At 36.2% G+C, this 121896-nt stretch overlaps 7 protein-coding genes and 1 long non-coding RNA gene across 16 annotated transcripts in view; 2 read left to right on the top strand and 6 right to left on the bottom strand.

Annotated features, from left to right (window-relative positions):
• Positions 1–2055, bottom strand: part of slc4a5b (solute carrier family 4 member 5b) — a 23511-nt gene extending 21456 nt beyond the window's left edge. For both annotated transcript variants that reach the window (XM_058788654.1, XM_058788653.1), the window contains exon 1: positions 1803–2055. In XM_058788654.1, the coding sequence (XP_058644637.1) occupies positions 1803–1911 (109 nt within the window). In that variant the 5' untranslated portion in view covers positions 1912–2055. The remainder of the gene's footprint in view (positions 1–1802) is intronic.
• An 11413-nt stretch (positions 2056–13468) lies between these two features.
• Positions 13469–16142, bottom strand: LOC131548784 (uncharacterized). Of its 2 annotated transcripts, none has more exons than XR_009273240.1 (3): positions 16015–16142; positions 13976–14088; positions 13469–13604 (listed from the first exon to the last, which is right to left on the bottom strand). It is a non-coding gene; the product is annotated as an uncharacterized LOC131548784 (long non-coding RNA). The 2 variants fall into 2 exon arrangements; XR_009273239.1 differs by lacking the exon at positions 16015–16142 and adding an exon at positions 14790–14877.
• tacr1b (tachykinin receptor 1b) lies at positions 15767–23279 on the top strand. Its single transcript, XM_058790357.1, has 5 exons — positions 15767–16440; positions 17512–17706; positions 19588–19738; positions 21084–21280; positions 21349–23279. Exons 1-5 carry the CDS (start codon positions 16034–16036, stop codon positions 21635–21637), a joined length of 1239 nt encoding a protein of 412 aa, XP_058646340.1. The 5' UTR covers positions 15767–16033; the 3' UTR covers positions 21638–23279.
• Positions 23280–33794: 10515 nt separating this feature from the next.
• scarb1 (scavenger receptor class B, member 1) lies at positions 33795–48208 on the bottom strand. Of its 2 annotated transcripts, XM_058790168.1 has the most exons (13): positions 47832–48208; positions 46746–46906; positions 44694–44838; positions 44404–44607; positions 44223–44318; positions 43245–43360; positions 42984–43150; positions 42317–42435; positions 39065–39138; positions 38857–38908; positions 38423–38569; positions 35739–35811; positions 33795–34749 (listed from the first exon to the last, which is right to left on the bottom strand). In XM_058790168.1, the coding sequence occupies exons 1-13, from the start codon at positions 47949–47951 to the stop codon at positions 34739–34741; spliced, it is 1485 nt and encodes a 494-aa protein (XP_058646151.1). In that variant the 5' UTR covers positions 47952–48208; the 3' UTR covers positions 33795–34738. The 2 variants fall into 2 exon arrangements, with proteins under 2 accessions (XP_058646151.1, XP_058646150.1); XM_058790167.1 differs by lacking the exon at positions 35739–35811 and having other exon boundaries at positions 33799–34749; positions 47832–48206.
• A 3250-nt stretch (positions 48209–51458) lies between these two features.
• ubc (ubiquitin C) lies at positions 51459–54478 on the bottom strand. Its single transcript, XM_058790166.1, is given in 6 exon segments — positions 51459–51753; positions 51756–52315; positions 52317–52545; positions 52548–52712; positions 52715–53622; positions 54333–54478. Coding segments are annotated over 5 exon segments (2046 nt in total). The 5' UTR covers positions 53616–53622; positions 54333–54478; the 3' UTR covers positions 51459–51562.
• A 238-nt stretch (positions 54479–54716) lies between these two features.
• tpst2 (tyrosylprotein sulfotransferase 2) lies at positions 54717–62192 on the bottom strand. 3 transcript variants are annotated; one of them, XM_058790170.1, is made up of 6 exons: positions 62065–62192; positions 61224–61977; positions 56890–57207; positions 56318–56516; positions 56157–56207; positions 54717–55348 (listed from the first exon to the last, which is right to left on the bottom strand). In XM_058790170.1, exons 2-6 carry the CDS (start codon positions 61715–61717, stop codon positions 55310–55312), a joined length of 1101 nt encoding a protein of 366 aa, XP_058646153.1. In that variant the 5' UTR covers positions 61718–61977; positions 62065–62192; the 3' UTR covers positions 54717–55309. The 3 variants fall into 3 exon arrangements, with proteins under 3 accessions (XP_058646153.1, XP_058646152.1, XP_058646155.1); XM_058790169.1 differs by having other exon boundaries at positions 61224–62161; XM_058790172.1 differs by lacking the exon at positions 56157–56207 and having other exon boundaries at positions 61224–62161.
• Positions 62193–63518: 1326 nt separating this feature from the next.
• LOC131547948 (seizure 6-like protein) lies at positions 63519–120795 on the bottom strand. 3 transcript variants are annotated; one of them, XM_058788745.1, is made up of 19 exons: positions 120702–120795; positions 117782–117969; positions 112185–112545; positions 85201–85647; positions 82945–83084; positions 80794–80989; positions 80089–80274; positions 79074–79245; positions 78826–78995; positions 77682–77876; positions 72660–72798; positions 72236–72432; positions 68064–68258; positions 67755–67946; positions 67473–67667; positions 66281–66316; positions 65950–66064; positions 65555–65660; positions 63519–64209 (listed from the first exon to the last, which is right to left on the bottom strand). In XM_058788745.1, the coding sequence occupies exons 3-19, from the start codon at positions 112264–112266 to the stop codon at positions 64180–64182; spliced, it is 2793 nt and encodes a 930-aa protein (XP_058644728.1). In that variant the 5' UTR covers positions 112267–112545; positions 117782–117969; positions 120702–120795; the 3' UTR covers positions 63519–64179. The 3 variants fall into 3 exon arrangements, with proteins under 3 accessions (XP_058644728.1, XP_058644730.1, XP_058644729.1); XM_058788747.1 differs by lacking the exons at positions 112185–112545; positions 117782–117969; positions 120702–120795 and adding an exon at positions 110652–110742; XM_058788746.1 differs by lacking the exons at positions 112185–112545; positions 117782–117969; positions 120702–120795 and adding an exon at positions 110452–110588.
• Positions 119070–121573, top strand: npm2b (nucleophosmin/nucleoplasmin, 2b). 2 transcript variants are annotated; one of them, XM_058788750.1, is made up of 10 exons: positions 119070–119158; positions 119248–119304; positions 119392–119474; positions 119555–119674; positions 120727–120820; positions 120906–121021; positions 121101–121129; positions 121211–121244; positions 121317–121353; positions 121444–121521. In XM_058788750.1, exons 2-9 carry the CDS (start codon positions 119268–119270, stop codon positions 121347–121349), a joined length of 546 nt encoding a protein of 181 aa, XP_058644733.1. In that variant the 5' UTR covers positions 119070–119158; positions 119248–119267; the 3' UTR covers positions 121350–121353; positions 121444–121521. The 2 variants fall into 2 exon arrangements, with proteins under 2 accessions (XP_058644733.1, XP_058644731.1); XM_058788748.1 differs by having other exon boundaries at positions 119071–119158; positions 121427–121573.
• Positions 121574–121896: the final 323 nt, after the last annotated feature.

Raw genomic sequence — 121896 nt, forward strand, 5'->3', positions numbered from 1 at the left:
AAGATAAGTATCTTAACAATCTTCCTTTGAAGGTAAATATGCATAAATCTCTTCATAAATCACGCCGATATCTGAAAGCATATCAAAAGAATTTGTTCGGTAGATTAATTTAGAACAACCATGTGACAATGGCTTACTCTAATCTGATGCATGATGCCAGAATCAATATCTAATGTCAACAGACCTGTAGTGATTTAATCAAATATATCGACTCTATATCTTAGGTAAAGTCAAATTACATAAACTCCAGCGTGGGCTATTAAAACCTGTTCTCAATCTTATGTCATGTGCATCAAATCTGATGTGGTGCAAGTCGGTGCTTGTGAGCCCATGCAGACAATCTTGTTGTGACCTTCCTCTCGATCTCTGGCTTTTCCTCGGGATTATTAGCACGTGGGTGTTTTTCTCCATGTAATCCTTCTAATCCTGAAGTAACAATCACAAATACGTGTGGTTGTAGAATGCCAATGCAGAGTAGAGTACAATGCACCGGATTATTTATAGCTCACGCACTTGAATCACTTTGGTTAGTCAATTAAACTTTGATGGAGTCACTATTAGAAGTTGGTTGTTGATATCATATTATTAATTATCAACATAATCATTTCTTTAGTTACAGACCTTCAAAAATGCACTGAATAGAGGAAACGTGAGTTATCACTTAAAAATGAACACTGCTGATCTTATTTTTAAATCCGGAGATTTTTACTTCTTCAGAAAAAAAAAAAACCTGATTTTGATTTTGATGTTTCACAATTTAAATTATTGCATTTAATGCAAAATCATGATAATATGAACATTTAAACAAGGGTTGATGAAAATTATTATTGGAAGTTGTAGAATCAGGCCTGACTGATCTCAGAAATTTGCCTTCACATCCAGCAGCAATGGGTGAACTCATTAAACCTGATGTGTGACACATTTTGAATATCACAATAATAGGAAAAAAGTAAATATTAAGAAGAATAAATTCTATCATGCTTTGAAAATAGGCCTATTTTAGGACCATTAAATTTTTTTTTTGCATTGTGTCATTATTATAACATTTAAGGATATCTTTCCTCAAATTATTATAATGCAAATGTTATACTTCAGACTTTGTCTGTAATTGGCATTATTCTCAAATATATATATATATTTTTTTTTGTTGTTGTTGTTGTATAGATTTTCTTAATATAGTGAATTTTGGGGGTAAATGTGATTAAATGTCATGGACAATTAAGTTTATTTAGGAATTGTGTCATTATTTTTATGACAATTGATAACATTTTCCCTCAAGTTCTCATTAATGTAATGCAGATATTTTACTTCAAAATTTTCTAATTATTCAAATTTTTTGTGTTGTTATAAAGATTTTTTAAATATATAACAATTAACAAATTATTGTTACACGATTATTTATTTTTAAAAAACAGAAATAAAAAAAATCCACAAAAAGGAAGTACAATTAATGCTATCCTGATATAGTTTACCTTTATTTATTTATTTATTTTGCATGACAGAAAAGTGAACTTTGTCGGTAAATATGTCCAAATGTCATGAAAATAATGTCACAATGCAAAATATCTCATGTCATTAAACTAATAATCATCAACCAAACTTGTGACTTCAGTGATGGTTGATCAGCAGAAAACTGGCCGATAGATTAATAGACTCAGCAAAATCATGACTAGCAGTGTCAAACTCCAAGCCAAATGTGCTCTGACCACAATTCCAGAAAGAAACTCTCCAGGACAAAGCTAATAAGAAGAACTGGCAGCAATAGTAAGGCAATAAGGCGATAATGATGTCTGTGACTGTACCTGTGCATCTGCTCAGTTGAGTGCTCTGAGAGCCCAGACTGGACGTCAACGACTGTATCGAGTCCTGAATACTAAAGGACCCCGTCGACCTACGCTGTTCCTGCTCCATCCTTCAGAAAAGTCCAGCGTTTAATGTTTCATTGACGGAAAAAGATCTAATACACTTCTGAAATGTTCACTTGCACTTCCTTGATGAACCCGTTAACTGAGCTCGTCCCTCATTGTAGATGACCTTTCCTATGAGCGAATCCTCTTGTTCTTGAACCTTTCTTCTCAGCAATGTTGCTTTTTTTCCTGAAAACTAAAGCAGGGCAAAGTGCCACACGCATGAAAGGCCCAACAAGTGTTTTTCTCCTCCTCCAGCTTTGCTGATCCCTCCCTTTCTCGCTCTCTCTCTTCAGAATTTAAGTCTGAAACCTCAATTCAATAATTTGCAAAGATGCACATTATTTTAAAATAAACCTAACGCAGTAACTGTATCAGGGCTATTTAAAACTAAAACCATAAAAAGCATGTTTGTTACTTCAAATAAAATAGAGGCTAAATGTGAATTGAAATAAATAAAATATACAAAACATTCATTTCTCTTTTTTTTTGAGTTGCCATGAAAAGCAACATTTCCCATTTACTAAAATAAAAACTAAAACGGAAATAAAAATGAATCCAAATGATATAAACTTATTTTTGTTTAAACATTTTTTAATACTTTTTGGGGATTTTATCCAAGCCTTTTTACACTTGTGGTGTTCCAGGTTAAAAATGACTGGCCTACAAAAAATTGCTTATAAATCTCTCATATTATTACCAAATTTTGGATTTAACCATCAGCTTGTTTTCTTTCAGTTAGCACATCTTTTGTATTTCATTTTGGAACTAACTGATCATAGGCCTCATTGATCCAAGCTTATGCACCTCAGTTTTTGCATGAACATTACCAAATTATGCATCTCCAAAACTGAGATGCATAAGCTTAGATCAATGAGAGAAATATCAAAACCTGTGCTAAGTGAAAGAAAGCAAGTTGACAAAAAGACTGAATTCAAAATTTCATGTTTATATAGCATAATGAGATTTACAAGCAATTTTTCAAAAAGTCGGTCATTTAAACATTAAGGGCCAGTTTTACTAACAGCTTGCGCCAGTGCAAACCGTCTTTTGGCGTTAAAATAATACTGTCGCGCAATGAAGAATTAGCGCTGAAAAGGCGTTGACACAGTTATTTTTGCACCTGACCTTATTGAAAATGCATTTGTAGGAGTTTCTCAATGATACTAAATAACACTGAACTGTATTTTGTAACTAGAGTTTTTTTGTTACGTGAGGGTAATAATAAGAGGTTAAGAGAAGCTCACTGGTGGAGTTGATGTCAGAGAGCTCGTTTGAATCCTGCTCTCCTTCATCTGGGTCACATGGTTCCTCTCGATTCTGGTGTTCATGGCGGTTGTGGTGTCTCTCTCGGCTGTCGCGGTCGTGAGAGTGCCGTGAGGTGTGCCTGTGATGTCTGCGCTTCCTTCTGTAGCTCCGTGGCACTGGAACACCAATGTACACGGACTCTGAAACCAGAGAATGAAAGAGCAGTGAGTTTCTGTTTGATAGTATTTGTGGCATAAGTCACACTCCAGTGTGATTCCTTTTCAGTGAATCAGTTCATTGCATAACATTTTACCTCTTCATTTTTAGATGCTTTCTTATATTCTGCATTTATTGAATTATAATACATATATACTTAAATGACTATATATATATATATATATATATATATATGACCTTGGACCACAAAACCAGTCTTAAGTGTCAGTTTTTCAAAATTGAGATTTATACAATAAATAAGCTTTCCATTGATGTACGGTTTGTTTGTTAATATTTGGCCGAGATACAACTATTTGAAAATCTGGAATCTGAGGGTGCAAAAAAATCGAAATACTGAGAAAATCGCCTTTAAAGTTGTCCAAATTAAGTTCTTAGCAATGCATATTACTAATCAAAAATTAAGTTTGGATGGATAATTTTGACCCATACAATGTATTTTTGGCTATTGCTACAAATATACCCCAGCGACTTAAGACTGGTTTTGTGCTGCAGGGTCACATATATATTAGTTTAAGTAATTGCATTTAAATCAGAGTAAATTTTTGTATAATTGAAATACTATTATAGTTCTTTGCTGTGTGTTTTTGCCATTTTTATTAGTTGTTTTTCATGTCTAATATAGTTTTTATTAATTTATTTCAGCTTTAGTTAGAACTATTTTAGAAATGGTGAATAATTAAATTATTATTAGCAAGTTTTTGTATATGCTACAGTTTCTTTATCAGAAAGTGGTTTGTCGGTCAGGTACATCTGCCAAGAAATAATGAAAATAAAATAAAAATCTCCTCTCACCATCCTCATCCTCATTGTGTCTGCTGCGGTGACCACTTCTCCTGCTGCCATGCAAGTCATGGTCCATCCTGATAGGAAAAAGCAGAATAAAAGAGTATTATTAAGGCAAAACCACTGCTTCTTCATGCACTGGTCAATCTTGAGATTTTGGCCTATTTTGCATCCATACCTCGTCTTCTTTCAGACTACTGGAAACAAACATTTAAAAGACACATTTAAGTGTTTATTTTATTACAGATGTATTTGGGTCTGTATATTTCAATGACAATACATATCTGAAATCTCTAAAATCTTCACTTCAGAGGCACAACAAACTTTACAGTTTTATTTCTATAATCTAAAGGGTTTTATAGAAGGGTTTGTTCATATATAATTCATCTAATTGATATAACTTTGTTTTTTCAAAAAAGCATGGTGACATTTTTTTCTGGCTGTTGACAGTATTTTCAGATTTATGAAGTAATAAAAAGAGTATCCAAAATTCCTTATGTAATATAAAAATAAAATAAAAAATGAATGAGAATATTGAACCTGGCTTTATCCAATGTTCAGATTCCTGCTTTTGAAATGTATGCAAATTCATGCATTTTTCATTTGATAATGCCTCACTTGCATATTTCAAAACTAACATTTCAGAAGACTTGTAATACAAAACAAATGTATTAATGTACTGTGATTATTCAGCTGGAGAAGCGTGGTGATATCTATTAATTAACGTTTTGGAAGCTTTGCATATACTCCCTTCTGCTTAATTAAAGCACTCTGCAGATTATATCACCTTAGTGTATTTACACATAACTAACGAGTGCTCATCAATTAGTTTTTTTGTATAGTTCTAGCTGTCAGTGGTTTTAAAGCCTCCAGCTCGGTCACAGGACCTGAAAGAACCCTGCACGATATGGCACGTGGACCTGCAGCTTCATTAGATCAATGTCCCTGTTGCTGGAGGGAAAGGAAAACCCAATGCATCGGCATAATTATGAGAGGATGTTCACTGTCAGCACACACACACATGGTTTTCTTATGTCACACACTGTCACATAATTGATTGATTCATAAATTCAGAAGCAGTAGCTGTGGCACAGTGGGGAGTGCATGTGCTAGCAAGCTCTTAAACTATTAAAAACACGTTCCTTAACTGAAATAAAGCCTATAAGTAAAATAAAATATGAATATCAGATGCAATAATTAAACATGTTTAAATTGAAGCACTAAAATTAATTTAACCCCCACCCCCCACTAAAGTTTTTTAAAAAAACAATGAAAAAGACCAAAATTGCTAAATACTAAACTAAAATTTGAAAACTGATTAAATGAAACTGCTGAATGAAAACTCAAATTCAAATCAATCAAAAATATTAATAAATTCTATATTAATATATAAATAATATCAAAATAACTGCTCACAACATACATCTTGTAGGTTCAAATCCAGCCCTCATGCCTCAATCTCCTTTCTATAAATAACTAGAATTAAACTGAAGGAATAAGGAATTACTTCCTAACCAGGTAAACAGATAGTCTCGCCCCAAATTTACAGTTGCTACTCTAAAGTCTGATAAAAACTGATAATTGTATGAGGAACAAGCTGAAACTGAAGTCATATTCATGGGGAATATTCACATCTGGCCGAGTTCTCCTTGAAGCATTCACGAGAGCAGCAGCGATATTTGATTAATGAACGAATCATTATTTTTCAATGAATCATTTGATTCAGTTGAATGATTTGTTCTAAAATGACATGCTTTAGTTTTAACCCAAAAAATGTTATTTCAATGATACCTATTAAGGAAATGTTATTTGATCTAACTGGATTCATAGAGAATTTACACAGAATTTTTTTTTTCTGCTAAAATTTCAAAATTTTAGTCATTTTATCATGTCCTTTTGCCATTTTTTATGAGTTTTTTTTTCTTTTAAATGATATGTTTCATTTATTTTTCACTTATTTCATTATGTTTCATTTATTTTTATTTCGGTTTTAGTTCAGTTTCAGTTGTTATTTATTTACCGATAAATAAATCGGACCCCCCACATGATTGTAAAGCGCTTTGGGTGTATAGCAATACACAATAAAAGTGCTATATAAATGCATCATTCATTCATTCATTAGATAATAACCCCAACACAAACCACTTAAACATCACTGTTGCATAAAATGAATTCAATGCTGTCAGTAATACAACGCCATGCTGACTACACAATCATCCTGTTGGCCGCCCGAGCTGAAGAGCTGTAATGTAAGACGACATGTAATACAGTAATTAACTGTGTGTGATGAGTGTCCTTCACATCGGACAGAGAACAACTCCAGGACAAACAGATAATCAGGACTGACAGCGTCATTGATCTGTAGAGGAACGCCTCTGTGATTCATGGGGAAACATGGGAAACACGTCCACAGATTTACCCACGTACAGTTCTCAAAAAGACTCATTTAATCTGAAGTGTGCCTTTTTTTTTTTACAATGTTAAAATACGTTCTCCTCTCCTAGTTTGATATACAGAGACAATAATGCATATGAGACATATATATGGTTTATCAAAGGCAGAAATGTTCTGGAAACCTGTTTGAAAACAATTATAATAGTTTGCAATTCCACAAGGTGGGACTATTTTTATACATCAAAACTTTCAGTCAGTCGCTATTTATTTACTTACTAACTTACTTGCTAGATATTGGATCTAATAACAGTAACTGTTTAATATTAACCAGTTTTCTAAAGAAATCTCAAGATACTTTTGCAAGAACTTTACATTGAATAACAACCAGCTCTTACCTTGTTACAGAAGTGGCGTTGAGATGACCGGTGTGATGAGCATCTGTCTGTATCAGATGAGATCAGGCTCGTTTCTCTGTACAGTATCAGACACATAGAGACAGCCGATCACAATGATTACCCATCACCGTCTGTCTGTCTTGTGATTGGCTGAAGAGTCAAACGCTCCGGGTCATAAGCACAGCACTGAGCACAGTACGGTGGCAGGAAACGTGACATGAAGTTCATTAAATGACACACACACACACACACACACACAGCACTATTGACCGCGCTATTGTCTGACAGTTCGACATGAGTCTACTTCACAGTGATGCAGTACTTTGTCCATAGGCCTACTTGTTAAATGCATATTACAAAAAAACTATCTTGGACAATACTGCGCATGCACAGAACAGTGACTCCACAATGTATTTGGACCCCTAAAAATATCTGAATACCAATGCATCAGCCTCCTTCAACGAACACCGTTTGAGTTTCATCAGAATCAGTCAATTCATGCTGAAGTTCAAACCAAGTGGAATCAACAAAGAATTACAGCAAAATTTCACAACCACAGATTTTCTCTTAATTTTGAACATCTATAGACAAGGCTTAAGCCTATAGTCCCAGAGTAACATGTAAATCTGAGCTGTCTGAACTGAAAGAAACTTGCACTGATTGATCTTAAAATATATCAATGCCTTTGTTTTGTCTCAAGATGCACACCAGTAATGTTTTTTTTTTCTAAGGCACGTTTATAAAAATGACTTAAATGTCCTAATTGAACTACGGCCTAATCCTGGTTTAGTCTGAGCCCTGTCTGTGAAACCAGGCCCTAAAGTTTTAGCTCTTAAAATTGATTTAAAACATCTTTTTGTAATTTGTTTTGGTAAAAAAGCATGCATTCTGCAAGTGTGATCTTTGATCTAAATGAACAAGCAAAAAATAAACAACAAATAAATGAATACATAAAATGAGTAATTAAATAAATAAAATAAATGAAAAACAGAAACTAGATAATTAATCATATTTGTGTTGATATTTTGTAGCTTGCACATTTAAAAGTGCATATTATTTTACAATCTTTTTTAAAATAAATAAACAATTAATGGATTTTGGAGATCATAGTCATGTGTGAGATCTGTATTAATTATTGCAAATAAAACACTAGCAAGAACATTGATCATTGATTAGTTAACAGAAAATTAAGTATGATAAAACTTTTTCTGGTCTCCAATTTTATGATGATCAGATAATATAATTTATGTTTAATAAACCTTGAGGGAAAATAGCTGTGTAAAAAAGAAACAAAAACATTAAAAAAAAACAATTATTATAATATAGGTCAAAATCTGTCAAAATCTGTCATATACAAATACTTTTGATGTAGCAAATTGCTGTTTTGCACAATGTTAATTTTTTTTACCTCAGCTAAGAGTGCAAGTTATCCACAAGATGGCACCACAAACTCATCTTATCGCAATTCAAGCTTGTCTTAAACTAGGTTGTGCCTGCCTGGGCATTTCAGATCATAATATCACAGACACATGATCATGTATCATGATGATATTGTTTTACTGGCCGTGTTACCTAATGTTTCTGTAGTAGATAGATGTGAGGCTATGAAGAAAACATCTAAACATCAGCTCTGACTCTGAGACATGAGGACTGATGTCTTTTAATTTCACACAACAGAAAGGAAAAAGTAAAGAATCGACATCCTTCATTTGAAAATATGTGGCATTTGTCATGTGTAAATTCAATTTCAATAAAAACATCTGCTAAATGGGTGTGCAATGTAAATATAATGATCAATATAATGATTCATCTCATTATAACCAAAAAATCCACATACTAATGAATATTTCGTATGATGAGGGGAGTTTAATGACTGAATATTACTCAAGTAGATATCAGAGCATATGTTCCCTATAATATAAACTTGACATATGATTGACATCCTAATGCTGGAGATATTTACATATAAACAACTAGATTTAAATGATCTAAAGAGTGAGGTTTCCCCAGCTAACAAAATATGCTCCAAGAATGCTTTGTTATATGTTTCCTGAATGTTCAAAACATTCAAGTTTTTAAAAAACTAGTAACATTTTCCCATACCAAAAAAAAATAAAGCAAAAAATAAAGCAAAGTAAGTCATTTTTTCTCAAGTATGAAGAACAGTAATAGTGATGCATGAGTAATAATCTTCAATGATTCGTCACATAATTAAAATGGAGCAGACATGCGTTCTTGCTGTGCTGTAGACGAACTTTTGCTGTGACGGATCATAATAAATTAAAAACTTGTAAGCCTGAGATGTCCTTGTGGATAAGCAGAGGATAAGACTTCTCATCCAAATGGATGTGAGCTAGTTCTACGGTTCTTCAGAGAAGGAAGTCTCCATAAAATCCTCTCACTTGAGACATAATAATCAGGGATTTAGAGGTGAACTTAAGCCAGAGTCAGATTCACTGCATGATAAGTGCAGGATAATGAGTATTGGGCCTTTCGTGAACACACTAGAGATACTTCAGAGGGATTTTTATTCCATCAGCACACATGCATGCTCACATCTCTGCTGTCCACAGGTCAAACTGGATCGGTTAAGACAACTTTCCCGATCCGTGAGCCTTGAATAAACTTTGCATTTTTGTGTGTTATCTATTTAGGCTAATTCAATCATGCTTTCAGCTACCAGTACTCTAAAATATTGTAATGTATTTAAATCCATTTCCCCCAGAATCAGTTTTGCGGCAAACCTGAAACTTTCGTCCCATCATTCTTGCCAACAAGCCAAGGGATGATAGAAAAGTTGTTGTGAAATCTTCTTGGCACGTTAAATCTACCATTTTTTTTATCGGTCTCGCCAGCAGCAGATCTGAAGACCTCTAATTTCATCTGCGATCAGTGAACTGAAAGAAAGCAGGACCTGTTTAGGAAGGATCTGCCAGACCCCTGAGAGCTCCATAATGAAAGCTCAATGGAAGAACAACATATGGGTTCCAAAAGTCTGAGAACACTAATGAAAATGCATCCATTTTGCATTTTTAATTGAAATTTAATACAATTATGTTTTCATTAGAAATTATATTTGAGATTGTTCCAAAGAGCATCTCATGATCTCATGACATGATTAATGTCACTAATTTACTTTTGACCTTCAAATACTACAATGCATGCTACCATTCGAAAGTTTGGGGTTGGCAAGAGTTTTTGAAAGTCACTTACATAGTATTCCGAAATAATATTATTTAAAATAGTTGTTTTCTATTTAAATAAATTTTAAAATATAATTTATTCCTGTGATGCAAAGCTGAATTTTCAGCATCATTACTCCAGTTTTCAGCGTCATGTGATCCTTCAGAAATCACTCTGATACGCTGATTTGCTGCTCAAGAAACATTTACTGTATGATTATTATTAATGTTAAAAATGGTAGTGATGCTTAATATTTTTGTGGAAACTGTAATTCATTTTTTTCAAGATTCTATGATTAATAAATGTTCAAAAGAACAGCATTTATTTGAAATAGAAATATTTTGTGACATTATAAACTGTCACTTTTGATCAGTTTAATGATTCCTTGCTGAATAAAATTATTCATAGACTCCCCAAACGGTTGAGTGTATATCGTCTTTATTTCAAACTTTTGAAAATCCTAAACTTGTTCAGACTTTGAATCCCAGCTTTTCAATGTGGTTTCAGACTTTAAACTCATCTATATTATCTGAAGGAACCTTCTTTAAATGATTCAGATTCACTAAAACTGACAATAAATAGAGCAATAACTTTGCTTTTGTGGATTTCTAGAAATCACTGATTACTGAAACGAATCCGTCAACAAAACCATGACTGACTGAAGAGCATAATTACCCAAGTCTAATTTACATCTCGTTTACCATAAAAGTTCCCTGCTTCTCCGAGCAAGTGTTGAGAGCTGCTTGTACACTGCACTTATTCAGTAATTAGGAAATTAAATGACAACTTCATGCTAATATTATGAATATTACAGAGTTAATGATTTCCTAGCAAATATCTGATTGGCTGCTGTTTAGAAGGTGCTATTAAAATACTTTTGCTTTTTAACAGCACACATGGTAAGCCACTATACGTTTCTGCAACTAAGCTGAAGAACACTTTAACAAACCCCAGAGAACAGCCTGCCACCGATCATTTATTTATTTATTGCGTATGTATGTGAGAAGAATGCCAGTAACTGTATCTGTTTGTTCACTCATTGAAACAGACATGATTGCATGGATCCATTCTTCAAGAGTTCACTCTTCAAATCCAATTTAATTCACGTGAACCCTGATATGGAGCATATACATCCAATTTCTGAATGAAATTGCAATTGCCTTTTTAACGCTCACCTGGTCCTGCTGCGTCGCACGTCGCCCTCGCTTGTCATGGGCTCATCAGAGATCATCCTAAAAATGAATGAATAAATAATTTCGCTAAATAAATACAGCAGCTGAGCTCTTGACACAGTCCTTGATGCGATTGAAATTTATGATGTTTGGGTCCTTTCTTTCTCGACCCAAACAAGATTCAGATGCATGTATATTAGGTATTGTTTTTATGAAAAGTCCACCGTTTGCAGGTTTTTTCCCTCCTTTTCTGTCACTCGATGGTTCCTTGCCACTGTTGCCTTTGGCTTGCTTAGATGGGGTTTAAAGATATTTAATCATTTGTAATATTATCAATCTGAGAGCACTGACACCATCAAATAAGAACAATTTATGAACTGAATTGAGCTGAATAATGATAACATTGTCTTCTGCTTTATAGCTGAATTGAATTTGTTCAATTTATTGAATTGAATTTAGCAACTTCAGCTGAACTGACTCTAGTTAAATAAAGAAAGTATGGTCCTTTTAGAGCAGCTTTACAGCAGAATTTGGATTTGTGTCATTTTTGAATATCATTGATTCTGTTACTTTCATGTTTAATACTATGAAGCTTCTTTGAAACAATCCTTATTGTATGAAGCACTGTAAAAATAAAGGTGACTTGACTTGATGGTTTCCTGCAGGGTATATCTGTAGACAAAATATAAAGCAGATTTGTATTTTAAAACATGATTAATTGCATTTAATTAAATTTCATGGAACAAATCCAAAATATAGATTTTGTAGCTATGACTGAATTTCAAGAGACAAATTAATGTATTCTACAGTTTAATGATACAGGACGGTATGGGCTATATTGATTATCAGTCACTCACGTTGAAAACAATTCCTCTAACATGCATTGCTTTTCTATTCGTTGCATGCCTTCAAGGCAATTCTACCATGTGAATGAGTTTTCTGCAAAGCAGCCTATCTGAAACGCAATTACCCTTCATGACTCCAGGGTCAAGCAGTTTCCAGGCCAAAATATTTACATATTCATAGCTTCGGGTATTAATTCTATGACTACAGAATTATCAAAAAACACTGTATATTATGATGAAATTAATCATCAGGTGTCTCACGTTTGGTGATGAAGATATTAATTTCTCTTCCTCTTCCCTTCATTCTAGTGGATTACATTCTAGCGAGCAGCAGGTGACGTGTGAAATTGAATTTCCATTTCCCTGCTGTCAATTCTGATCATTCACATTCGGTTGGACACTTGCAGCCACCAGGGAGGGACTGGACAGGTGCACAGAGTGGGACCAAAACAAAACAAATCAATGGATAAAACCACGCTGTTGATCTGGTCAAGATCATTCACCCAATCAAAACACCATTTGACCATTTCAAAATAACCCTGAACGCTTCTGACAGCACGGCATGTGTCCCCGTTTTGATCCGATAACCTAACCGCAGAGCATCATCATAGGTGCCACCAACAACGGCCCCAGTGTAATATAATGATTTGTGTCATAGACAACATTGGTTTTATTTCTACTGCTAGTTCTGCTGTTTTTGGACCACTTTCTTAAAATTAAAACCATTTAGAGTCTCAGAAATGGGAATATTATTTTAGTGAAATGCAGTAGAATGAAGGAACATTATGTTTCAAAAAAAGAGAATTCGGCAATAGAGCATGGAATTAGGGTGAACTGCTTTTATTCTGCTCTCAGTAATATAAAAGCCCAATGTCCCCTCTGCTGTCAAGTTATTCTTAACCTCAGGATAACCCTGCATGCTTGACTGCATATTTCATTTGCAATGAACTGAAGCCCACATTTAAGTGATGGAATACAATGAAAAAGTCAAAACACTGTGAGAGAATGCATCATCCTCTTGAAGAATTAAAGGACCTCCAAATTTGCATAGGTCTGTCAAAAGCTTATTTATTGGCATGTGGAGAGGTCACTTACTAATAGGCCACTTTACTAATTGAACTTCTGTCTTTGTGTCCATTCATGGTGATGAAGTGAAGCTATTTCATTTGGTCTTTTTAGTAAAAACTTGAAATGTCCTTGGCCATAATTTTTTGTCAATATTTTTCTGATGATGATTCATGACCTTTCCACACAAAACAATTTCAGATGTTGAGATGTTTTGTGGTGAGAAATTGCTTGTCGATGAAAAAAAGAAAGAAAAAAAAACAGCTCAAGTAATGGTAGATTCAGCAGCCGGTCAAGGATTGTGCATTGATCCAGTCCTCACATTTCCCACCTGTGGACATCTTGATATATGCATGCACTGATCTTTCTGTTGGGCTAAAGGTTAGTTGTTAATGAAATCTGAAAATGTCACATTCAGGGTGAAAACTAACATTTTTCTCAAGTTGATGAAGATAAAAGTAATCAATTTAGCCATCAGCTGATATCATCCTGATGCTATTTTTTATGTCTTAGAAATTATATTTCTTGAAGTTATAAATTGTTGTTAATTTTCCTTTAAAGAAATACCAGATTGCAGGTTTTAATCCCAAAACTGTAACATTATCAACAATATAAGAAGCTGTGAAGTTCCTCAGTTCACAGTTTTCGTGCAGAAATAATTGTAATTTGATCAAACTGGTTGCAATGTTTTAGAGAGAGACAAACTAACACCACAAAACATCACAGAATTCATTGCTAATACTTACCGATGTACTTCTGTTGTTTTCCCTCCAAAATAATCTCACTTCCTGGAGGATGATATTCAGAGGAACAGGGGTTTTACAAAAGACTGTCTGGATGGAAAATGACATTGAGCACACTGGAAAAACAGAAAAACAAAGAATGACTGCTTCACCATGTTTTTGAGTTGTTTTAGATATAGATATTTGTTGTTTTTAAGTTTTCAAGTAACTTGAACTGAAAGAGCACACTCTGAGATTTAATTTGAGGGTGTTCTTATCAAAACAGGAGGAAAGGTTAAGGAATTAAAGCTCTTTAATATGTATCTCCCCCCTTTTTAAGGGATCTTAAGTAATTGGAAAATTGACTCAAAAGCTGTTTCATGGACAGATGTGGGCTATTCCTTCATTATTTCTACATCAGTTAATCAGGTAAAAGGTCTGGAGTTGATTCTAAATGTGTCATTTGCATTTGGAAACTGTTACAGTGAGCCCACATCATGCAGTCAAATGATCTCTCTATTCAAGTGAAACAGATTATTGTTAGGCTTCAAAAACAAAACAAATCCATCAGAGAGATAGCGGGAACATTCGGAGTGGCCAAAATCAACAGTTTAGTACATTCTGAGAAAAAAAGAACACACTGTTGAGCTCAGCAACATAAAAAGACCTGGATGTCCACAGAGGACAACAGTGGTGGATGATCAGAGGATCCTCTCCATGATAAAGAAAAACCCTTTTACAACATCCAGCCAAGAGAAGAACTCTCTCCAGGAGGCAGACCTGTCACTGTCAAAGTCTACAATCAAGAGAAGACTTCAAATACAGAGGGTTCACTAACATGGTGGAGCAGTGTGATGCATGAGCTGCATGGCTTCCAGTGGCTCTGGGTTACCGGTGTTTACTGAAGCTGTGACAGAAGACAGAAGCAGCTTGAAGAATTCTGAAGTACACTGCAAAAAAAAAAAAAAAAAGTTCAGCCAACTTAAAATTTTAAGGCAACCAGCTTCAGCAGATTTGTGAGTTTTCTCAACTTGTCGTTTTAAAATTATACAACAAAAATTTGAGAAATTTTTCTCTTAAAATTTTAAGTTGGCTCAGCTTTTTTTTTTTTTTTTTTACAGTGTATGTAGAGATATACTCTCTGCCCAGATTCAGTCAAATGCAGCAAAAGTTTATTGGGTGGCGCTTCATAATACAAATGGAAGATGACCTAAAACATACAGCAAAAGCAACCCAGGAGTTTTTAAGGTAAAAAAGTGGAATATTCTGCAATGGCTGAGTCAATCTCCTGATCTCAACCCGACTGAACAGCATTTCACTCGCTGAAGACAAAACTAAAGGCAGAAAGACCCATAAACAAACAATAAGTGAAGTCAGCTGCAGTAAAGACCTGGCAAAGCATCACAAAGGTGAGGTCCATGAGTTCCAGATTAAAGGCAGTCATTGCCGGCAAAGAATTCTCAACAAAATATTAAAAATCTGAGCCCCTGAAAATGGGGGGACTGTGTATAAAAATGGTTGTAATTCCTAAGCTTTTTATGATAGATTTTTGTTCAACCCCTTGAATTAAAGCTTAAAGTCATCACTTCAATTTCATCTTGATTGTTTTATTTTTTCATTCTGTTCTGTTTGCATACAGAGCCGAAATTATGAAAATTGTGTCAGTGTCCAAATATACACGGACCTAACTGTGTGTTGTTTTTAAGTTTTCAAATTACGCGAACTGAAGTCTGCTAGTTTTATTCGTCTTTTTGTTCTCAAAACACGTTTGAAAGTCAAACAGTGATAAGTGACAGAAAGGAGGATGCGCGTGTTCGCTGGTGCGTGACTGGAAAGGTGCAGCGCGCGGTGTCAAGCCTAGTTCGACGCTGCGCGGACACGCGAGCCACAGGAGCGCGTTTGGCGAGGCGCGCCGAGTACGCGCTCGCGATTCAGCCTGCAGCATGTTCTGAAGACTCTGGGACAAGAGCACTGACATTTCATTTGCTCGTTTGGACCTATTTTTTCCAACCCAATCTTAAAACAACAAAAACTTTTTCGCTTCTTTGCTGAAATGCTTTTACCTCTGATTATTTACTGATCATGGATCCTCTATACATCACTTCGCAAAACTCAAGCAGCAACGGGACCAGCGGTTCACTGGTCAATGACACGGACACGTTCTCGAACCAGTTCGTTCAGCCGGTGTGGCAGATAGTTCTGTGGGCCATCGCGTACTGCTGTATAGTTCTGGTGTCAGTTGTTGGAAACATCACTGTCATCTGGATCATTTTAGCGCATAAGCGCATGAGAACTGTGACCAACTATTTTCTAGTCAATCTTGCGTTCGCAGAGGCTTCCATGTCGGCTTTCAATACCGTTATTAACTTTGTGTATGCAGTGCACAACGAGTGGTACTTCGGACTTGTTTACTGCAGATTTCACAACTTCTTTCCAATAGCAGCTGTCTTCGCTAGTATTTACTCTATGACAGCAATAGCCCTGGACAGGTGAGCTATTTGTCTTTTTCGGTCCTTGGACCTGGGAAGTCATTTTAAATATCACAGTACATGAATATCCATGGTATATATCGAACAGCACTGTATTACCATCACTTTACAAGCATGGTCCTACCACAGCAGTGTTGGGTGTAATGCAGTACCAAAGAATGTAAGTTACTTCTAATAGTATAGATAGTCCTAATAACAATTCTATATAAAACAGTAGTGAATTTAACATTAAAATTTTACAAGTAATGTAAAATGAATGTTTTTAATGTAACCTTTAAATACTTTGGTCAGTTCAGGAATGACTTCTGGAATTTTATATTATTTATTTGAAATAATTAAAGAGCAGCTTCATGTCTATGCGTGCATTGTTCAACTGGTCTAGGCAGATGTAGAATTTATAAAGTAATTAATAAGTAATGCAGTCATTTTTAGAGAGAGTAATTAGTACAGTAATTAATTACACTGCTGAAGATCTGATTAGTAGCTAATTAATTGCTTTTTAGAGTAATTTACCCAACACTGTACCACAGTAAAATTTAGTAATCCTAACTGGGTATAAAACACATGTTCCTTTATCTCTGCCAGATGGATAGATGCTAAAAAATACATCTCTATCGGGGCATTTCTGATTTATAGTACGCTGTTTTTTTTTTTGTACTTTGGTATTATTATTTTTAGTAAGAGGTTGTCTGACCTTAAGTTCTTTGGAGTACCATGTAAATGCCATAATACATGAATAATGCCACTATTCAGTATTGGCATCTGATATCTTCACTGTACCATAATACCACCACTTTTTGGGAGGATGGAATTGGTGCAATTTATACCTGTGTAGGAAAACTGTTAAAACTCAAAACAAAGAACAAAGCCGCATCCTTTCTATTCCTTCTGAGAGAACCCTTGGTTACATGAAAAACCCAGCCCACTAAAAAGACAAACTAATGAGCTCACTCACTCCCCAAATCAAATCAGCAGCACTAGGCAAATAATTTAGGGGCAATTCAAGCGGATGATACTCCTTTGAGTTTGCATAAATAGCAGGTCATTGCCTTTGTTAAACTCCCCCTGCAGGTACATGGCTATCATCCACCCACTCCAGCAGCGCCTGTCGTCCGCTGAGACCAAGCTGGTGATGGGGGTGATCTGGGCCCTTGCGCTGCTCCTGGCTTTCCCCCAGTACTATTTTTCCAGCACCGCTCAGCTGCCAGGACGTGTTGTGTGCTACATCAACTGGCCAGAGTACAGCGTGTGGGATTTTCAAAAGACGTAAGTCTGCTCTGTCAAAGTCAGTGATGATGTATCTGTAAAATGAAAAATCAAGTGTCACATGTGGCAAATACTCTAAGATAAACTTTGTTTTGAACTACCTAAAATGCATATTTGTTGGACAGCCTACCTGAAGTATGACATTTGAAAATGTCGAAAAACACTGGAAACTGGACATAAACTACAGTCAAACTCAAAGCTTGAGTGGCACTTCAAAACACCTGAAAGGAATACTTCTGCCATTTCAGAAATAATATGAAAAAGACAATGATAATTCAAATCCCTCTTGGAGCTCTAAATTGCCCAAAAATGCATTCTCGCCTCCTCCTTTTTTCCTTCTATTCTGGCACCTTGAGCAAAGGCAACAAACTTTGAAGTTTGTACAGTGTGGTCTATCTCCTCCTGCAAGGAAGCGCTGCCTATTTTAGCAAAACACCAACAACATAACAATGAAAAATCTGAAAATGCAATTGAAAACAACATTAGGGACACCATAGGGAGCACTCTCAATTGTATTTCGTAGGACTAGTACCAAGTGTGTGGCATGGTCTAATTTATGATATGAATATTTAAACTGTGGCTAAATAGCACTACAACCCATCCTGCATCTTACTCACATATTTATCAGCTACCGAATGAGTTTTGATAGGTCTTCACACATGGTCAGCGCTCTAATTGCTACCAACTCCAATCCGATTCTCCAATATCTCCTGCAATGGCCGCATAGGTGACAGGTGCCGATGGCATATGGTTATTTCCATAACAGCTTAGTCGTTCACCCACGTGTACAGTCAATCTTCCTGCAGGCTTCCCCCTGTCACTCCAATGCAGTGAGCATGTCTACCTCCTTCAAGTGACCTGTCAGACCTCACCAATCTGACTTTGCAAGATTTATTTCTTGAGGTTGTTCTTGAGCTTTAATCTGTCCAAACATTCTTTAAAGATACAGATGGTCACTAAAGGACCAAACCTTGGTAACACTGGCAGTCAAGATAAGGAGCACTTATCAGTGGACCCTGTTTAACTGGCTGGTAGATATTTGAATGTGATGATGGATAGCCAGGGAGGGACAGAAAAGGGGAAATAGAGAGAACGGGAGAATTAGATTCAAATCAACTAATGTTTTCTTTCACACACATATTTTTGCATCTAGCGACTGAAATCTGCAGGATTTTGGCAAGTGCACTACAGGCTTTTGTTTTTGGGCAATCACCCGTGACATTAGCGTGATTGTCTTCTTATTTCATACCACAAAAGCAAGAAGCATTTTTGAAATTAATCAACTGGACAATATTAAATTCTCTCTCTCTCACTGAGATAGCTATGGATGCTTGAAAAGCAGTAAATACCCACATCGCCTTTGGCTCATCCTAAATGGTGTGTCTGTAGGATGTTCAATCAAAACAACAAAACAGGAAAAGGCATTTACATTGCTTTTTTTTTGGACAGTCTTGTGGGACAGGGATTCAGAACGTTCGTGGTAATGCGTGAAAAGCCTGTGTATGTTTTCCCTTCATACCTCTCTGGTGAGGCGAGTGTTTTTCTAGATAAGCCTCGAGCTAATTAGCATGTTGAATTGTGCGGCGCTCCAAAAAAAAAAAAGAGGCACTGTCACAGCGCCCGAATCCTGCTAGCATTCACAGTTCACGATTCAAAAGTTTTCCAGCGGTTATTTTTAAGTGGCAGCTAATGTGAGAAAACACTTGGGACTCTGAGGTGTTGGTGTGTGGCATCCTTTTGTGTAAAAATGTGCGCTGAAAAATATGTCTCAACAACTTTGGGTCTATTTTCATCTTGGGCTTCTTGTCTTGTTCTTGTTCGTTGGCTGCCTCCAATTCCAATTCTCCATCTGGCTGTTTTCTGTCTCTTCCTCTCTCACAGGTATTACGTCTGTGTGGTTGCGCTTATCTACTTTCTGCCTTTGCTCATCATGGGTTGTGCTTACCTGGTAGTGGGATGTACTCTCTGGGCTAGTGAGATTCCTGGAGACTCTTCAGACCGCTATCGAGAGCAGCTAACCGCCAAACGGAAGGTTATCAACTGTAGAGCGGCTCACATAAAAGCTTAAATGTCAGTTGCCTTGCTGAAAAGACCAGCTTGGATGGATAGTAACCTAGCAACATTTACCTGTTGACCATCTTTGCTGGTCTTTTCAACAAGACCATGTAGGAACATGAATATTGTTTGCTTTAGGTAAGCAACTAATTCAAAGTTTTTAACTTACTTAAGCTCCTTCTACTTTAAAGTGTTAGTTCACCCCAAAATGAAAATTCTGTCATTCATTACTCACCCTGTCGTTCCAAACCCGTAAGACCTTCATTCATGTTCGGAACACAACTTAAAGTGCCCCTATTTTGGGAGTCCCCAACAACAGGTCGACAGGTCAAAAAACACTTTCATTTTCTTATAATATGCATTTATTTATACCTTTTTTGCTCAACGACTCCCAAACGATTCGATCAAAGATTCATTTTTCTAAATCCCTCCATTGCATGACACTAATCTGCCGTGATTGATTGGTCGATTTCATTTAAAGCAGTGTTGCTTTGTGTGCAGCCGTTACCGGGGAAACAGCAATTTTTTAACACTCCTAAAGCGGCACCTAGTGGCAAAGAATGAATTTGCATTTTCATTCAGACCAACGCGAAAATCAAGTTTTCCCAGGTCTGTGCGTGGCAACAAGTGGGCGGGCAATATGCTAATGTTTCATGTTGATGTCAACATGAAACGGCTTGGGATTTGTTTTAAAAACAACTCGTTTCAATGATTCAGAGTTGACTCTTTCTTTTGAGAGACAATAACTTTATACACGGTGCACTTTCAGATTTAAAACTTTGCAGGATGTTTTCATTCATTAAGAGTTGTGTTACTCACTGCATGAAAGGTAATTTTAAAAAATCCATAATAGGGGCACTTTAAGATATTTTTTACGCATTCCGAGAGCTTTCTGACCCTCCATAGACAACAACGCAACTGAAATGTTCCCAGACCCAGAAACGTAGTAAGGATATTGGTAAAACAGTCAATGTAACATCAGAGATTCAACCACAATTTTGCGAAGCCACGACGCATGCACTGCACCTTTTTTACGTGCAGAGGAACATCCACGCATCTGTCGTGGCTTCGCAAAATTGTGTTTGAATCTCTGATGTTACATTGACTGTTTTACCAATATCCTTACTACGTTTCTGGACCTTGGAACATTTCAGTTGTGTTGCTGTCTATGGAGGGTCAAAGAACTCTCGGATTTAATCAAAAATATCTTAATTTGTGTTCCGAAGATAAACAAAGGTCTTATGGGTTTGGAATGACATTAGGGTGAGTAATTAATGACAGAATTTTCATTTTGGGGTGAACTAACCCTTTAACTTCTGTAGGTGGTGAAGATGATGATTGTCGTTGTGTGCACCTTCGCCATCTGCTGGCTGCCCTACCATGTCTACTTCCTGCTGCACCAGTTCCTTCCCCACTTGTTTGAGGAACGGTACATCCAGCAGGTGTACTTAGGAATCATGTGGCTTGCCATGAGCTCCACCATGTACAATCCCATCATCTACTGTCTTCTCAATGACAGGTAAGAGTTGCTTTAGAGGCAAACATTTCAGGTTTAGGGGCAAACTTGTCATGCAATACTCTGTGCAGGTTTCGAGCTGGATTCCAGCAGGCATTCTCCTGGTGTCCTTGTGTCCCTCAAGGCTCATATGAAGGTCTGGAGCTCAAGTCAACTCGCTATCTTCAGACGCAGGCCAGCATTTACCGCGCCAGCCGAATGGAGACCACAGTATCCACAGTGATGCCGGTAATCGAGGGGGACCTTCAGGAGAATACAAATCGATGTTCCGTAGATCTCACATCTAATGGTTCTTCACAAAGCGCGTCCAAGACTGTATCAGAGTCATCCAGCTTCTATTCTAGCAACAATTTAGCTTAAAAAAGGAATGTAGGGAATACTTTCAGTGTTAAAATAGCAATCTTCTAAGGAGAAGGGCAAATGATACATGTTCCAGAGAAGGTCGTAACGTGAGATGCAACAAACCAAAACAGGTTTTTAGGTTTTCTTGGGGATGAAAGGCTAATATGTTAAAACTTCATAGTATATTGGTCAACGTAACATCTAAAGTCTTTGTGTTTACTCGAGGAAAAATCATCCCTTTAAGTGTTCAACCCAATCAGCATTTGCTCCAGGACCCATGGGTTTGTTTAGGAAAACTTGACCAGCTGATCCCCTTGGCAACGATCTGTCTGTCGTCACTGCTGGTTGTTAATGGTACGATAGCCAATGTGACGACGTGGAAGGATCTGCACCTGTTGTTGCATATTACTGGACTACGAAGACGACAATGTAAAGGATTTGTCTGGAAGGCAGAGGGTCATGATAAATATAGCGCAGCGAGAGACTTTGAACTAACATAGCTACTTCCATTTATATCGCCATAATTCTCTGTTAAATCCGGAGTTTATTATTAGCATGCTGTTGAGTATCAGTTGCAGCTATACTGCCTTTACAAAGAAGACCATGTTAAATACATTTTAATGTGGTTATATTTATTTTTATATTTTAAGTCTATCATTTTTTTGTATCTTTCAATAACAGTGTTATTTATGTAAATGAAAACCTAGCTTTTGTTTTGTGGCCACCGATTGTTTTATCTTATATATGTATAAAAAGACATTCAGACATAGATATTCATAGAGGTTGTGTATTGTACATACAAGGGCATAATGTCAATTTTGATATGTCTAGCGATACAGCTTGTACAGAAATTCCTGCGACAACTACAGATCGTTTTCAGCATTATCAAAATCTAGATTCCAGTAAGTTCTAGTTCTATGTGAGGTCCATTTGCTTGCATAGTGGTTGTTGTACATCGGTGTATAATATCATGATGTTGTTTGGCGTGGCTTGTGCTTGCTTTACATGCCTTTTCAGCCCAAATTGTAGAGGCTCTTGCTTTGTTGGGCAGGTGTGGGAGCTGCTTTGATGCTTGCAGAGGAACAAAAGAGCAGCGATGTTGCACCTTTTGAACTGCTGTGCAGCTGCATGCACTAGCATCTCCACTATCGTGATATCTCAGCCCTCTTAATGGACACATGTTAAAACTGACAGAAACACAGTACTCGTTAGACTTGCTTTTACATAATGCGACAAATCACCAGCTGCATGTTCTCTTTTTTTTTATCCTATTTGATTTGTGTTGCATTCATTGTCCCAACCAGATTTTTGAAGGCCAGATATTTTATCATAAACACATTTTTGGGACCATAATATTAAGGTTATGCATTATATGAGGACATACAGTATATGAGATTGAATGGGTCCATTTCTGTTCAATTTGAGATCTAGAAGGTATTAAGAAGCTTAGTATGCTCTAAAAGTTAAGTTGATTTCATTTTTAGCAGACACACATTTAAAATCTACGGTCTTTCTTTCTCTAGAATATGGACCAAACATGTTAATTCATGTTGTCCCTGTTGAAAAAACCAGCATATGCTGGTTAGGTATGTTTTGAAGCATGGCTGCTGGTTTGAGCTGGTTTAAGCTGGTCATGTGCTGGTCCTAATCTGGTCCTAAGCAACTAGCTCCTGTTCATGACCAGCTAAGGACCAGCTTAAACCAGCTCAAACCAGCAGCCATGCTTCAAAACATACCTAACCAGCATATGCTGGATTTTTCAACACAATTTCTTTGTCCAACCAAATGCTCTCTAAAATGAGAATGTCCTCACTATCTAATATCACCAGTCACCGACTTTTGCAATTGTAAGCAAAAATCAAGGTTTTAAAAGACATAACCTAAAGGCCAAAAAGATGCTGTATGTCTTATTCAAACTTCCTGTTACGATATTAAGTACATCATCAATGGACAGAAAATTGTATGTTAAAATCATACCAGAGTACTAATACAGTTCAGAAAAGCTGCCGACACCAGAAACATTAGTGACCACAACATCAACTTTTGGCTGAGCCAGAAAATGTTGTCCAAGCAGTCAAACAATAAAGTACCATAGAGCTGCATATATTACACTCAGCATTCAAATTATTCTGATTTATGTACATATGATGTATGTAATTTGTTCATGTAAAAGACTTGTGCATAAATTGAAGCTATTGCTTGTCTGTATAAAATACTTGGGGGTGTGAGAGCTTTAAATGTATAGCCTTACACTGTTAATATTAGACTGAAATGGAGGAAACATTACTGTGTACTTTGAGCCTTGGTATTGCTTAATTATGTTCTGCAAATGTAAATTTGAAATGGCTCTTGTTTGCCTCTGCTTCGCTCAATAAAAATGATCAGATACAATTACCATATTCTGATGTAAAATATTTTTTCCAAACTTAACAAAATAACTTTGCAGCCTCTGACGTCTTTTCTTTTTTGGTGATGTAGCCAAGCAAATAATAAAAAAAAAAAAAAAAGGTAAAACTTCCCACTTAAATTAAAAACCAGTCATTACTCATGTTAGAGAAAGAAGCACAAAGCTGAGACAAATGGACAGATATTATGGTCATTCGTCTCAGCCCCAAATGAACCAGTGTGAAAGGGTCAGAGGAAATGTAGAGAAGACAAATGAAATGTTCAAGGCTGGGAATATCTGAGGCAGTAGCTGTTTTAGCAGCAGTGCTGTAATCTCTACGTCCAGACACTCTGTGTCTCGAGAGTTCACGTTTTTGTCAGTCTGAAGCAGTAATATCCATTTGTTACCTTCCATATCTTAAAAGATGAAATCCCATCACGCTCCTCAGAATGGGCAACATTATCTGAGCACTGCAATGAGATAAATGCTTTGACTGTGTTAAATCAAAGTTCCTTCCATTTTTCATCCTTAAATGCTCCCTGTCCAGAGACAAACTACAGCTGTACTTCAGACAGGCACTATTTCTGAAACCATTACTACTAATACTACATCAGGCTGTTCAGACAACAATAAGAACACCCTGCCAAGTTTCAGCAGCGCTCTCAAAGGTTCAGTTCACTGGGGAGAAAATTAAATCTGTTGGGTTCAATATTATCGAGGTATGCTGCGTGCTCTGACAAGATGTCTGGCATCGCCCTCCATCAACTGTCTCTTATTCTTTCTATAAGGCAATGTTCAGGTAGTGGATTGCATCAACCTCTAATTTAATTGAATGAACTTTTTCATTAGCCCTAAAAGTCATGGGTTTATACTTCTATGAGAAGCACTCAGAAACATTCGTTTTTGCCAAAGATAGGCTATAGGGGGTAACAATAAACATTCAAAGTTCAGGCCAGAGCTGCATTGTCGATACATCTTATGTATTGAACATTGGCTAGATTTGCTGAAAAATTGAAAGACTTTTGAAAGGCCAAAAAAATTAAAAAAAATAAAACTCATAAAAACATAGCTATATTTAAGTTACTGTATAGTAATTATTATTATTATATTTTATAAAAAAAAAAAAAAAGAAATAATTTAATATAATAAATATGTGATTTTGGGTGCAAATAAAATATGTTCTTTGGAATATAATAGAAATAGCGAGACAGGAGCATAACACTTTGATTTAAATCAGAGAGAAAACCAGGCTAACCAAGCAAAAAACATTTTATGTACAAAATCATATTTTAAAAATGTGAATACATGCAAATATATATTTTAAAATTATTTAAAATATATACTTATTAAATTCTATCTTTTAAAAATATATATTACTATTATTATTATTATTTGTTTTTAATATTTAAGTTTTCTTCACAAAAATAATTTATTAATTTAATGTGTTATCTGCTTTTTAATAAGATGGATATTACTATAATAATAATAATAATATTAATAAAAACATATTGCTGAGCTTTGCAGTGTAAATAATATACTGTCAGAAAAAAAACAACAGCTTGTAGCCTTAAAATAACTACTTTTTTCCTAATTTAAGCCTAAAATGTGACCATGGACCACAAAACCAGTCTTAAGTGTCAAATTTTTTAAATTGAGATTTATACATCATCTGAAAGCTGAATAAATAAGCTTTCCAGCGATGTATGGTTTGTTAGGATCGAACAATATTTGGCCGAGATACAATTATTTGAAAATCTGGAATCTGAGGGTGCAAAAAAATCTAAATATTGAGAAAATCACCTTTAAACTTGTCTAAATGAAGTCCTTAGCAATGCATATTACTAATCAAAAATTAAGTTTTGATATATTTACGGTAAGAAATTTACAAAATATCTTAATGGAACATGATCTTTATTTAATATCCTAATGATTTTTGGCATAAAAGAAAAATCGATAATTTTGACCCATACAATGTATTTTTGGCTATTGCTACAAATATACCCCAGCGACTTAAGACTGCTTTTGTGCTCCAGGGTCACATATATGTATATTAGTACCTAAGAGTAATAATATGTACCCTGCCATAAACGTTTTAGGGGGAAATAAGGTTAAAAAAATGTCCCTTTGAAGGTGTATTGTATATATTTTGGCCCATTGTTCACCCAACAATGGCTCTGAATTCCAAACATATGATAGAGACCACTAAAGACCTGATCTCCAACCCCGTATCAAAGGCCAGAATATGATTTACCTTGAAAGGATCTTTGAGCATCACTCACTCGATGAGAGCGGCTCCCCGGGACCTGGTGCGCACGAGAGTTGTGTTAATTTAAGTCTTGATATAATCAGATGCTACAGTGACATCTTCAGCTGAAGTGTGAGGCGGTGCTGTGCTTGTCTTTGATAACCTGTCATTCAATCTTTTGAATGGCTAAATGGGTTTTAATGATATGCTTTATGGAGTCCAAACAGACATATCAAAGAATGCCTCTTTAACAAATGATTAATCACAGCACCCCAAGCCATCTGCATAGAATAATTATAATTATACATACTATATTCCCTGATTGACGAGGCCTAGTAGCTGCCTGCATTAACAATACTCAGTTATTAATAGTGAATCACAAAGCTTAGGAAGATAGATAGAGGAAAACCAAGAAAGAGAAGTGCATTAAAATGCTTTGTCTTCCTCTTCATCATCCTCTCTCCACGCTTCGAGCAAGACAAATAGCCTAAGCACAGTAATGGACAAAAGAGCTGTTACACTCAATGCACTAAATAATCTCATCGACGTGTAATGCTGAATTTTGGTGAGCTGTAATCCTCTTAGTGAATGATATCTATGGCCTTGTGTATCTAAATTGCCTCGGTGACAATAGAGCAGTTACAAAAGTAAAAATCCCATTCATTTTCTCCATAGAGAAATTGATTTTTAGCAATAAACTATGAACCTTTCAGGGCAGACTGAGGTTGTTAAAAGATGAAATATGCCTCTGTAGAAGCCCCAGTCAATGTGATTTTAACTTTTAAAAATGAAATATATAAATAAAAACACAACCCATTATTCTGAAAAAAAAAAAACACTGATCAGAGAAGCCACTGTTTGAAATTGTGGCAAAAGAGCTCAACTACTGCGACTGGCTCATGTGAAGCATTACAAATGAAGCAATCGAGTTTTGCTACCCAAAAATCTTACACATGTGAATGTTTTGCAATATGCTTAAAATATATCATTTTTACATGTTATTGATGCCTCAAAGTTGCTTGATGTAAGGAGTAGTTAGTCTAGTACTATTTCACTTGAAACAAAGTTCGTAGCGATCTATCTCAGAGTGTTTTGGATCAGTTTATGGCTTTAAACACATTTTATGTAAAAAAATAAAATACAATTTTATGACTGTTCATGAGAATCTGCAGTGGCGAGATCATCTGCTTGTTTAATGGCACTACTTGAAACACTGCTGCTGGAAATAATCAATACTGGGTGAATTAAATATATGAGAAATATTACATGGAGAGTGGCATCGCAAAAAATTACAATAAAATTAACCAAAAAGACATGGAAAGCAAGCATACTACTACATGAAGTTAGTACAAAAACATTCATGGAAATGTTCGGGTCACATGTCAATGAAATAATGTGTAAATGGGCTTATTGTTATTGTCACAATTAAAAAAAATAAAATAAATAAATAAATCTTCCTTTATAATATATAGTTTATTTATACAATACCTTAATGTTTTTGAAAGAAATCTCTTATGCTCACCTACTGAATCAAAAATACAATTAAAAGTAATATTTTGATATATTATTACAATTTAAAAGAAATCATTCTAATATGCTGATTTGCTGCTCAAGAAACGTTTATTATTATTATTATCAATGTTGAATAATATTGCTTAACATTTTTTCTCTAAAAAAATAATACCTTTTTATAGGATTCCTTGATAAACAGAAAGTTAATGCATCCATGCTGAATAAAAGTATTCATTTCTTTCTTTCTTTTTTTTACTGATTCCAAACCTTTGAATGGCAGGATATATTTTTCTTAATTTTAGGATTTTTTAAAATTTATTTGGGATGGACATGGACATGTTTTCCTGAGCTTCACCCATCCTCATATTGTGCATCAGCATTAATATTCTGTGTCTACCCCTTGCTATAATTTCACACCAGACTTTGGTCACGCCTGGGTTCCAGACATCAAAGATGTCAGAGGGGTCTCCACAATTACATCTAGGTTTGATGTTTCTTGAAGGGATGACCTGCACCCACCCTTTGGACGTCAAATCCACTCACTCCAGCGCGGGTGGTAAACAGCAGCCAAACTATCATCAGACACAACAGGAATACAAACACCAAATTACTCAGGTGAACACTGACTCCAAGAGACATGAAAGGCATGGAAAACAAATTAAACTGAGACAAACCAAATGTCCCAACAGGTAGTGCATGCATGTTAACTTCCCATTGCGTTTGACGGACACAAACAACTGGCGTCCACAAATAGAACAATCTATGGACTGGCCAGAACCCAACGGAGCTCATTAGATATTTGAAGCGTGTTTTCTCTTTGCATTCTTCCCTTGAAGAACTGCTGCCTGGGTCGCCAAATCTGGTTCAGTGTTGTTCTGGCTGTTTCTTGATTGCCTCGTCAACACTGAGGACACTGAAGTTAAATCCAACAAATATAAATCGCTACACCACCCACAAAGTGGCAGACCACCGCAATAGAGTAGTGAGGTTTAAAGGAACAGTTCACCCAAAAATGAAAATTTGCTGAAAATGTACTCACTCTCAGGCCATCCAAGATGAATTTGTTCATTTATCAAAAAAGATTCAGAGAAATTTAACATTAAGTCACTTGCTCACCAATGAATTATCTGCAGTGAATGGGTGCCGTCAGAATGAGAGTCCAAACAGCTGATAAAACATCACAATAATCCACACCACTCCAGTCCATCAATTAATGCATTAAGTGTTGAAATGCTTGTGAGAAACAAATCCATCATTAAGGTATTTTTACTTTAAAATATGAGTCCATATCCATATTAATTCTTCTTCTGGTTTAAAAGTACATCCATTGTTGTCCAGTCACATCAAAATCCACTTTTTAAAATAATTTTTTGGACTGTTTTCACTTATAAACGGTGCTTGATCTGTGCAGAGTTCTCTCCTGATTCAGACAAGATGACCTTTTCACTGGAGGAAGCCATATTATGGACTATAAACTTTTATTTTAACTAGAAGCAACAGTTTAATGATGGTTTTATTTATTACAAACACAGCTGTTCACTTTACAAGACATTAATTAATGGACTGGACTGGTGTGGATTACTTGTGGATAATTGTGATGTTTTTATCAGTGGTTTGGATCCTTATTATGATGGCACCCATTCACTGCAGAGGATCATTGGTGAGCATCTTGGATGGCCTGCTTTTCAGCAAATTTTCATTTTTGGGTGAACTATTCCTTTAATTATATATTTGAGATATGGTTCATTTAAGTGTCTGTATAAAGCACTATATTTCACATGCAAGACAGCTTTGTGGCCATGACACCTACAGGCTACCTTAATCAGCAGCGAGGGTCAAGGAAACACAGAGACGTATGTCCCCTCAGGACATGTGACCGAAGCACAGAAAAGGTCACGTCTACACGTTTGCCAACTTCATCGATTGACTCGCCATCAAACAGATAGCCTTTTCTCTTTCGGCACACTTTGTTTGAAATGTTGAAGGTGTCCTGATGACCTGCATTGATAAAGTGTTAACCCTCATGTTCTGTTTGGGATCTGGGAGACCCCAAGGACCTTTACATACATCAAAACACATACTTAACATCGATGCTTTAGGTTGACACTTATCGACTTTTGCTAATCTTATGAGAACTGATTCTAAACCAAATTTCAAGTTGCTTTAAATGTCATCCATATATTATTAGACAAGAAAATTAGTCAAGAACTTCATAATTAGTCCAGAAAATCCAGAAAGTGGCTAATATACTGAAACCATAACCGAGCAATTTTGTGCAGTTGCTGGTATATGGCCAAAAAGCTTGTAATGTATATCAATACCATACCATTGGTGTTATAAGAAGTTAAGGTAAATATGCTAGGAAACTGTGTGCTTTCAAGGATGTACATTTAATAAATGGGCGGAGTAAGAACATGAAGAACATTTAAATTCATTTAAATGATAAAGCTTATTCTCTTTAACTTTATGTTGTTATGTGTTCATCATGCTTCTCACATTTTCTCTTTTTACATTGACTATCACTCTATATAGACTAATACAATCAGATACAAAAACAATTTCTTAAATATTTTTTTTTACAATATATACTGATAAATTTAACATTCATTTCAATGGTATGAGACGACTGGATGCTTTCAATTGATTTCCTATTGAACTGTCACCAACTCAATTGCATTGGTCAAACTACAGTGAATTAAGCTACAAACTCGATCATAATGCACAATGTTTCCATCTAACTTGCATTTTGAGGTGCAGCTCGTCATAGAGTGTTTTCACTAATTAGCAGTAAACTCATTACCTCACCTGAATATGTTCGTAGATTTGTCTTGTATGTTATCTCTGGAATGGAAAAACTGATATTTTATTTGTAAACATGACACTTTTTTCTCTTTTTTCAGTTAACTAAGACAGAGCTAAGACAGTAGCGCTGACAGTGTCCTATAAACATGGCTGAAGATAGATAAACGGAGGAACAGATAAACCAAATTAATTGAGTGAGTAATTTATGCTGGAAGCACTCCAACTGATTCAAACTTGTGACTTTAATTATTCAGCTCAAGCTATTCTCTAGCAAAACCAGATCAAGAAAGTCATTCATTTTTCATTTTGTTTGTTTTTTTAAAGCATGTATAGTTATGGGTGAAACTGAGCTTTTCAAAACTCAGAATCAGTTAAACCATTATTGGAACGCTCCAATCAAATTGCAAATCATTTGATTCAGATCGGAGCTAAAATGCGCTGCACACACTCTAATATTTGGGCTGAACTGTTCTGGAACAGTGTTGGAAATACAACTTAACCACTGATTTCTAGTTGTGTCCTCTTTGGAAGTACTTTCATGTATCGTGGATCATTTGATTCAGATCGGGACCTCAAATTGCGTATCACAAATCATTTGACATAGATCGGAACTTTGCGTATCTAAAATCATTTGTATTGGTTTGGAACTTTGAAGCAGGTTCCTGAATCATTACGAGGAATTATTCACAATCTGTGCCCTGAAGTCACAATCTGATGGTTTTGCGTATTTGGTGTAATGCAATGTTTTTACGCAGTTTAAGGTTCAAAAAACACATTATTTTCCACATACTGTACATTATTGTTGCTCCTCTATGCCCCGCCTTTCTGAAACGCGTCTATTTTTACAAAGTTCATCGTTCTGAGAAGCGAGGCGTGCTCTGATTGGCCAGCTATCCAGTGCGTTGTGATTGGCCGAATACCTCAAGCGTGAGACTGAAATGTTATGCCCCTTACCGTATTGTGATGCCGTGTCCCGGTGCGACGAGACAAAAACAATAAAACCCATTATAAACGAGGCATTTGTTGCATCCAGTGGGGACATAATTACTGATTATAATGACTTATACTGTCTTTTTATGCATCGTGTTAAAATCATCATGTCTGCATTTGTGATCGGAGAAACGACAAACAACAAGTGCTACTCTACACTGCTGAAAACTCACGCTTGAATAGTCAGTGGCAAATTCTTTAAATGAGAAAACATACTTACAGGCTGTGAGTCAGAAGCGTCAGACTGTCCTTGCAAAGTTGGAATTGCCCCACTTTATAGAAACAGCCTTTGTGCAAGCCAGCATTGTAGGCTACTCTCCCAGGTTCAGGAAACAGTCCTCCGTAAAATGCGCTGCACACACTCTAATATTTGCGTTGTACTGTTCTGGAACAGTGTTGTAAATATAACTTAACCACTGATTTCTAGTTGTGTCCTCTTTTGGAAGCCCAAACAAAGTACTTTCACTTTCACAATGAAACACAGCATCTCCAGGACATGGCGATGGCAGCAGCAACAATACAACAGCAAGAATAAAAATCTGCCTTCTTTCTTTGCGTATACATTTGGGCGGTGTTATGCAAATCTCCCCACATCGTGATGTAGACATGTGGGGGCGTGTTTGAATGAGCCGGTTTAGGAGGCCGTGGTCGAGTCTTACCTTTTATAAAGAATATCTCTTTGGTTTTGAGACTTTATCTTTGCAACTTTAGGGATCTTATCTATGCACGAACAGCTTGTAACACTCCAAAGAGAAAGGAAAACTTGAAATCCATCATATGACCCCTTTAAGAAAATTAATCATGGTTATAATGTAGCCAAAATAACCTTTTTTTTTTTTTTTGTACCACAGTTTTACTGCAAATACCATGGTTAATTTATGGTTTCCATGGTTAAACAATGTTGTTATTTTTTTGTTTTTTTTCATAAGGGATGTGTTGCCAGGTTAACAAAAAAGTAATAAATTTGCACCTTAAAAGGACCTTATGATGAATATAGAGATACACTTTTCATTATCTTAAGATTACCATAACTTTGGATAGACTAGTTTCCATATATGTGTCTAGATCAACTTAAAGTAAAAAAGTAGAAAAAAACAAAACTATAGATTTTCTGGCAGATTTTTATTTATGTGAAATTTAGCTAACACAGTTTAATTTAGTTAGAGTTTCCTATATTGTCTTTTCAGTAATCAAACAATCCAAAGAAAACATATTTCATAACACAAAGAAGTCACTTACAATATGGATGAACAATAGGATGAACAATAAAAAAAGTCTGACCAAAATTTCTCTGTGAGTAGGCTACATTACCAAACAAGTGCATGACATCTTCATCAGAAGAGTGACAAAAACCGCAATTAGCCTACCTTTTGACCTCTTCAAGGAGAGAAGTATATTTGCAAAGTCAGAAATCACTTATGATTTTCAAGGACGCATAATTTAGGAACGGTATGACATGTCCCTATCAATATCCAAAGGCTACTAAATTGTCCCTAGCAATACATTTGATCAAACAATTAAATGACTGACGTCTGTCGTCATGTCCCACCAAAGCCAAAATCAAGCAGCCTATTTATTCATCACCTGTTCTGCAACCATTACACAAACGGCGTTCAAAAAGGACCAACAAAGTAAACAAATAATAAGCAACAAGTCCAAAGAAAGATCGAGCTCAACACAAACCCTTGCATCTCCTCGCGTTGTACTACCCTGTAAAAAACAACAACAATAGAAGCACAATAGAAACCATCACAGAAATTCCAATGGTTTCCATTAAAATACCATTAGCTTTTTCCAGTAAAACCATTACAAAATTCCTTTTTGTAGTGTGTTTTGGGCATTTTTCCAAAAGGATTTAACATCCCACCAATAGAATCCATCACATACCAGTAGACACCATTATAGTTTCCATTAAAACCAATACAATTCCCATTATAACCATTAAAACTATTACATTTTCTATTGTGTTTTGGGCAGGGTTCTATTGTTTTTCCCCAAGCAGGGCTGTTTGTTACTCGCTGCCATCTTGCGGCGGTAAAAAGAACTGCGATCTTAAAAATGGCGATAAATATATATAATAGTATTTGCTGTGCCTTTATGTTGGTTTAATAAAACAAATGTGCCTGGATTCGATATTTTTTTTTTTTTTAAATAAATCTTATGAGAATCATTCTTGCCAATAAGAGGTAGGCCTAAATCAGTCAGTTACCATAATAAAAATGATTAGGATAGTGTTCTTCATTTAATTATTAGCCAGTATTCTATTTTTTTATTTGACTTTGATGCGAGATAACATTCTTGTTTTCATTCAATCAGCAACACAATGCTGTTTGTTAACAGTTATCTCATCTGCACAGCTTTCATAGACCTTAACAATAGTATTTAATGAGTAATAAAATGTATGACCACGTATTGTTTGAATCAAACTTCAATGAAATTGAAAGCCATTGTTAATAAAGTCTCAAAATGTTTGACATAAACCCACTTCATTTTATAATGAACACTAATCAAGAGAATGCAAACACAATGACACATTTAGGAACAATTTACAGCAGTTACATACAAGTGCAATATTCAGAGTATTGAGAATGTGTGTTGACTCCGCATTTTTTTTTCTGCTTTCAGAGGATGTTTCATTCAATGGCACGTTATTGTCAAAGTTTTCATCTTTATTTACAGGATGAAGGTTCAAGGTTACAAGATAAAAGGTTAAATATCTTCAGCGGTTTTTTCCTCTGAGGAAGTAGGGTTTGGAGTGATCTGGAGACATGTTTATTTTTTTTATAATTTTTATTTTTTTTATAAATGCACCATTGTCTAGTGTATTTTGTCAAGTATTTCAAGTGTCCAAAAAAATAACTTTTAAAAATGTTGTATTGACCCCGCACAGCACCTTAGACCCAACCAATGGGCAAAAAACACAAATACGTGAACACCCTCACTCAAGAGTTCATAATCCACATCAAATCCCTTCACACAGAATAGACTGTACGTAAACCAGTTCATTCATTCATTCAATCCCAGCATTCCATATAATGACTTTTATTTGTTGTCCAGTGGATTGTGAGTTTGTGAAATCAGGCTGTGATGTGGATAGTGCTAGCTTGCTGGAGTCTGTAGTAATGGGGCCTTTTCACTGGCTGAGCTGTACGGGTCCACATCTGCGCAGGGGTGATCATCCATCCTACTTTTTACCTGCCGGTGAAAAAGAACAACAATTCAGTACAACAGCAAAATGACAAAACAAGTCCACTGATCTCCTTAAAACAAATATAAAAACTTCACCTTTATCTGACATTTTATTTTTAGTTTAGAAAAATCATTAAAATAAAAACAAAAGTAAAAAGTTAATAAATACTCTTAATTGATGCTTTTTGTTTGATGAAATTGCATTTGCATACAGGATAAATGGGAAAAAAAAGAAAAGAAAAAGAAACTGCCAATTGATTTGATTAAAAACGTGTATATAAAAAAAGAAAAGAAAATTTTTTCCAGAAAGTGCTCTACACATGCTTACAAATCAGCACCCAGTTTGTTCTCCATGCTACAGACCAATACAAACCCTCGAATGCAATTTTTCCTCAAACCTTACGTCACACCCTCACAGAAAATAAAAAATAAAATGTTGTGCAGATACAAAATGTGTGGGGAAAGCCATTTCATTGTATTTCTAGTCAATGAGAAATAAATTGCAGTGCTATTATATTATATTTTGTAAGTCTAATTAAAAAAATAAAAATTAATTTTTTTTTAAAAAGTAGTATGAAAAACAACAATTCTGCATGACAGTTATTTTAAAATAAGCTTGGTAAAGAATGGCACTGTTAATGCACCGTTTAAAAAAAATAAATAAAAAAATTCATTATCACTAAGTTACATCAAGGGCCAAATTGGTGCAACTGCATGATGGAACCACTTTTTCATCTGTACGCTCTGGTATAAAAGATGTGTTTGCTCAGGTGGCCGAAATTTCCACCTAATAGAGAAGGTTTTTCTCTGCAAGAAAACAAATTAGAGGAAACACTGCCTGAAAAGTTATGATGGGTTATGAAATTAATTTGCGGTGACCATAAAAGGTGAAATGAAGACATGCTTTCACTTCAATGTGCTCATGTGACTCCAAAAATGCCTCACGTGCAGTAGAAGAGTTTGAGAGAGAGGTGTGTCTGAGCCATAAAACCCACCTGTGTCGTTCATGCTATATTTTTCAGCCTGCGTCTCATTGGTCGGGTCGTGTTTTGTATCTTTTACGCTTTCCTAAAAGAATAACCAGACCTCATTGAACATCAGGTGGGCAGTGACACTGATTTGGAGCCAGCGGTCTTCAGGTTGATTATTGGACACAGTGACAGTACTGAGATCAGAGTGGACAAAAACTAAAGGGAATTTGAGCAGCCGTAGTGCTTGTGTGCAGCAGTGCATGCATGATGTGTGCAAGTGATTGAAATGGGGCGGGAGCATGCAAGATGAACATGATCGTGCAGTGGTTTAAATCACATGCTTTGAAATTTGATTTGACACATTTTCATAATAAAAGTCATCGGTCTAGGATCATCTCGCTCTGGCTGTTCATTATTATTTTTTCAAAGCAGCAACATTACATTTAAGTATGATCAGGCTTTGCTTATTTTAAAAGGAACAGTTCACCCAAAAATAAAAATATGGCCATTCAAAATGTAGATGAGTTTGTTTTTCCTAGCGGAAAAACTTTGAGAAATTTAGCATTACTTCACTTGCTCACTAGTGGATCCTCTGCACTGGATGGGTGCCGTCAGAATGAGAGTCCAAATAGCTAATGAAAAAATAAATAATAAAATCCACACCATTCCAGTTGATCAGTTACTGTCTTGTAAAGTGAAAAGATACATTTTTGTAAGAGACAAATCCATCATTAAGATGTTTTCAATTTCAAGCAGTTGCTTCCAGCTAAAATATGAGACCTGTATCCCGTCTCCAGTCAAAAGTGGTCTAGTCTGAATCAGGAGAGAAATATGCACAGATCAAGCATTATTATGGATTATGGACTTGAAATTTGGCCAGAAGTGATGTTAAAATGCCTCGATGGATTGGTTTCTTACAAACAAGCAGCTTTGCAAGACATTACTTGATGGACTGGAGTGGTGTGGATTGTGAGGTTTTTAATCAGCTGTTTGGACTCTCATTCTGACGGCACCCATTCACTGCAGAGGATCCATTGATGAGCAAGATATGTAGTGCTAAATTGCTCCAAATCTGTTCTGATGAAGAAACAAACACATCTACAGTGCCGTGAAAAGGTTTTTGCCACAAACTGACGGCTGGACATTCTCCTTCAGGATTTTCTGATCGAGTGCAGAATTCATGGTTCCATCAATTATGGCAAGTCATCCAGGTCCTGAAGCTGCAAAGCAGCTCCAGACCATCACACTACCACCACCATGTTTGACTGTTGGTATGTTCTTTTTATGAAATGCTGTGTTGGTTTTACGCCAGATGTAACGGGACACACACCTTCCAAAAAGTTCAACTTTCGTCTCGTCAGTCCACAGAATTTTGCCCAAAAGTCTTGGGGATAATCAAGATATTTTTTGGCAAATGTGAGACGAGCCTTTGTGTTCTTTTTGGTCAGCAATGGCTTTTGCCTTGGAACTCTCCCATGGATGCTGTTTTTGCCCAGTCTCTTTCTTATTGTTGAATCATGAACACTGACCTTAATTGAGGCAAGTGAGGCCTGCGGTTCTTTAGATGTTGTTCTGGGTTCTTTTATGACCTCCTGGATGAGTCGTCTTTGTGCTCTTGGAGTAATTTTGGTAGGCCGGCCACTCCTGGGAAGGTTCACCACTGTTCCAAGTTCTCTCCATTTGTGGATAATGGCTCTGACCATGGTTTGCTGGAGTCCCAAAGCCTTATAAATGGCTTTATAACCCTTTCCAGACTGATACGTCAACTATTTTGTTTCTCATCGGTTTATGAATTTCTTAAGATCGCGGAATGTGTTGCTCTTTAAACATGCTTCACTTTGTCAGACAGGTTCTATTTAAGTGATTTCTTGATTCAACGGGTCTGGCAGTAATCAGGCCTGGGTTTGGCTAGTGAAATTTAACTCAGCTTTCTAAAATAACGTGGTTAATAACAGTTATTTCATGATTTAACAGGAGGGGCAATTAATTCTTCACGTAGGGCCAGGTAGGTTTGGACAGCTTTTTTCCCTTAATAAATTAAATCATCATTTAAAAACTGCATTTTGTATTTACTTGCATTATCTGTGTGCAATATTAAAATTAGTTTGATGAACTGAATCTTTGAAGTGAGACATATGCAAAAAAAAAAAAATAGGGGCAAAAACCTTTTCATGGCACTGTACATCTATGGCGTGAGGGTGAGTATGTTCAAACTATTTGTAATTTTTAGATGAATTTTGGCTTGAAATGACACTGTAAACAAATCAAAAGTTGTTTTAAAGTCTAGAGATTTGAAAATTACATGCACATACACATTTTTGATTGTAATTCTCACTGTAATCTCGGTTTTTGAATATGCATATAAAAATAGCTGGTGCTGACCCCTTGTGAGAGAGATACTGATGTCTTTTTCATGGCTTTCTGTAAAACAAATCATGCAAATGTTGCACTTTAAACCATCTAAACCCATGCAGAATGTTAATGTGGGGTGATAAAGGAATATTAAAGGTGCATTTGGGTTTATAAACTAAACCTTACCTTTGCAGACACAATTAAACACCAAACCACATTTGCTCAACATCACGTAAACCCACTTCCTCTCACATATTGCACATGCACTCACACAAACAAACACACACGCTCTGAAGCAAAAATATATTAAGAGTAAAATACTCAAACATGCAAAATAAGTGCAGTAGGCCACATACCTTGTCAGTGACGTATAACATCACGGCTCCCAAAATGCCTGCGAGTCCGAGAGCGATGAAGATGTACTGCATGTACTCCATGACCATGGGCAGCACCACCAGATTGGTGCGGAACGTGTTGAGGACGGGACCATCAATGTAGCCACTCTGGGAAAGATAAAGAAAATGTATTTTATACAATACAGAGTCACAGTATTGTACTCATCCAATAGTGTCAGTGTAGTAAAACTGATAACATTAAAGGTCTTTTAAACCCCATGTTAAAGTGAATTTGAGATGTTCAACTAAAGTGTACCAAACTTGTAATTGACTCAAAATGGAAAAATGCTGTATTTTGGCACATTTCAGGCATTTTATCATTTGTTGGGGACTAGTTTGGTTTAGACATCATGAGATATTTTTGCCATTGTTTTCTTTTTGTAATTCACTCCTACCTCCTCAAACCAGATCATGGGCATCACCACTTCAGCTATCTTTCCGGTTTCTCTGAAACGAGCAAACCACAGCACACAGAAATGAGTCAAGACAGAGAACAGTCAAAAACAAACACGTTTCACAAGAGCTGGAGCTCTGTGTGACTGGACCTCAGAGCGGACACAGATATTTGTGACCATTGACCTACTGTATTTGTGCTGTACTTACGAGATGCCAATCACACGCTTCATGAGCAGGTTGAGCTGCAATCGAATGGAAACGTTCATTGGCACTCCAGTCTCCTGGAATACAAAGTTTTGAATTAAAACATTACAGATGCAGATCAGGAAGAGAACGTAAGCCATTTGCTTCTACACTATATCTTTAAACTTTACGCATTAGTTTAGCTAACATCATACATATATATATATATATATATATATAAAAACTCTGTTCCTTTAATAAGCTTGATTCTATGGATCAAGGTGCATCTTTGGTACCTTTTAAAAAACACATAACAGAAGCTAAACCGAATATACGCTCCTGATGAATGAGTAAAAAAACTCATTAAAAAATATCCATAAATGGCTCTTAGGATCCCAAGCCCTGAAACCCGAGCCTGGATGAAGATCAAATGTCAAAATATAATTTAAATATTCTCCTTGGTATCTAAAACATACTACCGTGCAAATGTTTTCTATTTGAATATAAAATGTAATTTATTTCTGTGATGCAAAGCTGAATTTTCAGCATCATTACTCCAGTCTTCAAGCGTCACACGATCTTTCAGAAACCATTCTAATATGCTAAATGAAATAGATGACTTTTGATAAGTTTAATGCGTCCTTGCTATAGGTTTAGAAACAAACAAAATAAATAAAACCTGACTAAAAATTTCTAAAGGGAGTACACATGATCTGAAAACAAGAACAATTCATATGGAGCTAAAAAGACACAACTATAAATGAACATAATGGCCCATAAATATTATAGTTGTTGATAAACCAAAAGCATAATCTTTTTGAGTGAAAGGCTTTCTGTTTTATGAGTCCAGAAGGTTCAATGACCAACAAGGCTTCTTTCTGTACTCTGAAAATTAAACAGTGAACTACTGTACAGTTAAAATTGGGTTGTTTACACTTAATGGGTTAGATTCCCAGGGACACACACACACACACACACACACACAAGTTATAGCTTGAATATTGGATTAAAGCTAAAAATGGTCGCTGTCATGAAATAAAGTTGGTATGCCCTGCAGTGGCAGTTATGCATGCTGTTTTTATGAACATTAATTCAGAGAGCTTGCACTTTAAAAAAATTTATTTGCCACACCACACTCTTTAAATTGGAGCTAGGGAGGGGACTTAAAACTGAACTTAAAAAAAAAACTTGAAGCACAGAACATAAGACTACATTTTTCAATATACTAGCACTTCAATTTCAACAAGGACAAGCTGCATCACATATTTACCCCCATAAAGTCTAATAACACCTCAAACAATGAAAGCGCACTCAGCCCAGACAGAATCTTGAAAAATAACAGAAAAAAAAAATGTGCTGAATGGATTTACACAGTAAATACGCATGTTAAACATGAAGGATCTAAGGATACAAATCGTGTGTGTTTTGCTTCAAGAGAGCAACCATTGTTGTGTTTTACTTAATTTATTCTTCATTCATTTAATAATTATATTATTCCATTTAATCATAATCATTTATAACAGACATTTGATTTATTCGTCGATTAGTCATTCATATGGGTTTTTTTTATAGTTTAGTCTTATGACTGTGTTTCAAGGGCTGTTTGGGAATGTTTATGGAAACTCAAGGTTTATGAAATGTTGTTTAACACTACTTGTTGAATTTGCGCTGGTCAGACGAAGTCTCAACACTGAAACTTCATCACTTCGTCTCCTGCTTCTGCTCTTCACTGGCTTTTCTCAGTCAACTTCTTGACTGATAGAAGACTGTTAAACACTTGTTTTGGGTACACCAGACAAGAATTGCTGTGAACAGGTTTTTTTAGACTACTTTGCTGATATTTTCTGACAGGATCTGGCATCTGGATCTTAATTATCTGGCGTGGAGGCATGAAAAAAAAAAAAAAAAAAAAACAGAACAGAACTAAACTGCATTGTTCTCTACTGAAGCCATTATTTTGTAGGCATAGATTCAATGAGAGCGCAGAAATGCATGTGAACCGCAGAAAACACTGAATCCAAAGAGCTTTCGTGACAACTTCGTAATGAATCCAAGCATTCACAGACTCTGGAGCTAATCAGGTGTCATGCTGTCAATTCATCCCAGACATTCAACCCAAGCAGAGGCTGTTCACATGTCCTGCAGCACTTTCAGAAAAACGTCTTTTTCATTAACAAGCATGAAAACAGATGAAGGGAGAACAACAAGATAACCATCGTATTTTGCAACCGGACGACTAGCCGGCCAAGAAGCGTGTCAGGATTGTGCAATTCTGTTCAGTTTAGTGATGTAAAGCCGTGTCCGTATCTCCAGCTAATCAGAAGTCATAAAGTGGAGTTTGTCTTATCAAAGTACATGTGTGGCAAAAGGCCCACGGATGCAGACATCAGGAGTTTCACTTCTGACATCAGCAGCAAAGTGATCAATGCTCACTACTACAGCGCAAAACCAAATAAAATCAAAAGAGCAAATGCCAGATTTCCAGCTGTGTGTAACCCCTGCACTACTGAATTAAAAACAAAGGTTTAATCCTAAAATATGTCATGAGAAAACCTTTAGTCAGTCATTGACCATTAAAAAGATCATAGCTTTCGAATCTTAATCTCGTTTATAACGGGTCATTAAGTTGCTGAAAGCTATACAAATATCATAAAGGTCACGATAGCCATAATTTCCAATTAGCTTATCAGAATTTGTAATGGTTTAATGGCAGTAATGAGCAACGTAACCTCATTATCAAACCAGTGACAAAGCTGAAATACTGATTTTTGTAACAACCACAAGCATGCTGTATTAGTTATGTCACAGTTAGAAGTAGTGTTGACCTCAAATGCAGAACACTAAAAAAAAAATTATAATTATTAATTATTTAAAGCTAAATAAAGTCAGATGTTTATACAACAAATTTAGATAAGAGACATAAGCACCAATTTCACATTTATGGCCAATTTCAAAGATAAAGACATTAGTTTTTTTTTTTTTTTGAGTCATAACAACCGATAATCAATAACCTTGAGAGATAAGTTTCAAACTAGCTCAGTCACCCCATGAGAAAGAAACATTCCTTCAAGTGTTAATGTCGTTTGCCTTGAAGTAAATATTTTTTAGATTTTGTTATGAATTATTATAGGAGTTGTAAAAAATTGATAGCTACACGTTTTATAATATAATACATTTATAATATATATTTCATATAAAAATGAAATTTCATTTTTAAAATAGCATTTTATTTCCAGAAATACTTGAAATGTGCTTTTGTGTGCCTGGTTTTCTCACCGGGTGAATATCGATGAAAAGCCCATGTTTATCCTCATTTGGCCTCAATCCATTGACTGTGCGCAAAAGAACAGGATCGGCCTCAAAAAAGTGTGGCTGGGAGATGAACACAGGGGAATCTGAGACAGGAAAAAAAAAAAAAATGAATAAAGGTGAATGACAAAAAAAAAAAAAAAAAAAAAAAATAAAAAAAAAGAATAGAAAAGCAAAAAAAGGAAAAGACAAAAGGAAAAAAAGATAAATGAATTGAAAATAATGTAGATAGTAACAAATAAAAACCGATAAGGTTAAAGACGAGAGAAAAAGGGGGATAGAAGAAAAACAGAAAAGGAAAAAGAAATTAAATAAAAGAAAAAAAAGAAAATGGAGAAGAAAAAGTGAAAAAGAATGGTGAAAGAAGATAAAATGAATAAATACAGAAAAGTTAAAAATTATGAACAATAAAAGATAAGGTTAAAGAAAAGAAAAGGGTAGAAAGTTTAAAAAAAATAAAAGAAAGAAAAAGAAAAGTAGAGTAATCAAAGCATGTAGGCCATAACACACTAGCTATAAAACCATGAACAAAATATTCACTGACACAAGAACACAGATCCTGACATAAAGCCCCAGAGCGTAACTGACTGTATAGGCAGCAGGTAAAATAAAAGTCTTGACAGCAGAGACTCACTGTGTCTGCAGGTGCTGACGTTGAGAAGACCGGACTGTCGACATGGACAGAAGCCCTCATTGGGAGGATAATCTGCACCGTTGGCAAAAAGAGTCTTTGGAGCCACGAAGCGGTACACAGGAATCCCACGCGATACTCCTGGCCTTTGGTACACCAGCTCCATGGACCTGAGTTTGGACAATTGCCAGTAAACGTGCCCTTAGAAACCGTACAGTCATTAAAATCGTATTATCTTACAGAGGGCATAAGTGAGGGTGTTACCTGCACGCATCAGGGCTGTAGAAGGGCATCGTCGACTCTTTGGTCATGAACGGAGGCCACATTTGACCCGCTGTACCATTAATCATGTTACACTGTTCAGACCTCCAGTAATCCACCTTCAACAGTAAAACAAAGATCCTTGGCATACAGCATGACATCACTTCCTTTATGCAACACCACAAGGTCTGTTCTACTCTGGCAGCATCAAAGCCAAGGCAACGTTTAGTAACTCAATCTTAATAAACAGCAACTCACAAATATCACTTGCCACTATGCTAACAGCATGATACTCCGAAGAAGGAAAAAATAAAATAAAATTACATAAACATATTGATTAGAAGAGAAGAGACAAAAAGGTAACAGGAAAAGAAAATGCTGAAAATTCAGCTTTGCCATTAGAGAAATAAATTACAATTTACTATTAAATTAGTAAATTTACTATTACTAATAAAATACACATTTATTGCAAACTGTATTAATATTTCACAATATTACAGTTTTTAGTAAATAATGAAATGAAAAGAGAGAAAAGACAGACAAACAGAAAAAAATAGAATAAAAATTAAAAACAAAATTATGAAATATATAACGAGATGGGGTAAAAGAAAAACGTGAAGAGAAAAGAATAGAAAGGAAAACAAAAGAAAAAAGCAGCCTTGGTGAGCATTTAAAAAAAATGAAAATTGACTTTTTACTTGTGTAAAATTTCATATACATATTTCCATATATTACATATGCAAATACTAGCTAAAATTACATATTTATTGCATATAGTGTTTTATTCAATATATTTCTTTGCAAAACTATTTGGGATTGCCAACACTGTTTTTGACTAGAACCCTTTTGGCAATGCAATATATGCACATTTTAAGGATGCAAGTTCATGCAGTTTCAGGTCCTAGTTTAAGGCAGCTAATTAGTGTTTTGGAACAGAATTAGTGTTTTTTTGTTTATGATCTCAAATGACATTTGGCTTACGCGTTTCTTGCCATTCCAAGACTCCACCATATGAACCTTCCGGATGTCATCTTGACCAGTGAAGACAGTGAACTCTCCGGTGTTGGAGTTGTTAAACTATACATGGAGCAGAAGAAAGCAACGAAATCAAAACTTATCACGGTTGACAAAGTTCCTGTGACAAGACACAGAAAACACCCACCTCAGCAAATAAGCCAAACTTCCCGCTGGTTGGGAGCATTCCAGGGAGGTATTTGTTCAGGAAGTCCACCAACTTGCTGTCATAACCCCACATGAGTTCTCCAACTGGTTTTGTCAAGAAAGGTCCCTCTTTGAAGGTCTTGAACGTGGTGCTGAGCAGCACACGTAAAGGAAAGGGCATATTCTCCATCATTACTGACGCACCCTGCAACCGTGAATGGAAAACCAATGTTTTACAGTTCTTTCCATTGCTTTTCATGGGGAGCTAAATACAAGGTCGTGAATTCTCACCAGCACTAGCATGTTAGGGATGGTGACCACGTCAGATTCATCTCCCACAGACATGCTCTCCTCAAAGAAATACTGCCGATATTCTTTATACGAGACGGTGTGGTTGTCATCATAGAATGTGATGTTGTCCTTCCAGCGTTTTTCACTGAAACAGATACGAGTCACGATAACAGAGAAATGTGATTTAGCCAGATTTGCAGCAATATTATCCTAACACAGCAAAATTCAGCTTTTTGAGGAACCACTTTCTCGGTCAGCATGTTAGAAAGACACACAAAAAGACTCGTGGCCCCCTGCTCAGATTGCAAAATGCAAACACATGATTTGTTTAAAAGGTTGGTCATGTGTCTGGTCTAAAAAAAAATAATTTAAAAAAAGCCACACAATCATATGATGGAGGAAATTAACGCACATTTAACCACCAATGAGAACACCACAAAATGATCTGGCCTAAAACAACTACTCTCCGGACAACATGCCAACAGACGTATGCACATATTTCATGTATACATACTACATACATGAAATACAACTTAGAAACATATACATTAAAAGACATGACTGATATTGAAATGAAATATGTTGTTCAAAAATAAAATTAAATAAAAATAAATGTCATTTGGGATCTTATAAGAAATCTTATTTTAATTCTCAATTCTTAGAAGTTAAAAAGGCATTACTTCTAATATAAAATATTTTATAAATACATTTTAAATATGCTGTGCAACATATAAAATAAAAAAATATAAATTTGGCTAATAAATTTGCATTTACAAAATGATCTTATGAGGAATCTTCCCGTTTTAATTTCTTACAAGTTAAAACACTAATGATATATATAAAATAAAATATTATATAAAATAAAATGTTGTGCAACAAAAAAAATAAAAATGTTGTGCTAATGAATTTGGATTTTTTTTTTTTTCTTGAGGAATTTTCTTATTTTAATTCTGAATTGTAAGTGATATTTATCAAATTAAATAAAATTAAATAAAATTAAGCATCAATAAAAATATTGTGCTAATAAATTTGGGTTTTGAAAATGATCTTATGAGGAATCTTCGTATTTTAATTTGAATTCTTATAAGTTAAAAAGCACTACTTAGATTTATAAAATAAAATATTAGAAAAATACAACATGTTGTGCAAAACATAAAATAAAACTAAAAAAACTAAACTAAAATAATACAATAAAAACTACGGTGTGCTAAAAACTTGTTTTCAAAATGATCTTTTGATAAATCTTATTATTTTAATTCTGGATAGCATGGAGCTTCCTCATTGTCATTCAGTTCCAGCGCCGTGTCTGTTTTTACTCAAATGCTGTAGTATGCATGGCTCGAGGGTAGGATCACAGTTCCTCTCTAATAAAAACTGGACAGTTTCAGATTAGAGATAAGGAAAATAAAAGAATGGAAAAAGGATAACAATAAGTGAATCCACAAACAAAAAAATCCTGCTTCTTGGCTCATAGCTGTAGGAAAATACTACAACAGTGTCTTGTAAATGTAAAAATCCCAACACAAATGCATAATCCATATTCAAATGAATATTTTTATATGCATTTTTTTTTTACATATTTTTTCAGCCCTTTAGGTAAGGTTAAGGCCACATCTACAGCAGACAAACCTCTTTGTACAAAAGGTCACTTGAGTCCGAGAAAGAGACCCTTGTGTTACGTTACATCATATTAAGGTAGTTTATATGGACAAGAGCAATGCTTTTAGATTCATACTGACCAGTGCAAACTAACCCTCAAGTCTTATTGCGTAAAATTATAGCTCTACAAATCACTCCAGGATGGACAATTTATATCCTAAAAGGAAGAAAGAAAACGACTGTATGATGGTCCTGCTTGGACAACTGACCGAATGCACATGCAGACCTGCCCGGGGCAAACAGGCTAACCTACCATGAACTTCAGTGTCATAGGGCTTTAACTTGCAGGTCTGAACATCCACAAACATTATACTGTAAATCCAGTCATGTCTGATCAAGTGAACATTTTAAAATTTAAAGTAACTTTACAGAAAAAGGGAACACAATTCTTACCGGTACACATATGGCCCCCTCTGCACCACCGTGGGCTTTTCTCCTTTTAGGATTTCATCAGGATTGACAATATGAAAGAAATATACAGACATAAAGAAGGGAACCGGGATGTCCTTCCACATAGTGTAGGAGAGTCCATTGTTTGGGTTAATCTCTACATTCTGTGAAGATATGATGTCAATATGGTTAGCGTCCAAAGTGCATTTAAAAACCTCATCTTTATTATTAAATGCAGATGTATGGCTTTTGGAGGGACAACATGGAATATTTGTACTTTTAAAAAATATGTCACACCACACAAAAAATAAAAATGATTTACAGAAACGTTTCATCTTGAATTTTGATGTCTGTTCAAGTTTTCTAAAATGTTTTTGAAATGTTCACAAAGGCTGCATTTATTTGATCAAGTTACAAAAGCATGAATTTAAAAATAACCATTTTCTAGGTTAATATTTTAAAAATTTAATTTATTCCTGTGAATTTTCAGCAACATTAGGTTACTCCAGTCTTCAGAGTCACATGAACCTTCAGAAATCATTCTAATATGCTGATTTGCTGCTCAAGAAACATTTATTATTATAATTATTATTATCTATGGTGAAAACATTTTTCTTAATATTTTTGAAGAAACTGTGATACATAAATTGTGAAAACAATAAGAGTTGCAAGTGACACCCAGGTAAAATACAAGACTACATCCCTAAAACAGCATTTGGCCTATAAACAATACATTATTAAAAAAATAATAATAATCAAATCAAAACACCACATAAATTAAAAATAAAACAAAATTCACAGTAAAGGAATAAAACCAAGGTGGCAATGTGGTTGATTACGCACAGACTTGACAACACCACAACTAGTCTATTATTAATATAATAAAGTTATGCTATATGATTAAATAACTTAATGGTCGTTTATGCCTATTTATGTCTTTTAAACGCAATAGGCAAATACAAAAAGTCATATCAAGCTCAGTTCGAGGCTTTTCGACGCTGAATCATGCGTTTTTGTAACTTTATGCACTTAAATATGCAAATATGTTTAATTAGAGCGTCTCCCGCACCTGTAAGATGCATGACTTACCTTCACTATTTGGTCGTCTATAATAATAGGTCCGACAAACACCAGCACAGTCCCGAATAAAACCGCCAAACCTCCCAGAACTATAAAAACGATTGATACTGTAGATTTAGACACCGCCATCCTTATTTTCCACACAGTTCACTTCACAAACACACGCAGAGCTTTAAGAACAATAAAGTGATTTCTTCTGGAAAGCGCTGTGAACTCAACGCGCGACGGCTGAACAAACTATCAGTTATACAAGACAAAGCCATAAAGCGCTGGCCATTGAGTTATTAATGCTCTGCTGACTTTATGATGGTGTGCATTACAGCTGCGAGTGATGTTAAAGTCCGGCTCTCTAATCAAGCAGATTTTATAGCGCTCTTGCTGTTTGATTACCATGTTTACGGTGCTCAAAGCACCACCTATAAACCAGAGACTTCTGGGTAATGTAGTTACACACGCCTCCCACCATGAAGGATAAGAGGCCATTTGGAAAATCTAATCCACTAATTCATTTTATTAATTTGGCACCATTTAAAAGCAATGTTTACAAGATGCATACAATACATACAGTGGCCCCCAAAAATATTTGGACGTCTGATTGATAGATAGGCCTAAAAAAAAAAAAAAAATGCATGGCAGGCTGACAGTAGGAAAAAATATAAATGCAAATAATTAAATGCAACTAGCCATATAGGCCTAGAACAGCACGATAATAAATAGATTTATCAACTAAAAAGGAAATACAACAATGCCTCACATGCATTGTTAATGTCAAATGCTGTGCATCAAATCTGTATTCAAATTAATCCGTATTTAATTTTCTGATGTTTATGCATTTAGAACATCATCCTATTCATGTTAATAAATTTGCATAGCGTTGTGTAGTTAATACATTTGAATAAGCAATTATATTTTCTTTTATATGAATAAAAAGTTCTACAGCAAAAGCACACTATTTTTTACTGTTTATTTTTGTACAGTTAAACTGTCATTAAAAACATGGCATATTATGTTAAAGCGGCATGATCAAACAGAGCCGCTGGAAGAACATGATAAGTGTTATTGTATCTTTATTGGATAAGAATATGCAATTGATAACTCATATATGTAACACAACGCTTATCTAGAGCCTGCCGTGACGCACAGCTGTTTCTCTTTGACAAATAAAGAGTGAAATAAAAGCTTTTGATGTAGTATCTGCTACGGTTTGGCACTTTTCACAGATTCCGGAGTGAAAAACAAAGAAATATACATTTAAACATCTTATTTCGACATGAATTTAAACACAAAAACATACTGTTTTAATCTCTTTGGTGGTTTTCTGTTTAAAGAGGGAAAATAAAACATGTCCCGATTATATGGACCACCCTTTACTCTTTTAAGATCTTAATTACGCTTTTAAAAACATTAAAGTATCAGATTATGAGTATGCTTCCACCTAAAGCAATAGAAACAGTTAGACAGTGAATGCCTGTCAGTAGTTTTGTTAAAGCAACAATGTGACGTCCAAATCTGGCTGACCAATAAAACCAAAGGAGTTTCATGCATCAGTATGGCATTATATTCTTTTGAAGCGCCAGAGCAAATCCTACATCAATGAATCTTTCCTCCAATATGTACAAGAAACCAAAACCTTCACCGTTTGACATTTTATATAAAATGCCCATCAGGGTGAAGGCCAAGCAACATCAAAAGAGCTTTTAAAAGAGGCTATTCATGTGATTTTTGATTATAAATCCATGACAAATCCAGACTGGAAACCCAGTGAAGGAAACAAGCAACCTTTTTGGGCCTTTAAGGACATGACAAATATGAAAAGCCACAAATTATGAATGATATTTGCTGGAGCATAGAAATGTATTTGCATGAAATGCATGAAAGACGTTCTTACATCCTGAAAACACATGACACCGTGACGCAGCGGAAATTATAACATAGAAATTATTTAGGAACAATTTAATTCCAGTCACACTTTGATATATACTCATTAGGCAGGTCCATTTAAATCTTTTAATTAAAAGGTCTATTAATCTCAGCACAGCAGGTTAAAACCAGATGAATCTCACATTTTAAACATCACAAAAATTAGGCTATTCACAGCACCTCTAGCAATTCTCCATTAGCTGTGTTTAACGCTCATATTTCTCATTTAATAAGCCAACATCAACAGCTTTATATAGATATGTTTTTTTTGTTTTGTCATTTTGTGCAGCGATGTTTTAAGAAGACCAGATAAGTATTTTCGTTAGACCCAGCTGGACTGATTCCTGCACTGATATCAGTATGGATTCGTTGCTATGCTTTTGTGAACAGAAATGACAATGCAGTAGTCGAGAGACGTTGTATGTGATTATCTGGAATTGAGCAGCAGAATTCAGTGCTGACGGTCGATTTGTATCTTTAAGCAACACAACTTACGGTTGCTCAAGAGTCAGTACTGCTGGTCAATTTCAATGAAAAGTATCTGATGCCAGAAGAAACTGACTGAAAAGTAGCAAAACAAAGCAGATGTTTGCCATCTAACCCCATAACAATATACAGCAAGCTAAAAAAACACTGTGATCTCTTGTGCAAAATAGACAATTGTCAGCTTCTCTAAAGGGTGTTGTTTTACAGTGTGGTTAACTAATTAACAGTTGCCCTCAAGCAGCCCAGATTACCAAAGTACTTAAAGACCATCAAAGGATTTTAAGTCTTAGGGCATCTGCATGTACTGTGACTCAAGGGTCAGACAGAAGACGTTTACAAGAGAGCCACCCCAAAAATTTGAGCATTGGTCTCAAGGGCCACAGCTCTGCACAGATTAGCTCCAAATCACACCTGCTTGGAAGTTTCTAGTGAATAGTGAAGACCTTGATCAGCTGTGTTTGATAAGAGTCGGAGCTAAACTGTGCAGAGCTGTGGCCCTCCAGGAATTGAGTTTGAGACCAATGAGTTAGAGCAGGGGTGGGGAACATTGATCCTGGAGGGCCGGTGTCCCTGCAGAGTTTAGCTACAACCCTAATCAAACACACCTGAACCAGCTAATCAAGGTCTTCAGGATGCAGTTAGGTTTTTCTTTTCTCCAGGGTTGGAGCTAAACTCTGCAGGAGTTGCCCTCCAGGATCAACGTTCCCTACCCCTGAATTAGAGCATTTAAAGGGTTCACAATGGCTGCAACCTTTTCACAGGCTTGTGGCGACATCTAGTGGTTTATTTAAAAACTGCAATCTGACACAGAGGTTGTGTGACACGGCAATATGCTACAAACTATTTTTGTTCTAAATGAGTACTAAAGTATTTTAATTCTACATTTTCACTACTTTTGCAATTGTTTACTAGCAATTTTTGACTAAATGGGCTATACACTAAGAATGCGTTACATCCAGACCATTCACTTTTAATTTGAACATTAACATTTTCACCCAACCAGACTAATCGAGTCGCAACTACCAAATTAAATAAGACTTGAGAAAAATATTCAACTTCAAAGTTGACAATTTAAGCTTGACTTAAACCATTAAATGACTTCTATACCTATAAACCAGTAGGTAAGAAAAAAGGCCCCTCAAAATGTAAACATTTGAGCTAAGTTTTAAAAATACATGTTTAAGGGAGCATTTCGTGGATATTTCAGAGAGGAGGCAGGAAACGAGAGAATCAGGAATGCCAGAACTTTATTCAATGATTAAGAGGAACAAAGGAAATTGGAATTTGTCTGATAACTTTCAAGACTTATATATATATTAAACATAATGAGCAGATTAATTGCCCCCACGAAGACGCAGGACCAGATGGAGGGTGGACTCCTTCTGGATGTTGTAGTCAGACAGCGTGCGTCCATCCTCCAGCTGCTTGCCGGCGAAGATCAGACGCTGCTGGTCAGGAGGAATGCCTTCCTTGTCCTGGATCTTGGCCTTGACGTTCTCAATGGTGTCGCTGGGCTCAACCTCGAGGTGATGGTCTTGCCAGTCAGGGTCTTGACGAAGATCTGCATACCTCCCCTGAGGCGGAGCACCAGATGGAGGGTGGACTCCTTCTGGATGTTGTAGTCGGACAGCGTGCGTCCATCCTCCAGCTGCTTGCCAGCAAAGATCAGACGCTGCTGGTCAGGAGGAATGCCTTCCTTGTCCTGGATCTTGGCCTTGACGTTTTCAATGGTGTCGCTGGGCTCAACCTCGAGGGTGATGGTCTTGCCAGTCAGGGTCTTCACAAAGATCTGCATACCACCTCTCAGACGGAGCACCAGATGGAGGGTGGACTCTTTCTGGATGTTGTAGTCGGACAGCGTGCGTCCATCTTCCAGCTGCTTGCCAGCAAAGATCAGACGCTGCTGGTCAGGAGGAATGCCTTCCTTGTCCTGGATCTTGGCCTTGACGTTCTCAATGGTGTCGCTGGGCTCAACCTCGAGGGTGATGGTCTTGCCAGTCAGGGTCTTCACAAAGATCTGCATACCACCTCTCAGACGGAGCACCAGATGGAGGGTGGACTCTTTCTGGATGTTGTAGTCAGACAGCGCGTCCATCTTCCAGCTGCTTGCCAGCAAAGATCAGACGCTGCTGGTCAGGAGGAATGCCTTCCTTGTCCTGGATCTTGGCCTTGACGTTCTCAATGGTGTCGCTAGGCTCAACCTCGAGGGTGATGGTCTTGCCAGTCAGCGTCTTGACGAAGATCTGCATGCCTCCCCTGAGGCGGAGCACCAGATGGAGGGTGGACTCCTTCTGGATGTTGTAGTCGGACAGCGTCGTCCATCCTCCAGCTGCTTGCCGGCGAAGATCAGACGCTGCTGGTCAGGAGGAATGCCTTCCTTGTCCTGGATCTTGGCCTTGACGTTCTCAATGGTGTCGCTAGGCTCAACCTCGAGGGTGATGGTCTTGCCAGTCAGCGTCTTGACGAAGATCTGCATGCCTCCCTCAGACGGAGCACCAGATGGAGGGTGGACTCTTTCTGGATGTTGTAGTCGGACAGCGTGCGTCCATCTTCCAGCTGCTTGCCAGCAAAGATCAGACGCTGCTGGTCAGGAGGAATGCCTTCCTTGTCCTGGATCTTGGCCTTGACGTTCTCAATGGTGTCGCTGGGCTCAACCTCGAGGGTGATGGTCTTGCCAGTCAGGGTCTTCACAAAGATCTGCATACCACCTCTCAGACGGAGCACCAGATGGAGGGTGGACTCTTTCTGGATGTTGTAGTCAGACAGCGTGCGTCCATCTTCCAGCTGCTTGCCAGCAAAGATCAGACGCTGCTGGTCAGGAGGAATGCCTTCCTTGTCCTGGATCTTGGCCTTGACGTTCTCAATGGTGTCGCTAGGCTCAACCTCGAGGGTGATGGTCTTGCCAGTCAGCGTCTTGACGAAGATCTGCATGCCTCCCCTGAGGCGGAGCACCAGATGGAGGGTGGACTCCTTCTGGATGTTGTAGTCGGACAGCGTGCGTCCATCTTCCAGCTGCTTGCCAGCGAAGATCAGACGCTGCTGGTCAGGAGGAATGCCTTCCTTGTCCTGGATCTTGGCCTTGACGTTCTCAATGGTGTCGCTAGGCTCAACCTCGAGGGTGATGGTCTTGCCAGTCAGCGTCTTGACGAAGATCTGCATGCCTCCCCTGAGGCGGAGCACCAGATGGAGGGTGGACTCCTTCTGGATGTTGTAGTCAGACAGCGTGCGTCCATCTTCCAGCTGCTTGCCAGCGAAGATCAGACGCTGCTGGTCAGGAGGAATGCCTTCCTTGTCTTGGATTTTAGCTTTCACATTCTCAATGGTGTCGCTGGGCTCAACCTCGAGGGTGATGGTCTTGCCAGTCAGCGTCTTTACAAAGATCTGCATCTTTACGCTAAAAAAAACAAGATGTTAAAATTGATTAGCTTCATTGTATGCGTTGCATTGGTGAAAACCTAAAACAACGAGTACGGTTTATTTTGGTATTGTTAAACAAGCCTGAGAATTTTCTAGAAACTTCCTCATCATAAAAGAAAGCGAAACAATACAAGGTATAACAGCAAACGCCATCACTAATGCGGACACAGCTGTGAGGCAGGGCGTAACAAATAGGCGATTGAAAACAAAATGGCGACGTTTTACCTCAGAAAATGGCCAGAAACAACAACAACGGAACAAAACGTTGATAACCACAGACACATAACAATTAATGAGTTATATGTCGAGCAGGTAAGCGTTTAATGACGTGTCGACTGCTGACAGACGTCCTTGAAAGAAAATACGCAGATGAATTGAGATGATTCACCGACCTCACCGCACTGTTTCGCGGTATAATTCGCCGCCAAAATTACCGAACGAGCACAAAACATACAGAAAACACACCGATGTATAGTATTTTAATATTCATCCACATTAAGTAACAAAAACGGACGAATTTAGTACACAGAAACGACCAGGCCGGCTAGCATTAAAAGCTAACGAGTTAGCCCATTAAAATATATACGTTTATATAATTCCAAAAACGCTTCAATTCAAATGAATCAGTATTGTTTTTAAGTAGCGCTATAACTGGTGTCGTTTGTGTATATTTTACTCCATACTTACAAACAAATGTTCTTTTCTGGAAGAGTGCGGAATACGTAAGTCTCTTTCCTCTCGTGTCAGGAGCGAATCTAACGGCTCACAACAAAAGCCCCGGCTATTTATACAGAACGCGCTGTATCCTTCCGCCGCTACGCCCAACGCACTATTTAAACAGCTGCAGACATTCAAGTTGAACACCCGGTTTTGTGGGAAGCGCCAGCATATGTGTTATGCTGAAGGTATACAAAGGCGCATTTTATAAATTAGTTTTGTGGACGTAAAATAGATATTTATGTTTATTTTATGTGTTCGTGGGGGTTTGGGGACAGGCGGAGTGATATGATGCACTGCACAGGGTTGGCTCTGATCAAATGTTTCGAGACAAAAACAAATACACCACAAGGATTGAAAATAACACATTGGTCGAATTTGTATTAATATTTTTATTGAATGAATTCACTTTTGAAAAAATAAAACCCCGAGGGAAAACGGCGTTTTGGCACTAGGAAAAGAAGAATGACTCAATTTAATATCTAGGTCAAGAAAATGCACGCAGGCACATAGCAACAGCGTTCAGTGCGACACCAAGCGCTACGTCACACTCTTCTCATTTACCAAAACAAGACATAAAAAACGGCAATGTTCAGGAAATCCAGTGTAATTGATTTATGGTAAATTTTGTTCGAAAAACAAAGTAAACAATACTCTTCTGAGAGCACCAGGAAGTAAAAATGTCGATCTCTGTCCAGTGTTTATGTCCATCATGAGGCTTGTTTCTTTGACATCAATATATTGCATCACAACATTTTGGTACATAATAAGATTTAGTTGCTTAATTATTAAAATAGATTCTGGCGATGTCAAAATCAGACCCCATGTAACCACAGCTTATTTCCTTCATAGGTTGCTCTGTATCTTGTGAAAGGCCTTCATGGTGTATGGCACAAGATGGTGGTGAATTATCCAAGGCACATACTGCACTCAATGTAGGACTCTCTTCAGTTTCTGCCTCCTTTAGGAACTGACTTTGGAGATACCTGTCAAACAATTAATGTTTCCAAATTTAATATAGTTTATTGAAAACAATGTGTAAGGACATGCAGCCTAATCATAGTCGTCTTACACAGTACCCACAGAAAGTATTGGGACATATAATGTCATTTAATTTGATAGCAAAACACCAAATCAAGTGGCATCTGGAAATAAATACATTTCTTAAACCTCTGCCATTTTTGCAATGACATTTCATATTAACATGTTTTACAACCAGAAATCACTCAAAGTTATATTAAATATTTTGCTGTATCATTTCAAACATCTATTTGTCAACTGATTGGCTTGAAATAATTATGTGCTTTTGCTGTCTTTCTTTCAAATAAATGAAGTATGTTTAACCATGTAAAGCCTGACATATACTTTATGCTTTAAACATACTTCATTTATTTGAAAGAAAGACAGCAGAAACACATTTTATATATATATATATATATATATATACACACACATTTTTTTAATGGCACAGTTTATTGAACCTTTAGAGAAATATTTAAAGAAAATGTGCATATTCACTTTTTGTAGAGTATCATATTCGATACATCAGGCTTTTATGGCTCATATAGCATGATATAGAAGAACATGGAGCTCATACTTGAGAAATAAGAAACACCTCTGTTTTATTCAGTGGCCCAAACTGAGCAAAAATATGCAGTTTGGTGCAGTTAGGGGAGGTTTTTAGAAAAGGCCTTTTACTTGCTAAACAAATATAAACTTTTGATGACAGAAGGCATGCAGTAGATCGTGTACAACCGGTTTTGTATATGATACAACTTAAAAGCATGCACTCACTTGTGCCCATCTTTTCAAGTTTGTGGGAGTTTTAAAATCTCCTCTCAGTATCTATGAAAGACAGACAAATGGAAATTATGACTGAATAACTAGCAACTCTGATCCTTGAACCTGCACTGAATGAAATTAAATTGTATGTCATATTCTGTGTTCAAATATACCCTTTTAGTATTGTTGATCACTTCTGGATCTGGTTGACCATAATCTGGTGGATTGGCGTTGGGGTTGTAGCCCAGCCTGCGCAGCATTGGCGCGATGCTCTCCATGTCCTGCTGGACATCTGCTGGGATGTGGCCTACCCAGCGTGCGAGGGCTTCCAGGTTAACTGGTTTGATCACTTGATCCGTGGAGCGTTCAGTTCTTAAAAACAAAGTGAAAAGTGAGGATCGTCAGGAATCGATAGAAGGCCTGCAACCCAAAATATTAAAGGGACAGTTCACCCAAAAATGAAATCTCTCTCAAGTTGTCCCAAAACTGTACGAATTCCTTTCAGTTGTTGAACACAAAAGAAGATATTCTGAAGAATGTTGGTTACCAAACCATTCATGGTACCCATTGACTTCCATAGTATGGAAGAAAATACTATGGAAGTCAATGGGTACCGTCAACTGTTTGGCTACCAAGATTCTTCAAAATATAATCGTTTATGTTCGACAGAAGAAAGAAACCCATACAGAGGGTGTGTAAACAATGACAGAATTGAACTATCCCTTTAAATATAATTTCGCTCTACCGAGACAGTGATACCCCTCCTGGCTGCCCGATGGCCTCCTCATGATGAAGCACTCCTTCATGCCACGGAGTGTTCAGAAAGTGCAGCACACGCTGCATGGTGCCTCGCGGCTGCAGCACCAGATCCTCATAACGGACGGTGATACAGCGACTCCGGCCGACCACCTTACACTGGTAGAGCATGACTTCGATTGCATTGCTCCACTTAGTCAGACAGTCTCTGTAGCTGGACAGGTTGAAGCCAGCGATAGTCACTCGTCTGGAGATCATAGAGTGCACAGACGCCCGGCCGTCTCTGAGCATTAGCAGGAATTTAGAGCTGGAGAGACAGATGATGGCATGAGGAGTGAGACAGAATGACTCAAATGTCATGGAAGAAACTAGTAATCAAAAGGATTTGGATTTGGCTTTGCTTTATGGAGCACAAAACAATGCATTTGTTTTAGCCATTTTCCCAGTTGAAAAAAAAAAGCACTAGTAAATCTATGTGAAAATCTTTATTGAAATGATTGAAAAATACATTAAAATCTGTGTTGTGAATATATTTTGTATTGTAATATATTTTAACATCTAGTTTATTCCTGTGATGCAAAGCTGAATTTTCAGCATCAGTCTTAGTGTCACATGATCCTTCATTAATCCTAAACTTTTGAACAGTGTGTGTGTGTGTGTGTGTGTGTGTGTGTGTGTGAATATATATTCAGCTTTCAGATGATGTATAAATCTCAATTTTAAAAAATTGACCGTTATTACTGGTTTTGTGGTCCAGGATCACACGCACATACAGTCATGGCCAAAAATATCAGCACCCTTGGTAAATATGATCAAAGAAGGCTGTGAAAATTAATCTGCATTGTTAATCCTTTTGATCTTTTATTTTAAAAAAATCACAAAAATCTAACCTTTCATTGGATAATAAGAATTTAAAATGGGGGGAAATATCATTATGAAATAAATGTTTTTCTCTAATACACATTGGCCAGAATTAACGGCACCCTTTTATTCAATATTTTTTGAAACCTCCATTTGCCAGTTTAACAGCTCTAAATGTTCTCCTATAATGCCTGATGAGGTCAGAGACACCTGACAAGAGATCAGAGACCATTCCTTCATCCAGAATCACTCCAGACCCTTTAGATTCCCAGCTCCATGTTGGTGCTTCTTCTCTTCAGTTCACTCTTTTTCTACAGGGTTCAGGTCAGAGGACTGGAATGGCCAGCAGAAGCTTGGTTTTGTGCTCAGTGACCCATTTTTGTGTTGTGTTTGGATTATTGTATGGTTGCAAAATCCAAGCATGGCCCATTATAAGATTTCTAACAGAGTCAGTCACTTATTGATTTTTTTATCTGTTGGCATTTGATATAATCCATGATGTTATGTGTCTAAACAAGATGTCCAGGACCTCCAGCAGAAATATAGGCCCACAACATCAAAAATACAGCAGTATATTTCATTGTACACATGGGGTACTTTTTATCCCTGTGTTCACCAAACCCATCTTGAGTGTTTGCTGCTAAAAAGCTCATTTTTTAGTTTCATATGACCACAGAAGCCAGTCCCATTTGAAGTTCCAGTCGTGTCTGATAACTGAATATGCTGGAGTTTGTTTTTGGATGAGCGAGGAGAATTTTTCTTGAAACCCTCCCAAACAACATGTGGTGATGTATGTGCTGTTTGACAATTTTAAAAAAAAGGTTTTCTGACCCCGAGACTCAACTATTTTCTGCAGTTCTCCAGCTGTGGTCCTTGGAGAGTCTTTAGCCGCTCAAACTCTCCTCCTCACCGTGCATTAGGACGATATAGACACACGTCCTCTTCCAGGCAGTTTCATAACATTCTATGTTGATTGGAAATTCTTAATTATTGCCCTGATGCTGGAAATGGGAATTTTCACTGCTCTAGCTCTTTTCTTAAAGCCACTTCACTAATTTGTGAAGCTCAGTTATCTTTTGCTGCACATCAGAAATATATTCTTTGGTTTTTCTCATTGTGATGATGATTAAGGGAATTTGGGCTTTGTTTTCCCTCTTATTTATATTTCTGTGAAACAGGAAGCCATGGCTGGATAATTTCATGTTCATAATCACCCTGGAGTGCTCAAGATTGTGAATATGAATGGGAATATGCTTCAGAGATATTTTACTCATTCCGAGGGGAGCCAATAATTGTGTCCAACGTGTATTTGAGAAAAACATTTATTTCATAATGATATTTCCCCCCATTTTAAATTCTTATTATCCAATGAAAGGTTAGACTTTTGTGATTTTTTAAAATAAAAGATCAAAAGGATTAACAATGCAGATTCATTTTCACAGCCTTCTTTGATCATATTTACCAAGGGTGCCATTATTTTTGGCCATACAGGTGCATCTCAATAAATTAGAATGTCGTGGAAAAGTTCAAGTGCACACAGACTGAAGTAGTTTAAGTCTTTGGTTCTTTTAATTGTGATGATTTTGGCTCACATTTAACAAAAACCCACCAAATCCCAACAAATTAGAATACTTCATAAGACCAATAAAAAAAACATTTTTAGTGAATTGTTGGCCTTCTGGAAAGTATGTTCATTTACTGTATATGTACTCAATACTTGGTAGGGGCTCCTTTTGCTTTAATTACTGCCTCACTTCGGCGTGGCATCGAGGTGATCAGTTTGTGGCACTGCTGAGGTGGTATGGAAGCCCAGGTTTCTTTGACAGTGGCCTTCAGCTCATCTGCATTTTTTGGTCTCTTGTTTCTCATTTTCCTCTTGACAATACCTCATAGATTCTCTATAGGGTTCAGGTCTGGTGAGTTTGCTGGCCAGTCAAGCACATCAACACCATGGTCATTTAACCAACTTTTGGTGCTTTTGGCAGTGTGGGCAACAGTCCAGTTCTTATTCTGCTTAGCCCAGGTAAGACGCCTCTGACGTTGTCTGTGGTTCAGGAGTAGCTTAACAAGAGGAACACGACAACTGTAGCCAAATTCCTCGACACGTCTGTGTGTGGTGGCTCTTGATGCCTCGACCCCAGCCTCAGTCCATTCCTTGTGAAGTTCACCCAAATTCTTGAATCGATTTTGCTTGACAATCCTAATAAGGCTGCGGTTCTCTCGGTTGGTTGTGCATCTTTTTCTTCCACACTTTTTCCTTCCACTCAACTTTCTGTTAACATGCTTGGATACAGCACTCTGTGAACAGCCAGCTTCTTTGGCAATGAATGTTTGTGGCTTACCCTCCTTGTGAAGGGTGTCAATGGTTGTCTTCTGGACAACTTTCAGATCAGCAGTCTTCCCCATGATTGTGTAGCCTAGTGAACCAAACTGAGAGACCATTTTGAAGGCTCAGGAAACCTTTGCAGGTGTTTTGAGTTGATTAGCTGATTGGCATGTCACCATATTCTAATTTGTTGAGAGAGTGAATTGATGGGTTTTTGTTAAATGTGAGCCGAAATCATCACAATTAAAAGAACCAAAGACTTAAACTACTTCAGTCTGTGTGCACTGAATTTATTTAATACACGAGTTTCACAATTTGAGTTGAATTACTGAAATAAATGAACTTTTCCACGACATTCTAATTTATTGAGATGCACCTGTATGTGTGTGATCCTGGACCACAAAACCAGTAAAAAGGGTAAATTTTTTGAAATTGAGATTTATACATCATCTGAAATCAGAATAAATAAAAGGGTTATATATGGACAATAATATGGACAATATTTGGCCGAGATACAACTATCTGAAAATCTGGATTCTGAGGGTGCAAAAAAATCGAAATATTGAGAAAATTGCCTTTAAAGTTGTCCAAATTAAGTCCTTAGCCATGCATATTACTAATAAAAAATTACGTTTTTACATATTTATGGTAGGAAATTTACAAAATATCTTCATGGAACATGATCTTTACTTAATATCCTAATGCTTTTTTTGCATAAAAGAAAAATCTCTAATTTTTAACCAATGTATTGTTGGCTATTGCTACAAATATACCTGTGCTACTTATGACTGCTTTTGTGGTCCAGGGTCACTTATATTTATTATTATTTACTCTGTGCTAACGTACATTTTAAAAATATAATTAAATATAATTAAAATAATAACAATTCATAAAATTATAATTACAAAAATAAAATTAAAGTAAAATAAAATAAAATAAGATAATAAATAAAAATGATACATTTTAGATTGTATAAACAACTAAATTTTTTAATTTGTTTAAGAAAGCATGTTGGCTCCAGTGATGGAACACACTCCATGTAAAATAAGTGTAAATCAAATTTTCAGAAGTAGCCTACTACAAATGTCTTTGCGCAAAGCTTTTAAAATAATAAAATAAAATAAAATGAATCTTACTTGGGGAAAATGTTTGACAGATAAACAGCACTCTTCAGTGTAAAGGGGTCTTTATTGCACAGCAGTGGTGCAGGTTCCCCGTGCCGTGCGATGATCTCCAGCAGGAACGCTGTGGTCGCGGCGTCCAGCATCTCTTGACTGACTCCCTCGTCCTCCAGCGCCCGGCGCTCCTCCGTCTGCCTCCCCCAGCCCTGCCGCAGAGACAGTATCCTGGGGATCACCCGAGTCTCTTCCCCGCAGCGGATGTCAGGGTGGGCGTCTAGCATGGCACGCATCAAGGTGGTCCCTGATCGTGGAACGCCACCCACAAACACCATTGGCGTGTTCTGGTTATACCGGTACTGTGTCTGGTTCCAGTTTCGAACCAGTATAGACCGCATATGAGATCTGGGAACCTTCCCAGGGCATGCTAGCACTTGATATAGAGTAGTAAGCGTACAAGCTCCGAAGAGCGTTAGCAGCAGTACAACTGCACGTTTAACTGACAGCCGCATCACACTAAGACGGAAAAAAGATTCAGTTTAAACAGAAGTGACTGCACTTCCTCTGTTGGCTACTTCTGCAAATATTTTGTTGATAACTGCAAGACAACTGGATACAGGAACCATGAGTGTCTTACAAAGCTCTTGTGAATCAGATATTATCTTTGCATGATTACACATTCTTTAAAAATCACTTTTTTGCACATTAAAAAAGTGAAAGCGTTTGATGCCACATGCATGACATGCACAGGAAATACAGGCTGCAGGTAGAGCTGAAGAAATAAAAAGACATTGCGCAGATAAAGTGATATGAAACGAGTTGCATTAAACACAACTAATTAAGGAAACGATTAACTGACCCTCACGACACAAACAATGAACGTTGCATGATCTCCAGGCTCAGTGCTCTGCGGTGGAGTCAAATGGGCAGAATACACGAAGAGGAAGTGAATGTAGTTTAAAAACATTCAGACTATCAGTTCCTGACAGCTACAACCAGTGGCTTTTTCTTTTCCTGTGTCTCTCAGCCGCAAATGTGCTCAGTTTGTGCTGAATGATTCTTTGGCAACACGTGTATAAAAATGTGCAGATTTGATAGTAATGCAGCCATTTGACACAGTATAATTTTCAAAAGAAGATAAATCAATAAAGGAAATGGGTGGACTGAGAAATGAGATAACATGCGAAACTTTCACTGTAGTAATGTGACTCTTGCATGCAAGTATGAGGCCAGGTGTTTCCACTCCGTATGACATACGCATAGGGAAATGTTTTTACATACATTTGCTTTTGCTTTTGAAATGCATTAGACTATGGAGAGTCATCACAGAATAAAAATAAATGATTTTAACTTTTATCTCACAATCCAGACTTTTTTTTTTTTTTTTTTTGCAATTCTGATAAAAAATGTCAAAAAAAAAAATTAAAAAGGTTTATATCTCACAATTCAGACTTTTCAGAAGTGCGAGTTTATATCTCACAGTTCAAACATTTACGTCTCAGAGTTTATGTCTCATGTTAATTTAAACTCCCAATTATGAGCTACTACTATTAATTTGCAGTTGGGAGCTGAATTTAACTCAGAATTCAGAAAAGGTCAGAATTGTGAGATATAAACTCAGGATTGCAGGGGAAAAAGTCTGAATCATCAGACATACAGTTAATTGTGGCCAATGTGTATTAGAGAAAAACATTTATTTCATAATGATATTTCCCCCCATTTTAAATTCTTATTCTCCAATGAAAGGTTAGATTTTTGTGAATTTTTTAAATAAAAGATCAAAAGGATTAACAATCCAGATTAATTTTCACAGCCTTCTTTGATCATATTTACCAAGGGTGCCGATATTTTTGGCCATGACTGTAAATTTAGAATTGTGAGGAAAAAAGTCAGAATTGCAAGAAAAAAAAAAAAATTGTAACAAACTCAGAATTGTGATATAAAAATGTTTTGTTTTTATCCCGTGTGGAAACAAGATTCCATTGGAGACTCTAGCAAAAGTCCCCATAATAAAGAATTGTTTTTGTAAATTTTCTTTCCAATGGGCAGATTTTGCTACAGATTTAACAGTGAAGCATAAATGTTCTATTAATAAATAAAATGTTAATAAATACAGAAAATATTAAATGTAGGGGAAAAATAATTCAGGAGTGAATTTAATTTAAAAAGTATTGTATTTGTTTCATCAGTTCATTTATTTTCTTTTATTTTAAAATTTAAATAGGTTTGGGGCTCTACGTCTGTCAGATCTCTTTTTAAAATAAACCAGGACACGTCAGTGTTAGAAAAGATTTAAATGAATTTATTTATTTTTTCACATTTCTTTAGAGAAATCAGTTACATTTTTTTTCTTGATCTCCAAAATGAAGTATTCATCAATCAGCAGAGAACATTTCACATATACTTCAAAATAAATACATCATCTGCTCTCTGCTGCAGTAGGACGTCACTTGCAGGGGAAAAAAATACTACTTTAAAACCTGCACTACAAACTGCTCTAAGTACAAAGACTTAAAAATGACAGCAGGCAGGACGGGCCACAGACAGACACAGGACGGCGCCACCACCACCCCTTTATATCGGAGCAAAGGGCTTACTCCAGGGTTAAACTGTCCCGTAAGTCACGGTATTGAGGCGAAAGAACACTGTGCAGACTCTTCACTTGTTATTTTCCACTTGCTCGTAATGTCACACACACACACGCACGCACACTCACACTCACACACACACACACACGGGTGTTTGTGAATGGCAGAATGAGAACCTCTGGCTGTGAGTGCATACGTAAAACCACAGTAACGTCTACTGGCTGAACGATCTCTGCTCTGGTACTTCCTGTTTCACAGCCCCGTTTTCCTTCATGCCCCTCTCTGTCCCTGGAGGTTGGGGAGGTGGGGAGAGTGGAGGTGACAGGATCTATTTACATCACTTCCTGTAAGCGCTGGAGCAGTACGGGACGTGTCTGTAGGCCTCTTCATATGGACACCTCATATTCTCTCGTATCCTGTACAATAACACAAGAAAATTACATGCATGTTAGCATGATGGAGGATCTTCCAATGAGTGATCATGAAAATAAAATGTTGTTACTGTTGCAGCATCACTAGAGCATCCTGGGTGATTTCCAGGCCCTTGTTATGCAGTTTAGGAAGGTTACTAGGTTGTTGCTAGGGCATTTGAGTGTTTTCAGTTGCTATGGTGAGCTGGGTGGTTTCCAGGGTGTCACCATGTAGTTTACAAGAGGTTTAAGGTGGTTTCTAGAGAGTTACTAGGTGGTTGCTAAGTTGTTTTGAGTGTTTTCAGTCGCTATGGTAATCTGGGTGGTTTCCAGGGTGACACTGTAGTTTTCAAGGGATTCTGGCTTGTTGTTAGGGAGTTAGAAGAAGGTTGCTAGGGTGTTTTGAGTGTTTTCTGTTGCTAGGGTGATCTTGGTGGTTTCCATTGTGGCATTATGTAGTTTCCAAAAGGTTCTGGCTTGTTGCTAGGGAGTTACTAGGTGGTTGCTGGGGTGTTCAGTTGCTATGGTAATCTGGGTGTTTTCCCGGATGGCACTATGTAGTTTCCATGGAGTTCTGGCTGGTTGCTGGGGAGTTACTTGGTGGTTGCTAGGGTGTTTTCAGTTGCTACGGTGAGCTGGGTGGTTTCCAGTGTGACGCTATATGGTTTCCAAGGGGTTCTGACTGGTTGCTAAGGAGTTACTGAGTGGTTACATACTAGGGTGTTTTAAGTATTTTGAGTTGCTAAGGTGAGTCGGGTGGTTTCCAGGGTGGCGCTATGTAGTTTACAAAAGGTTCTGGCTGGTTCCTAGGGAGTTACTATAGATGGTTGCTAGAGTGTTTTCAGTTGCTACAGTGATCTGACTGGTTTCTAGGGTGGCGCTATGCAGTTTGCAAAAGGTTCTGGCTGGTTCCTAGGGAGTTACTATAGATGGTTGCTAGAGTGTTTTCAGTTGCTACAGTGATCTGACTGGTTTCCAGGGTGGCGCTATGTAGTTTACAAAAGCTATGTGGTTTTCAAAGAATTCTGACTTGTTGCTAGAAGTTACTAGGAGGTTGCTAAGGTGTTTTCAGTGTTTTCAGTTGCTAGGGTGATCTGGCTGGTTTCCAGGGTGGCGCTATGTAGTTTCCAAGGGATTCTGGCTGGTTGCTAGGAGTTACTAAGTGGTTACTAGGGTGTTCTGGATCAGTGGTGCTAAGTTGTTGCTAGGTGGTTGCTCAGATGTTTTGGATGATTCTTATGCAGTTGCTATGGTGCTCTGGGAAGTTTGCCAGAGCACAGCAATGTAGTGGTTCTGGGTGGTTGCTAAGTAGTTGGTAGGCGGTTGCTAGAGTGTTCTGTGAGATTCTCACCCCTCCAGTCTCATAGAGAGGGTTGTCAAACTCGGTTTCCACGGTGATCTGGCTGTAGGGATGCGGATACATCAGAGGAAGTCTCAGGTTTGAATGATAACGGCACCTGAGGAACAGAGAAGAGAGTTTGACGGGCTCAAGCACAGCACATGTTCTGGTGTTCACGGGTGTTTTATGATTTAGCTTCAAGCCATTACATGCTTTATGAAGAAACCAATCTCATTTCACAAGCGGTGGCTCTAAGCAATGTTTCATTAGTACAAGTAGCTTTGAGCGATCTATTAAATCAGAAACAGAACATGTGTAAGTGCCCATGAACATGGCAGCTCTTTACTGTTGTGCAGTTAGTAAATACTAAAGAGCTGTGCTCACATTAGACTGTCTGTATTGCTCACCTGGTGACGTAGATGTAGGCTCCTCCCAGTAAAACAGACACCAGCAGCACCAGGATAAATATTGCTAGAGCCATGCTTCCCCCATCAAAAGAAGATTCTGCCGTCGCCTCAGCCACTAGACAAGATACAAGGATGATATACGTTAATAACTCATTTCCACCTGCATTACCCTCTACAACTGTCAAATATTATAAATATATAATCTCTCTCATTCAATAACAATGCACTTTTTCTGCTTGTGATATTAAAAGGTAGACACTTTACAATATAAAAGATACGATATAAAAAAGCTAACCCTTGCTTAAATTTGTACATTAAAAATAAAACTTACCCTCAAGTGCATGATTGCTAGAGCATTCATGATTGGCTGAAATATATGAGGTAAAAATGAATATATTTAATACATACTTCAGCATTTAATGTATAATATATATATATATATATATACACACACACAAACACACACACACATACATATAATAATTTTTTTTGTTTCATTTTGTTTTTTAAGTTATGGTGCTCCCAAAATGGCAATCCAAATATTTGTACTTTGTTTTCTGTTTATTTTTTATTTATTTTACTATTTATTACTACCTAATGAAGCTGCATTACAGACATTTAATGAATATTCTAAATATTCTTAGAATATATTTAATGTTTAACCCCTCACTGTCACTCACAGTTTTGAACACAGACATGATAGTGCACTATCCAAACTTATTTTTTTATAATTCATGAATGAAAACATTTTCCAACGTGATTTTGATGTACCATTTCCATGGTAATGCAATGTCTGATTTTAAAATGGGTTTCAAAGGATGAATTTTGAGATTTTAAGTTTTCAACTGATATATAATTTCTTATGATTTCTAAAGCGTGATAGAGAAAAAGGCAACTAAGAAGACTTTCTGTGACAAAGGTCAGAACTCCTGTTATGATGTAGATTTTTCAGGTGCACTCTTGTCATAAATTAATCTATTACTTTTCCTACATAATTTTTACAAAAACGTGGTAAAATACCTATTTAGGAGTCTTAGACCTTTCCAACGATATATAGTTTGTCATGATTAGATTAGGATTTAATTGTAAAATAGTGAAGTAAACGAGGCGTCCCACAGGGTGGACGGTGACAGTTAAGAGGTTAAATATAAATTCTATGAATACTAATTTGAATGTAACAACCTCTGAAAACTAAATATTGGTTAAAGAAGCTGCATAACAAAAATGTAGTGAATATTCTAAGACAATATCACATTTTTAAATATATAAATACACTCTTTGTGTATTCATTAAATACATCTGAAAATGCTTTTGAAAAGAAAATATCTGTTATGGAGGTCAGTTAGCACAGTAATTGTTGGGAAGTAAAATAATAGTAAAAAACAACAACAACAACAACAATAATAATAATAAATTATTATTACTATTATATAGAATAAATAAATACATAAATAAATCTTGTTATAAAGGGTTAACACCCTTATACATACTTATTTTCAGTAAATGCCATAAATGATTCTTACCTCTGCAAAGAGGTAATGGACCACTCCAAAAAGAGGGATTTCCCAGAATGCACTTGATGGCCATCTCACCAATGAGCTCATAGCCTTGGTAGCACATGAAGGTTAGAGACTCTCCCGGTAGGTAAAGCCTTTTAGACAAAATCTGGTAGCCATTGTCAGGAAGGCCGGGATTCTCACAGGACACGGACTCTTCCGCTAATATACAGGGAATTAAATCAGGATTAAACAGGAGCTAAAACATAAAATACAGAAATACTGGACGAAACATTTGTGGGAACTTACACACGCAATGAGGCAAGCGAGACGTCCAAACAGGAGTGCCGGGTTCTCGACCATAGCAAGTGAGTGTTGCGCCGCCCTGCAGGACGTATCCGGGAACGCAGCTGTACTGGATAGTGGTGCCAACCAAAAGTTTGGGATCAGACAGCGTGCGTGTGGAGTGCTCGACGTGTCCAGGGTCTGTGCAGTACATAACTAATGAGGGGAAGCGAGAAAAGGAGACGCAGCTGAGAAGGATGACATTTGAATCTGCTGAAAGTAAAAATTCCTCAGACTCTAATTAGCAAAGACACCCAACTGTGCTTGACTCACTCTTCTCACAGAACGGAGGCTGCGTGTTCCAGCTCAGGTCCACCTGACAGGTCAGGGTTTCACTGCCCACCAGGTCGTACCCCGGGTCGCACTGATACGTGATACGAGCTCCACGCACCAGCGCCGCGTGAGAAGTGGTCTTCCAGCCGTTCTGGATCTCGGGGAGGTCTGGACACGAGTCGTTGCGTGACACCTCTGAAAAAAGGAGCAAAATTATTTAACCTCTTCTATTCATCACACAGAAAGTCTCTCCGTTTATTGAATTTTTTTTATTGCCACCACTTCACCTCCATTTATATATATATATATATATATACAGTTGGTACGGAAAGTATTCAGACCCCCTTAAATGTTTCACTCTTTGTTATATTGCAGCCATTTGCTAAAATCATTTAAGTTCATTTTTTTCCTCATTAATGTACACACAGCACCCCATATTGACAGAAAAACACAGAATTGTTGACATTTTTGCAGATTTATTAAAAAAGAAAAACTGAAATATCACATGGTCCTAAGTATTGGTGCTAAGTAAGTAAGGGTGCTTCTACTAAATACTGAGCAAAGGGTCTGAATACTTAGGACCATGTGATATTTCAGTTTTTCTTTTTTAATAAATCTGCAAAAATGTCAACAATTCTGTGTTTTTCTGTCAATATGGGGTGCTGTGTGTACATTAATGAGGGAAAAAAAATGAACAAATGATTTTAGCAAATGGCTGCAATATAACAAAGAGTGAAACATTTAAGGGGGTCTGAATACTTTCCGTACCCACTGTATATAGCCTAGTTGACTGTTTACTTTACCTGTTAGTGATGTCTTAATTATTTAATGTATATGTTTAAATAAATATTTTATGAAACAAGTTATGACTCTAAATTATTATATTTCAACAACAAATAGAAACTGTATAATTTAGAAGTTAATTTAAAAACAATTTACATGTTTGCATACAATTTTTTAATTTGAGTGTTGATTGTTATGGTTAAAAATAAATAATAATTGAATTTAAGTTTGGGCTCTGCTGTTAGTTTAGAGCAGAAGCTGAGGTAGATTTTTATCCCTAAGAAAATTTTAATCGAATTTATTTTAAGAAAGAGCAATTTGTTCAGTAAATGATGATTTGTTATGTTTAGTTTTTTCCTCCTGCTGTACCGAAACCAATCCGAACCATGACATCAAAATATCTATCTATCTATCTGTCTATCTATACATACATACATACATACATACATACAGGATAGCAAAAAATATTGTCCGCTACCATCCACTCACCCGCCCAAAATAAAATAATAAATATTTATAATAAAACGGTAACACTTTATAATGTGTCATTTGTTAACATTAGTTAATGTATTAGCTACCATGAAAACAATGATCAATGCATTTATTACACTATTTATTCATCTTTGTTAATGTTAGTTAATAAAAATACAGTTGTTCATTGTTAGTTCACAGTGCATTAACTAATGTTAACAAACACAACTTGAGATTTTAATAATGCATTAGTAAATGCTGAAATTAACATTAACTAAGATTAATAAATGCTGAAGAAGTACTGTTCATTCTTAGTTCATGTTAACTAATGAACCTTATTGTAAAGTGTTACCAATAAAACTAATAAAATAAATATTAACTCGTATCTAGGACATGATTTAAAAGGTGTGTCATTATATCTTCTAAGTGACTGGGCAATTTTTGCCTAGCAGATAATAAAGATCCCATTTACTCACATTAAACGAGAGATATGACTCATAGAGACCAGAATATCACATGAGGGTGGATTTTATTGACTTAGGACATTAAGTAACCACCTAACCACCCACAACACCCTAGCATTTCGGAGGCGACTTAAGCACGAGCAAGCACCACACTTTTTTAGGAAATGTAAAATCTAGTTTTATTTTATTTTTGGCCTTTCGGGAATCAAAAAGTCAAGTTGAACTTGCTTCGCCCACACGAACGTGTGTAGGAGCGTGTGTGCTAACCGCTAGGTCACGGATCTGACACTTTCAGTTCTTTATTCATAAGATTTCAGATCTTGTAGTTGGCAAAAAATCATAAATAAATGTAAAAGGCTTGAGTAAATGATTTTTTTTTTTAATTTAAAAGGCATCCAGAAGAGTTTTCCAACAGATCAGTTATTCCTAGGACGTTCGTGTATGCTGTTAGCGCAGTGCTAATGGTGGTTTCTTTAGATTCCACATGCACTCAGTTCATGAGCGGTTTTGATCAAGAGCAAATCGACCGTCATTGTGAATTCACAGTGCGTCTGTGACCTTTATTCAGCTGGGAACTTTATCCTCTACCATTATACGAACATAAAAAGAGTATCTCTGTCTTTTTAGTTCAAGCCATTACTGGAGATTGCATGGTAACGTGCTCTCTCTCTCTCTCTCTCTGTGTGTGTGTGTGTGTATCCTATGGGAGAGGATAGAGACAAAACTAAATGTGAATGAATGAGGGCAGCCAGGAGAGAAGGAGGAGAAGAGGATGATGGGAGATTTCAGGAGCTGAAAATAGTTGCATCTGTGCAAAAAAAAAAAAGCACTGATTGAAATGCATGTCGACCACTTGAGAACATAATGGATCGGTTGAAGTAATTTGAAAAGAAAGAGTTGCATTGAGATTCTCTCTGTGTGTTCGTGACACTCAAACGAGACTGAAAGTTTGTGCATAATGCTTGTCTTTATTTGGGAAATTAAATGTGTCTTTATACTGAGATGGACTAATTTCGTTTAGCCAGACTTTTGACTAACAGCATAAAGTCTGCTCCAGTGTTGTTATTGTTAACTAAAACTTTTCTAGTGTTTGTTAATTGAAATAAAGCTGAAATAAAATAAAATATAAATATTAGGTGGAAAATGTAAACTTAAACTTAAAAAAAAAAAAAACTTAAATAAAACATGTTTAAATTGAAGTACTAAAATTACTAAAACTGAAATATACTATATATAAAAATTTATTTTAGATTAAAAACTTAAACTTATTTAAAGAATTTTCATTAATTTTTCATTTATATATTTTTTTTATTTCAGATTTAGGTTTAGTAATTTTAGTACTTCAGCTTAAACTACTGTTTTTTTATTTGAAGTTTTTCATCTAACATTTATATTTTATTTTTAGAAATTTTAGTACTTAAAATTAATTTTATTTTATTTCAGTTCTTTGCCATGGCAACATTTCTAATTTAACAGAATGAAAAATAAATAAATAGCAGAAATAAAAATAAAATCAATTTTAGATGAAAAACTTCAAATAAAAAAAACTTAAACTTAAAACAGTAGTTTAAGCTGAAGTACTAAAATTACTAAACCTAAATCTGAAATAAAAAAAATATATAAATGAAAAATTAATGAAGAAAAAAAGACAAACTTAAAGTAAAAATGTTGCTATAAAAAGTTTTTCAAGTTTAAGTTTTATTTCAGTTATTTGCCATGGCAACAGTTACTAAACAAGTACTAAAAAAAAAAACAAAAAAAAAATTAAAATAAATTAAAGCTTACAAAAATTACAAAAGCACATATCAAAATTACTAAACCAAACTAAAACTAAAATTAAAAGCTAATTCAAAATAATAAATACTATAATATTGTATAAATAATAATATGCTTTTCTAAGCGCTCAAAGCGCTCTACATTGTCAGGGGATATCTCCTCATCCACCACCAGTGTGCAGCATCCACCTGGACGATGCAACAGCAGCCATAGAGCTTTACTGGTGGAGAGGAGACAGAATGATGAAGCCAATCAGTGTATGGGGATTATTAGGAGGCCATGATGATCAGAGGCCAATTGGCAAATTTGGCCAGGATGCTGAGGTCACACCTCGACTCTTTTCGAAAGACATACTGGGATTTTTAATGACCACAGAGAGTCAGGACCTCGGTTTAACGTCTCATCCAAACGACGGTATACAACACTAAAATAACATTGCTCTGGTCCACAATGCAGTTTCTTCTGGCCAAGAACTGCCCAAAGGACAGAAAATCTGTCAAGTAACCAAGTTAATATGAAGTATTTAAGTGTTCTCCAAGACATCCTGCTTATTATGCAAGCAAAACTCTTCAGTTCCAGACAATCAGGTTTTGAGAACGCTCTTGCCATTTTGTGTGCATGAGACTGAGTCTAATTTATGCCTTTTAACTGTGTTGCAATTAGCTCAAGTGTCCTTACCCATGTAGTTGATGATGAAACCCTCTCCTTTCCCAAAGACCAGGCCGGCTGGGTCTGAGTGGAAGGTGATGGTGAGGTCAGGGGTCGAGGAGGACATCTTAAACGGGCTGGTTCCTCCAACAAACTGCCCCAATATACGTGTTGTGACCTCATCTCCATCCAAAATGGTTAGCATATCACTGTCGCTGAGATTCAAGCTAATGAGAGAGAGAGAGAAAGAGACAGTGGGCGAGAGGTGAGGGGTTTGTGTGGGAGGAAATGAGAAAATGAACGAGTCATTCAGGCGGTTTGGTGAGTCATCGCATCCAGCAGGTCTGTGGGCTTCGTTCGATTCCAGCAGCAGCTTGACGCGTCAGCCAGCAAAGCAGCCAAAGCAGCAGACTTTGCTGTTGTTTTCAGAACAGAATGTTCCAGAAGGACTTACAGCTGCACGTCCAGCAGGACGCGCTTGTCCTCGCCGACGTGAATCCTCCAGCTGCAGTCCTCGCCCTCCCCGTACCATTCGGGCCAGTTTGGGGACAGGATAACGCCGCTGGGGCCGGACAGGTCACCGCCACAGAGAGCTGCAGAGAGGCCACACAGACAGACACGTGTCACATTGATTTCTCTGTCACATTGTTTTCTGTTGCATGATTCAGTGAAACAAATCTCAAAAGACTGTCATGTCACAATTAGCAGTATATATATATATATATATATATATATATATGTGTGTGTGTGTGTGTGTGTGTATGTATATGACATTTATCTGTCATTTTTTATCAACATACTTTAACAACATACTAATTACTTATCCAATGTTATGTTAAATATCATTATTTAGTACATATATGTGACCCTGGACCACAAAACCAGTCTTAAGTCGCTGGGGTATATTTGTAGCAATAGCCAACAATACACTGTATGGGTCAAAATTATCGTTTTTTCTTTTATGCCAAAAATCATTAGGATATTAAGTAAAGATCATGTTCCATGAAGATATTTAGTAAATTTCTTACTGTAAATATACTAAAACTTAATTTTTGATTAGTAATATGCATTGCTAAGGACTTAATTTGGACAACTTTAAAGGTGATTTTCTCAATATTTTGATTTTTTTGCAGCCTCAGATTCCAGATTTTCAGATAGTTGTATCTCAGCCAAATATTGCCCTATCATAACAAACCATACATCAATGGAAAGCTTATTTATTCAACTTTCAGATCACTTATGACTGGTTTTGTGGTCCAGGGTCACATATATTCAATATTAAATGAAATACTGGGTATATTTATTACAATAAATAACGATAATATTATTTTATTTTAATATTTTTATATTTTATTATATTGTAGTATAATAAAAGACAGTATATACACTCACACAGGTGTATGTGTACTTCTGTACTTTTTTAATTTATTATTTTAAACATTATGCATCCAAAATTTAGTTTAAATATAAATATCAATTTATATAATTTCATTCTACATTCTTCATAATTTACTTCATAATAATTATTAAAAATAGTGTACATTATATATATATATATATATATATATATATATATATATATATATATATATATATATTAGTGCTGGGCAATGATTAAAATTTTTAATCGTGATTATTCACATGATTTTCCTGCAATTAATTGCATTGTTATGAATAATGAATAATGAATTCAAAAGTAGTATATTGCGCAATTTTTGTTCATTTAAAAGTACTGCTATATGAACAAAAGTGCAATAACATTTGGTTTGCAAACACTTTAAACAAATAAGGTGCTTTTTTACAGCAGTATTCCTTTTACATAGCAGTTAAAATATTTCTTGTAAATCTCAACTTAAACATTAATGTAATCAAATTAAATATAAAACCAAAGATATTTGCCACTACCAGGGTATTAACGGTTTTATAGAAAATGTTTTATAGTTTGTTATAGAAAAACAAGTTATGCTCAGAGGCCAGAACCTCGATCATAACATTATAAAAGGCAACTTCCGAGTAGAGATCTGCACCCAACGCAGCAGAGTGCGGCGCGGGACAACGCTTGATGGGCGAGTGCTGGTGTGGTTTGTTTAGCCGGCCCTGGCTCGGTTGGAAGAGATGGGCCAGAGCACGGTTCAGTTGGGCTCGGGCACGGTATGCATGTAGTGTGAGCGCTAACCGCACCAGAGAGCTGAACTTCTGATACGTGCAGCATGATTGCATGAACATTTCTGAGCGGCGAGAGTGATAGATCTGTAAATCAATATATTGTGAGAGGGCCGTGTTTTACCGCGTCCCAAATGACTCAAAATAAACCACAAAGTTAACAAAACGATGCACTCCACTGTGCTGAGCGAGAGCGCTTCTCTGCTGTCGTCACATGCTATTGGAAACTTCCTATTTCCCACTTATGAAGTCGTGATTCTCCTCCTGTGACACATGGTTTGTCTGTATGTGAATACAGAGCCAGTGAGCAACGGGCTTTCAAAATAATAATAATAATAATAAAAACTGCATTAATGCACAATAAAATAATTGTCAGCGTTAATTAATTAATTAATGCATTAACACGATAATAACACGTTAACTTGCCCAGCCCTAATATATATATATATATATATATATATATACACATATACATTGATTATTCTGTCACATTTTTTATTTTATTGTTTATTGTAATTTTATTTGTTAATTACAATATTAAATGAAATATTGGGTATATAATTACAATAAATATTATATTTCCAAAAACCATATATTTTTGTAAGTATGTGTATATACACACAAACACACACACACGTAAAGTATAAATTATATACACATCAGGAATATATTTATTATGATTGTTCAATACAATATACATACTAAATCCCGTACCTGCCCGGTCTCTTGATCCATCTCGGTAGACCTGTGAGAACTTTTAAAAATTTTTGACAATAAAGTACAGGATATCAGAGCTTCTATTAAGCCAGCAATATTTGATCCTCCATTGAGCTGTTCACCTACAGAGTTGTTAACCTGTTTTCACCCCATTTCCTCTGTACAGCTAGCTGGTATTGTTTCTAAGGTTAAATTGTCCACCTGTGAGTCTGATGTCATTCCAGCTCGTCTACTTAAGGGAGTGTTTGCAACCTTGAGTCCGGCTGTAACAGCTATCATTAATAACACTTTGGAAAGTGGAGTTGTACCGGCTAGTTTTAAACATGCTATAGTTCATCCTCTGCTAAAGAAACCTCATCTTGACCATTCTATTTTCAGTAATTTCAGGCCTATTTCCAAATTACCTTTTATCTCAAAACTGTTAGAGAGAGTTGTCTACATTCCTACATTAGCATGTCCAATGTTCTAGACACTTTCCAGTCAGGTTTTAGATCACTACACAGCACTGAAACTGCATTGTTGAAAGTCAGCAATGACCTTCTGCAAGTTCTTGACACTGGTTCTTATGCGGTACTTGTTTTGTTGGATCTTAGTGCGGCATTCGACACAATTGATCATAGTATTCTGTTACAGCGGCTGGAAAAGCTGGTGGGTATTCAGGGTGTCGCTCTGCAGTGGTTGGCCTCTTATCTTAAAGATAGAACCTTCTCAGTGAGTATTGGGAAGTTTTCTTCTTCATTGGCTCCTTTGTCATGTGGCGTGCCCCAAGGTTCCATCTTAGGCCCTCTTCTTTTTTCACTATACATGCTTCCTTTGGGTGCCATTTTTAAGAAATATAAGATCTCCTACCACTGTTATGCTGACGATACACAGTTTTATCTTCCAGCAAAAACTGACGGCGGTGGCTCTTTGGATGTGCTGTACGATTGTCTTGAGGAGATAAAAGGTTGGATGGCTGATAATTTTCTACAGTTAAACGAAAGCAAAAGTGAAATTTTGATTTTAGGTCACTCTAGAACTTCATCCGATTTTAATTTAGGGTCCCTTTCCGCTAGCGTTCAACCCTATGTAAGAAATCTTGGGGTTACATTTAATTCGTTTCTCAACTTCGATAAACAAATTAGTACAGTGGTAAAGGGCAGCTTTTTCCATCTTAGATCCATTGCTAAGTTGAAACAGTTGTTGCCTCATAAAGACTTGGAGACTGTAATACATGCTTTCATAACATCTCGCCTGGACTACTGTAATTCCCTTTATTGTGGACTGCCTCAAACGGTGATTTCTTGTTTACAAATCGTCCAGAATGCTGCAGCGAGGCTTCTTACTGGAACAAGAAAGAAGGATCACATTTCTCCAATCTTAGCATCTTTACATTGGCTTCCTGTAAAGTTCAGAATCGATTTTAAAATAGTTGTTTTGTGTACAAGGCGTTAGCTGGCCTTGCACCAAAATATATCAGTGACCTTCTGATTGCTTACTCTCCTCAAAGAGCTCTTAGGTCCAATAATCAGTTTCTCTTAACGGTCCCTCGTTGTCGCTGTAAAACCAAGGGTGGCCGGGCTTTTTCAGCTACCGCCCCGAAACTTTGGAATAGTCTGCCTGTAAATGTGAGACTCGCTTCACTAGCTAGTTTTAAGTCTGCTCTCAAATCTTATTTATTCTCCTGGCTTTTGAATAATGCCTGCTTAAGGCTCTGTTGCCAATTTGGCTTAGATTCTGTTTTATGTTTTTAATTTTCATATGATGTTTTTTTTTTATATATATATATATATACACATACAGTATATATACTGTATTTGCTGTATTGTGTTTATATCTGTTGTACAGCACTTTGGCGCAACTCTGTTGCTTTTAAACGTGCTATAGAAATAAACTTTGACTTGACTTGACTTGATATAATATATGTATTATTGTATGAATCTAATTATCTATATTTACCCACACACACACACACGTGCATGAGCTCTTTTTAATTTATTATAAAGATTTTTATTATAATTATGTCTTAATATTTCATATTCGATTCTATTATAGTCAAAATTATCCTTCAGAATGTTCAGCACAGTAAGATTTGTCCTCTAACAACTTCTGATTTGTGGCCTGTGCATTTGGTTGTGAGACTCCAGACTCCAGTATGCTGCATGAATTGTGATATTAATTGCATATGACACCCAAGTGTTAACAAGCATGTGTAACACACCATGTTGGGGATGCCCAGCGTTACATTCAGCTGTTATCTGTTACGACCTAATGCCAGTCACAGGAAACCTCATTTATCCCCGTTAAAAATGAATTACAACAAGGTTAAACACAGGGCAACAACTAAAAGTCATCGACTGCTGATGATCAGGCCAACATGTGAGAATTTGCATCAGCCTAACAGCAAAAAAGATGAAATTTTAAAAAGCACTACTTAGATCAAAGGCTGTTTTTGAATATTAACATACCATTAACATTCAATGCAATTACCATAGCATAATTAGAGAAACATTTTAATTAGCTTCAAATCTGCCAGTCCCATGACATTTAGCAAAGGATAAATGCTGTCTGGCAGTGATGAGTGTTGTGTAGCATGTAGGATAATGTAATCCTCTACCTTTGCAGAGGGGCTCCGTGTCGTTCCAGTAGGGGTCTCGTGTGTTGATGCACTCGATGACGGGCGGCCCCTGCTCCAGCGAGTGCCCGGGGTCACAGGTGAACTGCACCACAGTCCCCACGCCGTAAGTTGGGTCAGTCGTGCTGAAGTTTCCATTTTGGATGTACGGCTCGTAGCAGTGACCCTTCTCAAATGCTAAATTTGAACAATTAGAACAAGCTCTGTCAGACATGTAGATTTATTTATTTGGCAGATGCTTTTATCCAAAACGACTTACAGTTGAGGAATACAAGTGATTCATCATAAGATGGCAATGAACACAGAAGTGCCAGTTATACAAGTTTTCAGTGATCGCTCAAAATAGTAAAAGCTAGGACAGGAAGGGATTAAGGGATAATGAGAGCATAGAGATTTTTTTTTTTTTTTAGGAGGATGCAGTTAGCTAAAGTAACGAACAAAATCCAGAGAAACATGTTAGCTGGATTAGCTATACTTAATAATGTACAAATGCTATTGCATGAGATTTAAGATATAAAAATAAAAGAAATAAGATACAATATCAAACAAATTTAATTTATATGTTTAAAGAAAGATAGCATACTTTTAACAAGCAACAATGTAACAAAAAGAACATTTATTTTAGGTTTTAAATGATTTCCAGATGTCAAATGTTAGTCGAACATGTTCCTGAGAGCAGTTGGTTCATAGTAATTGGAAAAACTGTATATATTTGATCTAATGCACTGAAATGTACACATTTTTAAGTGTTACTTAACCCTCTGATGCGTGATGTCTACTACAGTTTGGCAGGTCTTTCTCCAGCTTTTTTAAACATTCAGGTTGCTATGTTACATGTTTATATATCACTGTCTTCTTGATTGTATTTATTTATGACAACAAAAAACTCAAAATAGCTGATGAAAGTGGTGATGCATAAAGTACTTTTTCAGTAAAGAGATGTGTCTCTCAAAATACTGCAGACAAATTGCTTAATTTTATATATATAAAATTATGCATGTTTAAAAAAATTAAGTAAACTTTAATTATTGTATAAAGATTAAGTTTATACAACAATTAATTTGTTTTGTACAATAATCAAGTTATTTTTCCTAAATTTGGTGTTACAGAGATAAAAGTGGTCTACCTTCATAACGTATATTGAATCCAGTGTTGTGACTGTTAGGTTGGTCTGTTATAAACTGGACCCGAACAGCCGGACCTTCGCTGATCACTCCCTCAAACGGGATGGGACCCCCACGCCCGGAATCAAACAGGACCACCGAACCTGCATCAAGGCCGCTCCATAAGACCAGCCTGTATCATGGGAGAAGGCCTGAGTCTCTTATATACATATAAAAAGCATGCATTGATTTAGATGACACATGCATTTACCTGTCTGTCGGGCCCAACACCATTCTCTCCAAATGCAGGTGCAGCCTTTGGCCGTGAGGAGCCTCCAGGGACCAAGAGCAGCTGCGGTCCAGGGTGCTGTTAGGGCCCGAGTGGGGAGAGGGGGACAGCACCCGGCCCACCGTCGCGTTTTTTACAACCCCTCCACACAAAGCTTGAAGAGAACATAATGGAAAATGTGTCACTAACAGTAAGGTTCATGATTTATTTTTTAAAATAAATAATAATGAAAGAAAATATATATATAAACAATATTTTAAAATTAAGTGGAAATTATTGATGTAATTATTATTTTAAATTTAATATATACATGATAATAATAGAAATGCATTATTTAATTTTTTTTAAAATAATTTTTATTTTTATAAATATTTTTATATATTATTTATTCTTATATTTTAAGTATATGTATGTATATATAGCAAGTCTCTACCTATTATTACCCCTCCACACTAAGTTTAAAAAAACATAATGGAAAATGTTATTATGTTATTATTATATAATGTATTATTATTATTTAAATTATTATGTTTTATATTTATTTATTATTTATATTTTTATATATAAATAAATAATTTATTATAATAAATTGTATGTACACTACCAGTCAAAAGTTTGGGATTGGTCAGATGTAATGTTTTTGATGTCTCTTCTGCTCACCAAAGCTGCATTTATTTGATCTCATATACAGTAAAAATGGTAAAGTATTATTTCAATTTAAAATAGCTGTTTTCTATGTGAACATATTGTAAAATGTAATTTATTTCTGTGATGCAAAGCTGAATTTTTAGCATCATTACTTCAGTCTTCAGTGTCACATGATCTTCAGAAATCATTCTAATATGCTGATTTGCTGCTCAAGAAACATTTCTAATTATTATCAATGTTGAAAACAGTTGTGCTGCTTAATATTATTGTGAAAACCAAGATACATTTGATTTTTAAGGATTCTTTGATGAATAGAAAGTCTAAAAGAAAAACATTCTTAGTGTCTCACCTCTGCAGCTTGGCTCATGTTGGCTCCACACAGGCAGCGAGGCATTGAGGCACGTGAGTGTGGCGTCCCCCTGCAGGTGGTATCCCATGTGACACTGGAAATGGGCCGTGCCTCCAGGATGCAGATTTTTTACTGACACCTCCCCAAAATGAGGCCGTCGAGGTAGGGCACAACTCAGGCGGAAAACTGGACAAGAAAGAGTATGTGATTATCCTTCAAAAACTCTCCTTTTACGACATCTGAGTAAATAATGACAGATTTCATGGGTTGAACTACTCCTTTAATCATTTATGAATAAAATGAATGCTAATGCAACCCGAGGACGCTGATTGAAACAAATTGCACACAAGAAAGCCTTGTGAAATGAGCCCTGGAGTACATTAGCCAGTTAATGGACACGGCAGAAGCTATCAAGCTAGATAAGCGAGCAAATTAACCAAATGGAGAATTTTTCAATTAAAAGTTTGGAGGCAAAGTCTGACCAGTGTCTAACAAGTTCAACAAGAGCCCCACAAGTGCTGAGACTTCCGGATGAGGAGCGTTTTTAACATTTACACAAGCACCTGCGGGACTCATTACTATAATATTACATAAACATCAGAGTTTTATGTAAAAGAGTAATTATCTCTATGAAACCACAGCAAGTGGCAAGTCCCAAAGATGCTGTGTTTAATGCATAAGTGGCTTGTTTTGGAAAAGACTCACTTTGATAATGCAGCTGAAACATGCCGACTCCTCCCTCTGGAGATGAGCGGTAGAACACAGACAGCGTGTTGGTTGGACTGCGGATCACCTGACCTTCCACCAGAAGCGTCTGATTGGCCAGCACGAGCAGGGCCCCGCCTTCATCCACCCCTCTGATTGACAGCTGCTCACCTTCTGACAGGTTTACACTTTTGACCTACAATGAGGGAATGCCAATCATGTTAGCAGGAAACACTGGTGAGAAACACACAGTACACCATGACGTATTTATGGCAAGAACAGTACAGCATTCACACTAACATTTTTATCATCTCCAAAAAAGTAAACATGATATAATAATTATAGCATGGTACCTTCATGGATGAGGACGTCTCAAAATATAGAGACCATGACTTGTGCCTTGACCTCACTCATTAAAACAATATGTATAACAAAGCTATCAATTTCTTAAATAATATGAAATGGCTTGTCCCCTTCATCTGATGAGACACTTCTAAGAATTTGTTATTTTATGTTATTTATATGCCTCTTTATTCTTCAATAATTTTATTGCAAGGTATGTATGTATGTATGCATGTGTATATGTATAAGTATATATATATATATACAGTATATGTGTGTGTGTGTGTGTGTGTGTGTGTGCCTGCTATATTTTTTATTAATTACTATAAATGAACTTATAACATTTATTATAATTATATACCAAATATTTCATATAATACTGAGCTGTATATATACTGATATTAATTGAAATATTGGATACATCATAATAATTACTATAATAAAACTAATTACTGTAAACATTTAATATGTATATGTGCATATGTACATTTTAATATGTATATATATACACACACACACTGATATTATCTGAAATATTGAAAACATAATAAATACAAATAAAATACTGTACATTTTTAATATTTTAATATAAATATTAAAGAATCTATGTAAATATTTATACACATTTATTTTAAAACATAATTAAAATGATGCTCATAGATATATCAAAATTGTCATTAGTATCAATGTTAGACACTTTTATTCTGAAAATATAAAGGGTTTCAAAGGTTTTACATTTTTTCTTTTTTCACACCATGTTGAAAAAGTAATTCATTTACATATATATTTTTCATATGGTTCATTTAAATGTGTCATTGGTGTTACATTTTCATAGTTTTTCATTGAAAAAAAAAAAATTGATAAAACAATTTCAGAGAGATTTAATACATTTTGATGCATTAAACTTTTTTTTTTTTTTCTTGAAATAACATGCACAAATAAATTGTGAACAACAGCAGGAAAATGTATTAAGTAAGTAAAAAGCGTGCATTTTGATTTCATGTTGACTTGAAAGCATATCACAGCCAGCATGGATTATCCGAATCTCATCCGATCCCATGAGGACAGTGTGTGTGTGTGTGTGTGTGTGTGTATACATACCAAATTAATTGGAAGAGTTTTAATCCCTTGAGACAGAATATTCAACACACACACACACACACACACACAGAGAGAGACACAGACATTCAGCAGGCCTTTGGCTGTGGATTAAAGCGGTAATTAGAGATTATGTCACGGGCGTGAATCATCCGCAGAGGGATAGCGGACGTGGACATGGGATTACAGCCGGCTGCATGCGGGCACTGCGGCAGTACGGCTCTGACGAACCCCCGCTTCTCTCATTAACATCTGCTTGTGTGGCTCCGGCTCTCTGGGAACTCACCGCTGCCGGGCCCCAAAAGCTCGACTCCAGTAATTAGATCCATGCAATTACACCACGTGCCACTAGAGGGCACGTTCGACCGGACGCAGGGTTGTTAAACGCAGTCACCTGTATCTGAGGGTGCACGTCGAGAAAATGTGCTAGGCACAGGAAAAATAGGATTGCATTGCAGAGGGGGAAAAAAAGCTTGTTAGGCAGCAGATTGCATTTCCAGATAACTCCCTCGGGGCCACATGCTGTGGTCGGTGTTCTGCAGCTGCTTATTTGTTGGATTACACAGTCTATTAGCATGCCATTTAAAGAGATCCATGCATTAACAGGTGCCCGTTCAGTCAAGAATATCCAGCGCAGTTTGTCATATCATTTGGAGGTGGAGGAAAATATGATTAATGGAAGCACTACTCAAACCTCGTATTAAAAGGTACCTGTAGCTCCACACCGTAGCCTGTGTAGACGGTCACTGTGTAAGTGCACTGCAGGAACGCTCCTTCAGGGAGGGGCGGATCGTCTGAAGAATCGATGTAGCTCTCTGGGTCGGTGAAATTGACCCTGCAGTTTGTTACAGCTGGAGGAAAATGCCAGACAGACGACATTAAAAACCCAACGGTTCGTCTGAGAATGTCTACAGAGGGGATTTGAGATGGAAAACAACAGTGAGGAAAAACATCTACATCATGTAGCTGTATCTTTCCCTGCTGGAAATGCAGTCCATGTCAAATCAACCAAATTTTGGAAACTTCCCCAGCTCTTTTTTTGTTTGTTTGTTAATATTTTCCTGTAGAAAGATAAACATGTATAGTGATGAAAGGCAAAATATTAAATGTCATGGATGTTTATTTATTGAGTAATGCACTGTTTAGTAGATTTCAAAAGAAAAGTTGAGAATCTAAAAGGATATTAAGATATCTTGTATACTTTTAGAGTTACTAGAAAAATAATATTTATGGCACTCAGACAGGTATGTTCAATGCAATTGAGCTGACAGAAAAAAATGAGATACATTTCTAGTTTTAACATTATTTATTCCTCAGACATTCCTCTTTAAAAGAAAAAAGTATCAGCTGTATGCAAAATGACCCACATTTGTATATATAAATATAAATAAATATATTTATATTATTTACCCACCTGTAATTTGGCTCTGAATCTCAGGTGAAAATTGCCATTTTGACACTCCTCTACAAAATAGTGGATTACTTGGTAAATATACACTGATGACATTTAATATTTAATATTTAACATTTAATATTTAATATCACTATACATGTTTATCTTTCTTCAGATTTTTTTTTTTTTTTTTTACAAAATCAAAAATTGGAGCCAGAGACCTTTGGTTGAGTTGACACAGAATGACCCAGCTCTAATTTTCATGCTGGTTCAGGACAGTTTATACTGGTTAGTTCCAGTTCAGCATAGATCTTGCATAAGCAAGAAAAAGTTGTGTGAGCTCAACAAGCATGGTTTCCTAGTGAGGCTAGTTGAGGACACCAGCATCAAAATCAACAACAACAACAACAACAGCAGCATAAAGTGGTGACTTTGCAGAATGAATAGCAGTTTGCAAATGAATTTAACTTGTATACAGGTGTTCACATATTGCAAGGTGCAAATTTAATTAATGCAAAAAATAAATAAACAAATAAATATCTGAAAAATTGCAAGAACAATTTGTGAATAAAGCAGCATTTCCATCCCATGGGTTGCTCTTTTACATCTATTTATGCTAACTGCATGCTAAGTTAATGGTAGATGCTATTTATACTTAGTGTAAATAAAGCTAGATGCTGTTTGCACAGTGTAAATTGCAATAAATATTTAGTCTAATGTACACTGTGACAGAAGCTATGAATGCAAAGTGTCTTATAATATGGTGTTATTAGTAATAAAAATAAAATATCTGAGTTAGTGAAAATAGCCATTGGTACAAACAGATATTGGCTTTATAATTATGATAGATTATTATTAATTAGAAAAAATGCTCTAGTATTAGTATTAATAATAATTTAGTATTATTTGTACACTATTATATTATTTATTCATATTTCCAAATAACTTTTCAACATAGCTTCATAACTTTTAAATATTTTATATAAACATATTGTTTTGTTATATCCTTTTTTCCCATTTTTATTCAATTTTAGTTTTTAATATTTCTATTTATCTTTATTTTTATTTCAGTTTTCATTTTGGTAATTTTAGTACTTCAACTTATTTTATTTCCGTTTGCTGCCAAGGAAACATTTCTAATTTCCGTTTGTTTTTCAACTAATATTTGTATATTGTTTTATTTCAGCATTATTTCGATGAACAAAAACAATTTTAATAGTTTTAATTAACAATATCAGCATTGCATCTGTGCCAATTATTTAGTCAAATGACTTTAAGCACAGTAATATTACTTTTTTTTTTAATGTGCATGTCTTTTTACTGAAAATTACCCACCTCAAGTGACCATATAAGTTTTTTTATGCTCATTTTGGATTTTTTTATTCACATCATTAGGTTTCCACTTGGTGTTTTTTTTATACACAATATCAGAAATTTTGCAATAAAAAGTAACAGCACTCAGAAGTCATTCGCGTTCAATGAGAGCTAGTGAGGTCAACTATGTGTAAATGCACAGCAGCATGAGGAACATCTATTAGTTTTGTACTAGGTTTCTGTAAAACTCTCGGTCCTACCTGAGGTGAAAGCCCCAGACTCTGTTTCAGCGCTCGCAGTGGTGGGAGCCGCAGCGGAGCCCGAAGGTTGGGGATGTGGGGTCGGGGCATCGGTATCCCAGCTCGGCGTTGCGACGGCCTCCGGGGGTTCGGTGGGGAGCTCGTAGGCTGGAGGTAAAGAGGGGCGGCCAGTGGCGCTGTGTGCAGGGAGCATCTTCCTCAGGAGGGGCTGGTCGGGGGCCAGGGCCTCTGCTCCGGCCCCAAGCCCCTTCCCCAACATGGGCACCAGATTAGGGGGTAAACCGCTGGGAAGAGTCACACCCTTCTGAGCCAGAAGATGATCCTTATGAGACAGGACCGACTCTATGAAGTCCTGCCCCATGGATGCAACTCCTCTGGGGGTTTCTTTAGGGGCTGGGACCTGCATCACTGGAGCGAGGCTGGGTGGAGGGGTCAGACCGGACTCATCTGGAGGAAAGAGAAAGGGTTTGAGAACAATTAAACAAGTTCTTTCCTGCAAAGCTACCCGATAGCCAGTTTGTCATGGACTGCAATGTAGAGCAAATGGACAATTGCATTTCTGTTTCTAAAATTTTGAGAAAAAGACCACAGTAACTAGCCAGAAGTTTCAACAGTGATTCAATTTGTACTCAGCCAAGATAAGTCTGCAAACAGATGTTATTATGATCTCAGTATGAAGTCATTTCTCATTTCTCATCAAATTTGTCCAAGATCAGATAATCTGAGCTGCTGTCCACACTAATTTTATAGCTTTCTTATGGTATTTCTCTTAAAGGTACACTACATAATTTTGACCTCTCTATCTCCATCTGTTGTTGAAACATGAAATTTTTTAGCCGAATCAAACTTGACAGCTCTGAATTAAAATCGATATTGTCTGCTCGGTGGGAAAAAACATGGTTTTGAATGCCAATTACGTATGTACTACCGCAATAATTCATTGCTAACAACAAATGTAATAAAGGGGGGGTGACTCTGAGTCTGCAGCAGGGTTATCACCAAAAACTAAAAATATAAAAAAAATGTAAAACTTTTTAATTGAAATAAAGTTAAAATAAAATTAATATTAATATTAATGTTAATATTATATGGTAAATTGAAACTTATTAGTCACAAGGCCATTTTTGTTTAATTTAAGTTGAAGCACTGAAATTACTATGTGGAAATACATAAAAACTAAAGCTGAAATAAAACAAAAACTTAAAAATAACTATAAATTAAACAGAAATAGTAATATTATAAAAATAATAATAAAAAACAGAAAAGCGCATTAAAAAATAACAAAAAACCCTGAAAATGTAAAAACACAAATTAATTTCAAACTTGAATAAAATAATTATATTATATAAATAATACTAAAATAACACTGTGTACCTTGTCATTTTCATCATTTTCACCTTCAACACACAAAAAATTTACATTTTATTTGAAACAAAATAGTTTGTGTGCATTTTTTTAATTTAGAAAAACATGTTTTCATTTAATTTAATATATTATCAATAATAAGTATTCTTTAAAAAATAAATTCTACTACAATTAATTTGCTACACATAATAATGAACATAATAAAACTGCAATGTAACTTTGTAATTACATAGATAACCCTATTTAGACTTTTTAGAAAAAAAAAGACAGTTGATGACAGATTTTTTTTTCCATTTCTGAAGGAGTGAGTGAGTTTGAGTTGATTGAGGATATGAGTTTAATTCTCATGAGCTGTGAAAATGCATGTGGAAAGGCATGCTGCCAAACATGTAAGTGATAATATGCATGATTTGTGATAAGGTGGTTCTGGTTAAACAGGCTGCCAGTGCTGCATTCACTGAGGGCAGATGTCAGCTGTATCACTGATGAGGGGTCGATGTAAAAGAGGTGGGAGTTCCAGCTCAGGGTGAATCTAGTTTTCACAGCACTATTGTGGGTCTGTGCAGGTGAGTGGACCACTGCCAGAACTGCCGGTTATTATAACTCTCTCTCTCTCTGCGCCGCTGATTCAGGTTTGCAGACAGTCCTTCATGGGGAGGATGGACTGGAACGCAAATGATGCGTATCGGAGAAATGACTCGGTAAGAAATGCACCGACACGCCGTCTCCTACGTGTGCTAATATGTGGAGCTACACCTCCTGCTCGCCAACCCAAACCTGAACTCCTTCTGAAGCCCACTGAAACACCACAACCTCTCATTTTCTGCCAAAACGGTGTCAATGAGCCAGTTAAATTGACATCAAATTGTTATGCTTATGCTTTGTGTAAATGCACCATTTTCAGCGCTATTTACTCCAATATACAGTATGGGTCCAAAAGTGTGAGACCACATTGTAAAGATGTGTTTTTTAATAAATAAACAGAAAATATATATATATATTTTAAACACTTAAAAAAAAAAAACATCAACAAATATTTAAGATTCCACACTATTGGTATTATGATAGTAATAATAAAAAGATTTTTATTTTTATATTTCTCTCTCTCTCCATGTATATAAAATAGAGAAATATTTTATTAATATTCATATCATTTTTTATTATTTAGTATTATTATATACAGTGGGGCAAAAAAAGTATTTAGTCAGCCACCAATTGTGCAAGTTCTCCCACTTAAAAAGATGAGAGAGGCCTGTAATTGTCATCATAGGTATACCTCAACTATGAGAGACAAAATGAGAAAAAAAATCCAGAAAATCACATTGTAGGATTTTTAAAGAATTAATTGGTAAATTCCTCTGTAAAATAAGTATTTGGTCAATAACAAAATTTCATCTCAATACTTTGTTATATACCCTTTGTTGGCAATGACAGAGGTCAAACGTTTTCTGTAAGTCTTCACAAGGTTTTCACACACTGTTGCTGGTATTTTGGCCCATTCCTCCATGCAGATCTCCTCTAGAGCAGTAATGTTTTGGGGCTGTCGCTGGGCAACACGGACTCCAAAGATTTTCGATGGGGTTGAGATCTGGAGACTGGCTAGGCCACTCCAGGACCTTGAAATGCTTCTTACGAAGCCACTGTGTTTGGGATCATTGTCATGCTGAAAGACCCAGCCACGTTTCATCTTCAATGCCCTTGCTGATGGAAGGAGGTTTTCACTCAAAATCTCACGATACATGGCCCCATTCATTCTTTCGTTTACGGATCAGTCGTCCTGGTCCCTTTGCAGAAAAACAGCCCCAAAGCATGATGTTTCCACCCCCATGCTTCACAGTAGGTATGGTGTTCTTTGGATGCAACTCAGCATTCTTTGAGTTTTTACCAAAAAGTTATATTTTGGTTTCATCGGACCATATGACATTCTCCCAATCCTCTTCTGGATCATCCAAATGCTCTCTAGCAAACTTCAGACGGGCCGGACATGTACTGGCTTAAGCAGGGGGACACGTCTGGCACTGCAGGATTTGAGTCCCTGGCGGCGCAGTGTGTTACTGATGGTAGCCTTTGTTACTTTGGTCCCAGCTCTCTGCAGGTCATTCACTAGGTCCCCCCGTGTGGTTCTGGGATTTTTGCTCACAGTTCTTGTGATCATTTTGACCCCACGGGGTGAGATCTTGCGTGGAGCCCCAGATCGAGGGAGATTATCAGTGGTCTTGTATGTCTTCCATTTTCTAATAATTGCTCCCACAGTTGATTTCTTCACACCAAGCTGCTTACCTATTGCAGATTCAGTCTTCCCAGCCTGGTGCAGGTCTACAATTTTGTTTCTGGTGTCCTTTGACAGCTCTTTGGTCTTGGCCATGGTGGAGTTTGGAGTTGGACTGTTTGAGGTTGTGGACAGGTGTCTTTTATACTGATAACGAGTTCAAACAGATGCCATTAATACAGGTAACGAGTGGAGGACAGAGGAGCCTCTTAAAGAAGTTACAGGTCTGTGAGAGCCAGAAATCTTGCTTGTTTGTAGGCGACCAAATACTTATTTTACCGAGGAATTTACCAATTAATTCTTTAAAAATCCTACAATGTGATTTTCATTTTGTCTCTCATAGTTGAGGTATACCTATGATGAAAATTACAGGCCTCTCTCATCTTTTTAAGTGGGAGAACTTGCACAATTGGTGGCTGACTAAATACTTTTTTGCCCCACTGTATAATAATATCATATAATATATATTAGTGCTGATGAAAGCTGTATATTAGTGTTGTCAATAAAAAATTGTCAATAAAACTAATCTCGATTATTAACACCTTACATTAATTTGTATTCATAAATATATTTTCACTCTGAATCTCCAAATTAATGTAGAGAGAACAAAGAAAGCATATTTAAAATGGTTGTTTAATAGCATCTTTTTAGTACTATGAATGAAAGTACTATGAACCGATAACAATACTGATTCTGATGCCTGTATTAAATGGATTTATTCCCAAAATCTGATGATAAAATTAGTAAATATAACCACCAGTAAACATTACAGTGAAATTAAAAGCCATCATTTTTTACCATTTAATAGGCCCAAACTCTTATAGAACATTAATTTCTTTTTTAAATTTATGTGAACTTGATACACTGAACTTGATATAGTGCAGTGTGTGTGTGTCTATCTATCTATCTATCTATCTATCTATCTATCTATCTATCTATCTATCTGTCTGTCTGTCTGTCTGTCTGTCTATTGTTTTTAGTGTGGAACTGCATTATACCCTATTCTAAATTTCTTTTCATAACAAACTAATTTAGATGCATACGTCTTCTGATCTCTGTTGGCTTTTTCACCACAGCGGCCATTCCTCAAGGTGAAAAAAAGAGGAAGTGGCTGATCAATTAAATTACAACAGCGAAAAAAGCTATTACCCTCTGCGAGTGATAGAGTGTTGTCCAGGGACGTTGTCTGAGCAATAAAACATGTAATGAAAGTGAGTACAAGAGGAAAGCACCTGACGTGAAGTGCACAGGGCCACTTCGTCCTCTAGTGAAAGTTAATTGTACGGCATACATGCACTTCTGCTCAATATAAGCAATCCTGAATTTATTAGTCACCATTAGCGATTCAAACGAGAAGCTAGTTGACTACTGGATGTATAACACTTAGATTTAAAACATAGCTTCAACAGAAAATGTCTGAAAAATATATTTTGCAAATGTCATTGTTTAGGAATTCTTATTAAATATTTGACATACTGTATCACATACAACATTGTTGACATACAGTAAGAAGGAAAACTTGATGAGAAATGCATCATATTTAACCTTGAAGGCAGATTTCTCTTCTGAAACTCGAGAGAAGACAAACGTCAGGATCTTTTTCTTAGAAGAACAATCTCAAGTTCAGCAAAACCTCCATTTGATCTTCTAATCTAATCGCTGTCTAGAAGAAACACCTGAAGTATCAAAGAGATTTGTATTCATATACAATGACTAAAACATCTGACCTACGCGCAATTGTATTTTACAACACATTCATTGCGATTCAGTATCAAAACAACAACACTTCATCCATTAACGGTTCGATTTGAGGCTAGAGCTTTCCATAATCACTGTTTGCGAGTGCTGTGTTATCTCTGTCACTCATTTAATCTATAGGGACAAAGAGCAGCAATTTCTCGCTATTGTTCACTGGATCTTTTTCACCGTGTTGAATTGCTGTTCAACTTTTATTTATAGCAAGTGGGTCAGACAAAGCCAACACATCTGACTCTGAATCTCCAGCGCCACTAAACACTACAGGGCTGGAGCTGGTTAGGACAGGAGCCATTATCCACAGAAAGAGAGAGTATTTTAATCACACTATTTTTTAAACCTGCTATTTTGAATGTCAAATGAACTATTTCACCAGTCAGTAATTGCAAGCAGACACAATAAGAGCTTGTCAACAATAAAACTGCCCTTCCGCTGTATGCAACCTCCGGATATGACATAGCTGCAAATGTAGTAATTCACTCCTTGCATCAATTTAAAAAATAAATAAATTAAGTGATTCATTATAAACAAACAAATCTGCAATTTTATGATGAAAACATAATCAACTAATCAATTAAAAATGTTATATTCAATTTAGCAACTAATAATGTAGATTTTATGATGAAATTATAATGTATATTTATATTTTATGTATATACACATCCTAAATTTTAATTAAAATTAAATTTTATTAATTATATACACACAAATTGAATATAAAATATATAAATGCACTATTCAATTTAGTACTTGATAATGTGTGTATATAAATATTATTCTATACAAAAATATATACAAAATTATTCTATCTATCTATCTATCTATCTATCTGATTTAATGATAGAAGTAATTTATAATTTCACATTTTACATTATCAGTTGCTAAACTGAATATTGCTATATATGTAGTGTAGCATTAAATTACATATACACAAATAATTATGTGTATATAATTTAATGCATTACAAATTATATATATATATATATATATAAATTTCATTTAAATAAATTGTATACACATATCTACTGTCAATAAAATCATCATATTATCATATTAAATCATGTATATGTAGCTATAACATGTAATTATATCATATAATTATGATATTATTCATAATTATTTTCTCTTTCTACTCAACATTGACCATCCAAAAAATTAAAATTAAAATAAGAAAAAAAAAATTAAAAAAATGTTTGGCTTGACCATTAGTCATAATCAACCATGCTACACTGCAAGTGCACCAACTTTAATAACCAGAAATGACTAGGGTGTTATTTTCCCCGCTACTCTGAATGACAAATGAACTATTCCACCGGTTAGAAATTGCTCACATCAAGTAGACACATTAACGCCCGTCCAACCGGAGCGAGCAACGTGTTCTGCAGAAGTGTCAGTGCGGTTGAGCTGGTCCCGTAAACCCCATTCATTCACATGAGATAATGAGCCCCAAACACAGGGGCCCCAACAGCACAGCAATTACTAAGAGCACAGAGTCCAACACTGCTGCTGATTGAGAAATTAATCCTCCTCTAGCTGTCATCAACTTAAACCTCACTGTCTCGCTCTCCTCCCTGTCTCGCTGTCTCTCTCCCGCTGCCTCGGTCTTTTCTTTATCTTGTTTTCTCGACTCGGCTTCTTTCCGTCCCCCCGCACTCTGCTTATTCTGTCGGATTATGACTCAGACAGCTTTCCTGACAGTGACGGCGGAAACAGAAGAAATGCAATTCAATAAATGGCCAGCGCTGAGAAAAACGCAGGAGGGGCAAAAAAACGGTGGCAGCTCATCCATGCGAGAAATATTAATGTCTGAAACCGTTCTAAACTTCTAAAGGGGGTTTCTAGCTGCTTTTTTTTTTCTGGTTTCTGCTTTTTGGTTTTCATAGAACCATGTATATACCACATATACATATGCATGTAAAAAAAAAAAAAAAGTACAATTAAAACTGTGGATGTCTAAATGTTGTTTTTAATTGCTGTATCCCTTACAAAAAGAACCATAGTATTACCATCATACAATCGTAGTAATACTGTAGCCTAGTAAAGTTAAACCTTGGAAATGATGTCTTAGCAACTAACTGAAATGAAATAAGTTGAAGTAAAATTACTAAAACTAAGATTTAAAAAATACGTTTAAGCGTAATGAAAAAACTAAGAAAAATTAAAACAAAAAAAAAAGTTAATTGGGAAATATTAATAAATACTATATATAGTATATAAACAAATTAAAAATAACAGTATTTATCAAAATACCATAGTATTTCACCATGGTATGGACATGATATACAGTATATATATATATATATATATTCTTTTCACACAGTACCATACCATGGTATAATAAATATATAAATAACATGGTAACTCCACTGGTCTTTTTAAAGGGTTCCTATCATTAGAAAGCAAATGCACAGAAGCTTGTGCAACACGTGCATCAATATAAATAATCTAAAAGGGTTTTGTGAAATATGACAGCATGGTTAAAAACATCCAGTGTTCCTCCAGCTGAACTCCTCGTCTCTCTAACAAACCCTATTGCAGGCCTTTCGTCTGTTGAAATCCAGGAATATAATTCCTCTCAGCAGCATCTTTTGACATTCAAACAGAGGTGAAAGAGGGCCAATCACGCGGCACAATGCTCTATTCACCAGCAGCGCTTGACAAGAGGAAGATCCCGACCAATCTGGATCAGCAAGAACCCTGAGATCCTGTCAACTGTGTACAAACGCTTGATGGTTCCTATCCCGCCTCCCTTTGTGTGTCTGGATCAAATCCAAAAGCTGTTCGGAGCGAATATGCCAAAATCAAAATAGAGGCATTCAGTTGTCATAATTGCAGCCTAGAGAGCAGTTGGAGGATTTTCAGTTAGACGCTGTTGCCTCAACAACCTGGAGAGATTTACCAAGCGTTCTCTGCTGTTGATAAAGCAGAGTTTATTTACCTCCGCCAGACAGTTACGTCTTTATCAGGATGCTGCTAAAAGCCAGCAGCGATAGAGAGCAACAGCAGAGCTCCAGAAGTAAAAATCCTATTCATTTTCTTTTAGCAATAATGTATAATCCGATATAGACAGGCCTTCCACGAGCTCTGAGGTTAAGCTTCTGTAGAAGCCTGAATTCAAAAGAATTCAACTTTCAATTCAACTTTTTAAAATCACGTTTATTAGCAGAATTTACAAGAAGTCACTGTTACCATGGAAACAAAAACTGCAGCAATAGATGCAGCTATATTTCAAACTAGTATTTTGCAAAAAGGTTTTACATTTTATTTTATATCTGTGTAGAGTATATAAACACTATTTAGGCTAGCTATTAAACTATTGCTAATGTTCAAAAATTTGGGACCAATTTTTACAAAAGACATCAATATTTTTATTAAGCAAAAAAAGCATTTAACTGATCAAAAGTGACATTTACAGATTTCTGAGCCAAATAAATGCTGTTCTTTTGAACTTTCTATTTATTAAAAATCCCCCCCAAAAAGTTTAATGTTTTTCACAAAAATATTAAGCATAATAATAATAATAATAATAATAATAATGAGAAATGTTTCTTGAGCAGCAAATCAGCATATTAGAATAGGATCATGTGTTATTTTTTTGTACCATAATTTACAGTCAATTGTAATGCTTCATGGGATGAGTTGATTCCCCTTTAAAGAATTCAAATGGAAAATAAATAAATAAAATAAAACTGCACAACTTTATCATAACTTTAACTAACCACCAGCAGTCCAATTTAAGCATAAATTAAATCTTTCTTTTCAAAGCAATGCATATGAGGTGAATTACAGAATATAAATTATGGAATATATTGCCTGCCACAATTAACATTGTTGATGCGTGAAGTCAAAGTTTGCATTGTTGTGATTCAGCGGGGAGCAGTTTGGTTTGCTTCAAGGTTTCCGAGTATTTAATTGAAAGCCCTGTGGCGAAAATGAATGGGAAAAAAACACTTCCGGAACCCAAGAAAGTGGGCGGTCATAGTACAAGAAAGGGCATTAAAATAAGCTCCAAATGACTTGGTTTGACTGAACTGATAAACATGCTCTCGCAGAGCTTCCCACACACTTCCACATCTCCCCCGTCTACACGGCATCCCATTATCACCGTTTAGTGCTGTGACTGCGTGCTGACTCATTAAAGGTGTCAATGATCCCACCATAGAGAAAAAGAGTAACAGAGTGGTTGTGAAAGGAGGGATTGCGTGAGATAAAGAGGGCGGTGGGTGAGGATGGGCGAGAGAGAGAGAGAGAGAGACTGTGTGTTTCTGGGCAGAGCAGATAAAGGCCACCGCCATTGGCTGTATGGATGCGGGGAAGAATTGCACGCTTGTCAAGGATTGAACGCATGGCTGAATAGAGAAACATATAACTAACCTTGACTTTTCAATCTCCACATTTGTCTGCTTTTATGCCCTTCCTCTTTCCACCGCCGGTGACATTCCCGACGCACTTTACAGCTGACAAACAGACAATTACTGTAACCGTAAATTCCTGGCGGCGCATTCCCGTCCGATCATATCCAGTCGCTGTGGAAAAGCACCGCGTGTGAAGGCTACGGTGCTTATAATGACTACAAAACTTCACACATATTGGGGGAAAATTAGCTCAATAGCTGTCTGTGAGAATTATAAACCTCAGGGCAAAGAAACACAAGTGTTTAACATAAACAGAAGCAGGCGGTGATCACAATCATCAACCTTAAAGCTCAATCGGTTGCTCGCGGAGCCACGCTGAGCATTGTGGGAGGTCTGCAGTACAGTAAAGATCCCTGCCCTCCCACAGGAGAGCCACTATCACCACTCACCATTAATATCTGATGCTGCAGGCCTATTTTAAAGACTGTCAGAGTTTGCTAAAGAAATCTTACTAAGGTTGCACAATATATTGATTTTTTAAAATTATAATAGCGCCGCAGACAAAAAAAGACTAGGGAGCTTTTGGCTCCTGAAATGAAACATTTAAGAGTCAAACGACTTTATCATATTATTAGACAAATTACTGAATTGCTAAAAATAGTTGTTAAGAAGCAGTTCATTGAGTGCATAACTTCTTACTTTAGCTTTTAAAAGCAGCTAGCAGCAACATTTTACGTAGACTTCACCTATTTAAAGTTATATAATGGAGGTTTTATAGTTATAAAATGTTATATTTATTTATAAATCATTTATAATTTAAATTATACTTAAGAAATACTACACAAATGCTACACATATTTCATTACAAATGATATTATTACTTATTTAAATAAATATAAATCATATTGATGCAAATATATAGGCCTAAATATAGATGCAAAGTTTGTGCCATTAAAAACACTATTGGAAAACATGAAACCCTCTTTTTTTAGGATTCTTTTATGTAAGTAAATTCAAAAGAACAGCATTTATCTGAAATATAAATCTTTTGTACTTCACTAAATACTATATTTAATTATAAATATTAATATATATATTATACAACCCTAATTCCGGAAGCTCATTTCAAATTTGATGCCTGCTACAGGTCTCAAAAAAGTTGGCACGGGGGCAACAAAGGGCTGAAAAAGCAAGAAATTTTGAAAAGATTCAGCTGGGAGAACATCTAGCAACTAATTAAGTTAATTGACATCAGGTCTGTAACATGATTAGCTATAAAAGGGATGTCTTAGAGAGGCAGAGTCTCTCAGAAGTAAAGATGGGCAGAGGCTCTCCAATCTGTGAAAGAGTGCGTAAAAAGATTGTGGAATACTTTAAAAACATCGTTCCTCAACGTCAAATTGCAAAGGCATTGCGAATCTCATCATCTACAGTGCATAACATCATCAAAAGATTCAGAGAAACTGGAGAAATCTCTGTGCGTAAGGGACAAGGCCGAAGACCTTTGTTGGATGCCCGTGGTCTTCGGGCCCTCAGACGACACTGCATCACTCATCGACATGATTCTGTCATTGACATTACTAAATGGGCCCAGGAATACTTCCAGAAACCACTGTCAGTAAACACAATCCGCTGTGCCATCTGCAGATGCCAACTAAAGCTCTATCATGCAAAAAGGAAGCCATACTGTATGTGAATATGGTCCAGAAGCGCCGTCGTGTCCTGTGGGCCAAGGCTCATTTAAAATGGACTGTTTCAAAGTGGAAAAGTGTTCTATGGTCAGACGAGTCCAAATTTGAAATTCTTGTTGGAAATCACGGACGCCGTGTCCTCCGGGCTAAAGAAGAGGGAGACCTTCCAGCGTGTTATCAGCATTCAGTTCAAAAGCCAGCATCTCTGATGGTATGGGGGTGCATAAGTGCATACGGTATGGGCAGCTTGCATGTTTTGGAAGGCACTATGAATGCTGAAAGGTATATAAAGGTTTTAGAGCAACAGATGCTCCCCTCCAGACGACGTGTATTTCAGCAGGACAATGCAGAACCACGTACTGCAGCTATTACAACAGCATGGCTTCGTAGTAGAAGAGTCTGGGTGCTGAATCGGCCTGCCTGCAGTCCAGATCTTTCACCTATAGAGAACATTTGGCACATCATTAAACGAAAAATACATCAAAGATGACCACAAACTCTTCAGCAGCTGGAAACCTATATCAGGCAAGAATGGGACCAAATTCCAACACCAAAACTCCAGAAACTCATAACCTCGATGCCCAGACATCTTCAAACTGTTTTGAAAAGTAGAGGAGATGCTACACCATGGTAAACATGCCCCCGTCCCAACTATTTTGAGACCTGTAGCAGGCATCAAATTTGAAATGAGCTCATTTTGTGCATACAATTTTAATATAGGCTCATGTGATTTGAAAGTCTTTTAGTTTTCATTTTATTCAAATAAAAAAAAAAACGTCCCAACATTTCTGGAATTCGGGTTGTACAAGACTAATAAATCATTTTTAAATTAATTAAATATAAATTATTAGATATATGAGGAAAACACTTACACTCTTTAAAAACACATGTGGAAACCATGATACACTCTTTTTTTCCAGGATTCCTTGATGAATATAAAGGATTTTACTAAAATAGCTAAAACTTAAATAAAATTAATTGAAAACTATATAGACATAAATAAAATTAACAAAAAACTAAAAATAAACAAAAACACAAAAATAAATAAAAATGCAAAACACAACAAAATGACCAAAATCAAAATTAAAAAACAGAAATTAAAATAAAAACTCATACAAAATATTAATAAAAACTATATCTCAATTATACAAAATAACACTGCTTTACAGTCATTTTTGATTAATTTAATGTGCTAAATAGAAGTATTAATTTCTTTAAAAAAAAAAAAAATCATATTAACCCTGAACGTTTGAATGGTTATCCCGATCTCACAGCAATTCGTACATGTTTGACAAAGTTGCTAATTGAAACAAATTCAATTCATGTTTTGTGAAAAATCATACGCATTTTATGAGGTGGCAAGGAATTCATATGAAGGACCGCACCTAACCCCGCCCATCACAGTTAACCATCACAGGTGAGGTCGAGTGTGTACGAATTAGCCATCTCGTAAAATACGTACAAATTGGCTGTAAAACAGCATTGGTAAAGAATATTTCAGGAGGGACACAAGTCAAATCTAGAGATCAGAATATCACAGACAGTGTGTCTGAAATCACATACTGTCTGAGTAGGTACTACATTTGAATTTGTACTTACTCTGCGACCGTTAAAAAAGCATGTTCTATATTGTATGAATATAGTATGAATGAAATTTGGATGTACATTTGGCGTACTGTTTTCCGCATACTATATAGCCGGGAAGTATTTAATTTCAGACACAGCAAGAGTCTTGGAAATGAGCTGGCAAATGACACCCTACCAACCACTCAGAACACCAGAGCAACCACAGCATCTCGCTAAAACCAATCAGCACACCTTATAGCCGTGCATTGGCAACCACTTCAACACAATATTTTTCCAAACAATACCTCAGAAGGGCAGCATATTAATTATATCTGAACTATTGACTCAAGCTCACATTCCAGCATTAATTAATCTAAATTCTCATTCTCCACATCTACATGACGGCAGCCATATTCCCAAGGGATCGCTGGCCCGGCTCACTAATTTGAACACCTGCCTCATTAGCGATGGCGCTCGGCCCTGAGCTCAATGCCGGTTACAGCGGCTATTACTGGAACCTCACACCACAGGGATAGAGACAAAGAAGAGCAGGAACCAGAAATAATGATTTTTTTTCCAGTGGAAGCTAATGAGAGCAGCACAGACACTGGGTCGATGTCTCGGGACAGTTCCTACACGCCCCCATCGGGTCAGTCGAGCCCTCGAGATCCAACGCTGAACTGGAGCAGCCATTGATTGTGTTGGGATGAGCCACATGACACATCATGTCTGTTTAAAGTGCTGCCCAATGCACCATGGATACAATATTAAACCAATGAACTACCACGCGAACATCCTTATCATCTGTTGCGAGTCTGTAAACATGTACAAATTACATCAAGAGTCTTGGACAAACGCCTGGTGACGGTACGATCAAATTGCTGGTGACTGCACAGCTCTAGATTGACTCAGCCGTCCGTCGATGTGGAAAATAAGAGCTGTCAATCCTGATCCAGTATAGATGGCATGTTCACCCAGCATGTAAAGCTTTTCAGTACAAATCAACTCGTCTGTAATAAGATGGGTGAAAGACTTGGCATCAAAATGGTACAATTTAGACATTTACTGAGCTTATTTTCAGTTACTTTAAGGTAAAGTGTATAATTTTAATGTAAGCATTTTTCCTATTCAAATATAATATGCAAATCAACTATATAAGTAAGCATTCATGAGTTGGCAATGAACAATGACAACCAATTTTGCTCTTGTGATGTATTTCTGAGTGAAATGGCATATTCACTTAAAAAATGTAGTTTCATACTACACCAAAAAAAATTTGGTGTAGCAACAATTTTCAAATTGCTAGTACATTTCACAAACAATTACAAAGAAATGGCCAGCAACACACTGAAAAAAAATACAAAAAAATAAAATGAATAAAATAAATAAAATATACTCCAATAATCTTATAATAATAATTGTATATGCATTTTTTTAAATTAAAGAGTTAGTTTTTAAAAAAAATCTTTTTTAAAAACTTTTAAACAAGGCTTTGTCAAGCCAACATGAAATTTGATGATATTTGCTTTTCTTAAGCAAGTATGCTGGTTACAATTATAATTGCAATTCTGCATCCTGTTTGCTACCTCAATTCAAATACAGTTTAGTTTCAGGTATTAAATTGGAATTCAATTCAGTTCTGAATGACGCACAACCTGGTTTCATACTAGAATGGGACCAGAAGGCAAGTTTAAACTGCATTAAGAAAATAAATGTAAATCATTCAATAACCCAGGCTTTAAATTGATTTAGAAGTTGTTTGTGACAATTTACACGAATTACCATAATATTAAATGGCTTATATTCTTTAAAAAAAGTGCAAAAACACGGCACAATATACCATTGGTAATATGAACAAATCCTCTGTATTGACTTTTCAACTGTGTTTACCCATATTTTGAATTATGCTTTGCATTGCGTCGTGTTGTGTTTAAGGGCTGAAGGAAACATCCGTAACGGAAAAGATCCTGCATTTTCTGCCAGGACATTTATAGTTTTTCAACAGATTTTTTCTTACAGTGTAGTTGTTCTTTCAGCATATTAAATTAGGACAGGAGAAAGTATTTAAAAAAATTCAATTCTATTAAAGAACATCAGAACAGTAAACCGTCTCATCGTCTCCATGGTGCCTTTATAGGGAACTCATCCATTCTTGGATGTTCTAGGGGCCGGAATCTATTTCCTCCAGGAAGGCGAGGCAGATGGCATCTTCTGCCCGCTCGTAATTCGAGCGTCTCTGAGCATCTGCACAGGTGTGCGTCGTCTACACAGGCAGCTGTCCTGCTCCTCTCTCTCCTCTCACCCTCCATCCTTCCCTCTGTCCTCTGCCTTTAATCTCTGCGCTCCTCCCTCAACATTCTGACCTTTGCTTTGGTTTTATTTGTGTTATTTTGGGACGCTATGTTCCTCAAAGCCAAGGTGAAACGAACAACGTTTCTACGATACCACGAGTGTGTGATTAACCACTTCTCTGGAGAACAAAGGGTGACAATACATCAAAGGGCCGTATCCTCTCCATTTTCCCTCTCCTGCCTTCATTTAACTTACAAAGTCTACACAGGGATCAAAAAGATCAAGAAGAACGATAGAATAATCTCTCTCTGGGCATCAGCCCACAAAAACACACAGATCCCTCACAAACTTCTGTCAATGTTCAGAATAGCAGATTATCATACTTCCATTTCTTTACAGTAAACTACCACTCAAACATCTGGGTCAGTAAGAAATTAATACTTTTAATCAGCAAGGACTCATTAAGTTGATCAAAATTGACAGTAAAGACATTTTAAATGTTACAAATATATCTATATCAAATGAATGCTGCTCTATTCATTAAATCATTCGTTTCCACAAAAAATATAAAGCAGCACTAGGGTTTTCAGCATTGTTAATAATAAGAAATGTTTCTTGAGCTCAAATCTGCATATTAGAATGTTTTCTGAAGGATCATGTGACACTGAAAACTGGAGAAACGATGCTGAAAATTCAGCTTTGCATCACAGGAATAAATTACATTTTAAAATATATTCAATTAGAAAACAGTTATTTGAAATTCTAAAAATATTTCACAGTATATATATATATATATATATATTTTTTTTTTATTTTTTTTTTTTGGGATAAAATAAATGCAGTCACATGATCTCATTATTTTGCTTGTTTCACTCAATGACACTCATATGACATCCAGTTATCATCTTGGAAATATTTACAATCATTTTTCCCCCTTTAATTCAGTTTAAAGAGTTTAAAATTTTATAAAAATGAAAAAGCGAAAAACAGCTGGATTAATATAATATAAAATCTATAAATTCAATTGGAAAATGAAGTTGAGTGCATTGCATTATGGGATTAAGTATTTCACGTTGTGTGCTCTAGTTGACTCAGGCAAATGTAGTATCATCCAGATGTTCCATGCATACAGAAATTCACATAACGTACAGTATAATAGCATGCATACTACTTATTTTCATGAATGTAATTTGTATGCAACTTCAAAACCAACCCACAGATAATGGCCTTTGAGATTCTTCCCCATCTAACCTGAATATCGTTGGCAGTTTTTTCATGGCAATGTCACATTTGGCTTATTCACTGCGTACTTTTCTTTGTAAAGCTACTTTGGACCAATTTCAATAGAAAAAGTGCTCTACTAATAAAACAGAATTGAACTGAACTGAATTCCACTCTTGTTTTCCCAAAGATTTCCTGTGTTGATATTCCTATCACCATGACAACCTATCTTAAAAGCCCTCTCCATTTACAATTAATGCGGTTGTCCTTTAAAACATTTATTTGTTGATTTATTTATACTTTATGCTACCCAGAGGAAACCCGCCGTATGTCTAAAAATCAAAGCGCTTGTCATCTACACACAGATCCTGTGACAGTGAGGAGGTTTCATAAGCGTGAAAAAGTTTGATGGATGCAAGACGGAAAAAAGGCTATAAAAATGAGTGTTTTTCTCTTTTTTCCCCCTCTTCTCCATGCCTTGACTCCTCCATCTTCTGTTCCATGCATGAACGGGAGGCAGTCTGGAGTGTGAGTGGTGTTTCAATGACTGTTGCCCACAGAGAGGCACTAAAGTGTGCAGCCCTGCCAAGAACCCTCCAACCGATCGCTCATTCACACGCTCAAAAGGCCTGGATCCGACCGCAGCCGAGACTGCACAGGCAGAAAACACCCGGCCACCCATTTTAACACAGCCCTCGGGACGCCTTACATCACACGCTAACAATAAAGCACCATGGTACTGCCATGCTTTTTATCATGGTAATACCATCACTAAAAAACAGAAGCACAAAAGACTATTACAATATAAAAAATATTTTTCCTAACAAAGTACCTTGGCAATACAGTGATGGAATCAGATGGTAAAGCCATGGAACTTTGATGTAAACCATGGTACCGCAGTATTTACATGGTACTCCAAGGTACTTCTGTGGTATCAGATAATACATTTCTTGTGATAAAACCACATTATTCTAAGAAGTACCTTAAAATAGCCAGTAAATACTCTTGTACTCTTGTAAGGAAAAATACCATGTTTTTGATAACATGGTACCACTGTAATACCATGATTTTTATACACAGCTTTTTGGTTATGGCCTTAGAAAAAGTATGTGGTGGCACCATGGTACATTGACTGTATCAGATGGTAATACTATGGAAACATTTACCATAACTTCCAAGACTGACCTTTTACATTTCCAAATACCATGACTTTTTTTTTTTAAATGTGGTACCAGTGCTATGATATTCATAAAAGCACCTTGTTGTAGTACCATGTAAATACCATGGTATTTTTACCTGTTACCATCACCATATCATGGTACCACCACATTTTTAAGGAAATCTTTATGGAATGTTTTATGGATATTTACCATGGTAATACCATTTTTGATATGGTAACATGATTAATACCATTGTTTTATGAATATTTACCATGGTGATACAATGTTTTTAATTTGGTAACATGATAATACGATGATTTTTCTGGTTATAACTTACATAAAGTACTGTGGCGGTACTATGGCACATCTGATAACACTATGGTACTTTGAAACACTTGCCACAACTTCCAAGAATACCATGGTACCTTTCAAAAACACCATGGCGGTATACTATGGTACTTTTTTGCAAATGTACCAGATGATACAATTTTTGGACATGACAGTATAATGAAATTGCTTGCAGTACAATATAAACACAATGGTACTTTCATCTGATACCATCCCTGTACCGTGGTACCAATATGGTTTTACAAATATTTACCAGATGAGGTAACATGGTAATACAAGAGTTTTTTTTATTGTTATGTACTTTGCAAAAACTACTGTGGCATAAGAGTAATGCATCAGATACTAATAATATAGTTACAATAATACCCTGGTAATACCATGTTACGTGTCTAAAATGGCATACCATGGCATATTATTAAGTAGTAAGTTCCCTGGTATATATCAAAAGTACCATGGCACCTCCACAGTAGGCTTTAAGGGCATTAAAGCTCTTCAGCCACATTAATTCCCATCTACAAAAGCAGCAGGCGCGAGACCTTATCACATTCAGAAATGATTCAGATCTAAACGTCTGAAATTACATTAATTCTGAGGCTCTTTCTAAAGCTGTCTTCATGCCCCGAAAAAGTCATTTCCATAATAGCTGTAAAATGAAGTTTCAGCACTGAATCGACTCTCTCCACCTGCTGGGACTGTCCGTCTGCATTAGCGGCTGACAGCGCTCGCAAGCACAGGATGAACAAACCCGACAGCTGAAGGTGTGTGAAACATCGAGCTAAAACGTTAAGGCAAACACTCGCTCTCAAATGTCACCGTGGAGACGGGGGAGCTGACGGCAATGCTTTGACTGCATTTCTCACCTCGTCTCGATGTGCTAAACGCGCCCGGGCTCAGGTGAAGGCAGTCGCTTGCGTGCAGCTCTCAAATCAGAGAAACAGGTTGGGACGTTTCAAAACATGCAACCTGTCAGCCGCCGCTTTGAAGCAAAGGGAAGCTGAAATATTAAGCATGTAAAATGCTCCGCGGAAATTGAGGTGTCATGAGCCTGACAGATGGTGCATGCTTTGCACCAACCGTTCCATCTGGCTGAAGTGACACCGTCATATTCAGAGGCTTAGATTCATCATGGAGCGTCTTCAAAGTTCAGCGCTGACGTTCTGAATCGCTCATTCACATGCATCATTAGAGCTGTAGCTGCGTTAGGAGCGATTATGAGGGGCTGTGTTCTGTTCCTCGACAATATCCTGCTTTTTAATCTCTTTAAAAGGCGTCTGTTGGTAACAGTAAACATTTAGATGCTTGAGGAGCCTTATTCTCCTGTCTTGACAGTCTTATTGCTTTTCTTTTAACAGCAGAGCACATGAAAGGAGGGAACAATCAAAAACCAGGCTCAAACTCACATTTCCCATTTAAGCACCATGGCTCAATGTGAGGGAGCAAATGTCCTTCAAGGAATAGTTCACCCAAAAATGAAAATTTGCTGAGAATGTACTCACCCTCAGGCCATTCAAGATGAAAAAGAGTTAGTTTCTTCATGGAGATGTGGAGAAATTTATCATTGATCAGTGAATGGGTGCCATCCAAACAGCTGATTAAAACATCACAATAATCCACAAGTGATCCACACCACTCCAGTCCATCAACTGATGTCTTGCGAGGGAAAAATCGGCATGTTTTAAAGAATAAATCCAGAATTAAGAAGGTTTTAACTTCAAACAGATTGTGAAAACAGTCCAAATCAGTTCTAAACAAATATGTTGATGGATTTTGATGTGAGAGGATAACAGGGGATGCACTTTTTCATTGGACAAAGCATTATTATGGATTTCGCCCCAAAACCAATGGTTTAAAGTTAATTCAACTTCATGGTGAATTTGTTTCTTATAAGCACACAGCTTTTCACTTTACAAGACATTAACTGATGGACTGGAGTGGTGTGGATTATTGTGATGTTTTTATCAGCTGTTTGGACTCTCATTCTGATGGCACCCATTCACTGCAGAGGATCCATTGGTGAGCAAGTGACGCAATGCTACATTTCTCCAAATTTTTTCCAATGGAAAACAACCTCATCTTCATCTCGGAGGGCCTGAGCGTGAGTACATTTTCAGCAAATTTTCATTTTTGAGAAAACTATTACTTAAAACTCCATGAAATGGTGGTTGCAACCCAACGTGATTAATGTTCTGAGTCAACGGTTTTTGTCACGACATGCACTGAATCCTTTAAAATAAGACTAGGACCATTTATTATGAAAGTCAGGTTGATTTTGATTTCATGTTAACTTTAATACTTCCTTTCAGAGTCTTCTGCATGTCAGAGTAAACATTTTAGAGCATCTAATGACCCCTGAAATAAATCCAGTCAGTGCAACTAAACACAAAACACGCACTAATATATTTTCTTTTCAGGGCACTGGTAAAGATGAGCCGATCCTTTGGGCCGTTCATTAGTTTTGTCAGATTCACTCGACCAATGCGTTCAGTCAGGGCTGATTAACACTGCCTGATAATTTCATTAACACTCTGAGGCAACAGATGCTCGGCTGTGAAACTCTTGTGTCAGGATGTTTATGCTAAACTGTTTCCTCACGTTTTCATCGGGAAATGTTAAAGAGGGCCTTAATTTGTCTTTTCGTTTGACAGCCTTTTGCTGCCTACCTGATAAGCGAGTGTAATGGGCAAAAGCTCAGAGCTGGTAACCAGTAGGTTGATGGGTTGATCCCAGCAAGAAGAAACGCATCCATATTTTGCCCTTCAGCAAAACACAGATTGCTAAAGGGGGACTGAACCTGAAACTAGACCTAGAGCAGTGTTTGCCAGTGCAAAATTCTACTTTTTTCATAGGTTGCTGGTTAAACACTAACACAAATGTGACCCTGGACCACAAAACCAGTCATATTTGTCGCAATAGCCAAAAATACATAGTATGGGTCAAAATGATCGATTTTTCATTTATGCCAAAAATCATTAGGATATTAAGTAAAGATCATGTTCCATGAAGATATTTTGTAAATTTCTTACCGTAAATGTATCAAAACTTTTGATTAGTAATATGCATTGCTAAGAACTTAATTTGGACAACTTTAAAGGCGATTTTCTCAGTATTTCGATTTTTTGCACCCTCAGATTCCAGATTTTCAAATAGTTGTATCTCAGCCAAATATTGTCCGATCCTAACAAACCATACATCAATGGAAAGCTTATTTATTCAGCTTTCAGAAGATGTATACACCTCAATTTCGAAAAATTGACACTTAAGACTGGTTTTGTCAAGCGTCACAAATGACAAATGCAACACTGTTTCTGGCAGCTACCACATAAGGTTAAGGGAGGAATTGTAACTAGTGATGAATTATGAATTGTATGACTGAATAAAAAAACACTTTAATAATCAGACTTTTAAAGAATTTATATTTTAATTTATATTTTAATTAAAAGGATTTTAGTAAAAATAATTTCTTAAAATTATAACACACTATATACCAAGACAGCTAAAATAATTAGTACTATATAAATGTGGAAATACATGCATTAATATTATTCCTTAATATATATATATATATATATATATATATATATATATATATATATATATATATATATATATACATACACATTTATAAAATATAATTTATAAACATTTACAAACATTTCTTATTATTATCAATGCTGAAAACAGCTGTGCTGCTTAATATTTTTGTGGATACCATAATGCATTTTTTTTCAGGATTATTTAATAAATAGAAAGTTCAAAAGAACAGCATTTATTTGAAATGGTAAACTTTTGTAATAATATAAAATGTCTTTACTGTCACTTAATTAGCTTGTAATGCATAAAGCATCTCCTAAAACCACCACTTGCACTCTTTAGGTTGTCCACATCTCATCTACCTTTACTCTTTCCCCACAATCCTTCCCTCACAGCTACAAATCTTGTCTTTTTTTTTTGTGCCGTAGGACACGAGTGTTCAAAGGAAACCCGAGAAAGTCTCACCAATTCCCAGTGACTAGAGAATCCTCTGCGTGAACGATGAGGAGGTGCTGAGCCGCTGAGTTGGACTCCAGGCGCTGAAGAGAAGCTGTCAGTCGCCCTCCCGTCAGCAAACCTCCAGGGCATCAGATGCAAACCTCTCATTCAGAGGAAACTACAACGGAAAGCACTTTCCAAGATCCACTGTACGTGCACAGGCCAGCAGCCCATGGTATAGAGCTACAGGATAGCAGATATTACGCAAGCTGCCCTACTGTCAGAGCTTATAAAATGGCAGTGATCTTGCATACAACACCATATTCTGATGTAGACAGAAATCTTAAGAGCTTATTGCTATTTTTAACACACCACATGCTTAATTGAAATAATACCATAATGCCAGCCAACAAATTACGCTAGAGATATTACCTAACGCTTATATTTACAGAACATGCAACGTTCAATGGATCTACATCAGCGTTTGTTTTCATATCCGATTAGGGAAATATGATATTAGCCAAACAAACAACTGGTGATGGATTCAGAACCAGACAGAAGCCCATCGTATCCTGAATCAACAAACCCACACAGGTACAATCAAATGAGTCATTCTATAAAACGGGTGCCTTTTTCTTTATTCTTTTTTTTCCATCTTTTAAAATCAATTTATTTTGTCATACTTTGTTAAATATTTAATTAAAAAATATTTGTATTTTTATAAATGTATAATATAATTCATTACCTTATTGAAAAATGTATTGTAGTTATATTAAACATTGATTAAATTAATGAAAATTATTTTATAATAAGTGGTAAGAGCTACCATACAATATTTGGGGCTGGCTAGATATGAAATATGAATTGTAAAAAAAAAAAAGGGAAAAAAAGTAAATAAATAAACTTCAATAATCAGTTAAGTATGTAGTTTTAGACTTTTTTTAACCAATATATATTTTAGAAAAAGTGATTAAAAACATTCCTTAAAATTATATTAAATAAATAATTTTTATGTAATTTATATAAATATAATTTTAGAAATGTACAATGTAATTTTTACTATACTTATACAAATATTCACGTTTCTTTAATTACTTGTGTACTATATAAAAAAACCATGGTAATGAGGCCTGCTAAACAAAAACATAACAAGAAGCAATAACAGAAAATGCCTATAATTATCCATACACTCATAAAAATAAAGATTCTTTATTGGCATTTATTATATTCTATGTGGTTCCATCTAGTGGAAAACGGTTCTTTAGATTATTTTTAAAAAAGGTTCTTTTAAGAACTGTTCACTGAAAGGTTCTTTGGGGAACCTAAAGGGTCCTTATGACGTCGCTGTGAAATCCCCTTATTTTTAAGAGTGTAATAAGAGTCCTTCTTTACATGTTAATGAGTCAAAAGACACTTTTTACATTTTGTAGAATGAACCAATGTTCAGGTCTCCATAAATCCACAGCAAAGGACACATATTTAAGCCTGTAGTCCTCTGAGAGCACATCTCATGCACTTGTTTTAGTTCCTATCAGACATTTCTGCAGGACATTCTTGCCCTTTCTATTCTGATTTGGCTTTGTGTATCAGAAACTACGGAGAGCTGCGGAGAAAGACGGGAAGTGATGTGATGGGAAGAGAAGGACAAATTCCAGATGAGTGAGTTTCAGAAGGTGCAGAACAGACAGTCTGTCACCTAGAGAGTTCTGGCCCTGTGAAAATAACACTGACAGCTCCGCCAGAATAGTCGATCTGATTTTTGGGAGAGCTACTGTGAATTTGCTTAAAACTTTGCAGGCGATAGTTATAGGATAATGAAGTCAAAAATGAGAAATTGCACTCTATGACTTTCTTTTCTCTGTGGAAGCAGAGCGTGAGTCCTATGACTGCTTTTATGGTGCTTTTGAAGCATGAAAGCCCTAGTTCCCATTCACTGTAATTGCATGGAAGAGAGCGACCAGCACAATTCTTCTACGAATGAAGGAACACCAAACACAATGACAGAGAGCAAATAGTGACATGAGAGAATTATTTCTTTAAAATATAACAATTTAGATTCATTTGTGACCCTGGACCACAAAACCAGTCTTAAGTCACTGGGGTATATTTGTAGCAATAGCCAAAAATACATTGTATGGGTCAAAATTATCCATTTTTCTTTTATGTCAAAAATCATTAGGATATTAAGTAAAGATCATGTTCCATGAAGATATTTTGTACATTTCTTACCGTAAATGTATCAAAACTTAATTTTTGATTAGTAATATGCATTGCTAAGAACTTAATTTGAACAACTTTAAAGGTGATTTTCTCAATATTTAGATTTTTTTGCACCCTCAGATTCCAGATTTTCAAATAGTTGTATCTCAGCCAAATATTGTCCGATCATAACAAACCATACATCAATGGAAAGCTTATTTATTATGTATAAATCTCAGTTTTGAAAAAGACTGGTTTTGTCGTCCAGGGTCACATTTGAGTGACAAAACAAAACTATTTCGTATATGGAAGGGCTCTATCATATCACCAGCAGTAAATAAAGACAGCTAGTGTAACTAAGATCTCATTCCTTTTAACCGGAACAGAGTGTGCCAAAACAAAGAGAACTCAATTATTATGGGACGTTATCCAAAGTGCACACAAGGGACATGATAACTTCTGTAATCTAACACTTCTAGTTATGGAAAGTGCTGGGTTCGGTACAAATTCAGTTCTATATTAAGTAATTAATCACTATAACAGATGTTGTCGATTTCCAGACAATTTCAACTCATCATTTGTAAACACAAACAATGCACTGTAATTGTGTTTAAAGTAATGCTCTTATGCTGTTTAATTCGAGTCATATTTTCCACTATGTAAATGAAACAAACAAACTCGGAAGCTATTTTGGAAATCTACAATTTAAATAACTGTACAGTTGCAAAGCAAATGTTTTTTGCCATTAAATTGCCATTTTGTTTCTTTACACATCATATTCTGTGCAAACAACACAATAATGCATGGTTAGAGATGTCAATCTGAACTGAATGGAAGACAACATTATAATGGAAGTCTACGGAGCAAGGAAAAACATTAAATATACCCACAAGACTTTTTTAAATATTATATATTATTACCATTCTTGCCTGTGTGGTTATCTAACATTCAACTCTCCTAAGGCCATGTAAAACTCGACAACCTAGCAACTTTAGCATGATACACATAAAGGAATGTAAACTACATGTAAAAACGTATTGATTGTAGCAAACCACACTCACATTATAAGATGCGCTCACAGTGACAGGTTATGCCTTCCTTTACAAGTAAAAAAATACAAAAATAAATAAATATTACAAAATATGACACTCGTGTTTCTCAATCCACACTACATGAAGTTTCAGAGGAAGGTTTTGTCTTAATTCTTGAGTTTATTTGCGTCAACATGGCGTTAATACGAGCGCTAAAACGCGAAACGTACCTGCGCATGTAGGTGTGTCTGCTTCGCTGTGATTGGCTGATCACGCTGTCAACGGAATAAAGCCCGCCTACGACGTTCATAACAGGTGCGCGAAAAACCTCAATGCGTCAAACCGATGAATACAAACAAATAATTACAAAACAGACACAGATATCACCGCTTTGAGTTAAATCTGGATAAAAATGAATTTAGAATCAGTCGAATTAATAAATAATAATAAAGCTGTAACTGCACCTCCGTTTGATCAAGGATAGTCGATGATAGAATAATTTCGACTAATATAGCTAATAAAACACAAACAGCAGTTTGTACTATTAACGACCTTATAAAATATCCGTTATTGTATTGTTGTAGTGATTATGTTTGAAACAATGTTTAACTCGCATATGTGAGTTTTTAAGGTTGCTCTATAGAAACAAATACATATAGGCTATATTGTTTATAGTTGCTTATAGTGTAGAAAATGCTGTTCCTTTAACCTGGAAACTGGAAACGTCCAATGGAGCTGGGATATGAATTTACATTGGACAGAAATAATCCAAACGCAGAGACGTGTCTTTTCCTTCTCATTTCAGAGGATAATAAACACATTTTTTTTTTTTTTTTTTTTTTTACTAGAGGACAGAATCGTGTTAAGGAGCCACATGCACTCGCGCATGTCCCGATTAAAGATGAGTTGCCCACGCGCGTGGAACTGAGCTAAATTTACACAGCAAGTGATTAAAGAGCTGCTCGGGGAAGAAAAACACGGGTGGATGAACCAACACAGTCGTTTGACTTCTTGTTCACGCATCTGCATGAATAATGCAACAGCATTGCATTTATTACACCAGGTCAGGGAGGGTGAGTGCTTATGTTTTGGGGAGGTGACACTTACTGAAATCAAACTGCTCCTGTTTCTCATGCGAGCGCACGATTTACAAAAGAAAGCATTTATTTTTATGGCAATCTTGCGCAAAGAAACTCATAATAGCGTAAAGGAAGCATGCTTATGAATGGAAAAGCACACATACACACGCATTAGCTGACAACAAACCAATGCATTTTCATGTCATTCCATGCACTTTCATTACAGTTAACGCGCAAGTCCAAAGGGTCCTTCTTGACACTGATTTAAGCACGATGTCTATGCATTAAATCTGATAAAATCGCATTCAGTTAGAATCTCGCAGCGTTTCTCTTTGTCCACACGCGTTATTATGCAGCAGATCCACACATAAGCATGTTTCTTCATTATTTCTGCCCTACTTTTGTCTTGAAAACAATTCTGGCAGCGCATGCACGAGCCAAACTGATCAAAACAGGCATGTTTGTCTCATACGATCTTGTCCGCAAACCTCACATGTCGCATCAGGGCGACTAAACTCAAATACTTGTGTTGCAACGAGTCTTTATCAAATAGGCTGTGCGTAATCATGATAAAAGTGAGGAGTGTGTTATTAAAGTTTCCAGGGCTCTTTCTGTTAAACAGCAGTGTCAGTGCATCAAAGACACAAGGGCATCTGAACGAATCAGTGCAGTAATGAACATTACCTTGGGTTGAGATCTCTCCCCATAGGATTCCCATCCAAACCATCAAGCCGACCAGCAGAGCATCACTTTGAACTCCCAGCATGTTAAAACACAGTCCAAAGGGGGTCCAGCCCAGAATAATCACAGATGCAGCGTTGAAGTCCACAGCAGAGCTGCTTGGTGTCAGAGACGTGGAGTTGAACTCACAGGCGGCGTGTGTGCATGAGCTCCTGTGTGTTCACAGCTCTGTGATGTCGGTTTGGTCTCTGTCTCCAGCTCTCTTCATCTCTTCTCTGCTGAACTCCGCAGTGTGTCTTCTCCTTCACTCACCCCTCCTCTCTCTCTCTCTCTCTCTGGTTTGTGTGTGTAAAAGTTGCTGATGCTGTGGGGAGAATATGCTTCTACAGTTTAAAATCTGAATCCAGAGAAATAGTGAATGCTTATTTGTTACTGATAGATAGATAGAATGAAAATAGTTTGATCTGAAATAAACACAAGCCCACCCTTTTTTTAACCAATCAGAAATTTTTTGAACTCATTTTTGAGAATGGTGTGACAACTTACCCCAGTGTGCATTTTACCATAAAGGTCATTTAAAACTCCCAGTGGAGAGGCTGGTCTCTACTTACATTACCAAATGTTTTTCCCAAATCAATCCACAGCGAAGCCCCATATGATATCATGCATGACTTCACCGGTCAAGGGAATTCATAGTCCAGTAACAGCGATAGTGTTTATCCCACACCTCTCATCTCAGGCTAAAAGACTCCTAGCCTGCACTAAGAAATGAGATAGACCTTGAGTTTGAGGTGCCGTGACCAGAGCAGACTGTTTCAAACAGATATGCCCGGCTACGAGAGAAGAGCTGGACAGAAAACATATAAAGACCTCCAGCGCACTTTGAGATATGTGATGCTTTGATGCACTTTTATTTCTTGTCGATCCAGTGGCCTGAGAAGAAAGTCATTTCTCTGAGAGCTTCATTTTCAAATGCTTGTTAGCTGGATCACAAGCTGCTTTGCGATAATCTTTGTTAATTACTTCTGAGTGAGTGTTCCAGAAGAGAAAGAGAAAACATTCATTGGGAGAAATTTGCTTAAAGGGATAGTTCACCCAAAAATGCACATTTACTGACAATGCACTCACCCTCAGGCTGTGCAAGATGAAGAGGAGTTTGTTTTTTCATCTAAACAGATTTGGAGAAATTTTGCATTACATCACTTGCTCACCAATGGATTCTCTGAATGTCAGAATGAGAGTCCAAACAGCTGATAAAAACATCACAATAATCCACACCACTCCAGTCCATCATTTAATGTCTTGTAAAGCGGAAAGCTGTGTGCTTATAAGAAACAAATTCACCATGAAGTTGTTTTAACTTTAAACCATTGGTTTTGGGGCGAAATCCATAATAATGCTTTGTCCAATGAAAAAGTGCATCCCCTGTTATCCTCTCACATCAAAATCCATCAACATATTTGTTTAGAGCTGATTTGGACTGTTTTCACAATCTGTTTGAAGGTAAAACCTTCTTAATTCTGGATTTATTCTTTAAAACATGCCGATTTTTCCTTGCAAGACATCAGTTGATGGACTGGAGTGGTGTGGATCACTTGTGGATTATTGTGATGTTTTTATCAGCTGTTTGGACTCTCATTCTGACGGCACCCATTCACTGCAGAGGATCCATTGGTGATGCAATGCTAAATTTCTCCAAATCTGTTCTGACGAAGAAACAAACTCATCACATTCTTTGAGTTCCTTTATAAAAAACTGTCATCATTTAATCACTTTCAAATCATTTCTTCTGTGCAACAAATGAATGATCTTCAATAAGGTACATTGAAGAATGTTTTTTGTTTTTCTTGTACAATGAAAGTCAATACACTGAGAAAAATGATTTTGTGGTGAAGTAAATACTACATAAAAACAAATGTAATTTCTACATTAAATAATTTAGTTCAGGCAATAATTAAAAATTAAAGTAAATTCTATATTTTTACTCAATTTAAGCTTGTAGAAATTAACGTTTGAACTTATAAGTATATTTTACTTAGAATTGTTTGTTATGTTTACAAGGATTCTTTAAGTTATGATCCCGTTTTTCCCATCATGCACTGGGGCAAATTTTTCACAGTTTTTGAGTTGTATTTACACTATTTTTTGCTTTTGTTGTTAGGTTTAGTAACTTATTGTTTTGTGACATCTGGAGTTCATTTTCTACTCAAAAATGACCCATTCATACTCAAACACTATTCACTGATTGTTACCGTCATTGTGTATGATGTACCAAGTATTGAGGTCTCTGTGTTAATTTGGGTAATAATTATATTGAGTGGACATATTAGTTTAAAAGGATAGCAAGCTGTCTACTTGCTTACTTACACGTTTATAAGTGAACCACATGCTTTAATAGTATGCTTTTTACCCCAGTGCTACATTGTTTAAGTTAATTTTATAAACCGTGACTGAGTGAAATGTAGTAGTGCAGTAAGCAGACCAATAGTTGAATATCTAAAATTAGTTAAAATGTTGTTTTGGTTCAACTCAATTATATTTTTTATATAAATGAGTTTAAATATTAAGTTAACACAACTTGAAATTACTTTGTAGATTATATCATGTTGCATGTTTTAAGTAAAGAATGTTGAGTGAACTCAAATATTTAAGTTCATATAACAAAGATTATCTTGTTTATTTTAAGTGAAATTGTTCCGAGTTGGGTTTACTTAAAAAGTGTGATGCAAAAATGGTGCATATATATATTTTAAGTAAATCTAACACATCAGTTTTACCAGTGTAGGTTCCAGTGTTGTTTGGGAGTAATAAAAGAGGAAAGAGCCTTTTGGTTGTCTAAACCTTTATATCTACAATCGACTGACTGTTTCTAAGGCTGTAAGATCACAGCTCAGTGTTGGCAGTGCCACTCAGCCTTACAGACTAATGAGGCATGACACATGATACATGTGTGGCTCATTGCCCATTGCCATAGTTAAAAGTCAGCTGCTGAATATAATGATGCGGTTGCATTTATCTTAGAACAGATAAAGTGAAACATATATGCATTGGCTGACTCTCATTCAAAGTGATGTTTTTTGTTTTTACTTCATGCATTCCCTGGCAACCAAACCCATGACCTTGGTGTTGCTAGCGCCACACTCTTCTCTTTAAGCTAGAGAAATGAAGAAAAAAGTGACTGACACTCTATTGACACTCTATAGAGGGGTCCCATCCCTCCCTTTCCTTGAGAAAATCTTAATTAGATCCGAGGAGGTCAAAGGATTATCTGTGATTTTCCACACTGTCTCCATTTCCCTGCCGGAAATTGCTGTAATTCCACACTGAAATGCCACCAAACGAGCAAATCCACAATATGCAGTTTACTTAGGAAGTGCTGAAACAGGTATTCTGCAGCTAATGTGGTGTAGAAAGGTCCTTGGGGATGGGAAACTAATTTTTTTAGTTTTCAGCACTTTGGAGCATTTCCTAGGAACAATTAAAGTCAACGTGAAATGGCACTTGCAAGCCATTTTTGCTGCTGTAAGATGATGCATTTTTAAGTGAAACATGATATTCAATGAGACAGAAAAAATTAGTAGGGCAGGATTTGATTTTATCTACCAGGAACTGATGATAAAAAAAGTAGGACCAGCACTGCTTAGTTCAATCTACTGTTGTTTGCTTTTGCAGCAACATTAAAGAACTGCATTAATCATTGGCAAGATTTTAGAAAGGTTGAATTACAATCATTGACTAAAACCTTGACAATGTAAACAACTCTTTTGCAATTATTTTGCTTACTTATTTAATTAATTTATGTTTTCTTTAAAAAGATAAAAGAGCCTCTAACACTATAGCATTCTTTATTCTTTTTCTATTTTATCTTCATTACTTTTCATTTATTATAAAAATGACCCTCTAACACTAGCATTCTCTATTATTTTTCTATTCTTTTGACTTGTTTTCTTTTATTTATTATAAAAAAAAAACCTTTCTACGTGTACTGCATTAGGCCGACTGAGACTTGTCACAGCACTTACATATTATTGCTCTTTTGTTGATTTTGGTTGCTTCCATTGTCCTCATTTGTAAGTCGTTTTGAATAAAAGTGTCTGTTAAATGACTAAATGTAAAATATATACAAATATACATATATATATATATATATATATATATATATATATATATATATATATATAATGTAGTGGTGTCAAACGATTAATCGAGATTAATGTGTGTGTGCTGTGTATATTTATTATGTATATCTATAAATACAAACTCATGCATGTATATATTTAAGAAAAATATGTTATGTTTATATATTAAATATATTTATAGATAATATAAAATATAAGAATATAAATATATATATATGTGTGTATATACATGTAAATATTTTCAAACTATATACTGTATGTGTGTGTATTTACATAATAAATATACACAGTACACATACATATATTATGTCAACAAAAACTTTTATTTTGGATTTTATATAAAGTCATATATTGGGAAGGGGTCATCACATTTGGGGGTCTGTGGCATCAATGACATCAGCTACAAAGGAAATTTGTTTTAAAGGCAGAGCAAATATTTAAAAAAAAAAAAATTTTTTAACATAACAAAATTGCTGATGAATCATCCTTAAGAGCATTGATGTGTTCTGAGAAAGTAAATTTCTATTTGTGACCATGTACCACAAAACCAGTCATAAGGGTCAATTTTGTGAAATTGAGATTTATACATCACCTGAAAGCTGAATAAATAAGCTTTCCATTGATGTATGGTTTGTTAGGATCGGACAATATTTGAAAATCTGGAATCTGAGGGTGCAAAAAAATAAAAATATTGAGAAAATTGCCTTTAAATTTGTCCAAATGAAGTCCTTAGCAATGCATATTACTAATCAAAAATTAAGTTTTGATATATTTACAGTAAGAAATTTACAAAATATCTTCATGGAACATGATCTTTACTTAATATCCTAATGATTTTTGGCATAAAAGAAAAATCAATAATTTAGTAATTTTAGCTATTGTTACAAATATACCCATAATACTTATGACTGGTTTTGTGCTCCATGGTCACATTTACTATTATTATTTACTCTTCTATTCTAAATTTCAACATGACATCAATTTTGATGTCATGCTGACTTTAAAACACACTTGTCACGTTACCGAACAGGCGTTTGGCACGGTGCAGCATGTGTGTGTCATTCATTGCATTAGACAGCCCACAAATGCTCTTAGTCACCATTAATAATAGCCAACAAATGCTCATTGGGTTCATTTGTGCTTTTTAACTTAGACAGTGTGCGTGAGTGTTTCACGGAGGAGAACGGGGCCCACACACAGCGAGGATTCACTTGAGCCCTCCCACGCGCTCTTTAAACCATCCTATACGCCGTCAGGAGCCGGGATTGTGTGAGTGGAGCTCCCATGTGGCTTCACATTTCATTTACAAGGCATTCGCCTCTATTTTTCGCATGTCATTCGGTCTCTTCTGGTGAGCACAGGTGTGCAGACACAGAAAATGATGAAGTTATATTAAAAACACAGCTCATAATTCTGCCTAACGTCAATATATAATATTTGTATATATAATCACCCCCACACCTCGTAGTCTCTTTGTCCTCATGGCGTCTTCGACCCCCTCCTCTACTTTCTTTTCATCCGGCGGCTCGTGGTCTTTGATGGCGGTGAGGGGCTGGCGGTGGAACCCAGGGGAGCGGCGGTCTAACTCACAGCCCATGTTCTCTCTCCACTCCGTAATCCACAGGCTGAGTGATCCGGTGCATGGAGATCTGTTAATAATAGATCACACGACAGAACGAGAGTGTGCAGCACATATGGAACTGAGATAAATAAACAACCATGGCAAATAGAAGTTAAACGACTGAAATACACATATTAAAATAGTCAAGTCACTTTTATTATATAGTGCTTTTTATAACACAGATCATTTCAAAGCAGCTTCACAGTAATAAACAGGAAAATAAAAATCAATTATGCAGGCTTCTTCAAATATGAGAAAAATTCAGCTGTATTGCAGCTATAAAAACGACATTGTTTAATTAATTATTTAGTGTAAAATTCATGAATTATGAAAGGAGCACAGCTTTATCTCTTGAGAATAATTGATTTGAGGGATCTCTTTGGGAGACTGGGGATAGTTGTCACACTTTTTACTACAGTGAATATTTCTAAGAGCTGATTTACAGTATATAAAAACACAAAGTCTTGAATGCAAAAATAATAAATAAATAAAATCCACATTTATACAGATGCAGGTTTGTGACAATATATAGTGGTTGTAACAGTGGAAATCTGCTATTTATTTGCACAACACATTGCACAACATAGTTGTTTATAAAATGTAATCAAAGTAGACTATATATATATATATATATATAGCCTAGTCAACTATTTCCTTAATGTATGCAAGTTTCACTTATTGACTAAATAACTATTAAAAAACTATAATATACCTCTATTATAGTCAACTCTTTCTTTAAAGCATGCTTTTTTTTTCGCTTCCTAACCCAACAACTATGACAAAACATGATGATACTCTATTTTTTGTTACTCCATAAACATGATCATAATTTGGCTCTTTATTTACACTAGGTTTATAAAGTAAACTAAACCACTGCTATTGAAAATAAACACTTGCAGATAAAGACCTTGCGAAAACGTACCCATGTGACAACTAGCCCCGGTTATAAGAGAGGTTAATATAACATAAAAGACAACATATTTAGTATGCATAATTATGAGTCAGCGTAATTCTATTCGATTAAAACATGATTATAAAGAAGTGTTTTTTTCAGCAGGTTCATGCTGCAGGTCGGATCCATAATTAACCTGCAGTGATCCTGACTTAATTACTGTCACCTGATGAGCAATTAACTTCCTCTTTAAACGTTCACAGGGCGCAAACTCACTCTTTCTTTTCTTTTTCTGTCCTAGAAGCAGCCCTGAGATTTATTTCTGGTGAGAATATATAACGAATTTTTAAATAATTCATATTACATACTGCGCATTAAATTGGCTAATAAACATTTACTGTATGTGGCTTTCAGTTTTCTGTTTTTGTTTCAAAATGAGCAAAACAGAGAAACCTTTGTCCACTCTTTGGGGTAAGACGTTACACTTTTTTCGTGTTTTCAAGTAAAATATAATACAAAACGTACTAATATTCTATATTAAATCGTTCGTTGTTTCAGGTTGTGAACTCAATGAATCTAATAAAGAAGAGTCCTTCAAGACGGATGATACGAACCATCAACACCAGCTGGCACTGAGAACGGTTGGTTCAGTGATTGTCGAGGTAAACGTAACGTTTAATCGGTGTTTTTTACACTTAACCCGTTAATATTTGATTTGAAGATGTGTCTGGGTCACACCGCTAAAGATGAGTTCAATATTGTCGAGCTGGTCACTGGTGAGGGCAACAGCAGCGCGAAAGCGGTTCCCATAGCAACACTACACGCTAAATCTATGCCTACGGTAAGAAATATTTGTTTTCATGTAACGTAAGTAATTTCTGTGCAAACGTTCGCTCGCTAAAATACCCACAATGCCCCTCTAAGTAGCATTTTCGCTAATAGTGAATTTTTTTTCTCTCTCTCTCGTTTTCACCCTAATTACCGGTTTAAATGTAACCTTCTGGTGTTCCTTGTTTATTTATTTATTTATAGATAAAGGTAAAATAGTCGTATGTGTGTGTCGTCGAAAATAACCGCTTTGCAAATAAATGGGAAGCAAAACCTTACTGCACTGTAAAAAGTGATAAGTTGACTTGACTTAAAAAAAAAAAAAAAAAAAAAGAGGAAACCCGTTGCCTTAATGTTTAAGTGATAATTTAAAAAATAAGTTAAGTGAATTGTCAAGTTCGCTTTTTTTTTTTTTTTTTTAATTTAAAGGCAACGGGTTTCCTCAATTTTTAAGTTAAGTCAACTTATCACTTTTTACAGTGTGAAAGCTCACTTTTTTTTTTTTTTTTTTTGTCAACCTCAAATTTGGAACACAGTTGCTTAGATTTATGGCTCTGATTTGTCACGCCGTTTTAAATTAGGCTAAAACATGTTTTGAAAACCGTATCTTTTCTATAAGTTTTTGCACTTCATAATAAATAAAGATTTATTTAGATTGTTGCCGTTTAATTTTAAGTTCAGCAATGTGCCAGTCAGACCAAACTTCTCCAAAGCATTCAATATTTTCATCCCTTCAAGTTGGAAACCTAATTTTCATATCTATGCTCAAAAAGCAGTTAAGGGGTAATAAGTAGTCTAGATCATAACAATTCGGTGAATGGCACAATAAAATCCCCTAAAAATGCAAAATATTGAACTAAAATATAGTGCATTCATTTCATAGTAAAAAAAATAAATAAAAATCAGTAATTTGACTACCACACAAGCAGCACCATAGGGTTAAAAAAAAAAATGTTGTCAAACTCTTTGTGGAGTCTTTTATAATTTACTTTGAATAGATCTACAGTAATTCCATTTCACCTCCGCAAGTCTGTATATACCTCATGAGATTTCATTCTCCATCAGGTCAACCTGTCTGGATTGGATCTTCATCCACCCGTGACCTTTCGTCTGAAGCACGGCTCTGGGCCGGTGTATGTCGGAGCGGAACATGTGGCCCGTGAGTGGTCCTTTCAGCTCTATTTTTAGCTATTATCTGTGGGTGCTGTAAAAGCCAATTGATCTTGTGCCAAAATCTCTCCCAGTGGAGGAGTACTCGGATGATGAAGAGCTGGATGAAGAGATGGATGAAGAGGTAGAAGAAGAGGAAGATATTGAAGAATCACCGGTTAAGAAAGTCACAAAAAATAGTGCTGGCAAAGTAAGGCCTCATCTCGTAGGTCACGAGTTGTGTAAATTAAATTTGTTCTAATTCTCACTGCTCCCTTTTATCTTCAAAGCGAAAGAAGCCAGAAAAGGGGGAGGATGAGTAAGTTAAATCTAACATTTAATTGAGTTTAATTGTCTTTAGCATCTCAAAGCAAACTAATCAAGTGTTTTGTAAATGCAGGGAAGCCTCAGATGGTGAAAATCCACCTAAAAAGGTACCTTTTATTTTTTTTTTCCCTTTATTTTTTTAAAGCTATGCACAAATGAGTAACCTTTATTTCCTTCAGGGTAAAGGAAGGGGACGGAAGGCAAAGGTGTGACCAGGCAAGGACCTGTAGATGACATACAAATTTGATCATGTAGAGACTCGAGCATTGATCATGTTCTCTTATTGCAGAAGTGGATGGGAAGCAGCACGTTCCCAGAAGGCTGCTGCTGGACATTTGAGTTGGGAGCTCAAATTTCTCACCATGGTCCCATTGTAGTTATACTTCATGTCAATAAAACTGTTGGAGGGGAAAGCAAACTTGTCTCATTTTGTCTGAAAAGCATTTTGTCTGTGGAAGAAAGTATGACTGGGTTGGCTTGAAACTGTCTGCAGCTGTCATCTTAATGCGACAAGCAACAATTTAAATCCAAGGCACTGCATTATAGAGGTAAAGGTTAAGAAAAATCTTACTGCGGTAAAATCACTGTAATGTGCTGCTTTCAGCAAGCAGATCTTGTATTGAGCCTGGAATATTCTTTCAACTAAAAGTTAAACTCGATTTATGGCACTCACTGCATAATGGTAATGACCACATCGAATGACTTTATGGTTAAAATGATAAGTGTTTGCAGAAGAGCTTTTATAAAGTCTTGCATTTC

The sequence above is a fragment of the Onychostoma macrolepis genome, chromosome 10 (genome assembly GCF_012432095.1).
Source record: "Onychostoma macrolepis isolate SWU-2019 chromosome 10, ASM1243209v1, whole genome shotgun sequence".
In the NCBI taxonomy this organism is placed as follows: Eukaryota; Metazoa; Chordata; class Actinopteri; order Cypriniformes; family Cyprinidae; genus Onychostoma; species Onychostoma macrolepis.

Excerpts from the sequence above, each read along its gene's own strand:
- tacr1b (XM_058790357.1), top strand. The coding sequence starts at position 16,034 with ATGGATCCTCTATACATCACTTCGCAAAACTCAAGCAGCAACGGGACC. Across the intron at positions 16,441-17,511 it reads ACAGCAATAGCCCTGGACAG|GTACATGGCTATCATCCACC; the intron begins GTGAGCTATTTG and ends CTCCCCCTGCAG. Across the intron at positions 21,281-21,348 it reads TACTGTCTTCTCAATGACAG|GTTTCGAGCTGGATTCCAGC; the intron begins GTAAGAGTTGCT and ends TACTCTGTGCAG.
- scarb1 (XM_058790167.1), bottom strand. The coding sequence starts at position 47,951 with ATGGCGGTGTCTAAATCTACAGTATCAATCGTTTTTATAGTTCTGGGA. Across the intron at positions 46,907-47,831 it reads TAGACGACCAAATAGTGAAG|AATGTAGAGATTAACCCAAA; the intron begins GTAAGTCATGCA and ends ATATCTTCACAG. Across the intron at positions 44,608-44,693 it reads TCCCTAACATGCTAGTGCTG|GGTGCGTCAGTAATGATGGA; the intron begins GTGAGAATTCAC and ends TCACGGTTGCAG.
- tpst2 (XM_058790170.1), bottom strand. The coding sequence starts at position 61,717 with ATGCGGCTGTCAGTTAAACGTGCAGTTGTACTGCTGCTAACGCTCTTC. Across the intron at positions 56,208-56,317 it reads TGATCAACAATACTAAAAGG|ATACTGAGAGGAGATTTTAA; the intron begins GTATATTTGAAC and ends TGTCTTTCATAG. Across the intron at positions 55,349-56,156 it reads ACTTGAAAAGATGGGCACAA|GTATCTCCAAAGTCAGTTCC; the intron begins GTGAGTGCATGC and ends ATTGTTTGACAG.
- LOC131547948 (XM_058788745.1), bottom strand. The coding sequence starts at position 112,266 with ATGCTGGGAGTTCAAAGTGATGCTCTGCTGGTCGGCTTGATGGTTTGG. Across the intron at positions 67,668-67,754 it reads TCGCTTGCCTCATTGCGTGT|CGGAAGAGTCCGTGTCCTGT; the intron begins GTAAGTTCCCAC and ends CCTGTATATTAG. Across the intron at positions 65,661-65,949 it reads GCCTACATCTACGTCACCAG|GTGCCGTTATCATTCAAACC; the intron begins GTGAGCAATACA and ends TCTGTTCCTCAG.
- npm2b (XM_058788750.1), top strand. The coding sequence starts at position 119,268 with ATGAGCAAAACAGAGAAACCTTTGTCCACTCTTTGGG. Across the intron at positions 120,821-120,905 it reads CGGAGCGGAACATGTGGCCC|TGGAGGAGTACTCGGATGAT; the intron begins GTGAGTGGTCCT and ends AATCTCTCCCAG. Across the intron at positions 121,130-121,210 it reads CCAGAAAAGGGGGAGGATGA|GGAAGCCTCAGATGGTGAAA; the intron begins GTAAGTTAAATC and ends TTGTAAATGCAG.